The following is a 144,179-nucleotide window of genomic DNA, read 5'->3' on the forward strand; positions in this document are numbered from 1 at the left end:
CAAAAGAAAACAATGCAGAGCAGCCCGGGGGATGGGAGGGGACAATGCGGGACAGAATCAATCTTCCCGGGACGTGAAAATCTGGACAGTTGGAGGGTATAGCCATGTCTAAACGTATCTTACTGTCCTGCTGCAAACAATTAGGAACAGATATAAAACAGGTATTAAAATACGGCTAGATTTAGAGTTTTGTCTCTAACGACCCGCGTAGCTAACGCTGGCTTTTTTTCCCCCGCACCTTTTAAATACCGCTGGTATTTAGAGTTCACAGAAGGGCTGCGTTAGGCTCCAAAAAGGGAGCGTAGAGCATAATTTACCACCACTGCAACTCTCAATACCAGCGGTGCTTACGGACGCGGCCAGCTTCAAAAACGTGCTCGTGCATGATTCCCCCATAGGAAACAATGGGGCTGTTTGAGCTGAAAAAAAACCTAACACCTGCAAAAAAGCAGCATTCAGCTCCTAACGCCGCCCCATTGTTTCCTATGGGGATACACTTCCTAAGTCTGCACCTAACACTCTAACATGTACCCCGAGTCTAAACACCCCTAACCTTACACTTATTAACCCCTAATCTGCCGCCCCTGCTATCGCTGACACCTGCATTATACAATTAACCCCTAATCTGCCGCTCCGTACACCGCCGCAACCTACATTATATCTATGTACCCCTAATCTGCTGCCCATAACACCGCCGACCCCTATATTATATTTATTAACCCCTAATCTGCCCCCCACAACGTCGCCGCCAGCTACCTACAATAATTAACCCCTAATCTGCCGACCGGACCTCACCACTACTATAATAAATGTATTAACCCCTAAAGCTAAGTCTAACCCTAACACTAACACCCCCCTAAGTTAAATATAATTTAAATCTAACGAAATAAATTAACTCTTATTAAATAAATTATTCCTATTTAAAGCTAAATACTTACCTGTAAAATAAACCCTAATATAGCTACAATATAAATAATAATTATATTGTAGCTATTTTAGGATTAATATTTATTTTACAGGCAACTTTGTATTTATTTTAACCAGGTACAATAGCTATTAAATAGTTAATAACTATTTAATAGCTACCTAGTTAGAATAATTACAAAATTACCTGTAAAATAAATCCTAACCTAAGTTACAATTAAACCTAACACTACACTATCATTAAATTAATTAAATAAAATACCTACAATTATCTACAATTAAACCTAACACTACAGTATCAATAAATTAATTACATAAAATACCTACAAATAAATACAAATAAACTAACTAAATTACAAAAAATAAAAAAAGAACTGTTACAAAAAATAAAAAAATATTTACAAACATTAGAAAAATATTACAACAATTTTAAGCTAATTACACCTACTCTAAGGCCCCTAATAAAATAACAAAGCCCCCCAAAATAAAAAAATTCCCTACCCTATTCTAAAATAAAAATTGTAAAGCTCTTTTAGCTTACCAGCCCTTAAAAGGGCCTTTTGCGGGGCATGCCCCAAAGAATTCAGCTCTTTTGCCTGTAAAAAAAACATACAATACCCCCCCCAACATTACAACCCACCACCCACATACCCCTAATCTAACCCAAACCCCCCTTAAATAAACCTAACACTAAGCCCCTGAAGATTATCCTACATTATCTTCACCACGCCGGGTATCACCAATCGGTCCACAAGAGCCTCCTCCGAAGTCTTCATCCAAGCCCAAGCGGGGGCTGAAGAGGTCCATGATCCGGCTGAAGTCTTCATCCAAGCGGGAGCTGAAGAGGTCCATGATCCGGCTGAAGTCTTCATCCAAGCGGGAGCTGAAGAGGTCCATGATCCGGCTGAAGTCTTCATCCAAGCGGGAGCTGAAGAGGTCCATGATCCGGCTGAAGTCTTCTATCAAGCGGCATCTTCAATCTTCTTTCTTCAAGTTCAATCCGATTGGCTGATCCAATCAGCCAATCAGATTGAGCTTGCATTCTATTGGCTGTTCCGATCAGCCAATAGAATGCGAGCTCAATCTGATTGGCTGATCCAATCAGCCAATCGGATTGAACTTCAATCTGATTGGCTGATTCAATCAGCCAATCAGAATTTTCCTACCTTAATTCCGATTGGCTGATAGAATCCTATCAGCCAATCGGAATTCAAGGGACGCCATCTTGGATGACGTCCCTTAAAGGAACCGTCATTCGTCGGGAAGTCGTCGGTGAAGAAGGATGTTCCGCGTCGGCGGGATGAAGATGGATCCGGAAGAAAGAAGATTGAAGATGCCGCTTGATAGAAGACTTCAGCCGGATCATGGACCTCTTCAGCTCCCGCTTGGATGAAGACTTCAGCCGGATCATGGACCTTTTCAGCTCCCGCTTGGATGAAGACTTCAGCCGGATCATGGACCTCTTCAGCTCCCGCTTGGATGAAGATTTCAGCCGGATCATGGACCTCTTCAGCCCCCGCTTGGGCTTGGATGAAGACTTCGGAGGAGCCTCTTGTGGACCGATCGGTGATACCCGGGGTGGTGAAGATAAGGTAGGATGATCTTCAGGGGCTTAGTGTTAGGTTTATTTAAGGGGGGTTTGGGTTAGATTAGGGATATGTGGGTGGTGGGTTGTAATGTTGGGGGGGGTATTGTATGTTTTTTGTACAGGCAAAAGAGCTGAATTCTTTGGGGCATGCCCCGCAAAAGGCCCTTTTAAGGGCTGGTAAGGTAAAAGAGCTTTACAATTTTTATTTTAGAATAGGGTAGGGATTTTTTTTATTTTGGGGGGCTTTGTTATTTTATTAGGGGGCTTAGAGTAGGTGTAACTAGCTTAAAATTTTTGTTATATTTTTCTAATGTTTGTAAATATTTTTTTATTTTTTGTAACTTAGTTCTTTTTTTATTTTTTTGTACTTTAGTTAGTTTATTTATTTGTACTAAAGTAGGAAGGGAACTGCACTCCAAGACCGGATCAGGTATGTAATTAATTTATTGATAGTGTAGTGTTAGGTTTAATTGTAGGTATTTTATTTAATTAATTTAATGATAGTGTAGTGTTAGGTTTAATTGTAACTTAGGTTAGGATTTATTTTACAGGTAATTTTGTAATTATTTTAACTAGGTAGCTATTAAATAGTTATTAACTATTTAATAGCTATTGTACCTGGTTAAAATAAATACAAAGTTGCCTGTAAAATAAATATTAATCCTAAAATAGCTACAATATAATTATAATTTATATTGTAGCTATATTAGGGTTTATTTTACAGGTAAGTATTTAGCTTTAATTAGGATTAATTTATTTAATAAGAGTTAATTTATTTCGTAAGATAAAAATTATATTTAACTTAGGGGGGTGTTAGTGTTAGGGTTAGACTTAGCTTTAGGGGTTAATAAATTTAATAGAGTAGCGGTGAGGTCCGGTCGGCAGATTAGGGGTTAATACTTGAAGTTAGGTGTTGGTGATGTTAGGGAGGGCAGATTAGGGGTTAATACTATTTATTATAGGGTTAGTGAGGCGGATTAGGGGTTAATAACTTTATTATAGTAGCGGTGAAGTCCGGTCGGCAGATTAGGGGTTAATAATTGTAGGTAAGGTAGCAGCGACGTTGGGGGCGGCAGATTAGGGGTTAATAAATATAATATAGGGGTCGGCGGTGTTAGGGGCAGCAGATTAGGGGTACATAGGGATAATGTAGGCTGCGGCGGTGTGTGGTCGGCAGATTAGGGGTTAAAAAAATTATTAGAGTGGCGGCGATGTGGGGGGACCTCGGTTTAGGGGTACATAGGTAGTTTATGGGTGTTAGTGTACTTTATAGTACAGTAGTTAAGAGCTTTATGAACCGGCGTTAGCCCAGAAAGCTCTTAACTCCTGGCTTTTTTCTGCGGCTGGAGTTTTGTCGTTAGATTTCTAACGCTCACTTCAGCCAAGACTCTAAATACCGGCGTTAGGAAGATTCCATTGAAAAGATAGGATACGCAAATGGCGTAGGGGGATCTGCGGTATGGAAAAGTCGCGGCTGCAAAGTGAGCGTTAGACCCTTTCCTGACTGACTCTAAATACCAGCGGTAGCCCAAAACCAGCGTTAGGAGCCTCTAACGCTGGTTTTGACGGCTAACGCCAAACTCTAAATCTAGGCGATAGACTTTAGAAAAAGCCAAACCGACTAATACAAACAAGGTTGTGTGGGATTCCATACAGCCTTGTTTACATATACTCTATTTTATTGATCTAGAACGAAGAAGATAGAGGGCGCCACATAGTGCAAATCAGACTATTCCACAAAGAATGATGGTAGATATTAAAGGGACACTGTACCCAAAAAATTTCTTTTGTGATTCAGATTGAGCATGAAATTTTAAGCAACTTTCTAATTTACTCATATTATCAAATTTTCTTCATTCTCTTGATATCTTTATTTGAAATGCAAGAATGTAATTTTAGATGCCGGCCCATTTTTGTGAACAACCTGGGTTGTCCTTGCTGATTGGTGGATAAATTCATCCACCGATAAAAAGTGCTGTCCAGAGTACTGAACCCAAAAAAAAGCTTAGATGCCTTCTTTTTCAAATAATGATAGCAAGAGAACGAAGAAAAATTGATAATAGGAGTAAATTAGAAAGTTGCTTAAAATTGCATGCTCTTTTTGAATTACAAAAGAAAAAATTTGGGTTCAGTGTCCCTTTAAGAATCTTACTCACGTGGTGAAAGGCACTAATGTGCGGTATAGGCAGTCCGGAACCAACCGGTCGTCCGGTAGACACAATGGTAAAACAATCAGCAGATGGAGTCCTCGTCCCACCAGGTATGTATGACATGATACAGGGGAGTGGTATTTTTGAGGTTTAGACCTAACCATTATTGGGAAGAATCATTCCTCTTTTTTTGTACCTGGGATCTCTGGACTCCCCCTGGTGGGACGAGGACTCCATCTGCTGATTGTTTTACCATTGTGTTTACCGGAAAACTGGTTGGTTCCGGACTGCCTATACAGCACATTAGTGCCTTTCACCACGTGAGTAAGATTCTTAATATCTACCATCACCCTTTGTGGAATTGTCTGATTTATACTATGTGGCGCCCTCTTTCTTCTCCGTTCTAGATCATCATATCCTGTGTTGTGGCGTGACACTCTAGAGGAGCTGCTTCCAGCCTTGGATCAGTGTTTTGAGACTGCACGAAATCATATTAGCAGGACTTCCATATTTGACTATTCATTTTTGGACTTTCCATTTTATCCTTCTGTTTACATGTGTATTTGTGTATATGTATGCTAACTAGCTTATGTGTTAGGTTTGTGATCTTATATATTATATGCAGTTTGTACTATCTGAACTACAAAGCTACATATATTCTGATGATTTAGAGATATATATGTGCCTTTGATTGTGACTATTGGAGTCAATTGCACATTTTTAAATTATTTTTTGCACATCCCATTTTTTATGACCCTTTGCTTTATATATATATATATATAGCTCCTATTATTACTTGGCGCCTTTTACAGGTACTAGTGATGCACCGAAATGGAAATTCTGGACCGAAACCGAATCCGAAAATCCGGGATGCACTTGGCCGAAAACCGAAACTGATACCGAAAATGTAATTTTTCAAATTATTTTTTTTTTAGTTTTTTTTTTGCATAATTAGAGCCAATAAAAAAATCCCACACTTTTATTGAAAGTAACACACTAAAATTGTACAAAAATATCTTAAAACAATAATATGCTACACAATAATTTTACCAAGGCAAACAATAATGCCATTTTCGGCCAAAATGTTTCTGCGACCAAAATTTTGGTGCATCCCTACTTAAAACAATTATGAATATCAATATACAATATTGTTTTTTTTTTTACTAATTATCCAAATAAAGTATAGTCCTAGAAAACTCAATATATGCAGAACAGTAAGCCAAGTAATAAACTTAAACAGCAGCTCTAGGCTAGCATCAAATTTGAAACATGCTAAACAATAATTTTACCGAAAATAACAGGCTAAAAAAACGAAAACCGAAATAGCCAAAAATGCCATTTTCGGCCGAAACTTTCTGCGGCCGAAATTTCGGTGCATCCCTAACAGGTACCTGTGTGGCTATAGTTGCCATGTGTGTACAGCTTGTCCATTACTCTATTTTATTGCCTGGTTTATATATTTTTTCCTAATTGTTCTTCACAGAAGACAGAGATAAATAGAAAACGATTTCAAACATGGACTTTATAACATCTAGAGTACTTTGAACTTACATCATCAATATTTAAACAATTAATTTAATGGTAAAAACTACAGCTACATATTATTCTAAGGCTTTGCTTTGAATACATCATTATGTGTAGCATGTATTTATTGTTTAATATCCATTTAAATACAGGACACCTGGCAACCCTATTCATACATTCCATCATGCAAAATGAATCATTGGGAATAAATTAAAGGGATAGGAAACCCCCCAAAAATGTGTGTGATTAAGATAGAACATTTAATTCTTTCCAATGTACTTCTATTATCAAATTTGCTTAATTCACTTGTTATCCTTTGCTTAAAGAACAATGGCAACCAGCTGCCAAACACAACAGACAAATGTGTGCAGGTACCAATCAGCAGCTAGCTCCCACTATTCTTTTTTCAACAAGGGATACTAAAAGAACAAAGCACAGTTATATGACATGCTCTCTCTTTATCATGCAAGTTTAATTTTAAAGGACAGTCTACTGTAATTTTTTTCTACCCTTAAAGGGATATGAAACACAATTTTTTTATTTCATGAATGCTAAAGCATTCCATTTTACGCAACTTTCTAATTTACTCCTAATATCACTTTTTCTTCAATCTCTCAGTATCTTTATTTAAGAGGAGCTTGCCCATTTTTGGTTCAGCACGCTGGGTAGTGCTTGCAGATTGGTGGCTACATTTAGACACCAATCAGCAAGCGCTACCCAGGTGCTGAAACAAAAATGGGCAAGTTCCTAAGCTTACATTCTTACTTTTGCAAATAAAGATACCAAGAGAAGGAAGAAAAATTGATAATAGGAGTACATTAGAAAGCTGTTTAAAATATGCTCTATCTGAATCATGAAAGTTTAATTTTCACTAGACTATCCCTTTAAGCAGTACAGTATATATATATATATATATATATATATCGAGATCTATCTATATTTCTCTAATCTCCCCCTCTCTTATAGCAGTTTAGTGCTTAACTTTTTGAAGCCAAAAAGATAGATATTAGATAATGTGCGCTCACTTAGTGTTCGGTAGATAATATTGCGATTTCCCAAATGTATGATGGCTGCCGCGCCTTAAGTTAAAAGACTACCGCTGTAGTAACGCGTCGTGATGACGTAAGGACAAGGTTTACGTTTCGTTCTTGTTTTCCTAATTTTCGCGCGAATTTAGCTGACTGGAAGCCGAGGAGACATTAGCAAGACTGCGGGTAATACTGACTTGGGGCGGGAAAATAAAGCGTGAAGATGTCTTTATGCAGCAGATAGATAGCAATTGCAAGTTTCCTCTTGGCTGTGAGAAGACTGCAGTACGTTGCACTGCAACCTTCTCTCTCAGCTAAAGTTTATTTCTACAAAGTCATAAATACATATAAATCCTGAGTGCGTAATATATATGATTGCTGTATATCAGGCTGTTATGTAGTATACCGTAAAATCCGATATATCGTGAATACGATATGGCATTACGTTATATAAGTTTTTTTTAGCAAAGAAACTGCATATGCTTCCTGGTCACAGGCAATGCGTTTGCTGATATAACTGCGTTTTTCACTATTATTAAAGGTATATTCAACTCTTTATTTTTTTGTGTGCATAAGTCCAACTCTTATCTGATAACTTCTAGCTAATTACATGCAGGGCATATTTTGGGTTTCTGAATGGTGTGCTTAATAAGCAACTGCATATCATGTATGGTGTTGTAGTGTAGCTTTAAAGGGGCACTATACAATATACTTTTTATTGTTTTAAATAAGATAATCCCTTTGTTATCCATTCCATTTCCCAGTTTTGCATAACCAACACAGTTTTATTAATATACTTTTTGTCTCTGTGATTACCTTGTATCTAATTATCTTCTCACAGCCCCCTGATCACATGACTTTGACTTGCATTTAGTACTGTGTTGTTCTAACTGAAAATAACTCCTCAGGCGTGAACACTTTATATGGCCCACATGAACTAGCAGTCTCTTGTGAAAAGCAAATAAAAAAGCATGTGATTAAGAGGCTGTCAATAGAGCCTTTGAAACAGGCAGAAGTTTAGAGGTTTAAATGTTATAAAGTATATTAATATAATAATGTTGGTTGTGCAAAGCTGAGGAATGGGTAGTAAAGGCGTTATCTATATTTTTAAACAATAACAATTTTTATGTAGACTCCCTTTAATTATTAAAATGTGTAGTATTGACTGTTAATCCATTTGGATGATTTCAGGGGGCTTAATTGGCATTTGACCTTATGTTATGCCCCCGCAATTTATTTTCAAGTACAGAGGGTCAATAACAGCTATTAAAGTGATTGTAAAGTTTAACAAATAAAAGCCAGTATTGAATTCATTAAAGGGACACTGAACCCAATTTTTTTCTTTCATGATTCAGATAGAGCATGCAATTTTAAGCAACTTTCTAATTTACTCCTATTAATTTTTCTTCGTTCTCTTGCTATCTTTATTTGAAAAAGAAGGCATCTAAGCTAAGGAGCAAGCAAAATTGTTGGTTTAGAACCATGGACAGCACTTGTTTATTGGTGCTTTCCAATCAGCAAGGGCAACCCAAGTTGTTCACCAAAAATGGGCCGGCATCTAAGCTTACATTCTTGCTTTTCAAATAAACATACCAAGAGAATGAAGACAATTTGATAATAGGAGTAAATTAGAAAGTTGCTTAAAATTACATGCTCTATCTGAATCACAAAAGAAAAAAATTGGCTTCAGTGTCCCTTTAAACTTTACAATGACACTTTTTAAAAAAAAAAAATAATATTCTGTATTTTGCATATGCGTAACGGATTCGGCTTCATCCAATGGTTGCGTACCCTACAAGCTGGACGCCAACAATTGGAGGAAGACGGATTTGTCATCGATCTGCAAAATACAGAAGATGAGGGTGGAGGATGGCTGGTTTATTTACAGTAATTAATTGTAAAGTTTATTGAATTAAAGTGCCCCTGTTTTTAAGAGTATTTTTAGATACTGGACTTTAATTATTTAAACTGTACAATCACTTTGATGTATGATTTGTTATTAAAAACTTTTTAAAGTGATGGTAAACCTAAGTGTATAACAAACGCTAGGATTTGCCATCACTAAAACTAAACATGAGTTTCTCTCATCGTTTTGTAAAAAACAGCGTTACACTCCTCCGGCCGCCCACGACACAGCGCTGTCTTCAATGAGGTGACGTTTCCACCTCTAGACCAATAGTCGTGCTTGTCAGCTGACATCCTAGCATTTCTAGAGGTCTAAACGTCACCTCAATGGAGAAGAGTGCTATGCCGTGGGTGGCCGGAGGGGCTGTGTTAGCGATATACTTTCCTAACAGCTAGGGTGAGTGCAAAGCTGTTTTTTACAAAACGATGAGAGAAACTCATATTTAGTTTTAGTGATGGCAAATCCTTGCGTTTGTTATACACTTGGGTTTACCATCACTTTAAAAAGGTTTTAATTTGCATGCACAGTGTACTAAATAAAAATATCTGTCAGAAAAAGCTACACTGTAACTTTGCATGTGCTGTCTGAGGTCACAGCATTCCAAACGTATTTGTGATACAGATTTGGAATGCGATGATGTAAAATAGTGCATGTGCAGTGCTACAGTAGCTGTTTCTGAATGGTAGCTTATTCTGACAAAACCCCGGCTCAAGTTTATAAAGTGTTTTAATCACAAGTTTTTGTCTGCTACTGTTCATTGATTATATCATATTCTGAAGAATTGTCAGTACTAGGGATGCACCGAAATTTCGTCCGTAGAAAGTTTCGTCCGAAAATGGCATTTTTTGTTATTTCAGTTTTCGTTTTTTTTGCCTTTTATTTTCGGTAAAATTGTGTAGCATATTTCAAATTTGATGCCAGCCTAGAGCTGCTGTTTGAGTTCATTACTTGACTTACTGTTTTGCATATAATAATAGTTTTCTAGGACTATATTTTATTTTGATAATTGTTAAAAAAAAAACCAAAAAAACGGTTAAATCTGATTCTGTTACACAGAACTAAATAAAGAATAATACTAGCGATGCACCAAAATTTGGGCCGCCGAAAATGTGCAATTCCAATTTCGGCCCAAAGAGGACCAAAATGGCTAAAAATGCACAGCCCTCCCCTGTTCTATTGAGTTACATGTCTATCCTTAGCATAAGGTGAACAGCACTGGCATGGTACACAGAGCGCACACATAAGTACCATGACATGATGATATTTGAAACCAGCAGTGCCCTTATTTTTTTTTAGAAGGAAACCAAAGTTCTGAATACAGTATTCAAAGGAGCGTAAGTAACATGTTTATAAACACTTGATATTATCAGACAGCCCTAAGCACACACAGTGAATATGTATAAGCCTTATATACAGTGCTCATACATCAGCCTCTTGTGCGTAGACATTCTATTCGCATGAGACAAATATGTGTGCACGCTATATATGCATAAGCCCCAAGCTCGCACACAGTTGGTACAAATTAGCACCCACCAGACAGTGTATACAAAAAAAGCACAGTAACTTTCTATAACCACCTTGCACGTAAGGTCGTAGCTAAGTCTGGTGGTCCTGGTGATAGATGACAGGCAGACTCCATTTGGGGCTCCGGACATATAATCTGACAGGTCAGTGTGAGACCCGAACCAGGAACTAGGCGGAGATACGATGAGAGACGATCAGGTGCAGCCACGCCCATCGCACGGATAACTACACCCAAAAACAAACTACATGTCCACCTCATATTATTGTCTGGCTATAACCATGCTCTCCCTTGTAGAGCTCCACCAGTTTCACTGCAGATCACGCCCTACCGTACAAGTGACCATGCGCATTTTTTGGAGCTTTCCCGCCTACAAGCTCTCTCAGCTACACACACACACACACACTGTAGTTAAGAAAGAAAAAAAACATTTCGGTTTTTGGCCAGGGGCATCCTGAATTTTCGGTATCGGTTTCGGTCCATAATTTTCATTTCAGTGCATCCCTAGTCAGTACCTTTTCTTTAGCTCCCAGTAAAAGTTTCCAGCTGTGTTATCTGCTTTCCCTAATGCACGCCAAGCTCAGTGTTGTATTCGCTGCCCCTCCAACTGTTATGATTCCAGTGTCAAAATATCCTAAAATATGTATTTTAAGTACACAAAAATCTTTAGGTCAAAATTAATCTGTTTTTAAATGTTTTTAGGAAATAACAAGGCGAAAAGTACATTGCTTGTAAAGCATTTTTCATGGTTTCTTATTTCTGGGATTTTTTTTCTACTCTTGACACCTGTAAGTGTCCGAAAACCCATTGAGATAGGGAACCCAGGCGGCTAAAATTTTACTTCCAACTCGTAAGTCTTGAAAATTTGAAATGTGCCCGGCCCTGACTTCTTGAAGAAAATAAGACTTTTTAACTGGCCTTATTATTTTTATTTAACTGTATAAGGGAATGTTGCAGATGCAGAATTCAATGGTGTGACTTGTATGTTAATTTAATTGCAGTTTATACAAAAAAAAAATGTGCATTGTTTAAAAGCTACATAACATTTTTATTCAAATTTAAAAGTCGTGTCATGATCTATATTAAGAGAGAAAGAAATAGTACTGGCACTAGGACCTGGTTACTAAAGAAAAAGGGCTGAATCTAAAATTCAATCCTGTGCTACCTCTAATATAACAAAGAGAGAAGAAAGTTTAAGGCGCTTGACAAGCACTCTTTCCTAATAAAATAATAGTGAATATTTAAGTTAAAAATGATACAACTTTAATGATATGCATTAAATATGAAGACAAATCCTCTTTACACACGGCTGTGTAAAGAGGATTTGTCCTCTTTTTTTTTTTTTTTTTTTTTTTAATGCATATCGTTAAAGTTGTATCATTTTAACTTAAATATTCACAATTATCTTATTAGGAAAGAGTGCTAGTCAAGCCCCTTAAACTTTCTTCTCTCTTTGTTGTTTGAGAGAAGTTCCTCCTCGCTCCACAGTTGGAATCTTCTTGTCAGCTGGTATAATACACTAGAACTTCCTAAGACTATTTAGCAAGTACCCCTACACTCATACATATTTGTGCAAAGTACTTCAGCTGGAACACATAAATATTACGCTAAAAAAAACCATAAGCAAAATGTGACAAATTGATATATTCTGTTTTCAGGGATTTATTTTCACACACAAAATGCATAGATTAAAGGACCAGTAAATACAGTAGATTTGCATAACCAACAAATGCTTGATAAAAAGACAATGCAATAGCACTTAGTCTGAACTAAAAATGAGAAGTAGATTTTCAAAGTTATGTCTATTTCCACTCCCACTGCATTATGTGACAGCCATCAGCCAATCACAAGTGCATATACAGGTGGCCCTCGGTTTACGCCGTTTCAGAATAACTATTCGCCTGAGACATTCAGTCATGTGACTGCTATTGAAAAGCATTGGAAAGCAGTGCACTAATTTAAAATAGCCAGTAGGTGGAGCTGTCCGCTTGTGTTGCAGTAGCTTAGCAGACTGAAATTGATCTGTGTACACAGAGCAGACCAGACCTATCGAGCAACAAGCTCTAGCAGCCACTTCCCTTTTATCTTCCTGTTCAGCTGCTTGAGGTGAGGGTGCCTAACTGCCTATTAATCACTGCAGATTGAAATGCATAGAATAGGTGCAGACCCACTATTATCTAACATGCTAACAATGCAGAGAACGGTTTGCAGAAAAATGCAAGTAAAAAAACGTTTTTGTTCATTAACCCCTTAGTGACCAGAGCACTTTTCCATTTTCTGTCCGTTTGGGACCAAGGCTATTTTTACATTTCTGCGGTGTTTGTGTTTAGCTGAAATTTTCCTCTTACTCATTTACTGTACCCACACATATTATATATTGTTTTTCTAAAAATACCATTATTTTCATCATATCTTATCATTTACTATAAAAAAAATTATAAAATATGAGGAAAAATGGAAAAAAACACACTTTTTCTAACTTTGAACCCCAAAATCTGTTACATATCTACAACCACCAAAAAACACCCATGCTAAATTGTTTCTAAATTTTGTCCTGAGTTTAGAAATACCCAATGTTTACATCTTCTTTGCTTTTTTTGTAACTTATAGGGCCATAAATACAAGTAGCACTTTGCTATTTTCAAACCATTTTTTTTCAAAATTAACGCTAGTTACATTAGAACACTAATATCTTTCAGGAATCCCTGAATATCCATTGACATGTATATATTTTTTTTTAGAAGACATCCCAAATTATTGATCTAGGCCCATTTTGGTATATTTCATGCCACCATTTCACCGCCAAATGCGATCAAATACAAAAAATTGTTCACTTTTTCACAAATTTTTTCACAAACTTTCAGTTTCTCACTGAAATTATTTACATACTGCTTGTGCAATTATGGCATAAATGGTTGTAAATTCTTCTCTGGGATCCCCTTTGTTCAGAAATAGCAGACATATATGGCTTTGGCATTGCTTTTTGGTAATTAGAAGGCCGCTAAATGCCACTGCGCACCACACGTGTATTATGCCCAGCAGTGAAGGGGTTAATTAGGGAGCATGTAAGGAGCTTTTTGGGGTAATTTTAGCTTTAGTGTAGTGTAGTAGACAACCCCAAGTATTGATCTAGGCCCATTTTGGTATATTTCATGCCACCATTTCACCGCCAAATGCGATCAAATTAAAAAAAAACGTAAAATTTTTCACAATTTTAGGTTTCTCACTGAAATAATTTACAAACAGCTTGTGCAATTATGGCACAAATGGTTGTAAATGCTTCTCTGGGATCCCCTTTGTTCAGAAATAGCAGACATATATGACTTTGGAGTTGCTTTTTGGTAATTAGAATGCTGCTAAATGGCGCTGCGCATCACACGTGTATTATGGCTAGCAGTGAAGGGGTTAATTAGGTAGCTTGTAGGGAGCTTGCAGGGTTAATTTTAGCTTTAGTGTAAAGATCAGCCTCCCACCTGAAACATCAGACCCCCTGATCCCTCCCAAACATCTCTCTTCCCTCCCCTACCCCACAAATGTCCCCGCCATCTTAAGTACTGGCAGAAACTCTGCCAGTACTAAAATAAAAGGTATATTTGGGCTTTTTTGTGCATTTTTTGTTAGCATATTTACATATGCTTCTGTGTAGGGATCCCCCTTAGCCCCCAACCTCACTGATCCCCCACTAAACAGCTCTCTAACCCTCCCCCTCTGACTTAATGTGCGCCATCTTGGGTACTGGCAGCTGTCTGCCAGTACCCAGTTTAGTGAAAAAAAATGCTTTTTTTTTAATAAAATATGTCCCTTTTCTGTAGTGTAGCTTTCCCCCCCCCAAGACCAACCCCCCACCCCTTCCAGATCCCTTAGATGGTTTTTAAAAAAAGTTTATTTTTTTTTTTTTTTACTTTTCCTTTTCTACTTTTCTGTAGTGTAGCGGTTCCCACCCGCTCCCGCCCCGTGCACGCGCCCGCCCGCCACCCCCCGTGCACGCGCGCGCGCCCGTGCGCGCCCCCGACGATCCCGATCCCGCCCCCCGTGACGTCACGCGCAACACCGATGGCCGCCCACCCGCCTCCCAATTCGGCTCCCACCCACCAACGATACCGGCCATCGATGTCCGGTGCAGAGAGGGCCACAGAGTGGCTCTCTCTGCATCGGATGGCCATGTATGGTTATTGCAGGATGCCTCCATATCGAGGCATCACTGCAATAACCGGAAAGCAGCTGGAAGCGAGCAGGATCGCTTCCAGCTGCTTTCCACACCGAGGACGTGCAGGGTACGCCCTCAGGCGTTAACTGCCTTTTTTTTGAGGACGTACCCTGCACGTCCTCGGTCATTAAGGGGTTAAACTTAGTTTGATGATGATAGAATCTGTTGTGTAATTATTTTATTAGGTGATGTTTAGCAAATGTTTTTGTTCATTAAACTTTGTTTGATGATGATACAATCTATATTATTAGGTTTATAATGCTGTTTAGCATTTAAAGTCTTCATTTCAAAGCTTTAAAAATAATGTATTAGATGTTACTTATGACAATTTTGAGAGGGGCCTGGAACCTAACTGACTCACTTCCCATTGACTTATAATTTTAAACTGGATTTCAATTTACAACGGTTTCGATTTACAACCATTCCTTCTGGAACCTAACCCAGGCGTAAACTGAGGGTTACCTGTACGTATATTCTGTGAATTCTTGCACATGCTTAGCAGGAGCTGGTGATTCAAAAAGTATAAATATAATAAAAGCACATTTTGTTAATGGAAACAATTTGGAAAGTTGTGTAAAATTTCATGCTCTATCTGAATCATGAAAGTTTAATTTTGACTTGAGTGTCCTTTTAAGAAAAAAAAAAATATGTAAGGGAAGTAATATTTTTAACACATTTTTGCATTTAACTCCGCTCACAATCATTTCGCTGAGGCAAGCATTTGCACAAAACATTTTACCTGGCACATTTCACTATCACAAGTTGTTTTGTGATATTTCACTTTGGGTCCCTGTGACACATTGTCACACACACGCTTTCCCTGTCACTTTCCCTGTAACAAACTTTATATGTGTTTCTCAACTCGAGTCCTCAAATGTACATAATCTGCTAAATTCTAAAGATTTCCCTACTTGAGTACAGGTGAGTAGCAGCTAACCAGCCCAGGCAAGGAAATATAATTTGATCTGTTAGGGATGATTAAGTGTAAAACATTTTTTAAAGCTAAAGTCAGGCAAAAATTAAATGCTTACCATAGGTGCATTATGAAATAATGAAAGGGCAAACCACTGAGTACTCCTAGTCCTTACCAATGCTCCAGGTACCCATAGGGTTACATGTAACACACTTTGAGAAATAAGGCTTAAGAGACAGGAGGGCCTACAGACTGTTGTGGTAGCTGTAAAAGAATGTAATATATAGATTTTCTTATTATGCTTGCTGTTTGATGTCCATTTCTGCTACTTTAGTATGTAAAAAAAAAAATACATTTTAGCCACTATTGCGTTATAATGTAAAATATGGGTTATGAGAATATATAACATATTAAATTATGGATTCATTAGCATTGAGTATACTTAGCTACATTTTTTCTGTTAGTATTTAAAATGTATATATTTGTTGCAGCACAACTATTGTAACATTCTTTGATACATACTTTTGTGTAGAAATGTTAATGAACCAATAGGTGGCAGTATATTATCAATGTGATGTTTTAATGTTGTATAGTCTGGAACTTAAATTGAGATCTTTGGTGAATAGGTGTGTATTTAAAAACTGGTTTTGTGCTTATTTGTATGGCATGATTAAGGGTTAACACACCCAAAATGTTGCCTGTTTGGTTGGACATCCATGTTCCAATAAAGAATTGATGACAACTACATGGTGCTGTGGGATTTTGTTCAAGTATCTGATGTATGGGGTATAGCAGCTACCCTATCCCAATTTGCACATGAACTTTGAGCTGGCAAGGTGCTGTATATACTTTGTTTGATAATGTAAAATATATACATACACACTTAATTGAGTTATATCATTCTTTATGTTTTTAACCCAATTTTATTTACGGATATGTCAGGCTTAGGGTAAAAAGTGCCAACAGGTATAGTTTAATGTATGTAGAATGTATTTAATAGTACAATATGATGAGGTTATAAGTTACCTTTTAACTTACTTGATGTTCTTCCCGGGGGGAGGGTGGCTTTTAGGGGTGCACCACCCAGCTGGTTTTACTGGTTTTACTTACCACCTGGCTAAAATGTTAGCCAATATTAGGCTAAAATTAGCTAATATTAAAAATGTTTTGTTTTTTTTATTGCACAAATTATCATTAAATACATTTTTTTAAATAATGCCATTAATTTGTACTTTGGATGGCTGAAAATGACGAAATAATAGAACATATTGCACTGTTCCCACCCAGATACTTCAAAATCTTACCGTAGTGGCAATTTTTTTTGTGGAGAACACTGTTACTGATTGAATACCAAGTAATTGTGTCTTTGTTGTTCAAAACTTTGTATTTTTTTTTTTCCCCAAAGGATTTTCCATTTTGATGAAAGTGATCTTTGTCTATCAAGGATGCAGAGAACTATAAAGTAAGTCTTTGGCTAGCAGCATTTTACAAATCTTACTCACATGGGACTTCTATATACTCTAGAAAAAGCTCATCTGGCTTTACTGTATTAAAATACATGAAATAAATACAGTGATGCAAAGTATGAATACAATCATTCTCTTGGTATCCTTCATTGAAAAGCACACCTAGGTAGGCTTAAGAGCAGCAATGCACTACTGGAAGCTAGCTGCTGACTGGTGGCTGCACATATATGCTTGTCATTGGCTCACCCAATGTGTTCAGCTAGCTCCCAGTATTGAATTGCTGCTCCTTCAACAGAGTACCTAGAAAAGGCAGCAAATTTGATAATAAAAGTAAATCTGAAAGTTGTTTAAAATGGTATACTCTATCTAAATCATTAAAGAAAAATGTTGGCTTTATGTTCCTTTAAGGTCCATTTCTCAACTTAAGTTGTATGTTTATTTTCATGTTTGCTGTGAAGAAGAGGCATGTTATGTCTGCAGACACAAATTCACAGTTCTGAGAACTACACAACCAAGAATATGTGATAATATATTTTAGATAGAAAAAAAATTCCAGTACTAATTTTAAATAAATCTCTGGGAAAGCATGACATTGTGAATGGATTAAGGAAAGAATTTACCCCCCAAAATAAATAAAAAAATATAAACAGTCAGCCATGAATATACAGCCTCATACCACATAATTTAAAAACTAATATTTATTTTAGGATTAATTGTATTTTAAACAGAAAACCATCTCTAGATACATTTTCCCCCAAAAAGCATTTAATTTAAAATGGAGGGTTAATAGCCTTTCTAAATTCACTGGTACTCTAATTTAAACAGGCTCTATATTCTCATCCATCTCATCTCTAATCATAAATGTTATTTATTTGTAGGTCCTTCTTTCAGGCCAAAGCAGGGGCGGAAGTTAAGAATGATAAAGTTAAGCAAGATCCTGATACAAAGAAGAAAAAAGAGGAATCTGAAGTCTTGGCAAAAAGGTAATAGAGGCACACAAAAACTTTGTCTCATACTAACAACTCATGGGGAACAGAGAGAAACTGCTCCATTCCCCTTTCATTAGGTATAAGTCACTTCATCTGCTCTTTTCATTTACTTTTGATGTGTTGTAAGTTTTACTATCTTTTTTGTTTCTATTGATATTTCTGCACCTAGATGCTATGCTTTAGGCATTTTTTTTTTAAATTAATACTTTGATAACGTCTGAAAAATAAAGGCAAATGTATACAAATTAAATGCAAATCATACTGTTAAAGGGCCATAATAGTTGAAAAATCACATGCTCTAATTTTAAACACCTGCAAAGAAGTCAAACACAGTAGGAATACTGCTCGGGACCCTCAGAACACTTCTCAAAACTGCTTCTGATCCAATAAGTCACACAACTTTGCTTATAAGGATTGAAAGATCTCTTGATTTGGTTCCCCCTAGGTGGTTCAGGTATTGAGCTGCTGAAATATTGTCCGTCCTGAGCAGTGTTCACTTCATTGTAGTGTGCTGCCATGAGAATAGCAAGATTAAGCAGATTGTGACTGAAGAAGACCCTGTGATGACCAATAAAAAAATAAATAAAAAAAATATACAAAAATTAGGGTTTTGAGGCTAACAGAGGACTTTTGAGAACAGGAATAAAATATATATTTTTACAAGGTGAATATATTATAGTAACTGTGCACATGTTGCACAATTATAGTAATACAATGTAACATTTTCTTTCTCTTTAAACTGTTCTTTTTTTTTTTTTTATTGAGGGTAAATAAAAAGAAAATTAAACACGTAAAGGCACAATGAGTAAATACAAAGTTATATCATCAACATTCTTCATGACAGAGTAATGGAATCAGCATCAGTAAATACAATAATATCAAAAACTGTCTGATTAGAGCCTAAAGGCTAGTATGGAACATATTAATACCCTCATTTTCTACCTCCTTAAAGTGGATGAGGCCGCTCTTGGACCTCCAAAGTAGTGAACTGGAGAAATATGAGGATTATAAGGTTATCAGGCCACTTTTGGACCTTAGAATACAACAAACATCTAAAACTGATAAATGGTAGTATTGAGATATAATTAGGAACTATCTGGAACTATATATAGCTAGGAGCTGAGAGAGGCTGCTTATACCAGTGTGTGTGACATAGACTGTAAGGACCTGTTATACATATTTTAATATTTAATGCATATAAAAGCCACAGCGATAACTACTAATTGAGAGTGAAATATTTTTTAGAACTGGAACTAAATGAACAAGGGCCAAATCTAGATTTTATTTATTTATTTAAGGGTCTGCCTGGGCGCGCTGTATAGGGAAATAATTCTTGCTCCTGTACTTATACATTATGCCAAAACCCCCCTTATACCCTAACTAAGGTCATACCAAAGATATGGGATCTAGTTGTACCGTTACACACCCCATGACCTATATTAAACTAGGTGTTTAGCCAGTTGGAAGGCGACATCACAAAATTAGCGAATGATGTAACCTAACCCCTTGAGGAGAAGACAAAACCATAGTGGGTGTATCTATCAGAGACCCAGGAGGGACCGGTGATGCTAATAAAATGCAATGTAAGACTAAATGGGGGAGTCTCAATTGTAGCAAACACCACAGCCTAAGAGTAAGTAATTTAGAATCACAGGTATAGGCTTCCAATCAATTCAAGAGGAGGCGCTATAGCAGTTATAGGATGACACATAGTAAACAGAATCAACTTATTAATCTATACATAGAAAAAAACAAAAACAAAGAAAAAAAACAAACAGTAGAAGGGTGCATGCATTTGTGAATATATACCAAATAAAGAGATGAGGATTAATTTGTTACAGCATATATCGGTAAGATTCCAACACACATAGAATATCTGCAGATAATTATATTTTTTCTATAAGGTACGACAAGTCCACGGATTCATCCTTTACTTGTGGGATATTATCCTCCTGCTAACAGGAAGTGGCAAAGAGCACCACAGCAGAGCTGTCTATATAGCTCCACCCCCCAGTCATTCTCTTTGCCTACTCTAATTACTAGGAAGGGTAAAGTGAAAGAGGTGATAAAATATTAGTTTTTTATTTCTTCAAGAAAAGTTCTTCAAGCAGTGGTGCCATCTGTCTTGTCCCTCCCGTTCATCCATGTCCTGTAGCTTTGGTATTGTATCCCACAAGTAAAGGATGAATCCGTGGACTCGTCGTACCTTATAGAAGAAAAGTAAATTTATGCTTACCTGATAAATTAATTTCTTCTATGGTACGACGAGTCCACGGCCCGCCCTGTCATTTTAAGACAGATTATATTTTTTGATTTTAAACTTCAGTCACCTCTGCACCTTTTAGTTTCTCCTTTTTCTTCCTGTACCTTCGGTCGAATGACTGGGGGGTGGAGCTAAGGGAGGAGCTATATAGACAGCTCTGCTGTGGTGCTCTTTGCCACTTCCTGTTAGCAGGAGGATAATATCCCACAAGTAAAGGATGAATCCGTGGACTCGTCGTACCATAGAAGAAATTAATTTATCAGGTAAGCATAAATTTACTTTTCTAGTCCTAGACTTTGGGAGCCTCCCGTATAAGTGTTATAGGAGCAGGGTATTACTGCAGCCATCGGTTCAAAAGAAATCAACCTATGCCAATTCTAGGATGAGGATAACGTCCCAAACATGCACCTATAGAGGCAGAGTAAATGGGGGGGAGACCTACCATGGCCTCGGGGTCTGAAGTAACAAACTACTTGTCCTGAATGTCTATTAATCGATACCCTGTTCGGGTCAGCCTCACAGTAAGCAGTAACTGCCGGTGGGTCCACTCTAGGCAGACATGCATGTCGCAGCAGCTTACCGGGTATTTGGCCAGATCTCCCTCCTCGGCCACGGGTCGCAAAGGCACCATACTCCTGACAATCACTCCTGCTTAGCGTCTCACCAGGCAAGTACTGCACCATGGCGATCACACCAGAATCTTTGGTGTACACTGTTGGAGGGGCACTCTGTGTAAACACCGCTAGAGGGCTAGTCTGAGGTGGCAATTGTTCTAACACAATGATCTTCCTGTTCATTAGTCCAAGTACTTCGGTTGGCCCAGATACGGTTAGGGCATGCAGACCTGGGGACTGTATTTTGCTCAGTAAGCTCTCTATATCCCCTAGTGTAACGGCCTCCCTGTACTTTTGCATTTTGCTTGAATTGGCCGTATCAGAGTGGAAATGAGCAGCTCTCTCCGGTCCTGCAGCGGGAACTTCCCACAGGTTTACCCCTTCATGACCATCATACGCCATCTCAGTATATACAGGTGAAATCTCCTTCATTAGTAATGCCGAAGCTGGCATCATGAATTTTTTTTGTATTTCCATTGGAAGCTGTCATATTAGACCTTCTGGGGTTCTGGTGTAGTCTATCCTTCCCTAGCTGACCAGGCAGAGTTTAAACTGTTCTTAATCCCTATCCTTTCTGTTTAAAAAAAAAAACTATCTTTTCCACATTTAGAGGACACGGTTAACCACTGATCAATGTTGTTTTAAGCTGTACTAATGTTAGTAAATATTTTTATTTTAAGTGCCCCTGATCGTCCTTTAAAGGAGAGAAATGGCACCTCATTACATGGCGATGTTGAGTCTCCTATAAAACGGGTTTCCAAAAAGTGTTCCCGAGCCCTAGAAAGTGAAAGTGAGGAAGAAGGGAATGAGGAGAAGAAAACACAGACTCCAATCAAAGCAAAAAATGAAGAACATTTGCCAGATACTGATGCCGTTAAAGAAACTCCCCAGAGAACAAAGGTAATTTTATACTAGATTTTGGGGATAATTAACTTTTTTTTGGTTAAAATATAAAGCTGTCTTTTATTGTATTGAATAGCAAAAATGTATGTTGATCCAATTTAGAGGTTCTAAAATTTCTGAGATTAGCTTTTTTTGAGAACTTTAAATCTTTTAGGTTTTTATATTTTTAACCCACCTTAATTAATGACTTCACTGATATTATTACATATGTCTGTTCTCATTTGTTTCGATTTACAATACTGAGCTAAAAATAGATTCTCACTGTGACTTCATATTATCTGCAAAATTAAAGACCAAAAACACCCCATACCAAAATTACATTACATAATATACTAACACTGCGTGAATGAGAAAGAGTCACTATATTTACAGTTTTTCGACTGGCACAGTCCTTTAGACCTAGAAAGTTAGCTTTGTACATGCTTTTTACAGGTTGTGTGACACAATTTAGACAAAACTTTGGTCGGCATTGCACACAGCCTGATAAGGGAATGCAGAGCTCCTTGTTATTGCAGTGTTTCTAAGTAATACTGTCTAAAACATAAGTCATGCAAGGCAATATGGTATATTCAAACACTTATTTAGGATTCACTTGATGCATTCTTTCACCCCAGGCTTGATTAATGTGTGCCTTCATTAATAGATTTTTTTTTATTGTCATATATTATGACATTCTAATTTATGTTGGCTAATTAACTGGTAAGCTAACTTTATTTTTTCCATTAATTTTTTTTTAATTGAAGTTGTTTTGATTTTGAAGCTACAATGAAGAACATAGTATAAAAATAATACATCTAAACCAAAAAATAAGAAAGTTTACACAAGTGTTTTTTTAACCACAGAATATATAGAGAATTAATTGAAAATATTATAAAGAAATAAGTAAATTTTCTTGCAGTTGATCCAATTAGAATAGACTTTAAAGAGAAGTTGTACATTTGTTTCAAAAACAAAAATAAATAAATAAAATACATAAGCTAACATTGTCTCCTAGTTTAGTTACAAGTAATACCAATAAAACAGATAGCTGGAAATGATAGATGTAGAAGAAGAGCTTTTAAAAAAAAAAAAAAAAAAAAAAAAGTAATATACGGTAGATGGAAAAGAAAATAACAGATTGTATGCAAATTCCAAGACCATTTATGCAATCTGTGTGATAGAATTTAATCTTTACCATTCTCCGTATGTGGGAATAACCACAAGAGAAGTCAGTACCAGTGTACTGGAGCATGTTGGAGATAAATTGCAGACATGATCACCATCAGAATTGAATTTAGAATGTCTCATAATTTTTTTGCAATTAAAATTAAATGTAAATGTAAAGTGATTGTAATCTTTGGCTACTGAATCCACACTATAATTATTCATAAAAAAGGGGCATTTTTATTCATTAAAATAAGACACTTAATTCTTAAAATAATTACCATTTAGTAATCATTAACATCACCTCGTTCCTGCATCTCCACGAGCTGGAAGCCAAAGTGGGCACGCAAAGATTGGCTGAAGCCGGATTCTTTATCAAAGACAAAAATAGAGTATGAGATACGGGCGGAGGAACAACGTGATGTTTACCATCACTAAATAGTAACTATTTTAAGAATGTATCGTCTTTTTAATTATTTTTATGAATGAAAGTGTCCCTCTTTCTGATGGCAGTGAGATTCAACAAATTCATTCATAACCTATGGGAAATACTTCACCTGGCCATCAGGAGGAGGCAAAGACACCCCAACAAAGCATTAAATATTCCTTCCACTTCCTCTACCCTCTCAGTAGTTATTTGCCTTGTTTAATGGAGGTAGGAAGAGAGAGGTGCTCTGCTGAAGATTATTTTATTGTTCTCAATGGATTGTTTCCTGCAGGATAGGGCAGGGAGTTATAAAAAGCCATGCATTTATCTTAGTAGAGTATTGGTGTATTCTAGCTGCTAGATGTCTCTGGGAAGTTCCCATGCCTCCTTCCAGAATGTCTGGGCTAAATGATAGTGCCCCTCTTTTTATGAATAATTATAGTGTGAATTAAATAGTCAAAGTTTGTAATCACTTTAACTGTATTGCTCTCTTTCATGTAATTGGCAAGAGTCCATGAGCTAGTGACGTATGGGATATAAAATCCTACCAGGAGGGGCAAAGTTTCCCAAACCTCAAAATGCCTATAAATACACCCCTCACCACACCCACAATTCAGTTTTACAAACTTTGCCTCCCTATGGAGGTGGTGAAGTAAGTTTGTGCTTGATTTTCTACTGTGATATGCGCTTCTCAGCATTTTGAAGCCCGATTCCTCTCAGATTACAGTGAATGTCAGAGGGATGTGAAGAGTATTGCCTATTGATTTTATGGTTTTCCTCGTGGGAAATCTTTTCAAAGGTTCTCTGTTATCTGTCGTAGAGCTTCATCTCCTACCTCCCTTTTCAGATCGACGATATACAAGTGGCCCTCGTTTTACAACTGTTCAATTTGCACAGTTTCAGAATAACAACCTTTTTTTCCAGTCATGTGACTATTGAAAAGCATTGAGAAGCAGTGCATTTATTAAAATAGCCAGTAGGTGGAGCTGTCCGTTTGTGTTGCAGCAAAGCCAAGCAAGCTGAAATTAATCAGTTTAACCAGACCTGAGCTATCGAGCAGATTTCAAAAGAACAAGATCTTCCTGTCTATAAATCAGTCCAGAGTGGAATGCATATAAATAACTATTTGCAGAAAAATGCAAGTGAAGTCTGTGTTGTGTGATTATTTTATTAGGTTTATAATGCTGTTTAGCATTTAAAGTCTGCATTTCAAAGCTTTAAAAATCATGTATTAGGTGTTACTCATGACGATTTTGAGAGGGGCCTGGAACCTAACTCCTTGACTTCCCATTGACTTACATTATAAACTGGGTTTCAATTTACAACCATTTCTTCTGGAACCTAACCCCGGCTTAAACTGAGGGCTACTTGTACTCTCATATTCCATTACCTCTACTGTTACTGTTTCAGTATTGGTTTGGCTATCTGCTATATGTGGATGGGTGTCTTTCGGTAAGTATGTTTTCATTACTTAAGACACTCTCAGCTATGGTTTGGCACTTTGTTTTTATATAAAGTTCTAAATATATGTATTGTACTTATATTTGCCATGAGTCAGGTTTATGTATATTCCCTTTTGCAGACCATCAGTTTCAAAATTGGGAAAAACATTTTCAGGAAGTTATTTTTTCTTACCTGGGGTATAGTCTTTTTCTTTAAATTGACTATTTTTCATTTAATTTTCGCTGGCAAAATTAGGCTTGCGAGGTCGCAAAATGCTGATATTTCTCTTGTTAAGTGTATCCAGTCCACGGATCATCCATTACTTATGGGATATTAACTCCTCCCCAACAGGAAGTGCAAGAGGATTCACCCAGCAGAGCTGCTATATAGCTCCTCCCCTAACTGCCATTACCAGTCATTCTCTTGCACCCAACGAATAGATAGGATGTGTGAGAGGACTGTGGTGATTATACTTAGTTTCATACCTTCAATCAAAAGTTTGTTATTTTATAATAGCACCGGAGTGTGTTATTCCTTCTCTGGTAGAATTTGAAGAAGAATCTACCTGAGTTTTTCTATGATTTTAGCCGGAGTAGTTAAGATCATATTGCTGTTTCTCGGCCATCTGAGGAGAGGTAAACTTCAGATCAGGGGACAGCGGGCAGATTAATCTGCAAAGAGGTATGTAGCAGCTTATTATTTTCTGACAATGGAATTGATGAGAATATTCTGCCATACCGATATAATGTAAACTCAGCCTTAAATGCAGTAGCAGCAACTGGTATCAGGCTGTCATGTATGTATATTTTACACTTCAGTATTCTGGGGAATGGAACTTCACTGGAATTATACTGTATGCATAAAACTTTAGCCTAATTTGCAGGGACTAGCAACAGGCTTTTTAATAACACTCAATTTATTAATGTTAAACGTTTTTTGCTGGCATGTAAAATCGTTTAATTTTCTGAGGTACTGGGTGAAAAAATGTTTTGGGCACTATTTTTTTTTTTCCACTTGGCAGTCGTTTTATTTAATTTATGACAGTTTACTGATCTCTCTCACTGTTATGTGTGAGGGGGAGATTCAGTCAGAAGTTTATTGTCTTCCCTGCATGATCCGGTTCATCTCTACAGAACTCAGGGGTCTTCAAAACTTGTTTTGAGGGAGGTAATCACTCACAGCAGAGCTGTGAGATTGTAGTTGACTGTGATAAAAAAACGTTTATTTCTTTATTTCTTTTTTTTTTTTTTTTTTTCTGCTATCAGGGTTAGTTATCCTTTGCTAATGGGAGCAATCCTTTGCTAAAATTGTGTTTTTTACAAAGATTTGATGCTATAACTTTTCAGTTTATTAATTTTCAACTGTCATAACTTTTTCTGTGCTTCTTATAGGCACAGTACGTTTTCATATTATAGTAAATTACTTGAAAAGTATTTCCAAGTTGCTAGTTTATTTGCTAGTGTGTTAAACATGTCTGATTCAGAGGAAGATATCTGTGCTATATGTGCTAAAGCCAAAGTGGAGCCCAATAGAAATTTATGTACTAACTGTATTGATGCTACTTTAAATAAAAGTCAATCTGTACAAATTGAACATATTTCACCAAACAACGAGGGGATAGTTATGCCGACTAACTCGCCTCACGTGTCAGTACCTGCATCTCCCGCTCGGGAGGTGCGTGATATTGTAGCGCCGAGTACATCTGGGCGGCCATTACAAATCACATTACAGGATATGGCTACTGTTATGACTGAAGTTTTGGCTAAATTACCAGAACTAAGAGGTAAGCGTGATCACTCTGGGGTGAGAACAGAGTGCGCTGATAATATTAGGGCCATGTCAGACACTGCGTCACAATTTGCAGAACATGAGGACGGAGAGCTTCATTCTGCGGGTGACGGTTCTGATCCAAACAAACTGGATTCAGATATTTCAAATTTTAAATTTAAGCTGGAAAACCTCCGTGTATTACTAGGGGAGGTGTTAGCGGCTCTGAATGATTGTAACACAGTTGCAATACCAGAGAAAATGTGTAGGTTGGATAAATATTTTGCGGTACCGGCGAGTACTGACGTTTTTCCTATACCTAAGAGACTTACTGAAATTGTTACTAAGGAGTGGGATAGACCCGGTGTGCCGTTCTCACCCCCTCCGATATTTAGAAAGATGTTTCCAATAGATGCCACCACACGGGACTTATGGCAAACGGTCCCTAAGGTGGAGGGAGCAGTTTCTACTTTAGCTAAGCGTACCACTATCCCGGTGGAGGATAGCTGTGCCTTTTCAGATCCAATGGATAAAAAGTTAGAGGGTTACCTTAAGAAAATGTTTGTTCAACAAGGTTTTATATTGCAACCTCTTGCATGCATTGCGCCTGTCACGGCTGCAGCAGCATTTTGGTTTGAGTCTCTGGAAGAGACACTTGAATCAGCTCCATTAGATGAGATTACACACAAGCTTAAAGCCCTTAAGTTAGCTAACTCTTATTTCAGATGCCGTAGTACATTTAACTAAACTTACGGCTAAGAATTCCGGATTCGCCATTCAGGCACGCAGAGCACTGTGGCTAAAATCCTGGTCAGCTGACGTTACTTCTAAATCTAAATTGCTTAATATACCTTTCAAAGGGCAGACCTTATTCGGGCCCGGGTTGAAAGAAATTATCGCTGACATTACAGGAGGTAAAGGCCATGCCCTGCCTCAAGACAGAGCCAAACCTAAGGCTAGACAGTCTAATTTTCGTTCCTTTCGTAATTTCAAAGCAGGAGCAGAATCAACTTCCTCTGCACCAAAACAGGAAGGAGCTGTTGCTCGCTACAGACAAGGCTGGAGACCTAACCAGTCCTGGAACAAGGGCAAGCAGGCCAGGAAACCTGCTGCTGCCCCTAAGACAGCATGAATCGAGGGCCCCCGATCCGGGAACGGATCTAGTGGGGGGCAGACTTTCTCTCTTCGCCCAGGCTTGGGCAAGAGATGTCCAGGATCCCTGGGCGTTAGAGATCATATCTCAGGGATACCTTCTAGACTTCAAATTCTCTCCCCCAAGAGGGAGATTTCATCTGTCAAGGTTGTCAACAAACCAAATAAAGAAAGAGGCGTTTCTACGCTGCGTAAAGATCTTTTATTAATGGGAGTGATCCATCCGGTTCCGTGGTCGGAACAAGGACAAGGGTTTTACTCAAATCTGTTTGTGGTTCCCAAAAAAGAGGGAACTTTCAGGCCAATCTTGGATTTAAAGATCCTAAACAAATTCCTAAGAGTTCCATCGTTCAAAATGGAAACTATTCGGACAATTTTACCCATGATCCAAAAGGGTCAGTACATGACCACAGTGGATTTAAAGGATGCTTACCTTCACATACCGATTCACAAAGATCATTACCGGTATCTAAGGTTTGCCTTTCTAGACAGGCATTACCAGTTTGTAGCTCTTCCATTCGGATTGGCTACGGCTCCGAGAATCTTCACAAAGGTTCTGGGTGCTCTTCTGGCGGTACTAAGACCGCGAGGAATTGCGGTAGCTCCGTACCTAGACGACATTCTGATACAAGCTTCAAGCTTTCAAACTGCGAAGTCTCATACAGAGTTAGTACTGGCATTTCTAAGGTCGCATGGATGGAAGGTGAACGAAAAGAAGAGTCTCTTTCCACTCACAAGAGTTCCCTTCTTGGGGACTCTTATAGATTCTGTAGAAATGAAGATTTACCTGACAGAAGACAGGTTAACAAAGCTTCAAAATGCATGCCGTGTCCTTCATTCCATTCAACACCCGTCAGTAGCTAAATGCATGGAGGTGATCGGCTTAATGGTAGCAGCAATGGACATAGTACCCTTTGCACGCCTACATCTCAGACCGCTGCAATTGTGCATGCTAAGTCAGTGGAATGGGGATTACTCAGACTTGTCCCCTACTCTGAATCTGGATCAAGAGACCAGAAATTCTCTTCTATGGTGGCTTTCTCGGCCACATCTGTCCAGGGGGATGCCATTCAGCAGGCCGGACTGGACAATTGTAACAACAGACGCCAGCCTACTAGGTTGGGGCGCTGTCTGGAATTCTCTGAAGGCTCAGGGACAATGGAATCAGGAGGAGAGTCTCCTACCAATAAACATTCTGGAATTGAGAGCAGTTCTCAATGCCCTTCTGGCTTGGCCCCATTTAACAACTCGGGGGTTCATCAGGTTTCAGTCGGACAACATCACGACTGTAGCTTACATCAACCATCAGGGAGGGACAAGAAGCTCCCTAGCAATGATGGAAGTATCAAAGATAATTCGCTGGGCAGAGTCTCACTCTTGCCACCTGTCGGCAATCCACATCCCGGGAGTGGAGAACTGGGAGGCGGATTTCTTAAGTCGTCAGACTTTTCATCCGGGGGAGTGGGAACTTCATCCGGAGGTCTTTGCCCAAATACTTCGACGTTGGGGCAAACCAGAGATAGATCTCATGGCGTCTCGACAGAACGCCAAGCTTCCTCGTTACAGGTCCAGATCCAGGGATCCGGGAGCGGTTCTGATAGATGCTTTGACAGCACCTTGGACCTTCGGGATGGCTTATGTGTTTCCACCCTTCCCGATGCTTCCTCGATTGATTGCCAGAATCAAACAGGAGAGAGCATCAGTGATTCTAATAGCGCCTGCATGGCCACGCAGGACTTGGTATGCAGATCTAGTGGACATGTCATCCTGTCCACCTTGGTCGCTACCTCTGAAACAGGACCTTCTGATCCAGGGTCCCTTCAAACATCAAAATCTAATTTCTCTGAAGCTGACTGCTTGGAAATTGAACGCTTGATTTTATCAAAACGTGGTTTTTCTGAGTCAGTTATTGATACCTTAATACAGGCTAGGAAGCCTGTTACCAGAAAGATTTACCATAAGATATGGCGCAAATACTTATATTGGTGCGAATCCAAGAGTTACTCATGGAGTAAGGTTAGGATTCCGAGGATATTGTCTTTTCTACAAGAAGGTTTAGAAAAGGGTTTATCCGCTAGTTCCTTAAAGGGACAGATTTCAGCTCTGTGCATTCTTTTACACAAACGTCTGTCAGAAGTTCCGGACGTTCAAGCTTTTTGTCAGGCTTTAGCTAGGATCAAGCCTGTGTTTAAAACTGTTGCTCCACCATGGAGTTTGAACTTAGTTCTTAATGTTTTACAGGGGGTTCCGTTTGAACCCCTTCATTCCATTGATATCAAGTTGTTATCTTGGAAAGTTCTGTTTTTAATGGCGATTTCCTCGGCTCGAAGAGTCTCTGAGTTATCTGCCTTACATTGTGATTCTCCTTATCTGATTTTTCATTCAGACAAGGTAGTTCTGCGTACTAAACCTGGGTTCCTACCTAAGGTGGTCACTAACAGGAATATCAATCAAGAGATTGTGGTTCCATCTTTGTGTCCTAATCCTTCTTCGAAAAAGGAACGTCTGCTACACAATCTAGATGTAGTCCGTGCCCTAAAATTTTATCTACAGGCAACTAAGGATTTTCGACAAACGTCTTCCCTGTTTGTCGTTTATTCTGGTCAGAGGAGAGGTCAAAAAGCTTCGGCTACCTCTCTCTCCTTTTGGCTTCGTAGCATAATACGGTTAGCCTATGAGACTGCTGGACAGCAGCCTCCTGAAAGAATTACAGCACATTCTACTAGAGCTGTGGCTTCCACTTGGGCCTTTAAGAATGAGGCTTCTGTTGAACAGATTTGCAAGGCTGCAACTTGGTCTTCTCTTCATACTTTTTCCAAATTTGACACTTTTGCTTCTTCGGAGGCTGTTTTTTTGGGAGAAAGGTTCTTCAGGCAGTGGTTCCTTCCGTATAAAGAGCCTGCCTGTCCCTCCCGTCATCCGTGTACTTTAGCTTTGGTATTGGTATCCCATAAGTAATGGATGATCCGTGGACTGGATACACTTAACAAGAGAAAACATAATTTATGCTTACCTGATAAATGTATTTCTCTTGTAGTGTATCCAGTCCACGGCCCGCCCTGTCACTTTAAGGCAGGTAATTTTTCCATTAAACTACAGTCACCACTGCACCCTATGGTTTTCCTTTCTCTGCATGTTTTCGGTCGAATGACTGGTAATGGCAGTTAGGGGAGGAGCTATATAGCAGCTCTGCTGGGTGAATCCTCTTGCACTTCCTGTTGGGGAGGAGTTAATATCCCATAAGTAATGGATGATCCGTGGACTGGATACACTACAAGAGAAATAAATTTATCAGGTAAGCATAAATTATGTTTTATTGCGTTATTCTTGGCGCGAGAATTGTTTTGCCGCAAAGGTACGTTCGGTGTTGCAAATTCGTAATTTCCGGCATCTTAGTTGACACCAGGTTTCCTTGTACAAGGTTGAGTCAGCCATGACGCAAGTTGCATCATTTCTGGATGTTGTTAGTGCCAAAAAATGTCATTTTGCGTTGTGCGTCATACTTGGCGCCAAATAATTTAATTATTTTAACCCCAATTCTTATATGCCTCTTGCTTTTTTTCTATGCTCGGAGGGCTATGCTGTTTGCATTTTTTTCCTATTCCTGAAACTGACATATAAGGAAATTGATAATTTTGCTTTATATGTTGTGTTTTTCTCTTACATTTGCAAGATGTTTTAATCTGATCCTGTCTCAGAAACCACTGTTAGAACCCTGCTGCCTGATAACAGTTCAACCAAAGATAGGTGTATCTGTTGTAAATTAGTGGAGATTATATCTCCAGCTGTGGTATGTAACAGTTGTTATGATACTCTTTTACATGCAGAGAGTGTATCCATCATACTAGTTCAATGCCTGTTGTTTCTACAACATCTAATGTACATGATATCCCTGTGAATATAAAATATTTTATTGTAATTTAGAAGACTTTGTCTGCTATTTTGCCTTCTAATTAACGTAAAAGGTCTTTTAAAACTTCTCATAAAGTTGATGAAATTTCAAATGACCGACAACATACTGTATTATCCTCCTCTGGGGATCTATCTGATTCAGAAGATCCTACCTCAGATATTGACACTGACGAATCTACTTTTCTCTTTAAGATGGAGTATATTCGTTTCTTGTTAGAGGTGTTGATTACTTTGGATATTGAGAAAACTAGTCCTCTTGATACTTAAACTAGTAAACTTTTAAATTCTGTTTATAAACCTGTGGTTACTCCAGAGGTTTTTCCAGTTGCTGATGTTATTTCTGATATGATTTCAAAGGAATGGAATAGGTCTGGTACTTCTTTTTCCTTCTTCAAGGTTTAAAAGAAGTTGTAGCCTTTGCCAACATTAAGATTGGAGTTTTGGGGAAAAAATCCCCAAAGTTGATGGGGCTATTTCTGCTCTTACTTAACGTGCTACTATCACTATGGAAGATAGTACTTCCTTTAAGGATCCTTTAGATAGGAAACTTGAATCTTATCTTTGGAAAGTTTATTTATATTATGGCTATCTTCTCAGGCCTGCCATTTCTATGGCTGATGTTGCAGCTGCATCAACTTTTTGGTAGGAAAGCTTAGTGCAACAGGAAACAGATCCTGATTGTCTATCATTGTTCGCTTGTTTCAATATGCTAATCATTTTATTTGTGATGCCATTTTTTTATATCATCAAAATTGATGTTAGGGCTTTGTGGTTCAGATATTGGAATACTGACATTGTATCTAAGTCTAGATTACTATCTCTTTCTTTCCAAGGTAACAATTTGGTCCAAGCCGTTTAAGAAACCAAAGCCAGTCCCCAATTCTGCATGAAGGCGCAGGCCTCATTCCATCTCAGCTGATATGGGCAGATTAAACTTTTTTCCAAAACATTTGGGCAGATTTTGTCAAAAATCAATGGATTCAGAGTTTTGTCTCTCAAGGGTATCGAATTGGATTCAGAATAAGACCTCCTGTGAGAAGATTCTTTCTCTCACGCGTCCCAGCAAATCCAGTGAAGGTTCAGGTTTTTATGAAGTGTGTTTCTAGAGCTTTCAGGTGTAATCATACCAGTTCTGTTCAGGAACAGGGTTTGGGGTTTTATTCAAATCTATTCATTGTCCCAAAGAAAAATATCATTCAGGCCAGTTCTGGATCTGAAAATTTTGAATCTCACACAAATCAACTAGTGTTGTTTCTTCAAAGACACGGTTAGAGGATCAATTTACCAAAAAGTTTCTTGATTCCTCAGACAAGGGTCACCTTTTTAGGTTTCCAGATAGATTCAGTGTCTATGACTCTGTCTTTAACAGACAAGAGACAAATTAAATTGGTTTCAGCTTGTCGGAACCTTTAGTCTCAATTTTTCCCTTCAGTAGCTATGTGCATGGAAGTTTAAGGTCTCATGACTGCAGCATCGGACGTGATCTCCTTTGCTTGTCTTCATACGAGACCTCTCCAGCTTTGTATGCTGAATCAATTGTGCAGGGATTATATAAATATATCATATTTAATATCCTTATATCCCATTGTTCGACTCTCTCTGTCTTGGTGGTTAGATCAACATCGTATAGTTCAAGGGGCCTCCTTTGTTCGTCCAACCTGGATTGTAATCACAATAGATGCAAGTCTTTCAGGTTGGGGAGCTGTCTGGGGATCCGACAGCACAAGGGGTTTGGAAATCTCAAGAGGCGAGATTACCAATCAATATTTTAGAACTCCGTGCTATTTTCAGGGATCTTCAGGTTTGGCCTCTGTTCAATAGAGAACCATTCATTTGTTTTCAGACAGACAATATCACAACTGTGGCATATGTCAATCATCAGGATGGGACTCGCAGTCCCCTAGCTATGAAAGAAGTATCGTGGATACTTTCTTGGGCGGAATCCAGCTCTTGTCCAAATCCTGTGGTACATATCCCAGGTGTAGACAATTGGGAAGTGGATTATCTCAGCCGTTAGACTATACATCCAGGGAAGTGGTCGCTCCATCCAGATGTGTTTTTTCATCTAAACAAGAGACTTCCCAGGTTTTTATTCAGGTCCAGGGATTCTCAGGTGGAGTCGGTGGATGCTTTAGCAGTTCTTTGGTTTTACCAACCTGCTTATATCTTCCTGCCTCTAGTTCTTCTTCCAAGAGTGATTTCCAAGATCATCATGGAACGATCGTTTGTGTTTCTGGTAGCACCAGCATGGCCTCAGGTTCTGGTATGCAGATCTTGTTCGGATGTCCAGTTGCCAACCTTGGCCACTTCCTTTAAGACCAGACCTTCTGTCTCAAGGGCCATTTTTCTTTTTAATGACACAGTGAATCAACGGATCATCTTAATTACTAATGGGATATTCACCTCCTGGTCAGCAGGAGGCGGCAAAAGAGCACCACAGCAAAGCTGTTAAATAGCTCCTCCCTTCCCTCCCACTACAGTCATTCTCTTTGCCTACGTTAGTGCTAGGAAGTGGTAAAGTGAGGTGTTAGAAAAGATTCTTCAATCAAGAGTTTATTATTTTTAAAGTAGTGCAAGATTGTGCTGCTTTGTCCTAGCGTGTAGCCGTAGTCCATGTCAGTCTCTTCAGTAGAGCAGTGGTGGCTTTAGAGCAATGGGAACTTGTGGGACATAATTCTCACTGCGCCTCCCATAGATTGTATTCTGCCCTGTTTGTCAAAGTCTGAGGAGAATATACTCAGTACTTTTTGTTTCCACAGGCCAATGTGAGGAAGAGGACCTCGCAAGCCGGGTTGCTGCCTTACTGCCGGGCAGATTTCTAAGGTAAGTGCTTTATTTTCTGGGGATGTACAAAGGAAAATTTGACACTTTATTATATTCATGGACACAAGATGACATTGTACCTAGGGGTATTAAGTCATAGGGCAGTTATTGCAGGCACTGGGGATGGGAGAAGTGGTTCTTCTGTTAGGTTGGTGATTTTAACATGATCGATACTCCCAACGGCTTATTCTATTTCAGCAGCCGACCGGGAGATTAGCCTTGTTATGTATGCAAATGTCATGGCTAAGAATCTGAGCTATACCTTGCTTAATAAACACTGTTATTCAAATGGCTATTCATGAGTATGCCATTTCCTACTCCCGACAACTTTATTTACAATAGCTTTTAAAAATTCACCATGCTGATGTTATTCTCCCGACGGCTCTATTTTTAACAAGATTTTAGCCGCCCGGGAGGTTTTTCTTGATACGCCCACGATGGGCGGAGCTAAGCTGCGCGACATTGCGCGCCTTTTTTCATAGCCCTAAGCCCGATTAATCGGAGAGAGATGGCAGGGTTCTCATTACGTATTAATAATAAAGTTAAAGCTTGTGATTAGTCTCCCATCCGGTGGCAAGCAGATACCACAGCATGTCTTATCTGAGGTCTGGGGATGGTCTGACTTGGAGTTTGAAGATTTATTTCTGGTAAAAATAAAGCGGTTCGTTTTACTATTTAAAGGCACAGTAACTTCCAATTTAGCTGATCAAGTTGTGCATACAGACGGTCCAAGAGGCCATTCAACATGTTAATTAACATATCCAAGTTTAATGGAATAGATGTAAAGCTGAATTAGGTTGTTTCTTTTAATATTTAAAGTCACAGTTGCTCTAATTTAGATATTCAATTTTATTTGATCAAATGGAATCTATTCCCATAGAGGGGATAAGAGAAAAATATTGCATATACTTTTTTCTTTGATTATAAACCCCCCCCCCCCACAAAAAACAGACAAAATGGTCTGTTGCCTTGTGTATTGAGAGGATTTTACAGTTTAGAGGTAAACATCTTTCTTTTTTAAGACACGATGAGTCCATGGATCATCTTAATTACTAATGGGATATTCACCTCCTGGTCAGCAGGAGGAGGCAAAGAGCACCAAAGCAGAGCTGTTAAATAGCTCCTCCCTTCGCTCCCACTCTAGTCATTCTGTTTGCCTACGTTAGTGATAGGAAGAGGTAAAGTGAGGTGTTAGAAAAGATTCTTCAATCAAGCGTTTATTATTTTTAAAGTACTGCCAGAGTGTGCTGCTTTGTTATAGGGTGTAGCCGTAATCCATATCAGTCTCTACAGTAGAGCTTTTGGTGGCTTTAGAGCAATGGGAACTTGTGGGACATAATACTCACTGCGCCTCCCATACATTTATGCTGCCCTTATCCTGATAGCCTAAGTATGATGACTCAGGCTTTCTTTTTCCACAGGGCTATGGGAGGGAGAGGACCTCTTAAACCTGCGAAGCTGTCCTGCTGTCGGGCAGATTTTAAAGGTAAGTGCCAACTTTTTATTCTGGGTTTGGGAACCTCAGAGGAAGTGGAGCACTTGATTGAGACATATCTCTTTTATAAGGACGTTCCTCCTAGTCTTATAAGGGGAGGGGATCCTATGACAGCACAGTTTTTGGCAGGCACTGTGGCTAAAGAGATTTAATGTGGCAATACTCGGGATCAATCACTTGGGACAATGTAATAATGGTCTCAGAAAATAGTGTTTGGGTCACTCTTTTGGGCTCTGGAGCTACCTGACATGCTGTAGCATACTCGTCCCCAATTTATCACATTGTGTACTAATTAACCTAACCCCCGGTTACCCATCTATAAAATATTAATAGCGACCAGGAGTTTGATTGTGACGCCCACGATGGGCGGAGTTGCTTTTTGCGACGGTTTTGGGCTGTATTTCCTCTATCCTAGGGCACAGTCAATAAGGGTGCCGGGAGATGGAATATTGTCACGCCCACAAAAGGTTTGTTTAATTCATCCTTTGTGACTTAGGATGGAACAAAAGCACACAAAAAATTTTTACTTTTAAAATTTAAAGAGACAGTAACGCTTTTTATGTGTCAATTTTTATTAAAAATACTCCTAAGGCGATGGCTGTTTAGGAGTCTGACACTGGTCAACCTATGCCACAAATTTCTCCTATAGTGTCCCACAAAATTTTATGGCCCACATGCAGTGCCCTGCGCTTCCTTTCACACTCCACCCGGAGTTACGATGCATTATATGTTTTTCTCACGAGATAGAAAACATTTCTAGAGAAATTATTTTCAAGGAAAATTGATTCAGTAGATCAAAATCCCCGGTGGCTTGGTGGGTAAGCAAGCAGCCTACCAGATGGAAGGCTAGCAGTTTGAATTCAGCCGCTGTCGCCAGTTTTTATCCGAATGGTTTCTCCCTGTTACTGAAGGAGGAAGATACTTTGGGATTATCTGAGAGAGATCTGTCAGACTCGGATGAATAATATCTTTATTCAATCCTGAGATTGTTTTTCTCTGTTTTATTTTCTTTTTAAAGACACAATGAGTCCACAGATTTCATCCTTGTGGGATTACGCCTCCTGGTCAGCAGGAGGATGCAAAGAGCACCACAGCAGAGCTGTTATATAGCTCCTCCCTTCCCTCCCACTCCAGTCATTCTCTTTGCCTACGTTAGTGATAGGAGATGGCAAAGTGAGGTCACGGTGTTAGTTTATGATTCTTCAATCAAGAGTTTTTTTTATTTTTAAAACGGTGCCAGAGTGTGCTGTTTTGTCTAGGGTGTAGCCATAGTACATATCAGTCTCTACAGTAGAGCACTTGGTGGCTTTAGAGCAATGGGAACTGGTGGTACATAATTCTCACTGCGCCTCCCATATTGTTATGCTGCCCTTCTCATGATGACCTAAGTGATCTTTAACTCAGGTCCTATCTGTTTCCACAGGGCCATGGGAGGCAGAGGATCTCCTAAACCTTTTGGAGCTGTCTTGCTGTCAGACAGTGTTAAGGTAAGTGCAGTTTCTGGTGATTCTGGGGCACATTTATTTAAACTCAGAGAGGACTCTGCACTTGTACATTTGTTACTATTATTTCCTGGGAATAGAGGCTCTTCATGTATGGAAGGGGTTTTTCCTATGGGGCAGCATAGGTACAGGCACTGGGCTAGGGCTAACTAGGCATTATCATTTTTTTTTTTTGTATTACTAAAATTTCCCGGGACGGACTGTATACAGATTGAAGCCCACACAATGGGCGGGGCTTATATTTGCGCACTTAAAAGGCGTTGCGCAGTTAGTTTAGTCACTTGTTCCGGTTTTTACTACGGACTACTACGAAGTTTTGCAAGCTTTTCGGGCATTGTGCTGCGACCGCATGGTTATGACTGCAAGCGGTTACTAGCGCCCTGCAGCCCGATCCGACACGTTGCTAAGAGACTGGTCGGCAGGTAGGCGCCTCAGCTTAGCTGTTGAGGCAGAGAGGTGCCTGAATGTGGGGCAAGATTTTTATGTTTCAATAAACACACTACTTAGATGTGTAACGATTTTCTGTTCAGCACAGTAAAAAAGACGGCTACATTTAATCCTTAAAGGCACAGTGTTATTTTGTAAAATAACGTAATTTACTATTTGAAGGCTCTGTATGACTATAATATTAATACTTTCTGGTCCATAACTCTCTCTCTCATACAGTAAGAGAGTTCGGAGTTGGTACTTTTAAAGGGCCAGTACAAATTTAGAAGAAAATTTCAGAATTTTTGTTTATTTAATTCATAGCCTGTGTTATAGGATGGACTTAGAGAATGTTACTTGCACAATGTGTTTGAATGCCAATGTGGAACCTCCTGTTCCGTTTTGTCCCTCATGTATTGAGAGGGCTCTGTTAAAAAGACCAAATTTTTCATGATGCAAAATTGTCAGTGGCGGATGCCTCTCAAGAGTCTAACAATAAGAGTCAGGGTATGCCACAGCTTTCTCCCCAAACGTCCCAGCCCTTAACACCCGCCCAAGCAGTGCCCTGTGCTTTGCCTCAAGTTTCTGCTGCAGTTACATTTAAGAGACATGGCTGCAGTTATGTCTTCTACTTTTTCTGAGGCATTATCTGCTTTCCTATACTTCAAGGTAAACGTAAAAGGAAGGACAACTATGTGGTTAGCGAGGTTTCTGATGCTCTAGTGGCAACTTCTGACGTACACTCCCAGGGATCAGAGATAGAGGGGTATGGAGGTTCTATCAGAAGGTGAAATTTCAGACTCGGGGAGTTCTTTACCTCTGACTAATTCAGAAGTGGTTTCTTTCAGGTTTAAACTAGAACACCTCCATCTGTTACTCAGGGAGGTTTTAGTGACTTTGGACGACTGTGATTCCACAGGAGTGGTCGTTCCTGAGAAATTGAGTAAGTTAGACAGATACTTAGAGGTTCCTTCTTACTCAGCGGTTTTTCCAGTTCCCAGTCGAAATTCGGAGATTGTTAAGGAATGGAGGAGACCTGGTATTCCCTTCTCTCCTACGATTTTCAAAAAAATGTTCCCGATTGCGGACGCTGACAAGGAAACTTGGCAAACGGTCCCTAAATTGGAAGGGGCTATTTCCACCTTGGCCAAACAAACTACTATTCCTATTGAGGATAGTTGTGCTTTCAAGGACCCCATGGATAAGAAATTGGAGGGTATACTGAAAAAGATCTATGTTCACCAGGGTTTACTACTACAACCTGCTGCATGTATTGTTTTTACATTAACCAGTGCGGCAGCTTATTGGTTTGATGCTCTGGCGGAGTCTCTTAAGACAGACTTCTTTGGAAGAAATCCAGGATCGGATTAAAGCTTTAAAATGAGCAAATTCTTTTATAACAGACACTTCCCTGCAAATTACTAAATTGGCAGCTAAAAGTTCAGGCTTTTCTATTCTAGCCCGCAGAGCCTTATGGTTGAAATCTTGGTTTGCGGATGTTTCGTCCAAATCTAAGCTTTTGGCTATTCCCTATAAGGGAAATACCTTGTTTGCACCTCGATTGAAGGAAATTATCGCTGATATCACGGGAGGCAAGGGTCTTTCCTTCCTCAAGACAAAAGAAATAAGCAGAAGGGACGACAGAGAAATTTTCGTTCCTTTCGAAATTTCAAGGGAAATTCTTTTGCTTCTTCCTCTAAACAGGAAGGAAATTTTTTGGAAACCAAACCACTCTTGGAACAAAGGTAAACAATCCAAGAAACCCGCCACTGATTCAAAGTCAGCATGAAGGGTTTGCCCCCGACCCGGGACCGGATCTGATAGGGGGGCAGACTTTCCTTTTTCGTTCAGGCTTGGGTACGAGATGTTCAGGATCCCTGGGCTATAGAAATAGTATCTCAGGGATACAAACTAGAGTTCAGAAATTCTTCTCCCCAGGGAAGATTTCTTCTTTCAAGATTATCTGCAGACCAGATAAAAAGAGAGGCGTTCTTACATTGTGTAAGAGACCTCTCTTCCATGGGCGTAATTTGTCCCGTTCCCATACAGGAACAGGGACAGGGTTTCTATTCAAATCTGTTTGTGATTCCCAAAAAAGGAGGGAACCTTCAGACTTATCTTAGACCTCAAGAGTCTAAACAAGTTTCTCAGGGTTCCATCGTTCAAGATGGAAACTATTCGTACCATTCTTTCATTGATCCAGGAGGGCCAATTTATGACGACATTGGATCTAAAGGATGCATATCTTCATGTTCCTATCCATAGAGATCATCACAAGTTCCTAAGGTTTGCCTTCCTGGACAAACACTTTCATTTCATGGCTCTTCCTTTTGGTCTGGCCATGGCACCCAGAATTTTCACAAAGGTTCTGGGGTCTCTACTGGCGGTTCTAAGACCGCGGGACATTGCGGTGGCGCCTTATCTGACGATATTCTAATCCAGGCGTCCTCTTATCAGCAAACAAGGTCCCATACCGACATTGTACTAGCCTTCCTGAGATCTCATGGGTGGAAGGTAAATCTGGACAAGAGTTTAATTCCGCAGACAAGGGTACCCTTTTTAGGAACTCTAATCGACTCTATATCCATGAAAAATTTTCTGACAGAGGTCAGAAAGTCAAAGATTCTGAATACATGTCGAGCCCTTCAGTCCACTCCTCGGCCGTCAGTGGCCCAGTGCATGGAGGTAATCGGATTGATGGTGGCGGCAATGGACATCATTCAGTTTGCTCGGTTTCACCTCAGGCCTCTGCAGTTAAGCATGCTCAGGCAGTGGAATGGAGATTATTCGGGTTTGTCTCCTCAAATAATCCTAGAACAAGAGACGAGGGACTCTCTTCAATGGTGGTTGTCTCTGGATCATCTGTCCCAGGGGACGTGCTTTCGCAGACCTACATGGGTGATCGTGACAACGGACGCCAGCCTTTTAGGATAGGGAGCAGTTTGGGATTCTTTAAAGGCTCAGGGAGTATGGACTCTGACAGAGTCTCTCCTTCCCATCAACATTCTAGAGCTTCGGGCGATCTTCAATGCTCTTCGGGCTTGGTCTCCGTTGGCTTCGGCTCACTTAATCCGATTCCAGTCTGACAACATAACGACAGTGGCTTACATCAATCATCAGGGAGGAACAAGGAGTTCCTCAGCGATGACCGAAGTAGCCAAGATAATCCATTGGGCGGAGGCCCATACTTGCCATCTGTCAGCGATCCACATCCCAGGGGTGGACAACTGGGAGGCGGATTTTCTGAGCAGGCAGACTTTTCATCCGGGAGAGTGGGAGCTCCATCCGGAAATATTCTCCAGCTTGATTCTCAAGTGGGGTCGGTCGGAGTTGGATCTCATGGCATCTCGTCAGAATGCCAAGCTTCCGAGATACGGGTCCAGGTCCAGGGACCCCCTGGCAGAACTGATAGATGCTTTTTCAGTTCCTTGGTCCTTCAACCTAGCATATCTATTCCCCCCGTTTGCTCTTCTTCCCCGGGTTATTACTCGGATCAAACAGGAGAAGGCATCAGTGATCCTCATCGCTCCTGCATGGCCTCGCATGATTTGGTATGCCGACCTGGTGGCCATGTCATCTCTGCCACCCTGGACACTGCCGTTGAGGAAGGACCTTCTCATTCAGGGACCTTTCCTTCACCCGAATTTAGTTTCTCTGAAGCTAACTGCTTGGAGATTGAACACTTAATTCTATCCAAGCGTGGTTTCTCTGATTCGGTTATAGATACCTTAATTCAGGCACATAAACCTGTAACTAGGAAGATTTACCATAAGATATGGAGTAAATATCTTTATTGATGTGAATCTAAGGGCTACTCATGGAGTAGAGTTAGGATTCCTAGGATTTTGTCTTTTCTCCAAGAAGGATTGGAGAAGGGATTATCAGCGAGTTCCCTAAAGGGACAGATCTCTGCTTTATCTATTTTGTTACACAAGCGTCTGGCAGATGTCCCAGATGTTCAATCAGGCCTGTGTTTAAACAGATTGCTCCTCCATGGAGTTTGAATTTAGTTCTTAAAGTTCTTCAAGGGGTTCCATTTGAACCTATGCATTCCATAGATATTAAGTTGTTATCCTGGAAAGTTTTATTTCTTGTTGCCATTTCTTCTGCTCGAAGAGTGCCTGAGCTTTCGGCATTACAATATAATTCACCTTACCTTTATTTTTCATTCGGATAAGGTGGTGTTACGTACTAAATTTGGTTTTCTTCCTAAGGTAGTTTCAGACAAGAACATTAATCAGGTGATTGTTGTTCCTTCCTTGTGTCCTAATCCGTCTTCTCAGAAGGAGCGTCTTCTGCACAATTTGGACGTAGTCCGTGCTTTAAAATTTTACTTACAAGCAACTAAGGACTTTCGTCAATCATCTTCTCTGTTTATTAATTTTTCTGGAAAACGTAAGGGTCAGAAAGCTATGGCTACCTCTCTTTTTGGTTGAAGAGTATCATCCATTTGGCATATGAGACTGCTGGACAGCAGCCTCCTGAAATAGTTACGGCTCATTCCACCAGGGCTGTTGCTTCCTCATGGGCATTCAAAAATGATGCTTCAGTTGAGCAGATTTGTAAGGCTGCAACTTGGTCTTCTCTTCACACTTTTTCTAAATTCTACCTTTACTTTGGCGGAGGCTGTTTTTGGGAGAAAGGTTCTTGAAGCAGTGGTGCCTTCTGTTTAGATTCCCTGTCTTGTCCCTCCCTTTTCATCCGTGTACTCTAGCTTTGGTATTGTATCCCACAAGTAAGGATGAAATCCATGGACTCATCGTGTCTTTAAAAAGAAAAGAAAATTTATGCTTACCTGATAAATTTGTTTCTTTTTAGACACGATGAGTCCACGGCCCGCCCTGTTATATAGGACAGGTTATTCATTTTTGTAAACTTCAGACACCTCTGCACCTTGGCTTTTCCTTTCTGTTTCTAACTTCGGTCGAATGACTGGAGTGGGAGGGAAGGGAGGAGCTATATAACAGCTCTGCTGTGGTGCTCTTTGCCTCCTCCTGCTGACCAGGAGGTGTAATCCCACAAGTAAGGATGAAATCTGTGGACTCATCGTGTCTAAAAAGAAACAAGCATAAATTTTCTTTTTAGCTTGTACACCTCCATTTGTTACTTTAGGAGGTTTTAGCTGCCCTGAGCGACACTACCGGTGTAATCTACCTAAGCGTCCAGTAGGTTATAAGACCGCATTCCCTATATTTAAAAGATGTTTCCCATAGCCGACTCAGCTAAAAAGTAGTTTCCATTTTAGCTAAGAGAACTACTATACCCTTAGAGGATAGTTGGGAAAGGGATGTATACCAGGGCTTACAATGGCAGCCAGCTGGGTACTTTATCATCACTAGTGCAACAGCATATGGTTTGATGCGTTGTCTGATGCTACGAAGTCAGAAACTCCTCTGGATAAAATCCAGGATAGGAGGAAAGCTTTCAAATTGGCTATTACCTTTATTTCAAATTCTTGCCTTCAAGTTCTTAAACTGGATCATAGGTTTCAGGTTTCCCTGTTCCAGCTCACAGAGCCTTATGGTTAGAGCCTTGTTCTACGGATGTATGCTCTAAGTATAAGCTTTTAGCGATTCCTTACAAGTGGAAGACCTTGTTGGGACCTGGCTTGAGGTAATTAATCTATTGAAATGTAGAGAATTAAAATAAATAAATAAATGAAATCCAGATAGTCTGCTGTTGAATCAAAGACAGCATGGACATGCCCCCATCCGGATTCGGATCTTGTATGGTGCAGACTTTTCGTCTTCGCTCAAGCTTGAGTTTGAGATGTTCAGAATTCCTGGGCAATAGAAAGTAGTGTCCCAGGGATACAATTTAGAGTTCAACAATTTTCCTCCCAGAAGCAGGTTTCTGCTTTTAGGATTATCTGCAGATTACACAAAAGGAGAGGCGTTCTTACTTTATGTAGGAGACCTCTCAGACCTGGGAGGGATTGTTCCTGTTTCAATGCAGGTACAGGGTCTGGGTTTTGTATCCCAATCGGGTTGTGGTTCCCACAAAAGAGGATACTTTCAGACCACTTTTGAGACTCTTACAAGTCTAAACAAAATTTTTAGTATTCCGTCCTTCAAGATGGAAGCTATTTGTTCCTTTTTTCCCTTAATCCATGAGGGTCAATTTATGACGACAGTGGGGACAGATAGCTCCACATGCTAAGGTATTGGGGATGAGCTCTGTAGCAACCTAAGGGTTGCAGTTTCGATCCCTGGCGAGGTCTGCTCAGCCTTTCATCCTTTCAAGGTCAATAATATGAGCAGCGCCTTGAGACCCTTTCGGGTGATTAGTCGTGCTTTTCAAGTACCCAATACATATAAACATTTGCTTTAAGTTTAGGACATGTACCTTCATGTGCCATTCATAAGAATCATCTCAGTTCTAAGGTTTGCCTTCTGGACAAACGCATCCAGTTTGTGGCTCTTCCCTTCGGTCTTGCAACAGCTCTGAGTTTTCAGGCTCTGTGATCGCTGTTGGAGGTGCTTTGGTTTTGGGGCATTGCAGATCCCTTCTGTTGTAGCTTAGGGGATAGCATGCCGGCTTCAGACTTGCAAGGTTGCAAGTTCAAATCCATGTTGTTGGAGCCCTATCTGGAAGACATCCTAGTCCAGGCGCCATCCTTACAGCAAGTAAGATTTCTCACGGTCATGGTGTTATCCTTCCCGCGATTTCACGGGTGGATGGTATATTTGGAAAAGTGTTCCTCAGTCCCATGCACAAGGGTAACTACTGGGAAACATAATAGATTACATATCAATGAAGATTTTTCTGACAGGATGTTAGGAAATCAGAGATTATCGATACTTGTCTTGTCATTCAGTCCACTCATTGGACTTCAGTGGCTCAGTGTGTGGAGGTAATAGGGCTGATAGTGGCGTAAAACCTCATCCCGTTTGCTTGGAACCATCCCAGACCTCTGCAGTTAAGCATGCTCAGGCAATGGATCAGAGATTATACATATCTGTCTCCTCAAATACTTCTGAAGGGCTCCCTAAGGGCTTAGGGGGTTCGGAATCAGCCAGAGTCTGTTCTTCATAGAGACATTTAGGAGCTGAGAGTGATCTTCAATGTTCTTCTGTTCTGGCCTCAGTTAGCTTTTGTCCAGTTTCTCAGGTTCCAATTGATCAAAAGGACGTCAGTGGCTTACACCAATCATTAAGGAGGAACGAGGAGTTCCTTAGTGATGACAGAGGTATTCAAATTAATTCAGTGGGCGGAGGCCCATTCTTGCTGCCTGTCGGCGATCCTCATCCCAGAGGTGAAACAACTGGGAGGTGGTTTTCCGGAGCAGGCAGACCTTTCATTCATGGGAGAACTCCAAAGGACCCCTCTTTCTCCAAACTCTGGTTTATCTGAAACTGACTGCTTGGACATTGAACACTTATTATTATCCAAGCTGACTTTTTCTGACTCGGTTATTGTGACCATGATTCAGGCTTGTAAGCCTGTCACTAGACTAATTTATCATAGGATATGGCGTAAATATTTCTATTGGTGGGAATCCATGGGCTACTCATGGAGTAGATAGAATTCCTAGAATTTTCTCCAAGGTTTATCATCCAGTTCCCTAAAGGGTAAAAATTCTCCTCTATTTTATTACTCAAACGTCTGGTAGATGTCCCAGATGTACAATCATTTTGTCAGGCCTCGGTCAGGATCAGGCCTGTGTTCAATCCTGTTACTCATCCATGGAGTCTGAATTTCGTTCTCAGTGTTCTTCAAGGGGCTCCGCTTGAGCCTATTCTTTCCTTTAGATATTAAGTTGTTATCTTGTGGAGTTTTATTTCTTGTTGCTATTTCTTCTGCTCGGAGAGTGTCAGAGCTCTCGGCGTTTCAGTATGAGTCTCCTTATCTTATTTCTATTCAGATAAGGAAGTTTTTCGTACTAAATTAGGATTTCTTCCTAAGGTGGTTTCTGATCGGAACATTACTCAGGAGATTGTTGTTTTTTTCTTGTTTCCTAATCCTTTTTCTCAGAAGGAAAGACTTCTGATCAAATTTGGACGTGATCCGTGCTTTCAAGTTTTACCTGCAGGTGACTAAGGATTGTCATCAGTCTTTTTCTTTGTTTGTGGTTTTCTCAGGGAAATGCAGGGGACGGAAAGCTATGGCTACTTCTCTTTCTTTTTGGTTGAAGAATATCTTGCGTTTTGCATCTGAGACTGCGGGATAGCAGCCTCCAGAGAGAGTTCTGGTTCTTTCCATGTGAGCTGTTGCTTCCTCATTGGCTTTCAAAAATAAGGTTTCTGTGGAACAGATTTGCAAGACTGCAACTTGGTCTTTTCTTCACACTTTTTCAAAGTTTTGCAAGTTTGTTAATTTTGCCTCGGCTGAGGCCGCTTTTGGGAGAAGGGTTCTTCAAGCAGTGGTGCCTTCCGTTTAGGTTTCCTGTCTTGTCCCTCCCGTATCATCTGTGTACTCTAGCTTGGGTATTGAATCCCATTAGTAATTAAGATGATCCGTGGACTCATCGTGTCTTAAAAAAGAAAAGAAAATCTATGCTTACCTGATAAATGTATTTCTTTTTTGACACAATGAGTCCACCGCCTGCCCTGTTCTCTTAGACAGGTTGTGGGTTATTGTAAACTTCAGACACCTCTGCACCTTGGCTTTTCCTTTCTCCTTCTAACTTTGGTCGAATGACTGGAGTGGGAGGGTAGGGAGGAGCTATTTAATATCACATTAGTAATTAAGATGATCCATGGACTCATCGTGTCAAAAAAGAAATAAATTTATCAGGTAAGCATACATTTTCTTTCTTTTTTTTTCTTTTTTTTTTCTTTTCTTTTTTTTAGAGCCAACATTGTCTCCTGATGCTATTCAAGTTGCATTTTGACAATGTTTAATATATTGCGCAGCCTTCTCCTTAAGTGTCCTAAAACTTGGTGTCCATCAACCAGTGCCCTGCGATTCCTCCACGACGACTCCTTGCTAGACATCGCTTCCCTCTTGTACTAGACGGTCTCGGTGCAAGAGGAAAACTAAACATTCAGTGAGCAAGGTTTCTGTTGCAGTTGTTGCTATCTCAGAAGTCCCCTCCCAGAAGCCTGAGGTAGAGGATACTTCGGTAGCATCTAAGGATGAGATTTCAGGTTTAAGCTAGAACACCTCCGTCTGTTACTTAAGGAGGTTTTAGCTACTCAGGACGACAACAACGCCATGGTGGTTGTTAGTCTTATGTTGTACTAGATCGTGTTTAAGATCATTGCTAAGAGAACGGGTATCCCTTTTTTTTATCCATTTCCTATATCGGGAAGAGATGTTTCCCATAGCGGACTCTTTCAAGGAGTCCTGTCAGACGGTACCCAAGGTGGAATGGACAATTTCCACGCTAGCTGGGAGACCTACTATTCCCATAGAGGGGATAGGAGAGGGGTTGCTCAAAAATGGCAACCTATGATTTATATTGCTACTGTCATTTATGTGACAGCATACTGTGTCATACGTTGTCTGGTTCCATTCGGACAGTAGATCCCCTCGAAAAAACCCAGGATAAGATAAAGGCCTTTAAGTCGGTCATCTCCTTTCTTACAGATGCTTCCCTTCAAGTATTTAGCGGGGAGCTAAGATTTCAGGCATACCATATTGGTTTGCATTTTGGTTTAGATTACTTTTCGTACCTTTCGAGATTTCAAGGGAATCCTACTTCTTCCTCTGAGCAGGAGGGAGGTTTTGGCTTTCAAAATTATCTGGAGCCAGATAAGAGGCAAGGGGTCCTTACGCTGGGTAGGAGACCTCTCCGACTTGGGAGTGATAGTTCCTGTTCTGATTCAGGAACAGGGTCTGGGATTTTATTCTATCTGGTAGTAGTTCCCAAAAAAGGAGGGAACCTTCAGTCCTATTTTAGATCTCAGGAGTCTAATCAAATTCCTAAGAGTACCGTCCTTCAAGGTGGAAACTATTCGTTCCATTCTCCCTTTGATCCAAGAAGGTCATTTTCTGACAACGGCGGAATTATAGGTCGCGTACTCACATGTTCACGGAGGGACCGTCACAGGTTTCTAAGGTTTGCTATTCTAGACAAACACTTCCAATTGTGACTTGGTCTTTCGGTCTTGCTACAGCTCCCAGAATTTTCTAAAAGGAGTCTGGTTTTTTTTTTGGCGGTGCCTCGTTTACAGGGCATTGCTGGAGGTTCCCTTTCTGGAAGACAGCCTAGTCCAGGTGCCATCTTTTCAAGCAAGATTTCACACGGAAATGTTGTTATCCCTCCTGTGATATCAAGAAAGGAAGGTAAATTTAATACGGAGTTCCTTAGTCCCATAGACGAGGGTAATCTTCTTGGGAACCATAATAGATTCCCTATAAATGAAGATTTTCTGACAGAAGTCTGGAAATCAAAGATTGTCGATACTTGTCTAGCTCTTCAGTCCACTCCTTGACCATCAGTGGATCAGTGCATGGAGGTAATCGGGCTGATGGTAGCGGCAAATCTTCCCGTTTTGCTTGGTTCCATCTCAGACCTCTGCAGTTGAACATGCTCAGGCAATGGAACAGAGATTATGCGGATTTATCTCTTCGAATACTTCTGATTTTTTTTTCTCCCAGGGGACCTGCTTTTGCAGACGATCTTGGGGGATTGTGACAACTATCGCCAGCCTTCTAGGGTGGGGAGCAGTCTGGGGTTCCCTAAAGGCTCAGGGAGTTTGGACTCAGTCTGTCTGTTCTTCCTATAATCATCCTGGAGTTGAGAGTGATCTTTAATGCTCTTCTGGTCTAATCTCAGTTAGCCTCGGTCCAGTTTATCAGGTTCCAGTCAGACAACGTAACTTCAGTGGCTTACATCAATCATCAGGGAGGAACGAGACGTTCCTTAGCGATGACAGAGGTAACCAAGATAAGTCAGTGGGCGGAGGCCCATCCTTGTTGCCTGTCGGCGATCCACATGCCAGGGGTGGACAACTGGGAGGCGGACTTCCTGAGCAGACAGACCTTTCATCCGGGGGGAATGGGAATCCCATCCGGAAGTGTTCTCCAGCCTGACTCTCAAGTGGGGACAGCCAGAATTAGATCTCATGGCATCTCGTCAGAATGCCAAGCTCCCGAGATACGGGTTGCGGTCCAGGGACTCCCAAGCGGAACTGATAGATGCTCTGACGGTTCCTTGGACATTCAGTCCACCATACCTATTTCCTCCGTTTGCGCTTCTTCCTTGGGTCATTGCTCGAATCAAGCGGGAGAGGGCGTCAGTGATCCTCATTGCACCGGCTTGGCCTCGCAGGATTTGGTATGCAGATTTGGTAGACATTTAATCTCTGCCACCTTGGAGACTTCCGTTGAGGAAGGACCTTCTAATTCAAGAGCCCTTCCTTCACCCAAATCTAGTTTCTCTGAAGCTGACTGCTTGAAGATTGAATGCTTAATTCTCTCCAAGCGAGGTTTTTCTAACTCTGTCATAGAGACAATGATTCATGCTCGTAAGCCTGTAACTAGGAAGATTTACCATAAGATATGGCGTAAATATCTCTATTGGTGTGAATCCAAGGGCTACTCATGGAGTAGAGTTAGGATTCCTAGCATTTTGTCTTTTCTCCAAGAAGGTCTGTCTGCTCAGGAAGTCCGCCTCCCGGTTGTCCACCCCTGGCATGTGGATCGCCGACAGGCAACAAGGATGGGCCTCCGCCCACTGACTTATCTTGGTTACCTCTGTCATCGCTAAGGAACGTCTCGTTCCTCCCTGATGATTGATGTAAGCCACTGAAGTTACGTTGTCTGACTGGAACCTGATAAACTGGACCGAGGCTGAGATTAGACCAGAAGAGCATTAAAGATCGCTCTCAACTCCAGGATGATTATAGGAAGAACAGACTGACTGAGTCCAAACTCCCTGAGCCTTTAGGGAACCCCAGACTGCTCCCCACCCTAGAAAGCTGGCGATAGTTGTCACAATCCCCCAAGATCGTCTGCAAAAGCAGGTCCCCTGGGAGAAAAAAAAATCAGAAGTATTCGAAGAGATAAATCCACATAATCTCCGTTCCATTGCCTGAGCATGTACAATCATTTTGTCAGGCCTTGGTCCGGATTAGGCCTGTGTGCAAACCAGTTACTCCTCCATGGAGTCTGAATTTAGTTCTCAAAGTTCTTCAAGGGGCTTCGTTTGCGCCTATGTATTCCTTAGCTATTAAGTTGTTATCTGGGAGAGTTTTATTTCCTGTTGCTATTTCTTCTGCTCGTAGATTGTCAGAGCGCTCAGCATTTCAGTATGAGTCCCCTTACCTTATTTTCCATTCAGATAAGGTAGTTTTAAGGACTAAATTAGGTTTTCTTCCTAAGGTTGTTTCTGATCGGAACATTAATCAGGAGATGCTTGTTCCTTCCTTGTGTCCTAATCCTTCTTCTCAGAAGGAACGACTTCTGCACAATTTGGACGTGGTCCGTGCTTTAAAGTTTTACCGGCAGGCGACTAAGGAATTTAGTCAGTCTTCTTCTTTGTTGTGGTTTTCTCAGGAAAGCGTAAGGGACAGAAAGCTACAGCTACTTATTTTCTTTTGGCTGAAGAGTATCATACCTTTTGCATTTGAGACTGCTGGACAGCAGCCTCCAGAGAGTTGCGGCTCATTCCACGAGGGCCGTTGGTTCCTCATGGGCATTCAAGAATGAGGCTTCTGTGGAACAGATTTGCAAGGCTGCAACTTGGTCCTCTGTTCACTCTTTTTCAAAGTTCTATAAATTTGACATTTTTGTTTCGGCTGAGACCGCTTTTGGGAGAAAGGTTCTTCAAGCAGTGGTGCCTTCCGTTTAGGTTCCCTGTCTTGTCCCTCCCGTATCATCTGTGTACTCTAGCTTGGGTATTGAATCCCAATAGTAATTAAGATGATCCGTGGACTCTTTGTGTCATTAAAAAGAAAAGAAAATGTATGCTTACCTGATGAATTTTATTTCTTTTTTGACACGATGAGTCCACAGCCCGCTCTTTTTTTGAAAGACTGGTTGTTAATTTTTATAAACTTCAGACACCTCTGCACCTTGGTTTTTCCTTTCTATCCTCAACTTCGGTCGAATGACTGGAGTAGGAGGGAAGGGAGGAGCTATTTAACAGCTTTGCTGTGGTGCTCTTTGCCGCATCCTGCTAACCAGGAGGTGAATATCCCATTAGTAATTAAGGTGATCCTATCAGGTAAGCATACATTTTCTTTTCCATCAGCATCTCAAATCATTAAATTTTAAAGGTATGGAAATTGAAGGCTTAGTGCTTAATCATAGAGGTTTCTCTGACTCAGTGATTGATACTATGTTACAGGCTCGTAAATTTGTCTCTAGGAAGATTTATTATCGAGTCTGGGAGACTAATATTTCATGGTGTTCTCATAAATTCTCCTGGCATTCTTTTAGAATTACTAGAATTTTACAGTTTTCTTCAGGATGGTTTGGATAAAGGTTTGTCTGCAAGTTCCTTGAGGGACAAATCTTTGCTCTTTCTGTTTTGTTTCAAAGAAAGATTGCTAAGCTTCCTGATATTCACTGTTTTGTACAGGCTTTCTCCAACATAGGTGTGTCCGGTCCACGGCGTCATCCTTACTTGTGGGATATTCTCTTCCCCAACAGGAAATGGCAAAGAGTCCCAGCAAAGCTGGTCACATGATCCCTCCTAGGCTCCGCCTACCCCAGTCATTCTCTTTGCCGTTGCACAGGCAACATCTCCACGGAGATGGTTAAGAGTTTTTTGGTGTTTAAATGTAGTTTTTATTCTTCAATCAAGTGTTTGTTATTTTAAAATAGTGCTGGTATGTACTATTTACTCTGAAACAGAAAAGAGATGAAGATTTCTGTTTGTAAGAGGAAGATGATTTTAGCAGACGTTACTAAAATCGATTGCTGTTTCCAAACAGGACTGTTGAGATGAAGTAACTTCAGTTGGGGGAAACAGTTGGCAGACTTTTTCTGCTTGAGGTATGACTGGCCATATTTCTAACAAGACTATGTAATGCTGGAAGGCTGTCATTTCCCCTTATGGGGACCGGTAAGCCATTTTCTTAGATTAAGTAAAAGAATAAAGGGCTTCATAAGGGCTTAAAAAACTGGTAGACATTTTTCTGGGCTAAAACGATTACTTTGCTAAGCATAATTTGCAGATTCTAACTCTTAATAGTTATTATAATCTTGGGGATTGTTTAGAAAAACGGCAGGCACTGTATTGGACACCTTTTTCAGATGGGGGCCTTTTATAGTTATAGACAGAGCCTCATTTTCGCGCCACTAATGCGCAGTTGTTTTTGGAGAGCAAGGCATGCAGATGCATGTGTGAGGAGCTAAGAACCACTGAATAAGCTTATAGAAGGCGTCATTTGGTATCGTATTCCCCTCTGGGCTTGGTTGGTCTCAGCAAAGCAGATAGCTGGGACTGTATAGGGGTTAAATGTAAAAACGGCTCCGGTTCCGTTAATTTAAGGGTTAAAGCTTTGAAATTTGGTGTGCAATACTTTTAAGGCTTTAAGACACTGTGGTGAAATTTTGGTGAATTTTGAACAATTCCTTCATACTTTTTCACATATTCAGTAATAAAGTGTGTTAAGTTTGAAATTTAAAGTGACAGTAACGGTTTTATTTTAAAACGTTTTTTGTGCTCTGTTGACAAGTTTAAGCCTGTTTAACATGTCTGTACCATCAGATAAGCTATGTTCTATATGTATGAAAACAAAGGTTTCTCCCCATTTAAATTTATGTGATAATTGTGCCATAGTGTCCAAACAAAGTAGGGACAATGATGCCACAGATAATGATATTGCCCAAGATGATTCCTCAAATGAGGGGAGTAAGCATGATACTACATCATCCCCTTCTGTGTCTACACCAGTTTTGCCCACACAAGAGGCCCCTAGTACATCTAGTGCGCCAATTCTTATTACCATGCAACAATTAACGGCTGTAATGGATAACTCTATAGCAAACATTTTATCCAAAATGCCTACTTATCAGAGAAAGCGCGATTGCTCTGTTTTAAACACTGAAGAGCAAGAGGACGCTGATGATAACTGTTCTGACATACCCTCACACCAATCTGAAGGGGCCATGAGGGAGGTTTTGTCTGAGGGAGAAATTTCAGATTCAGGAAAAACAAGCTGAACCTGATGTTGTAACATTTAAATTTAAATTAGAACATCTCCGCGCACTGCTTAAGGAGGTATTATCTACTCTGGATGATTGTGACAATTTGGTCATTCCAGAGAAATTATGTAAGATGGACAAGTTCCTAGAGGTTCCGGTGCCCCCCGACGCCTTTCCTATACCCAAGCGGGTGGCGGACATAGTAAATAAGGAGTGGGAAAGGCCCGGCATACCTTTTGTTCCCCCCCTATATTTAAGAAATTATTTCCTATAGTCGACCCCAGAAAGGACTTATGGCAGACAGTCCCCAAGGTCGAGGGGGCGGTTTCTACTCTAAACAAACGCACTACTATTCCTATCGAAGATAGTTGTGCTTTCAAAGATCCTATGGATAAAAATTTAGAGGGTTTGCTAAAAAAGATGTTTGTTCAGCAAGGTTACCTTCTACAACCAATTTCATGCATTGTTCCTGTCACTACGGCAGCGTGTTTCTGGTTCGAGGAACTAGAAAAGTCACTCAATAAAGAATCTTCGTATGAGGAGGTTATGGACAGAGTTCAAACACTTAAATTGGCTAACTCTTTTATTTTAGATGCCGCTTTGCAATTAGCTAGATTAGCGGCGAAAAATTCAGGGTTTGCTATTGTGGCGCGCAGAGCGCTTTGGCTAAAGTCTTGGTCAGCGGATGTGTCTTCCAAGACAAAATTGCTTAACATCCCTTTCAAGGGTAAAACACTATTTGGGCCTGATTTGAAAGAGATTATTTCAGACATCACCGGGGGAAAGGGCCACGCCCTCCCTCAGGATAGGTCTTTTAAGGCTAAAAATAAGCCTAATTTTCGTCCCTTTCGCAGAAACGGACCAGCCTCTAACTCTACATCCTCTAAGCAAGAGGGTAATACTTCACAACCCAAACCAGCCTGGAGACCGATGCAAGGCTGGAACAAGGGTAAGCAGGCCAAGAAGCCTACCACTGCTACCAAAACAGCATGAAGGGATGGCCCCCGATCCGGGACCGGATCTGGTGGGGGGCAGACTTTCTCTCTTTGCTCAGGCTTGGGCAAGAGATGTTCAGGATCCTTGGGCGCTAGAAATAGTTTCTCAAGGTTATCTCCTGGAATTCAAGGAACTACCCCCAAGGGGAAGGTTCCACAGGTCTCAATTATCTTCAATAGGTATTTATGTGTAGTGTGATAGGAGCGCCTAAAGGTGGATTCCTGCTGCTAAAAAAGTTCTTCCCTCAAAGAGAACTAAATGGTGGATAAGAAGAAAAAATGGGGTTTATTTAGCAGCGCTAAAAAAAGCTAGGAAATGATGATACCAATCTAATTTATGTTTTATACAATCTATTTTATTTAAAAATTCTTATAACACATAAAAACAACAGCAAATGCTTTTCCTAATTAATAAAGGGACGTCTCCCTTATACAACACTTATAAAAACAGACTAGAACCATATAATCCTAGAATTTAAGGTATAAAGGAATTAATTCTATAGATAACATATGGCAAGCAACAAATTTCTAAGATAAATGGTGAATTAAATATTTAAAAGGCACAAATGTATCAATCCTAATAGCTTTACAGTTCTTCAGTAACAAATTCAGTTATAAAGTTACACAGTTACTTTCCTTGGACATATAATTGGCTCAGGTGTGCTGGATAGTTAAAAAGGCAAAAAACAGCCAATATTCTGATTTAGGTGCCAAAGCAATCGTGGTTAATGGAAATGGTTAATTTAACAGATGAATACCTTGATGTCTTTAAAGTTCAGTTTGCGTGTTTTAAAAAACGTAGTGCAAATTAGTGTAGAGGTACCTTAATCTGTCCTGGTTGCAACCGCTGATTATCTTCACTGTGAGGGATTCACAGACTGTTTGTTCCTGGTGCTTCTGATAAGTCACCTGACCTTCTCTTTGATTCAGAGGTCAGGGGTGATGATCCGTTCTGGTGATGTAGTTATCCTTTTTTTGTTTTCCTTTCTTCTTATAGCCCAAATATTGTTTTCATCTGGGTTCCCTCAGACTTCTTAAGGTTTGAAGAAATCTTTGGTCAGTGTTTAGCAGTAACACCGTATTCCCTGAAGTTACCAAAGGTAGATTTTAACTTGCAGGGTCAGGAGAAAAGTTTAAAGTTGCAGGGTCACACAGCTTTGTGACAGTAGTAAATGAAGTTTAGTAGAGTGTAGCAGGTCCCATTCAACGCGTTTCACCCTTCTGGGCTTTATCAAGAATGATAAAGCCCAGAAGGGTGAAACGCGTTGAATGGGACCTGCTACACTCTACTAAACTTCATTTACTACTGTCACAAAGCTGTGTGACCCTGCAACTTTAAACTTTTCTCCTGACCCTGCAAGTTAAAATCTACCTTTGGTAACTTCAGGGAATACGGTGTTACTGCTAAACACTGACCAAAGATTTCTTCAAACCTTAAGAAGTCTGAGGGAACCCAGATGAAAACAATATTTGGGCTATAAGAAGAAAGGAAAACAAAAAAAGGATAACTACATCACCAGAACGGATCATCACCCCTGACCTCTGAATCAAAGAGAAGGTCAGGTGACTTATCAGAAGCACCAGGAACAAACAGTCTGTGAATCCCTCACAGTGAAGATAATCAGCGGTTGCAACCAGGACAGATTAAGGTACCTCTACACTAATTTGCACTACGTTTTTTAAAACACGCAAACTGAACTTTAAAGACATCAAGGTATTCATCTGTTAAATTAACCATTTCCATTAACCACGATTGCTTTGGCACCTAAATCAGAATATTGGCTGTTTTTTGCCTTTTTAACTATCCAGCACACCTGAGCCAATTATATGTCCAAGGAAAGTAACTGTGTAACTTTATAACTGAATTTGTTACTGAAGAACTGTAAAGCTATTAGGATTGATACATTTGTGCCTTTTAAATATTTAATTCACCATTTATCTTAGAAATTTGTTGCTTGCCATATGTTATCTATAGAATTAATTCCTTTATACCTTAAATTCTAGGATTATATGGTTCTAGTCTGTTTTTATAAGTGTTGTATAAGGGAGACGTCCCTTTATTAATTAGGAAAAGCATTTGCTGTTGTTTTTATGTGTTATAAGAATTTTTAAATAAAATAGATTGTATAAAACATAAATTAGATTGGTATCATCATTTCCTAGCTTTTTTTAGCGCTGCTAAATAAACCCCATTTTTTCAATTATCTTCAAACCAAATAAAAAGACAGGCATTCTTACATTGTGTAGAAGACCTGTTAAAGATGGGAGTGATTCATCCAGTTCCAATAAGAGAACAAGGGATGGGTTTTTATTCCAACCTGTTCATAGTTCCCAAAAAAGAGGGAACATTCAGACCAATTTTAGATCTCAAGATCCTAAACAAATTTCTCAGGGTTCCATCGTTCAAAATGGAAACCATTCGAACGATTCTTCCCACCATCCAGGAAGGTCAATTTATGACCACCGTGGATTTAAAGGATGCGTACCTACATATTCCTATCCACAAGGAACATCATCAGTTCCTAAGGTTCGCTTTTCTGGACAAGCATTACCAGTTTGTGGCACTTCCATTCGGATTAGCCACTGCTCCGAGAATTTTCACAAAGGTACTAGGGTCCCTTCTAGCGGTTCTAAGACCAAGGGGCATTGCAGTAGTACCTTACTTGGACGACATCCTGATTCAAGCGTCGTCTCTGTCAAAAGCAAAGGCTCATACGGACATCGTCCTAGCCTTTCTCAGATCTCACGGATGGAAGGTGAACAAAGAAAAGAGTTCTCTGTCCCCGTCAACAAGAGTTCCCTTCTTGGGAACGATAATAGATTCCTTAGAAATGAGGATTTTTCTGACAGAGGTCAGAAAATCAAAGATTCTAAGCTCTTGTCAAGTACTTCATTCTGTTCTTCGTCCTTCCATAGCGCAGTGCATGGAAGTAATAGGATTGATGGTTGCTGCAATGGACATAGTTCTTTTGCACGAATTCATCTAAGACCATTACAACTGTGCATGCTCAGACAGTGGAATGGGGATTATACAGACTTGTCTCCGACGATTCAAGTAGATCAAAAGACCAGAGATTCACTCCGTTGGTGGCTGACCCTGGACAATCTGTCACAGGGAATGAGCTTCCGCAGACCAGAGTGGGTCATTGTCACGACCGACGCCAGCCTGGTGGGCTGGGGCGCGGTCTGGGAACCCCTGAAAGCTCAGGGTCTATGGTCTCGGGAAGAATCTCTTCTCCCGATAAACATTCTGGAACTGAGAGCGATATTCAATGCTCTCAAAGCTTGGCCTCAACTAGCAAAGGCCAAATTCATAAGGTTTCAATCAGACAACATGACGATTGTTGCATATATCAATCATCAGGGGGGAACAAGGAGTTCCCTGGCGATGGAAGAAGTGACCAAAATAATTCATTGGGCGGATGATCACTCCTGCCACTTGTCTGCAATCCACATCCCAGGAGTGGAAAATTGGGAAGCGGATTTTCTGAGTCGTCAGACATTCCATCCGGGGGAGTGGGAACTCCATCCGGAAATCTTTGCCCAAATAACTCAATTATGGGGCATTCCAGACATGGATCTGATGGCGTCTCGTCAGAACTTCAAGGTTCCTTGCTACGGGTCCAGATCCAGGGATCCCAAGGCGACTCTAGTGGATGCACTAGTAGCGCCTTGGACCTTCAACCTAGCTTATGTTTTCCCACCATTTCCTCTCATTCCCAGGCTGGTAGCCAGGATCAATCAGGAGAGGGCTTCGGTAATCTTGATAGCTCCTGCGTGGCAACGCAGGACTTGGTATGCAGACCTGGTGAATATGTCATCGGCTCCACCATGGAAGCTACCTTTGAGACAGGACCTTCTTGTTCAAGGTCCATTCGAACATCCGAATCTGGCTTCCCTCCAACTGACGGCTTGGAGATTGAACGCTTAATTTTATCAAAGCGTGGGTTTTCAGATTCTGTAATAGATACTCTGATTCAGGCTAGAAAGCCTGTAACTAGAAAAATTTACCATAAAATATGGAAAAAATATATCTATTGGTGTGAATCTAAAGGATTCCCTTGGAACAAGATAAAAATTCCTAAGATTCTTTCCTTTCTACAAGAAGGTTTGGAGAAAGGATTATCTGCAAGTTCTCTGAAGGGACAGATCTCTGCTTTATCTGTTTTACTTCACAAAAGACTGGCAGCTGTGCCAGATGTTCAAGCATTTGTTCAGGCTCTGGTTAGGATCAAGCCTGTTTACAGACCTTTGACTCCTCCCTGGAGTCTAAATTTAGTTCTTTCAGTTCTTCAAGGGGTTCCGTTTGAACCCTTACATTCTGTAGATATTAAGTTATTATTTTGGAAAGTTTTGTTTTTGGTTGCAATTTCTTCTGCTAGAAGAGTTTCAGAGTTATCTGCTCTGCAGTGTTCTCCTCCTTATCTGGTGTTCCACGCAGATAAGGTGGTTTTGCGTACTAAGCCTGGTTTTCTTCCTAAAGTTGTTTCTAACAAAAATATTAACCAGGAGATAGTTGTTCCTTCTTTGTGTCCGAATCCAGCTTCAAAGAAGGAACGTTTGTTACACAATTTGGACGTAGTCCGTGCTCTAAAGTTCTATTTAGAGGCTACTAAAGATTTCAGACAAACATCTTCCTTGTTTGTGGTTTATTCTGGTAAAAGGAGAGGTCAAAAAGCGACTTCTACCTCTCTTTCCTTTTGGCTTAAAAGCATTATCCGATTGGCTTATGAGACTGCCGGACGGCAGCCTCCTGAAAGAATCACAGCTCACTCTACTAGGGCTGTGGCTTCCACATGGGCCTTCAAGAACGAGGCTTCTGTTGATCAGATATGTAAGGCAGCGACTTGGTCTTCACTGCACACTTTTGCCAAATTTTACAAATTTGATACTTTTGCTTCTTCGGAGGCTATTTTTGGGAGAAAGGTTTTGCAAGCTGTGGTGCCTTCCGTTTAGGTGACCTGATTTGCTCCCTCCCTTCATCCGTGTCCTAAAGCTTTGGTATTGGTTCCCACAAGTAAGGATGGCGCCGTGGACCGGACACACCAATGTTGGAGAAAACAGAATTTATGCTTACCTGATAAATTACTTTCTCCAACGGTGTGTCCGGTCCACGGCCCGCCCTGGTTTTTTTAATCAGGTCTGATGAATTATTTTCTCTAACTACAGTCACCACGGTATCATATGATTTCTCCTATGCATATTTCCTCCTGTCCGTCGGTCGAATGACTGGGGTAGGCGGAGCCTAGGAGGGATCATGTGACCAGCTTTGCTGGGACTCTTTGCCATTTCCTGTTGGGGAAGAGAATATCCCACAAGTAAGGATGACGCCGTGGACCGGACACACCGTTGGAGAAAGTAATTTATCAGGTAAGCATAAATTCTGTTTTTGTCCGTATCAAGCCTGTCATAAAAATAAATTTCTCCGGGGCGGAGCGTGCGGGCGTCCATGATGGCCGCACCACACTAGAGCTCCGACGACGGCAGCAGCAGAGACCCACTCCGGGAACAGCCCACACTCAGCCGATCGCTCAAAATAAGCACGTAAGCCCTGTGGCAAATGCTCACAGCACTTTGAGACCCTGACGTCGGGCGGGAGCCCGGCTACACAGACCCACCGAAGTCCGGCGGCGCAGGCCGCAAACGGAGCCTGCTTAAAGAGACGTCCTACCCCAGGATAGCCCTGGGGCTTGGCACTGACCCGGAATGTGTGCTTAACAGAAGGGTACATCTTCAACCACCTCGGACAGCTCGAGCAACGAAGTTACCGCTACCTGGAGCAGCTCTCCCTCCTTCCTGCCTCTGACCCAATCTTTGAGGGGTAAGACGACATGGCGGCCCGCTACACACACGCCTAGTCACACATGAAGAAATTGAGGAATAATGTGACCTGACTCTTTGCATAAGCATAGCTTAATGAGCCACACTGAACTTCCAAATGAGGCATACTACTTAATACCAGGCTGGGTCTATCACTATAAGCTTTGGGAAGATATAAACATTTTCCTCTCTTTATTTATCTTTTCCTGACCCTGGCAAATATCAGCATTCATACATGTGCTTCCTACTATTGCAGCTGCTTTCCACTTGGATTACACACTGGCACTATCACAGCCCTATTCCAATGGTCTAAGTTTATTTCGCCAGATAGTACAATTATATTCAAAGGGACACTGTTTAAAATCACACTGCCTGCAACTCACTCTCTTGAACTTTAAGCTTCGCCCAGCTTAGACTCCCTCGTGGGAGCCTAGGCCATAAGATGGCGCTTCGCAGAAATACTAAAACGGAGAAAAATCAGAAACAAAGCATAACCCCCAGCGCAATGAACACTTTCTTTAAAAGCACTGATAGAAAGAAAAAGTCAGAAACCTCCCAGGCACTCAGTGGGGATGAATATCACTCTGATAACCCTGATGATTCACGTCCGCCACAATCCTCACCACACAGCTTTTCGCGGGAGGAAGATAGCCCGGTCACTATGAGAGCCATCGAGGAGTTAATAAATCAAGTCAAATCATGTATTAAAAGTGAGTGCGCTGACTTAAAGAGAGATATTAATGAGCTAGGCTTCCGCGTGGAGGCCTTGGAAGATGACAGAGAGGAATGGGCAAAAGAAATGACTGGCATGTCCCACGCTTTAGAAGATCAGAGCACACAGATCAAAGAATTGGAAAGCAAAGTGGATGATATGGAAAATAGGGCACGAAGGAACAATCTCCGCATTAGGGGTGTGCCCGAGTCAGTGAAGGGTGAAGACATTCAAGATCATCTTCAAAGTATGTTTCAGTCCTTAGCGATAGCTGGCCAGCGCGTAATAGATGAAGTGCCTCTGGAGAGAGCTCATCGCTCCTTGCGCCCCAAACCTAGCGATAATCAGCCCCCTAGAGACATTGTAATTTGTTTTCAAAGCTACAGAGACAGGGAGAAAATCTACCAGCTATCAAGGTTACAACCCAATTTTTCATACATGGGTGCAAAAATTCAGATTTTTCAGTACTTGTCCGCTAGGACACTCCAAATCAGAAAAGAATATGCTCCTCTTACATCTCATCTCCGCTCCTTAAAGATCCCTTACAGGTGGGGCTTTCCAGTCTCCCTGCAGGTTACCAAGAACGGAAAACGATACGAATGCTTGAATCCATCTCAGGCGGTGAATTTTTGCAAGCAGCTGGGCCTACCACCAGTGGAGACCCAGGTTCCTAACTCTGGCACTACCAGCTCACCCCCTCCACCAAGACCACAAAGAGGACTATGGTCTGAAATTGCGAGCAAACGAAGCAAGAAGATGGACAACTCGGAAGTTTCTAAATCTCAAGAAGTTACCTGAAAAAGAGCCAGTCTCCGTGGAATCGACATGAACTGTGAGTACAGTATATGTGACTTTCTCCCAAATGCTCAGAACTGGAACCAATACTACTCACACAGACCTCACTAGGTATTGCTTTTAGCCTTGGGGCTACAACCCTGTGATTAAGATGCAGAGCTCCCTGGGAGTGGAGTCCGTTTTATCCATGCAGACTCTATACTCAGTGACCTTCTTTAAGTCTGGAAATTTGATTAACCCAGAGCTGGGAATTACCAGTAGTTCATTATTTGAGACTTTATTTATAATACTCTCTCTCCTTTGTTTTTTTTTGTTACCCATACTGTTCCTGTTTCAATTAGCGTGAAGATATGAAATTCATGTACTGTAATGCCCTAGTTGAACTGCATAGTTTAAAATGTCACTAAGAGTGTTTTCTGTCCAGGTCATGTACCAGATGATGTGAGTATAATAAGACCTAGTTGAAAATTGAAAATTGAAAACTGTTATATTAATCGTTTTTTTTGTTTTAGATTTCTTCTGTTCTGTTCCCAATATGTTTTACTGCCTAGTATTGAATTACACACTGCGGTACTACTTTCAAGGTTGAGTACCCTTTAATGCATTTACTGTTTAAACTCCCGTTGGAGTGGGCTCTGTTGAGCCGTGATTTCCCCTGCTGTCGTATTCTTTACTCTTTCTTCATCCCCTCTATCCACCTTCATTACACCTTATTATATCTTTCCCTATACCCCCTAAGACCTTCCCCTCCCCACCCTTTCCTTTCCTTTACTTCTGACGCCTTATATATTGTTCCAAAAGCGATTGCATAAAGTATAGAGTACAGTCTAGTTGTCTTCGAATCGTACTGGTATAGCTTTGTTAAAACATGTCTTGTGCACAGAACACCACTCAATCCCATAAGATCATACACTCCCAAGTCAGCGCCTTTAATATTGCCACCCAGAAGGTGAAGGGTTTCTTATCCGCTCAGAAACGGTCAATTGCATTCCACGACTTCTTTAAAAAACACATAGATATAATAATGATCCAGGAAACTCACTTTAGAAAAATGAATGAACCCTCTCTTTCACACCTCTATAACGACCAACACTTCCTCAGCTCAGGCCCATCCAAACACAATGGGGTTTGCATTTCCTTTAGAAAGGGAACGCACTTCCAGCTCCTGGACAAGTATCAGGACCCTGAGGGTAGAATACTGATTTTAGTAGGACTGTATTATGGTAGACCACTTACCTTAGCTAACATTTATGCCCCCATACGCCCCCCGCCTTCATTTTTTCGTAAAATTAGTAATCGCATAATAGACATCTCCAAGGGGCCCATAATCCTAGGAGGGGATTTCAATTTTCCTATTACCCCAATTATGGACACGTCCTCGGGCAAGTCATATCTTGGGAATACCCTTATTAAAGCCAATTGGCAGGCACTACGAGCCATTCCCTTCTTTGACACATGGAGAGTTAGACACCCGACACATAAAGACTTAACTTTTTTCTCCAACCCCCAGCGCTTCTACACACGCTTAGACTATATACTCTGTAACCAAAACATGCTGACAGCCCTTTCTGACTCCCGAATACATCACACCTCCTGGTCAGATCATAGCATGGTCCTCTCCACTTTTAAATGGTCAGCAAAGCCCCAACAACAGCAACACTGGAGACTTAACGACCAGATACTAACAGATCCCGAGATAATCACTGACATAGTCGAGAAAACAACTGAATTCTTTAATCTTAACGACCCAGCTGAGACCTCAATAACTAATAACTGGGAAGCATACAAGTGCTACATTAGAGGCGTGATAATGACTCACACACATAAATTACGTAAACAAAGAGCAGCATTCTACACATCTCTGGCCTCCGATTCCCAGGAAAAGGAACGTAGGCTAAAACAAAACCCCAAATCTCCGCAGCTTTTACTACAATCTCAACAGGCCAGGGAAGCACTTACCCAATACCTGATTAAAAACGCCCATCTTAGGGCAATTACGACTAAATCCAAATTCTTTATTGAAAGTAACATGGCAGGGCGTCTCCTGGCCAGATCCCTTAAGAAGAAAAAAAATATATCTTTTATTCCTAAAATTGTGGACCCCTCTGGATCCTCTTACACTTCTAATACCGACATAGTCAAACAATTTGCAGAGTACTACTCTTCCCTTTATAACCTTCCAACCTTGGACACCCCACACAAAAATAGTCTAATTGATAAATTTTTATCCCAGGCGCAACTACCCACTCTATCTAAAGAGCCAGAATCTCTGCAAATAACACACTATCCACCCAAATTCCCATAAAAAACGGTACCCGTCAGGGATACCCCTTGTCCCCCCTGCTGTTCGCCTTAGTAGTAGAGACAGCAGCGGCCAGGATTAGAACCAATAACAATATTCATGGGGTCCCTTTCGAAAGGAACCAACAAAAGTGCCTCCTTTACGCAGATGACATTATTTTTACGATTCGCTCCCCACTTTCCTCTATACCATCCCTTCTCCTAGAATTAGATGAGTTCAAACAAGCCTCCAATTTTACCATTAATATGGGTAAATCAATGTTGATGCCCCTACATATCTCGGAGGAAGAACATAGATTCCTCGCTAACCATACCAACTTTCAGATTACAAATAAAATACGCTACCTGGGAATTGAAGTGTCCGCCAATCCGGCGGATCTTTATGATCTTAATTACTCTCCCTTACAGAAAGAGTCCCTGTCTTCCCTTAACACCTGGCACAAACAGGGCCACCTCTCCTGGATGGGCCGCATCAACGCCATAAAAATTAACCTTCTCCCTAAATTCCTATACATGTTCCAAGTTCTCCCATTGGACCTTCCCTTACACTATCTAATTCAACAACAGAAATGGTTTGAACAATTTATCTGGGCACATAAAAGAACAAGAGTAGCTAGGAACACATTATATCTCAGTAGAGAGGATGGGGGCTTAGGGGTCCCAAATCTCATGGATTATTATAAAGCAGCCCATTTAGCGCGTATTACTGCTTGGAAACACTCCCAACCGAATAAACCTTGGGTTCAGCTAGAGTGCAGTTTGACAGGAGGTCATCCCCTGGGTGAGGTATGTTGGATCCCCCCTAGGGCGAGACCTCTGGGAGTCAAAACAAATTATTTTGTGGCAGCCTCCCTAAGAGTCTGGGATAGGATTTTGTCCCAAGACGCAAAATTCTCCAGCCATATGTCCCCTTTATCCCCTATCCTAAACAACCCGAGTATGCTTGACTCCAATGCTATTCACACACCACGCATCGAGGGCGTGCCCACAAATATTCCGGTTCATACAGTGTTAGATAAGGGCATGATACGTCCGCAGTCCGAGCTCTCTCAAATACTAGGGCCCCCCTTCCATCTCTGGTTCCCGTATCTTCAGATTAGACACGCTATACTTGCTAACCCCCACAAACGTGACCTTGTCAGACCACTCACCGCTTTTGAAACATTATGTACTACCCCCTCAATCACTAGGTCACACATTTCCACTATCTATAAGATACTACGAGGCTCCTTCCCCAGTAAGAAACCCTCTTATATCTCAAAATGGGAGGCAGAACTACACGAAACCTTGACAGAACCTAAATGGAGCCATATATTTAGTGAGAAAAAAAAAATCATCTATTTCAATAATTATAGCCGAAATGAATTACAAATTGCTCTCAAGGTGGTATTTGACCCCTCACCGTCTCCATAGTATCTATCCGGGTTCCTCCCCCCTGTGTTGGAGGCACTGCGGAGGGACTGGTACCCTATCCCATATTTGGTGGTCCTGTCCACTCTTAAGCACTTTCTGGTCAGATGTATCGAAACACATTAACACTAAATTAGGGACTTCAATAACACTTTCACCCACCATCATCTTACTGAACGACACCCCAGCAATCCCCTGCCAATACAGGAAACGATTATTTCAGTGTATGGTCAACTGTGCAAAACGCTTGATCCCCAGGTTTTGGAAGAAATGTATACTTCCTACTGTCACTATGTGGAGGCATGAAGTGGATCATGTCCTAGAGTTAGAGAAGATTCACTATGTGTTTAATGGCAAACAAGATTTCATTGCTGATGTTCTTTTCTTGTGGGAGCAATTAGGTCTGTGATCATTGACAAAGGGAACTACCATTATTGTAATTATGTATGCCCCATTCATGTATGTTCTGCCTACGAAACTTTATGTGGTGATGATTTATTAAGCAGTGCGATGAGTTGACGTCTCTAGGTGGGGTACGAAGGTCCTCTTGTTTATATTTGTATCAAATTCTCAATGTAAACCTGCCGTTAATGCATATGTACTTTATGTTAGAGCATAAAAGCTTGCATGTTATGTTATTTGGTTTGAAAATAAATAAAACATTTAATTGGAAAAAAAAAAAAAAAATCTCCTCCTTGGAGTCTTAATTTAATTTTGAAGGCTTTACAGGCTCCTCCTTTTGAGCCTATGCATTCCTTGGATATAAAACTACTTTCTTGGAAAGTGTTGTTCCTTTTGGCTATCTCTTCTGCAAGAAGAGTTTCCGAATTCTCTGCTTTTTTTTGTGAGTCTCCTTTTCTGATTTTTCATCAGGATAAGGCAGTTTTGCAGAATTCATTTAAATTCCTACCTAAGGTTGTGAATTCTAACAACATTAAAGGGACAGTCTAGGCCAAAATAAACTTTCATGATTCAGATAGAGCATGTAATTTTAAACAATTTTCCACTTTACTTTTATCACCAATTTTGCTTTGTTCTCTTGGTATTCTTAGTTGAAAGCTTAACCTAGGAGGTTCATATGCTAATTTCTTAGACCTTGAAGCCCACCTCTTTCAGATTGCATTTTAACAGTTTTTCACCACTAGAGGGTGTCAGTTCACATATTTCATATAGATAACACTGTGCACGTGAAGTAATCTGGGAGCTGGCACTGATTGGCTAGACTGCAAGTCTGTCAAAAGAACTGAAAAAAGGGGCAGATTGCAGAGGCTTAGATACAAGATAATCACAGAGGTTAAAAGTATATTATTATAACTGTGTTGGTTATGCAAAACTGGGAAATGGGTAATAAAGGGATTATCTATCTTTTAAAACAATAAAAATTCTGGTGTAGACTGTCCCTTTAATAGGGAAATTGTTGTCCCCTCTTTGTGTCCTAATCCTAAGAAATCTTTGGAGAGATCCTTACATTCTCTGGATGTTGTAAGAGCTTTGAAATATTATGTTGAAGCTACTAAAGATTTCTACTTTCAGAAAGACTTCTAGTCTATTTGTTGTCTTTTTTCTGGTCCTAGTAAAGGTCAGAAAGCTTCTGCCATTTCCTTGGCATCTTGGTTAAAGCTTTTGATTAATCAGGCTTATTTGGAGTCGGGTCAGAGCCCACCTCAGAGAATCACAGCTCATTCTACTATATCAGTCTCCACTTCGTGGGCTTTTAAAGGACCAGTAAACACAGTAGATTTGCATAATCAAAAATGCAAGATAACAAGACAATACAATAGCATTTACTCTGAATTTCAATTGAGTCGTAAATTTTTTTCTAACAAATTTCAAAGTTTTATGTTTATTTCCACTCCCCCTGTACCATGTGATAGAAATCAGCCAGTAACAAATGCATATACGTATAGTCTGGGAATTCTTGCACATGCTCAGTAGGAGCTGGTGACTCAAAAAGTGTAAATATAATAGACACTACATTTTTTTTAATGAAAGTAAATTGGAAAGTTGTTTAAAATGATATGCTGTATCTGAATCATGAACATTTAATTTGACCTGAGTGTCCCTTTAAGAATAAAGCTTCAGTTGATCAAATTTGCATAAATTTACTAAATTCTGCCGTTTTGATGTATTTGCCTCTTTGGAAGCAGTTTTTGGTAGAAAAGTTCTTCAGGCAGCTGTTTCAGTTTGATTCCTCTGCTTATGTTTTAAGTTTTTCCTTTGCATTTATAAGAAAAACGTATTCTTTTCAGTGGAAAATGGCTGTTTTTTTTATCCCTCCCTCTCTAGTGACTCTACTGTGGAGTTCCACATTTTGGGTATTGCTATCCCATACGTTACTAGCTCATGGACTCTTGCCAATTACATGAAAGAAAACATAATTTATGTAAGAACTTAAAGGGACAGTCTACACCAGAATTTTTATTGTTTTAAAAGATAGATAATCCCTTTATTACCCATTTCCCAGTTTTGCATAACCAACACAGTTATAATAATATACTTTTAACCTCTGTGATTATCTTGTATCTAAGCCTCTGCAAACTGCCCCTTTTTTCAGTTCTTTTGACAGACTTGCAGTCCAGCCAATCAGTGCCTGCTCCCAGATTACTTCACGTGCACGAGCACAGTGTTATCTATATGAAATACGTGAACTAACACCCTCTAGTGGTGAAAAACCTGTTAAAATGCAATCTGAAAAGAGGTGGGCTTCAAGGTCTAAAAAATTAGCATATGAACCTCCTAGGTTAAGCTTTCAACAAAGAATACCAAGAGAACAAAACAAAATTGGTGATAAAAGTAAATTGGAAAATTGTTTAAAATTGCATGCTCTATCTGAATCATGAAAGTTTATTTTGGCCTAGACTGTCCCTTTAACTGATAAATTAATTTCTCCAACATTGGTGTGTCCGGTCCACGGCGTCATCCATAACTTGTGGGAATATTCTCTTCCCCAACAGGAAATGGCAAAGAGCACAGCAAAAGCTGTCCATATAGTCCCTCCTAGGCTCCGCCCACCCCAGTCATTCTCTTTGCCGCTGAACAAGCAGAATCTCCACGGAGATGGTGAAGAGTATGTGGTGTTTAGTTGTAGTTTTTTATTTTACTATCAAGAGTTTGTTATTTTAAAATAGTGCTGGTATGTACTATTTACTCTGAAACAGAAAAGGATGAAGAGTTCTGTTTGTGAGAGGAGTATGATTTTAGCAGCAGTAACTAAAATCGGTTTCTGTTCCCACATAGGACTGTTGAGATGAGATAACTTCAGTTGGGGGGAACAGTTGGCAGACTTTTCTGCTTAAGGTATGACTAGCCATATTTCTAACAAGACTGTGTAATGCTGGAAGGCTGTCATTTCCCTCATGGGGACCGGTAAGCCATTTTCTTAGTCTCAAACAGAATAAAGGGCTTAATATGGGCTATAAAACTGGTAGACACTTTTATGGGCTAGATCGATTGCTTTATTTGGGCATTTTATACAGCTTGATGTTGAAATTCACACTTTATAACTTTGGGGAACGTTTTTTTACGTCAGGCACTGGTTTAGACACCTTCCCAGTCAGGAAGGGCCTTCTCTGTAGTAGGCAGAGCCTCATTTTCGCGCCATTACTGCGCAGTTACTTTTGTGAGCAGGACATGCAGCTGCATGTGTGTGGGTCTGGAAGTAGTTGAAAAGGTTCCTAGAAGGCTTCATTTGGTATCGTATACCCCCCTGGGTTTGGTAAAGTCGCAGCAAAGGCTGTAGCTGGGACTGTAGAGGGGTTAAAACTGTAAACGGCTCCGGTTTCCTCATTTTAAGGGTTAAAGGTCTGAAATTTGGGGTGCAATGCTTTGAATGCTTTAAGACACTGTGGTGAAAATTTGGGGTAAAATTGAACAATTCCTTCATAGTTTTTCACATATTCAGTAAAAAAAGTGTGCCCTGTTTAAAATTTAAAGAGACCGTAACGGTTTTGTTTTAAAACGGTTTGTGTACTTTATTGACAAGTTTAAGCCTGTTTAACATGTCTGTGCCTTCAGATAAACTATGTTCTGTATGTATGGAAGCCAATGTGTCTCCCCCTTCAAAATTGTGTGATAATTGTGCCATAGCGTCCAAACAAAGTAAGGACAGTACTGCCACAGATAGTAAAGTTGCCCAAGATGATTCATCAGATGAAGGGAGTAGACATAGTTCTACATCATCTCCTTCTGTGTCTACACCAGTTTTGCCCACGCAGGAGACCCCTAGTACTTCTAGCGCGCCACTGCTTGTTACTATGCAACAATTGACGGCAGTAATGGATAACTCTATAGCAAATATTTTATCCAAAATGCCTGCATTTCAGAGAAAGCGCGATTGCTCTGTTTTAAACACTGTAGAGCAGGAGGGCGCTGATGATAATTGCTCTGTCATACCCTCACACCAATCTGATGTGGCCATGAGGGAGATTTTGTCAGATGGGGAATTTTCTGATTCAGGTAGAATTTCTCAACAGGCAGAACCTGATGTTGTGACATTTAAATTAGAGCATCTCCGCGCACTGCTTAAGGAGGTGTTATCTACTCTGGATGATTGTGACAACCTGGTCATTCCAGAAAAATTGTGTAAGATGGACAAGTTCCTAGAGGTTCCGGTGCACCCCGACTCTTTTCCTATACCCAAGCGGGTGGCGGACATAGTGAATAAGGAGTGGGAGAAGCCCGGCATACCTTTTGTCCCCCCTCCTATATTTAAGAAATTATTTCCTATGGTCGACCCCAGAAAGGACTTATGGCAGACAGTCCCTAAGGTCGAGGGGGCAGTTTCTACACTAGCCAAGCGCACTACTATTCCTATCGAGGATAATTGTGCTTTCAAAGATCCTATGGATAAAAAATTGGAGGGTTTGCTTAAAAAGATTTTTGTACAGCAAGGTTACCTCCTGCAACCTATTTCGTGCATTATTCCTGTCGCTACAGCAGCGTGGTTCTGGTTCGAGGAACTAGAAAAGTCGCTCAGTAGAGAGACTCCGTATGAGGAGGTTATGGACAGAATTCACGCACTTAAGTTAGCTAATTCCTTTATTTTAGATGCCGCTTTGCAGTTAGCTAGATTAGCGGCGAAAAATTCAGGGTTTGCAATAGTGGCGCGCAGAGCGCTCTGGCTAAAGTCTTGGTCAGCGGATGTATCTTCCAAGACAAAATTGCTTAATATCCCTTTCAAGGGTAAAACCCTTTTTGGGCCAGAATTGAAAGAGATTATCTCAGACATCACTGGGGGTAAGGGCCACGCCCTCCCACAAGATAGGCCTTTCAAGGCCAAGAATAAGTCTAATTTTCGTTCCTTTTGCAATTTCAGGAACGGGCCGGCCTCCAACTCTGCAGCCTTTAGACAAGAGGGTAATGCTTCGCAAACCAAACCAGCTTGGAAACCGATGCAAGGCTGGAACAAGGGTAAGCAGGCCAAGAAGCCTGCTGCTGCTACCAAAACAGCATGAAGGAGTAGCCCCCGATCCGGGACCGGATCTAGTAGGGGGCAGACTCTCTCTCTTCGCTCAGGCTTGGGCAAGTGATGTTCAGGATCCCTGGGCACTAGAAATAGTTTCTCAGGGTTATCTTCTGGAATTCAAGGAACTACCCCCAAGGGGAAGGTTCCACATGTCTCACTTATCTTCAAACCAAATAAAGAGACAGGCATTCTTACATTGTGTAGAAGACCTGTTAAATATGGGAGTGATACACCCAGTTCCCACTGTGGAACAAGGAATGGGGTTTTACTCAAATCTGTTTGTAGTTCCCAAAAAAGAGGGAACTTTCAGACCAATTCTGGATTTAAAGATTCTAAACAAATTTATCAGAGTGCCATCGTTCAAAATGGAAACTATTCAAACGATTTTACCTACAATACAGGAGGGTCAATTTATGACTACCATGGATCTAAAGGATGCGTATCTACATATTCCTATCCACAAAGATCATCATCAGTTCCTAAGGTTCGCCTTTCTGGACAAACATTACCAGTTTGTGGCTCTCCCATTCGGGCTAGCCACTGCTCCAAGGATTTTCACAAAGGTACTCGGGTCCCTTCTAGCGGTTCTAAGACCAAGGGGCATTGCAGTGGCACCTTACTTGGACGACATTCTGATACAAGCGTCGTCTCTTTCAAAGGCAAAGGCTCACACAGACATCGTTCTGGCCTTTCTCAGATCTCACGGGTGGAAGGTGAACATAGAAAAAAGTTCCCTGTCTCCGTCGACAAGAGTTCCTTTCTTGGGGACAATAATAGATTCTTTAGAAATGAAGATTTTCCTGACAGATGTCAGAAAGTCAAAACTTCTAAACGCTTGTCAAGTTCTTCACTCTGTTCCACGACCTTCCATAGCTCAGTGCATGGAAGTAGTAGGGTTGATGGTTGCAGCAATGGACATAGTTCCTTTTGCGCGAATTCATCTAAGACCATTACAAATGCGCATGCTGAAACAGTGGAATGGGGACTATACAGACTTGTCTCCAGTGATTCAAGTAGATCAGAAGACCAGAGACTCACTCCGTTGGTGGCTAACCCAGGATCACCTGTCCCAGGGAATGAGCTTCCGCAGACCAGAGTGGGTCATCGTCACGACCGACGCCAGTCTAGTGGGCTGTGGCGCGGTCTGGGACTCCCTGAAAGCTCAGGGTCTATGGTCTCGGGAAGAGTCTCTGCTCCCGATAAACATTCTGGAACTGAGAGCGATATTCAATACTCTCAGGGCTTGGCCTCAACTAGCAAAGGCCAGATTCATAAGATTCCAATCAGACAACATGACGACTGTTGCTTACATCAACCATCAGGGGGGAACAAGGAGTTCCCTGGCGATGAGAGAAGTGACCAAAATCATAAAATGGGCGGAGGATCACTCCTGCCACCTATCTGCGATCCACATCCCAGGAGTGGAAAACTGGGAGGCGGATTATCTGAGTCGTCAGACATTCCATCCGGGGGAGTGGGAACTCCACCCGGAGATATTTGCCCAGTTGACTCAATTATGGGGCATTCCAGACATGGATCTGAGGGCGTCTCGTCAGAACTTCAAGGTTCCTTGCTACGGGTCCAGATCCAGGGATCCCAAGGCCACTCTAGTGGATGCATTAGTAGCGCCTTGGGCCTTCAACCTAGCTTATGTGTTTCCACCGTTTCCTCTCATTCCCAGGCTGGTAGCCAGGATCAAACAGGAGAGGGCCTCGGTGATCTTGATAGCTCCTGCGTGGCCACGCAGGACTTGGTATGCAGACCTGGTGAATATGTCATCGGCTCCACCATGGAAGCTACCTTTGAGACAGGATCTTCTAGTACAGGGTCCATTCGAACATCCAAATCTAGTTTCCCTCCAGCTGACGGCTTGGAAATTGAACGCTTGATTTTATCTAAGCGTGGGTTTTCGGATTCTGTGATAGATACTCTGGTACAAGCCAGAAAACCTGTAACTAGAAAAATTTACCATAAAATATGGAAAAGATATATCTGTTGTTGTGAATCCAAGGGATTCTCATGGAGTATGATCAAAATTCCTAGGATCCTTTCCTTTCTCCAAGAAGGTTTGGATAAGGGATTATCAGCGAGTTCTCTAAAGGGACAGATTTCTGCTTTATCTGTCTTGTTACACAAATGACTGGCAGCTGTGCCAGATGTTCAAGCTTTTGTTCAGGCTTTGGTCAGGATCAAGCCTGTTTACAGACCTTTGACTTCTCCCTGGAGTCTGAATTTAGTTCTTTCAGTTCTTCAAGGGGTTCCGTTTGAACCTCTACATTCCATAGATATCAAGATGTTATCTTGGAAAGTTCTGTTTTTGGTTGCTGTTTTTGGTTGCAGTGTAATCCGCCCTATCTGGTGTTCCATTCAGATAAGGTTGTTTTGCGTACTAAACCTGGTTTCCTTCCAAAGGTTGTTTCCAACAAGAATATTAACCAGGAAATAGTTGTGCCTTCTTTGTGTCCGAATCCAGTTTCAAAGAAGGAACGTTTGTTACACAATTTAGATGTAGTTCGTGCTTTAAAGTTCTATTTAGAAGCAACAAAGGATTTCGGACAAACATCTTCTCTGTTTGTCGTTTATTCTGGCAAGAGGAGAGGTCAAAAAGCTACTGCTACCTCTCTTTCCTTTTGGCTGAAAAGCATCATCCGATTGGCTTACGAGACTGCCGGACGGCAGCCTCCCGAACGCATCACAGCTCACTCTACTAGGGCTGTGGCTTCCACATGGGCCTTCAAGAACGAGGCTTCTGTTGATCAGATATGTAAGGCAGCGACTTGGTCTTCCCTGCACACTTTTGCCAAATTCTACAAATTTGATACTTTTGCTTCTTCGGAGGCTATTTTTGGGAGAAAGGTTTTGCAAGCCGTGGTGCCTTCTGTTTAGGTAACCTGATTGGCTCCCTCCCTTCATCCGTGTCCTAAAGCTTTGGTATTGGTTCCCACAAGTTATGGATGACGCCGTGGACCGGACACACCAATGTTGGAGAAAACAGAATTTATGCTTACCTGATAAATTACTTTCTCCAACGGTGTGTCCGGTCCACGGCCCGCCCTGGTTTTTTAATCAGGTTTGATGAATTTCTTTCTTTAACTACAGTCACCACGGCACCCTATAGTTTCTCCTGTTTTTTTTCTCCTGTCCGTCGGTCGAATGACTGGGGTGGGCGGAGCCTAGGAGGGACTATATGGACAGCTTTTGCTGTGCTCTTTGCCATTTCCTGTTGGGGAAGAGAATATTCCCACAAGTTATGGATGACGCCGTGGACCGGACACACCGTTGGAGAAAGTAATTTATCAGGTAAGCATAAATTCTGTTTTCTTTCATATTGGCAAGAGTCCATGAGACCCACCCTTTTTATGATGGTTATGATTTTTTTGTATAAAGCACAATTATATTTCCAGTTTGTTTTTGATGCTTTCTACTCCTTTCTTTCATGTAATTAGCAAGAGTCCATGAGCTAGTGACGTATGGGATATACATTCCTACCAGGAGGGGCAAAGTTTCCCAAACCTCAAAATGCCTATAAATACACCCCTCACCACACCCACAATTCAGTTTTACAAACTTTGCCTCCGATGGAGGTGGTGAAGTAAGTTTGTGCTAGATTCTACGTTGATATGCGCTCCGCAGCAAGTTGGAGCCCGGTTTTCCTCTCAGCGTGCAGTGAATGTCAGAGGGATGTGAGGAGAGTATTGCCTATTTGAATGCAGTGATCTCCTTCTAAGGGGTCTATTTCATAGGTTCTCTGTTATCGGTCGTAGAGATTCATCTCTTACCTCCCTTTTCAGATCGACGATATACTCTTATATATACCATTACCTCTACTGATTCTCGTTTCAGTACTGGTTTGGCTATCTACTATATGTAGATGAGTGTCCTGGGGTAAGTAAGTCTTATTTTCTGTGACACTCCTAGCTATGGTTGGGCACTTTGTTTATAAAGTTCTAAATATATATATTCAAACATTTTGTTTGCCTTGACTCAGAATGTTCAACTTTCCTTATTTTCAGGCAGTCAGTTTCATATTTGGGATAATGCATTTTAATTTAACATTTTTTTCTTACCTTAAAATTTGACTTTTTCCCTGTGGGCTGTTAGGCTCGCGGGGGCTGAAAATGCTTCATTTTATTGCGTCATTCTTGGCGCGGACTTTTTTGGCGCAAAAATTCTCTTTCCGTTTCCGGCGTCATACGTGTCGCCGGAAGTTGCGTCATTTTTTGACGTTATTTTGCGCCAAAAATGTCGGCGTTCCGGATGTGGCGTCATTTTTGGCGCCAAAAGCATTTAGGCGCCAAATAATGTGGGCGTCTTATTTGGCGCGAAAAAATATGGGCGTCACTTTTGTCTCCACATTATTTAAGTCTCATTTTTTATTGCTTCTGGTTGCTAGAAGCTTGTTCTTTGGCATTTTTTCCCATTCCTGAAACTGTCATTTAAGGAATTTGATCAATTTTGCTTTATATATATGTTGTTTTTTCTCTTACATATTGCAAGATGTCTCACGTTGCATCTGAGTCAGAAGATACTACAGGAAAATCGCTGTCAAGTGCTGAATCTACCAAAGCTAAGTGTATCTGCTGTAAACTTTTGGTAGCTATTCCTCCAGCTGTTGTTTGTATTGATTGTCATGACAAACTTGTTAAAGCAGATAATATTTCCTTTAGTAAAGTACCATTGCCTGTTGCAGTTCCTTCAACATCTAAGGTGCAGAATGTTCCTGATAATATAAGAGATTTTGTTTCTGAATCCATAAAGAAGGCTATGTCTGTTATTTCTCCTTCTAGTAAACGTAAAAAATCTTTTAAAACTTCTCTCCCTACAGATGAATTTTTAACTGAACATCATCATTCTGATTCTGATGATTCCTCTGGTTCAGAGGATTCTGTCTCAGAGGTTGATGCTGATAAATCTTCATATTTATTTAAAATGGAATTTATTCGTTCTTTACTTAAAGAAGTCCTAATTGCTTTAGAAATAGAGGATTCTGGTCCTCTTGATACTAAATCTAAACGTTTAAATAAGGTTTTTAAAACTCCTGTAGTTATTCCAGAAGTTTTTCCTGTCCCTGATGCTATTTCTGCAGTAATTTCCAAAGAATGGGATAATTTGGGTAATTCATTTACTCCTTCTAAACGTTTTAAGCAATTATATCCTGTGCCGTCTGACAGATTAGAATTTTGGGACAAGATCCCTAAAGTTGATGGGGCTATTTCTACCCTTGCTAAACGTACTACTATTCCTACGTCAGATGGTACTTCGTTTAAGGATCCTCTAGATAGGAAAATTGAGTCCTTTCTAAGAAAAGCTTATCTGTGTTCAGGTAATCTTCTTAGACCTGCTATATCTTTGGCTGATGTTGCTGCAGCTTCAGCTTTTTGGTTGGAAACTTTAGCGCAACAAGTAACACATCGTGATTCTCATGATATTATTATTCTTCTTCAACATGCTAATAATTTTATCTGTGATGCCATTTTTGATATTATCAGAGTTGATGTCAGGTTTATGTCTCTAGCTATTTTAGCTAGAAGAGCTTTATGGCTTAAAACTTGGAATGCTGATATGGCTTCTAAATCAACTTTACTTTCCATTTCTTTCCAGGGTAACAAATTATTTGGTTCTCAGTTGGATTCCATTATTTCAACTGTTACTGGTGGGAAAGGAACTTTTTTACCACAGGATAAAAAATCTAAAGGTAAAAACAGGGCTAATAATCGTTTTCGTTCCTTTCGTTTCAACAAAGAACAAAAGCCTGATCCTTCATCCTCAGGAGCAGTTTCAGTTTGGAGACCATCTCCAGTCTGGAATAAATCCAAGCCAGCTAGAAAGGCAAAGCCTGCTTCTAAGTCCACATGAAGGTGCGGCCCTCATTCCAGCTCAGCTGGTAGGGGGCAGGTAACGTTTTTTCAAGGAAATTTGGATCAATTCTGTTCACAATCTTTGGATTCAGAGCATTGTTTCAGAAGGGTACAGAATTTGTTTCAAGTTGAGACCTCCTGCAAAGAGATTTTTTCTTTCCCGTGTCCCAGTAAATCCAGTAAAAGCTCAAGCATTTCTGAAATGTGTTTCAGATCTAGAGTTGACTGGAGTAATTATGCCAGTTCCAGTTCCGGAACAGGGGATGGGGTTTTATTCAAATCTCTTCATTGTACCAAAGAAGGAGAATTCTTTCAGACCAGTTCTGGATCTAAAAATATTGAATCGTTATGTAAGGATACCAACGTTCAAGATGGTAACTGTAAGGACTATCTTACCTTTTGTTCAGCAAGGGAATTATATGTCCACAATAGATTTACAGGATGCATATCTGCATATTCCGATTCATCCAGATCATTATCAGTTCCTGAGATTCTCGTTTCTGGACAAGCATTACCAGTTTGTGGCTCTGCCGTTTGGCCTAGCTACAGCTCCAAGAATTTTTACAAAGGTTCTCGGTGCCCTGCTGTTTGTAATCAGAGAACAGGGTTTTGTGGTATTTCCTTATTTGGACGATATCTTTTCGTAAGACTTCTAGTCTATTTGTTATCTTTTCCGGTTCTAGAAAAGGCCAGAAAGCTTCTGCCATTTCTTTGGCATCTTGGTTGAAATCTTTAATTCATCTTGCCTATGTTGAGTCGGGTAAAACTCTGCCTCAGAGAATTACAGCTCATTCTACTAGGTCAGTTTCTACTTCCTGGGCGTTTAGGAATGAAGCTTCGGTTGACCAGATCTGCAAAGCAGCAACTTGGTCCTCTTTGCATACTTTTACTAAATTCTACCATTTTGATGTATTTTCTTCTTCTGAAGCAGTTTTTGGTAGAAAAGTACTTCAGGCAGCGGTTTCAGTTTGAATCTTCTGCTTATGTTTTTCGTTAAACTTTATTTTGGGTGTGGATTATTTTCAGCAGGAATTGGCTGTCTTTATTTTATCCCTCCCTCTCTAGTGACTCTTGTGTGGAAAGATCCACTTCTTGGGTAGTCATTATCCCATACGTCACTAGCTCATGGACTCTTGCTAATTACATGAAAGAAAACATAATTTATGTAAGAACTTACCTGATAAATTCATTTCTTTCATATTAGCAAGAGTCCATGAGGCCCGCCCTTTTTTTGTGGTGGTTATGATTTTGTATAAAGCACAATTATTCCAATTCCTTATTTTATATGCTTTCGCACTTTTTTATCACCCCACTTCTTGGCTATTCGTTAAACTGAATTGTGGGTGTGGTGAGGGGTGTATTTATAGGCATTTTGAGGTTTGGGAAACTTTGCCCCTCCTGGTAGGAATGTATATCCCATACGTCACTAGCTCATGGACTCTTGCTAATTTGAAAGAAATGAATTTATCAGGTAAGTTCTTACATAAATTATGTTTTTTCTATCACCCCACTACTTGGCTATTCGTTAAACTGAATTGTGGGTGTGGTGAGGGGTGTATTTATAGGCATTTTGAGTTTTGAGAAACTTTGCCCCTCCTGGTAGGTTTGTATATCCCATACGTCACTAGCTCATGGACTCTTGCCAATGTGAAAGAAATGAATTCATCAGGTAAGTTCTTACATGAATTGTTTTTTACCTCCCTTTTTTTTCCCCTTTAAAATGTAATCACTATGCGCTTAAAAGATATAGATATGTGTGTCTTTTTATTAATTTTCAACAAATCACACTATCTTGTATATCAGTCCGATCCTGCCTAGCAAGGTCAGTCCAGCCCACTAAATACCAGGCAATCCCTCCTGAACAAGGGTATTGTCTTTCAAAACAGCTTTCTCCCAGACATGGGTTGCAGCCTAATGCTGCACAGTGAAGTATTGACAATACTTCTAGTGCCTACCTGCCTAAGAAGAACTTGTTTCTATGAATGAGTTGGTCTACTTACTGGTAATTACTGTTCATTTTTACCCATTAATAGTCTTCTGTCCCAGGGTTCATATATCACCAAAGGATGAGAAAAAGAAGGCCCTCCAATGGCGTATTATTATCTTGAGAGTGAGATCCCTCCAACCAAATTCAATGGCCCCTGAAGAAATATACTCACAAGCTTCAAGCACTTATCACAAAGTGCAATATAACACAGTCTCGGGAATTAGGAGCTTCCTAGCTCACCAAAACCTTAAATCTTGCCTTGATTTTATTAGGGTACTTGTTTTGTAAGCTCAAGGGTTATTCTTACAAGGTTGATTCCATTCTCCTTAAAGGAACATTAAACCCAAAGTTTTTCTTTCATGATTCAGATAGAGAATACCATTTTAAACAACTTTCTAATTTGCTTCATTCTCTTGATATTCGTTCCTGAAAAGCATATCTAGATAGGCTCAGTAGCTTCTGATTGGTGGCTGCACATATTTGCCTCATGTGATTGGCTCACCCATGTGCATTGCTATTTCTTTAACAAAGGATATCTAAAGAATGAAGCAAATTAGATAATAGAAGTAAATTGGAATGTTGTTTAAAATTGTATTCTCTGTCTGAATCATGTAATAAAAATATTGAGTTTAATGACCCTTTAAGCCTAATACACTTTTACAGCTAGGCTGTATATTTTAGTAAGGATAGCACCTCCACCAGAAATTTTGACTTCCTCCTTGAAATACTTTTAAACAGGTTTAACTTTCAGGTTGATTTTTCATCTTTGTAACGCTGTACATAAAATTATACATTATGGTCATCCACCAGATCAGAGCCATTTAAAAAAAGTTATGGATGTGGTGAATGCTTGAAGTGTTCATTCTCTGCTTGCATTCCAAATGTTTCTGATAACCTAAGAATGACAGAGCAACTACACATAGAATTCAGGTAACCATACATCTAATATTTGAAAGCTTTAAAGACAATTATGGGATCAATAATTCAGATTCATTGTCCTCCTTTCTGTTTTTAGCAGAAAATGCTTTTTTTTTAAGTCTTCCATTGCTCATGGGTTTCAATCTGTTATCCCTATGACATCTAGAAAGAAGACCTGTCTTTTAAAGTTTGTGCTCATTTCTGTAGTTATGACTTAACACAAAAAAAGTGTAATGAAACATTTGGTTCACAATTATAAATGACAGCTGCATTGTTTTCCCTCTTCAAACATAATTTTGAAAAATCGTACTGCAATGATCTTATATTCTTAAACCAGAAAAAAGACAGATGCGCCACATGGCCCAATATTGTTTGTTCCACACGATATATATAATCTAGCTGTGCCAAATCAAACTCACAATCTTAGAAGCACTCCAAATAGTGCAGTGGAAGCAGTCTGGGATCTATCACAGTCACCCAGCATACCGACCTCTTGGGTTGAGATGGATGTTCTGTGATATAAAGATATAAGGAGACACAAAGGTGCCTTTATGGCCTAGTACAGTTTGGACCCAAAGAACAGTAATGTATATGTTAGGAAATATACTCACATTCGGTGAAGCATCTCCAATGATGCTATTCAGGCAGGAAGGGATCAATACAGTCACCCAACAGACTATGACAGGGCTTCCACAGGAGGCAAAACACCAAATATCCAGTGGACCAAGGAATGATCCAAAAAATACACAATAGCAAGTGTTTTTGTATAAAAGTAAAAGGCTTTACTTAAAAAAGATTAAAAATCTTTTAATCTTTTTTAAGTAAAGCCTATTACTTTTATACAAAAACACTTGCTATTGTGTATTTTGTTGATCATTCCTTGGATGAGAAAAAGAAGATTAAAAAACTATGTAAAATGGACAAGTTCCTAGAGGTCCCGGGGCCCCCCGAAGCTTTTCCTATACCCAAGCGGGTGGCGGACATTGTAAATAAAGAATGGGAAAGGCCCGGTATACCTTTCGTCCCTCCCCCCATATTTAAAAAATTGTTTCCTATGGTCGACCCCAGAAAGGACTTATGGCAGACAGTCCCCAAGGTCGAGGGGGCGGTTTCTACTCTAAACAAACGCACCACTATACCCATAGAAGATAGTTGTGCTTTCAAAGATCCTATGGATAAAAAATTAGAAGGTTTGCTTAAAAAGATGTTTGTTCAGCAAGGTTACCTTCTACAACCAATTTCATGCATTGTTCCTGTCACTACAGCCGCGTGTTTCTGGTTCGATGAGCTAGAAAAGGCGCTCAATAATAATTCTTCTTCTTATGAGGAGATTATGGACAGAATTCATGCTCTCAAATTGGCTAATTCTTTCACCCTAGACGCCACTTTGCAATTGGCTAGGTTAGCGGCGAAAAATTCTGGTTTTGCTATTGTGGCGCGCAGAGCGCTTTGGTTAAAATCTTGGTCAGCGGATGCGTCTTCCAAGAACAAATTGCTTAACATTCCTTTCAAGGGGAAAACGCTGTTTGGCCCTGACTTGAAAGAGATTATCTCTGATATCACTGGGGGCAAGGGCCACGCCCTTCCTCAGGATAGGTCTTTCAAGGCCAAAAATAAACCTAATTTTCGTCCCTTTCGCAGAAACGGACCAGCCCCAAGTGCTACTTCCTCTAAGCAAGAGGGTAATACTTCTCAAGCCAAGCCAGCCTGGAGACCAATGCAAGGCTGGAACAAAGGAAAGCAGGCCAAGAAACCTGCCACTGCTACCAAGACAGCATGAGATGTTGGCCCCCGATCCGGGACCGGATCTGGTGGGGGGCAGACTCTCTCTCTTCGCTCAGGCTTGGGCAAGAGATGTTCTGGATCCTTGGGCACTAGAAATAGTCTCCCAAGGTTATCTTCTGGAATTCAAGGGGCTTCCCCCAAGGGGGAGGTTCCACAGGTCTCAATTGTCTTCAGACCACATAAAAAAACAGGCATTCTTACATTGTGTAGAAGACCTGTTAAAAATGGGAGTGATTCATCCTGTTCCATTAGGAGAACAAGGGATGGGGTTCTACTCCAATCTGTTCGTAGTTCCCAAAAAAGAGGGAACATTCAGACCAATCTTAGATCTCAAGATCCTAAACAAGTTTCTCAAGGTTCCATCGTTCAAAATGGAAACCATTCGAACAATTCTTCCTTCCATCCAGGAAGGTCAATTCATGACCACGGTGGATTTAAAGGATGCGTATCTACATATTCCTATCCACAGGAACATCATCGGTTCCTAAGGTTCGCATTCCTGGACAAGCATTACCAATTTGTGGCACTTCCGTTCGGATTAGCCACTGCTCCAAGGATTTTCACAAAGGTACTAGGGTCCCTTCTAGCGGTGCTAAGACCAAGGGGCATTGCAGTAGTACCTTACTTGGACGACATTCTGATTCAAGCGTCGTCCCTTCCTCAAGCAAAGGCTCACACGGACATTGTCCTGGCCTTTCTCAGATCTCACGGATGGAAAGTGAACGTGGAAAAGAGTTCTCTATCTCCGTCAACAAGGGTTCCCTTCTTGGGAACAATAATAGACTCCTTAGAAATGAGGATTTTTCTGACAGAGGCCAGAAAATCAAAACTTCTAAACTCTTGTCAAATACTTCATTCTGTTCCTCTTCCTTCCATAGCGCAGTGCATGGAAGTAATAGGTTTGATGGTAGCGGCAATGGACATAGTTCCTTTTGCGCGAATTCATCTAAGACCATTACAACTGTGCATGCTCAGTCAGTGGAATGGGGACTATACAGACTTGTCTCCGACGATACAAGTAAATCAGAGGACCAGAGATTCACTCCGTTGGTGGCTGTCCCTGGACAACCTGTCACAGGGGATGAGCTTCCGCAGACCAGAGTGGGTCATTGTCACGACCGACGCCAGTCTGGTGGGCTGGGGCGCGGTCTGGGGACCCCTGAAAGCTCAGGGTCTTTGGTCTCGGGAAGAATCTCTTCTACCGATAAATATTCTGGAACTGAGAGCGATACTCAATGCTCTCAAGGCTTGGCCTCAGCTAGCAAAGGCCAAGTTCATACGGTTTCAATCAGACAACATGACGACTGTTGCGTACATCAACCATCAGGGGGGAACAAGGAGTTCCCTGGCGATGGAAGAAGTGACCAAAATCATTCAATGGGCGGAGACTCACTCCTGCCACTTGTCTGCAATCCACATCCCAGGAGTGGAAAATTGGGAAGCGGATTTTCTGAGTCGTCAGACATTTCATCCGGGGGAGTGGGAACTCCATCCGGAAATCTTTGCCCAAATTACTCAATTGTGGGGCATTCCAGACATGGATCTGATGGCCTCTCGTCAGAACTTCAAGGTTCCTTGCTACGGGTCCAGATCCAGGGATCCCAAGGCGACTCTAGTAGATGCACTAGTAGCACCTTGGACCTTCAAACTAGCTTATGTATTCCCGCCGTTTCCTCTCATCCCCAGGCTGGTAGCCAGGATCAATCAGGAGAGAGCATCGGTGATCTTGATAGCTCCTGCGTGGCCACGCAGGACTTGGTATGCAGACCTGGTGAATATGTCATCGGCTCCACCATGGAAGCTACCTTTGAGACGAGACCTTCTTGTTCAAGGTCCGTTCGAACATCCGAATCTGGTCTCACTCCAACTGACTGCTTGGAGATTGAACGCTTGATCTTATCAAAGCGAGGGTTCTCAGATTCTGTCATTGATACTCTTGTTCAGGCCAGAAAGCCTGTAACTAGAAAAATTTACCACAAAATATGGAAAAAATATATCTGTTGGTGTGAATCTAAAGGATTCCCTTGGGACAAGGTAAAAATTCCTAAGATTCTATCCTTTCTTCAAGAAGGTTTGGAGAAAGGATTATCTGCTAGTTCCTTGAAGGGACAGATTTCTGCCTTGTCTGTGTTACTTCACAAAAAGCTGGCAGCTGTGCCAGATGTTCAAGCCTTTGTTCAGGCTCTGGTTAGAATCAAGCCTGTTTACAAACCTTTGACTCCTCCTTGGAGTCTCAATTTAGTTCTTTCAGTTCTTCAGGGGGTTCCGTTTGAACCCTTACATTCCGTTGATATTAAGTTATAATCTTGGAAAGTTTTGTTTTTGGTTGCAATTTCTTCTGCTAGAAGAGTTTCAGAATTATCTGCTCTGCAGTGTTCTCCTCCTTATCTGGTGTTCCATGCAGATAAGGTGGTTTTACGTACTAAACCTGGTTTTCTTCCGAAAGTTGTTTCTAACAAAAACATTAACCAGGAGATAGTCGTGCCTTCTTTGTGTCCGAATCCAGTTTCAAAGAAGGAACGTTTGTTGCACAATTTGGATGTTGTTCGTGCTCTAAAATTCTATTTAGATGCTACAAAGGATTTTAGACAAACATCTTCCTTGTTTGTTGTTTATTCTGGTAAAAGGAGAGGTCAAAAAGCAACTTCTACCTCTCTCTCTTTTTGGATTAAAAGCATCATCAGATTGGCTTATGAGACTGCCGGACGGCAGCCTCCTGAAAGAATCACAGCTCATTCCACTAGGGCTGTGGCTTCCACATGGGCCTTCAAGAACGAGGCTTCTGTTGATCAGATATGTAAGGCAGCGACTTGGTCTTCACTGCACACTTTTACTAAATTTTACAAGTTTGATACTTTTGCTTCTTCTGAGGCTATTTTTGGGAGAAAGGTTTTGCAAGCCGTGGTGCCTTCCATCTAGGTGACCTGATTTGCTCCCTCCCTTCATCCGTGTCCTAAAGCTTTGGTATTGGTTCCCACAAGTAAGGATGACGCCGTGGACCGGACACACCTATGTTGGAGAAAACAGAATTTATGTTTACCTGATAAATTACTTTCTCCAACGGTGTGTCCGGTCCACGGCCCGCCCTGGTTTTTTAATCAGGTCTGATAATTTATTTTCTTTAACTACAGTCACCACGGTATCATATGGTTTCTCCTATGCAAATATTCCTCCTTTACGTCGGTCGAATGACTGGGGAAGGCGGAGCCTAGGAGGGATCATGTGACCAGCTTTGCTGGGCTCTTTGCCATTTCCTGTTGGGGAAGAGAATATCCCACAAGTAAGGATGACGCCGTGGACCGGACACACCGTTGGAGAAAGTAATTTATCAGGTAAACATAAATTCTGTTTTTTCTTGTTTATAGATTACCTTCATAGGATCCAGGCTGGGTCCTCTACAGATTGCTGCCTTGAACATCTCCACTCCATTTTACAGAGACTCTCTTTACATCTTCTATTACAGTTTGAAATGCTTATATTACTGGATCAATAGTGTACTAATTGTGATAATATTTCATATGATTCATATTGGTCTTTTTTAATAGCCAGCCTAGACTGAATATTATATCAATTATCATATATATTACATAGCCACTTTGATTGATTATACTTGTTAACTGTATCCTTATATATATATATATATATATATATATCCTATATCCACTTTATGGTGCCCCCTATCTTATAGAGAGATATCTTATATTCTTACCCATACTTTTCATGTTGTTTGTCTTTGAATATTCATGATAGGTCAGAGAATAAAATAACGTCCCTTCACTTAATAGTAAAATTACTGATGAGCATGCCAACCAACTAGCCTGCTGCCCCCCTTATTAAGCCCGTCTGCATGCAAACAATGCTTATGCTCAATTTTGCCATAAGTGAGAAGGAAGTTATTGATGTGCTTGTCCCACTTTGGATATTGGCACTGACTGGCTGTGTGTCTTTGTGGATGATAGGCATACTGTGGGAGTCCCACAGAGACAAAGAATAAGAGAGGTTTGGGTCTGACAGTGACTGGCTTAGTCCCTAAAGGTCTTCTGTGCTTGATGGAATCATGCTAATGCAAGCCTGTGGCTTCACCCACAAAAGGAGAGACAAAATACAGAAGCAGTCTAGGTCTGATCGTAACTGACTCAGTCTCTGAAGTGCCCCCTCCCCCGTCAACTGCCGCCTGTGTCCTTTTGAATCAACTTGGTCCCATGGTTGAGCTGGACTTGATTTATGAATATGGTGTCATGAAAATATGAAATATAAATTTAACACATTTCTTTTCAGCATATAAATGCCAGTTAAAGATGCACTTTTTTTTTTCTTCCTAGTGCTCAATTTGTCCCTGGGTCACACTTGTGTTTCATGATTTTTTTTCTTCTTTGTTTCATATTTAGTCATGTAATGTCGTCTATAGGAATTATTTAATGTCATCAATTTAATTTTTTGATGGTATAACATGTCCTATAAAAGAAGGGGTGGCATAGAGCAGAGTTTAAACTCAAAATTTCCAGGAGTTTTTGTTTCTTGTAAGGCAATAAACCCATGTATTTCTCCAACATAGGTGTGTCCGGTCCACGGCGTCATCCTTACTTGTGGGATATTCTCTTCCCCAACAGGAAATGGCAAAGAGCCCAGCAAAGCTGGTCACATGATCCCTCCTAGGCTCCGCCTACCCCAGTCATTCTCTTTGCCGTTGTACAGGCAACATCTCCACGGAGATGGCTTAGAGTTTTTTAGTGTTTAACTGTAGTTTTTCATTATTCAATCAAGAGTTTGTTATTTTCAAATAGTGCTGGTACGTACTATTTACTCAGAAACAGAAAAGAGATGAAGAATTCTGTTTGTATGAGGAAAATGATTTTAGCAACCGTAACTAAAATCCATGGCTGTTCCACACAGGACTGTTGAGAGCAATTAACTTCAGTTGGGGGAACAGTTTGCAGTCTCTTGCTGCTTGAGGTATGACACATTCTAACAAGACGATGTAATGCTGGAAGCTGTCATTTTCCCTATGGGATCCGGTAAGCCATGTTTATTACGATTGTAAATAAGGGCTTCACAAGGGCTTATTTAAACTGTAGACTTTTTTTGGGCTAAATCGATCGATATTAACACTTATTTAGCCTTGAGGAATCATTTATTCTGGGTATTTTGATTTAATAATATCGGCAGGCACTGTTTTAGACACCTTATTCTTTAGGGGCTTTCCCAAAGCATAGGCAGAGTCTCATTTTCGCGCCGGTGTTGCGCACTTGTTTTTGAGAGGCATGGCATGCAGTCGCATGTGAGAGGAGCTCTGATACTTATAAAAGACTTCTGAAGGCGTCATTTGGTATCGTATTCCCCTTTGGGTTTGGTTGGGTCTCAGCAAAGCAGATACCAGGGACTGTAAAGGGGTTTAAAGCTTAAAACGGCTCCGGTTCCGTTATTTTAAGGGTTAAAGCTTCCAAAATTGGTGTGCAATATTTTCAAGGCTTTAAGACGCTGTGGTGAAAATTTGGTGAATTTTGAACAATTCCTTCATGTTTTTTCGCAATTGCAGTAATAAAGTGTGTTCAGTTTAAAATTTAAAGTGACAGTAACGGTTTTATTTTAAAACGTTTTTTGTACTTTCTGATCAAGTTTATGCCTGTTTAACATGTCTGAACTACCAGATAGACTGTGTTCTGAATGTGGGGAAGCCAGAATTCCTATTCATTTAAATAAATGTGATTTATGTGATAATGACAATGATGCCCAAGATGATTCCTCAAGTGAGGGGAGTAAGCATGGTACTGCATCATTCCCTCCTTCGTCTACACGAGTCTTGCCCACTCAGGAGGCCCCTAGTACATCTAGCGCGCCAATTCTCCTTACTATGCAACAATTAACGGCTGTAATGGATAATTCTGTCAAAAACATTTTAGCCAAAATGAACCCTTGTCAGCGTAAGCGTGGCTGCTCTGTTTTAGTTACTGAAGAGCATGACGACGCTGATATTAATATCTCTGAAGGGCCCCTAACCCAATCTGAGGGGGCCAGGGAGGTTTTGTCTGAGGGAGAAATTACTGATTTAGGGAACATTTCTCAGCAGGCTGAATCTGATGTGATTACATTTAAATTTAAATTGGAACATCTCCGCATTTTGCTTAAGGAGGTATTATCCACTCTGGATGATTGTGAAAATTTAGTCATCCCAGAGAAACTATGTAAAATGGACAAGTTCCTAGAGGTGCCGGGGCTCCCAGAAGCTTTTCCTATACCCAAGCGGGTGGCGGACATTGTTAATAAAGAATGGGAAAGGCCCGGTATTCCTTTCGTCCCTCCCCCCATATTTAAAAAATTGTTTCCTATGGTCGACCCCAGAAAGGACTTATGGCAGTCAGTCCCCAAGGTCGAGGGAGCGGTTTCTACTTTAAACAAACGCACCACTATTCCCATAGAGGATAGTTGTGCTTTCAAAGATCCTATGGATAAAAAATTAGAAGGTTTGCTTAAAAAGATGTTTGTTCAGCAGGGTTACCTTCTACAACCCATTTCATGCATTGTCCCTGTCACTACAGCCGCATATTTCTGGTTTGATGAACTGCTTAAGGTGCTCGATAGTGACTCTCCTCCTTATGAGGAGATTATGGACAGAATCAATGCTCTCAAATTGGCTAATTCTTTCACTCTAGACGCCTCTTTGCAATTGGCTAAGTTAGCGGCTAAGAACTCTGGGTTTGCTATTGTGGCGCGCAGAGCGCTTTGGTTGAAATCTTGGTCGGCTGATGCGTCTTCCAAGAACAAGCTACTAAACATTCCTTTCAAGGGGAAAACGCTGTTTGGTCCTGACTTGAAAGAGATTATCTCTGATATCACTGGGGGTAAGGGCCACGCCCTTCCTCAGGATCGGCCCTTCAAGGCAAAAAATAGACCTAATTTTCGTCCCTTTCGTAAAAACGGACCAGCCCAAGGTGTTACGTCCTCTAAGCAAGAGGGTAATACTTCTCAGGCCAAGCCAGCTTGGAGACCAATGCAAGGCTGGAACAAGGGAAAGCAGGCCAAGAAACCTGCCACTGTTACCAAGACAGCATGAAATATTGGCCCCCGATCCGGGACCGGATCTGGTGGGGGGCAGACTCTCTCTCTTCGCTCAGGCTTGGGCAAGAGATGTTCTGGATCCTTGGGCGCTAGAAATAGTCTCCCAGGGTTATCTTCTGGAATTCAAGGGACTTCCCCCAAGGGGGAGGTTCCACAAGTCGCAGTTGTCTTCAGACCACATAAAAAGACAGGCGTTCTTACATTGTGTAGAAGACCTGTTAAAAATGGGAGTGATTCATCCTGTTCCATTAAGAGAACAAGGGATGGGGTTCTACTCCAATCTGTTCATAGTTCCCAAAAAAGAGGGAACGTTCAGACCAATCCTAGATCTCAAGATCTTAAACAAATTTCTCAAGGTCCCATCGTTCAAGATGGAAACCATTCGAACTATCCTTCCTTCCATCCAGGAAGGTCAATTTATGACCACGGTGGATTTAAAGGATGCGTATCTACACATTCCTATCCACAAGGAACATCATCGGTTCCTAAGGTTTGCATTCCTGGACAAACATTACCAGTTCGTGGCGCTTCCTTTCGGATTAGCCACTGCTCCAAGGATTTTCACAAAGGTACTAGGGTCCCTTCTAGCGGTGCTAAGACCAAGGGGCATTGCAGTAGTACCTTACCTGGACGACATTCTGATTCAAGCGTCGTCCCTTCCTCAAGCAAAGGCTCACACGGACATTGTCCTGGCCTTTCTCAGATCTCACGGCTGGAAAGTGAACGTGGAAAAGAGTTCTCTATCCCCGTCAACAAGGGTTCCCTTCTTGGGAACAATTATAGACTCCTTAGAAATGAGGATCTTTCTAACAGAGGCCAGAAAAACAAAGCTTCTGGACTCTTGTCGGATACTTCATTCCGTTCCTCTTCCTTCCATAGCTCAGTGCATGGAAGTGATCGGGTTGATGGTGGCGGCGATGGACATAGTTCCTTTTGCGCGCATTCATCTAAGACCATTACAACTGTGCATGCTCAGTCAGTGGAATGGGGACTATACAGACTTGTCTCCGAAGATACAAGTAAATCAGAGGACCAGAGACTCACTCCGTTGGTGGCTGTCCCTGGACAATCTGTCTCAAGGGATGATGTTCCACAGACCAGAGTGGGTCATTGTCACGACCGACGCCAGTCTGATAGGCTGGGGCGCGGTCTGGGGATCCCTGAAAGCTCAGGGTCTTTGGTCTCGGGAAGAATCTCTTCTACCGATAAATATTCTGGAACTGAGAGCGATATTCAATGCGCTCCAGGCCTGGCCCCAGCTTGCGAGGACCAGGTTCATACGGTTTCAATCAGACAACATGACGACTGTTGCGTACATCAACCATCAGGGGGGAACAAGGAGTTCCCTAGCGATGGAAGAAGTAACCAAAATTATTCTTTGGGCGGAGTCTCACTCCTGCCACCTGTCTGCTATCCACATCCCAGGAGTGGAAAATTGGGAAGCGGATTTTCTGAGTCGTCAGACATTGCATCCGGGGGAGTGGGAACTCCATCCGGAAATCTTTGCCCAAGTCACTCACCTGTGGGGCATTCCAGACATGGATCTGATGGCCTCTCGTCAGAACTTCAAAGTTCCTTGCTACGGGGCCAGATCCAGGGATCCCAAGGCGGCTCTAGTGGATGCACTAGTAGCACCTTGGACCTTCAAACTAGCTTATGTGTTCCCGCCATTTCCTCTCATCCCCAGGCTGATAGCCAGGATCAAGCAGGAGAGGGCGTCGGTGATCTTGATAGCTCCTGCGTGGCCACGCAGGACTTGGTATGCAGATCTGATGAATATGTCATCGGCTCCACCTTGGAAGCTACCTTTGAGACGAGACCTTCTTGTTCAGGGTCCGTTCGAACATCCGAATCTGGTTTCACTCCAGCTGACTGCTTGGAGATTGAACGCTTGATTTTATCGAAGCGAGGATTCTCAGATTCTGTGATCGATACTCTTGTTCAGGCCAGAAAGCCTGTGACTAGAAAGATTTACCACAAAATTTGGAAAAAATATATCTGTTGGTGTGAATCTAAAGGATTCCCTTGGGACAAGGTTAAGATTCCTAGGATTCTATCCTTCCTTCAAGAAGGATTGGAAAAAGGATTATCTGCAAGTTCCCTGAAGGGACAGATTTCTGCCTTGTCGGTATTACTTCACAAAAAGCTGGCAGCTGTGCCAGATGTTCAAGCCTTTGTTCAGGCTCTGGTTAGAATCAAGCCTGTTTACAAACCTTTGACTCCTCCTTGGAGTCTCAATTTAGTTCTTTCAGTTCTTCAGGGGGTTCCGTTTGAACCCTTACATTCCGTTGATATTAAGTTATTATCTTGGAAAGTTTTGTTTTTAGTTGCGATTTCTTCTGCTAGAAGAGTCTCAGAATTATCTGCTCTGCAGTGTTCTCCTCCTTATCTGGTGTTCCATGCAGATAAGGTGGTTTTACGTACTAAACCTGGTTTTCTTCCAAAAGTTGTTTCTAACAAAAACATTAACCAGGAGATTATCGTACCTTCTCTGTGTCCAAAACCAGTTTCAAAGAAGGAACGTTTGTTGCACAATTTGGATGTTGTTCGCGCTCTAAAATTCTATTTAGATGCTACAAAGGATTTTAGACAAACATCTTCCTTGTTTGTTGTTTATTCAGGTAAAAGGAGAGGTCAAAAAGCAACTTCTACCTCTCTCTCTTTTTGGATTAAAAGCATCATCAGATTGGCTTACGAGACTGCCGGACGGCAGCCTCCCGAAAGAATCACAGCTCATTCCACTAGGGCTGTGGCTTCCACATGGGCCTTCAAGAACGAGGCTTCTGTTGATCAGATATGTAGGGCAGCGACTTGGTCTTCACTGCACACTTTTACCAAATTTTACAAGTTTGATACTTTTGCTTCTTCTGAGGCTATTTTTGGGAGAAAGGTTTTGCAAGCCGTGGTGCCTTCCATTTAGGTGACCTGATTTGCTCCCTCCCTTCATCCGTGTCCTAAAGCTTTGGTATTGGTTCCCACAAGTAAGGATGACGCCGTGGACCGGACACACCTATGTTGGAGAAAACAGAATTTATGTTTACCTGATAAATTTCTTTCTCCAACGGTGTGTCCGGTCCACGGCCCGCCCTGGTTTTTTTAATCAGGTCTGATATTTTATTTTCTTTAACTACAGTCACCACGGTACCATATGGTTTCTCCTATGCAAATATTCCTCCTTAACGTCGGTCGAATGACTGGGGTAGGCGGAGCCTAGGAGGGATCATGTGACCAGCTTTGCTGGGCTCTTTGCCATTTCCTGTTGGGGAAGAGAATATCCCACAAGTAAGGATGACGCCGTGGACCGGACACACCGTTGGAGAAAGAAATTTATCAGGTAAACATAAATTCTGTTTTTCTGCTGTTTGATTTGGCTCTTGAATAACATGTTTACTTGTATTTTTTCTAGGAATCTACCTTAAGTTTTAGTACTCCAAGGATGAATACATCTCAGGATATTGTTTCCCCTTCCAGTATTCAATCTGCTGACAGTCCTTCATGCTCAGACTCTCCAGGCATTTCTCCTTCTGGAATCCCCAAACGTAGGACAGGTTAGAATCTTTATTCAGATTTTGAGAATAGGTAAAACATACTCAGGTTATCAAGGGGTGCATTCCTGGACAGGTCTTAAGTCACCTTTTAGTGTAAAAAAAATAAAATAAAAATCTTTCTTTCCTATGGCATGGAGAGTCCACAACGTCATTCCAATTACTAGTGGGATATTCAACTCCTGGCCAGCAGGAGGAGGCAAAGAGCACCCCAGCAAAGCTGTTAAGTGCAACTTCCCTTATTCATAATCCCCAGTCATTCTCTTTGCCTCTGTCAATGGAGGATGTGCGACGGTATCTGAAGATATTTAATCCTTTTTATGGGTACTTTTTCCCTGCAAGCAAGGATTGGGGTCTAGCTGTGTCCATGTCAATCTCTTTAGTAAGAGTAATGGTGGTTGTTAGCAGTGAGAAAGCGGTGAGGTTGTCTTTGCTTTATTTCTAACATTATTTCTACACCTTTTATAGTAAGCCAGGGTTGGTTGCTCTGTTCTTTCTTTTACATTCAGGTCCCTGTCGGCGTCCGGGTGAGGCTGACAGACTTGCAGCTGTGTAATGCCCCACAGCAGAAGACTCTTGAAGGTAAGTCCTTTCTTATTGCTTATTCGCAGAACATGAAGTAGGAAGGACTGGGAAGTCAGGGACCTGGTGAGACCTGCTACCCTCAGGAAGAGTGTGTATGTATTGTAATTATATTCACAGGTTTGGGATATTTTGCGGCGGGCTCACTACTGATAATCAGTGACAACGATTTATGCTGCCTTTTAGCCTACCAACGGGTCTTTTAGTGCTCATACTCAGGCTTTACAGTGTGTGGGATCCAATGTTGCTGCTGGGATTAGCATTTGCGTTATGGGTGAATAATTTCTCTCACACGATGGCAATATGGTATGTGCGGACAGCCACACAATTTATCCCAGCTACTGCATCCTTTATTAACCTTTTAAACATTATGGGTGAATAATATGGTTCCGCGTCCTTGCGCTCTGTTTTGGGAGATGGCAGGGATATGTTTGCCTCACTATAGTCACCGTTTGGAGCGGAGTCTTTTTGGCGCGCTTGGGCAGATGGCCTTATATATAGAGCGGCCTAGCTCAGAGCGGTCTCTTTAACTTGGAGACTTAAACTAACCCAAGTATTGACATGTGCTCTCCTATTTTTAAGGATTCTTTATAAGCCGTTACTTCATGTGAAGCTTTTGGCGATCGTATTTGCGCGCCAATAGAGTAAGCTTTTATAAGTTTTCATTTGAACTGCTTGCTATTTGTCTCAATCTATGATGGTATCGCCATTTTGTATGTGTATTCGGTCTATGTTTCTAGCCTCTATTTAATCTTGGCACGCATGCTTCTATACTTCTGAGGTCTGGTGCAAGTTACCCATCTTATTGTTATCGGTTATTTGTAGAGCACCAACAGATTCCGCAGCGCTAACTTATGGGTTTATTTCTGGGGCATGTCTTTAATAACTATAGCTCTGAACATCTTTTAGTTGTGCCAATCTAATTTTAGTCACTTTAGGTGTTTAAGTTTTCGTATAGTTTTCTGGGACTTGAGGAAAACCTTTTACGATATTATCAGGGATTTCTTGTCCTCAACTGCCACCTGTTGACAGTTTCTGGTAGTTCCCTTCTGCAGATATTTTTCTTCAGGAAATAATTTACCTAGTTTATTTAATCTTATATTCTGGATATTGTTTATTTTGTCTGCTATATATATTATATATATTCAAGGGATTATTAAGGGCTCATCCCTTAGCATACTTGGGGGGGGAGTTTAGGGACTTGCTTTTCATATATTATCCCTACGCCATTCTTTTTTCAGTAGCATGGTTTTAGATACATTTTTAAGTTTTACTCACTTATTTTATTTTTTGCCTGCTGGGCAGAGTAAGGGTATATTTGGGGATTATTTTTTTCTCTTGCATATCTCTTACTTGCTACTTTAAAAGCTTTTCCTGGATTTGTGTTATAAGCAGTATCTCTGCTTATTCCTTGTCTGTTTTTACATATTAAATTAAGTTTTTTTCATATTACTGCCGAAATAGCTTGGTGGTTAAATAAGCTATTTAATAACAGAGTTTTTGCTTTGCTTATCTATACAGGTAAGATGAAAAAAAGGGCATTTTCAAGAGCTGGGCTACTTTGCGTTATAGCGTGTAAGTTTCATTGAAGGTCCTGAGTTCAAGCCTTTTTCTTGGTTTTTGCTCTTTAGATTTTCCTATGCTTTGTCTGCTATGCATACTTTATGTATTTTTCCAGGAATCATTTCCTTTTTCCCCTTACGATGCCCTGTCTGATTTTGATATCACGGGAGACTACGATTGAGGAGATCCAAGATAGGATTAAGGCTCTTAAATTAGCCAATACTTTCTCCAACATTGGTGTGTCAGGTCCACGGTGTCATCCATTACTTGTGGGATATTCTCCTCCCCCACAGGGAAAGGCAAGGAGAGCACACAGCAAGAGCTGTCCATATAGTCCCTCCCAGGCTCCGCCCCCCCAGTCATTCTCCTTGCCGCTCTGAACAAGTAGCATCTCCTCGGGGATGGTGAGGAGTTTGTGGTGTTTAGTTGTAGTTTTTTATTCTTCTATCAAGAGTTTGTTATTTTAAAATAGTGATGGTATGTACTATTTACTCTGAAACAGAAAGAGATGAAGATTTCTGTTTGTGAGAGGATTATGATTTTAGCAGCAGTTACTAAAATCGTTTGCTGTTTCCACATAGGACTGTTGAGATGAGATAACTTCAGTTGGGGGAAACAGTTAGCAGGCTCTTCTGCTCAAGGTATGACTAGCCATATTTCTAACAAGACTGTGTAATGCTGGAAGGCTGTCATTTTCCCCTCATGGGGATCGGTAAGCCATTTTCTTAGTCTCAAACAGAATAAAGGGCTTATTATGGGCTATAAACTGGTAGACACTTTTAGGGGCTAAATCGATTGCTTTATTTAAGTATTATATGCAGTTTGAAGTTGTATTTCACACTTTTATAACATTGGGGAACATTTTTAGCACCAGGCACTTGTTAAGACACCTTCCCAGTCAGGAAGGGCCTTTCTCTGTAGTAGGCAGAGCCTCATTTTCGCGCCATTACTGTGCAGTTAATTTTGAGTTCAGTACATGCAGCTGCATGTGTGAGGGTCTGGAATCCACTAAAAACGTTCCTAGAAGGCTTCATTTGGTATCATATACCCCCCTGGGATTGGTGAAGTCGCAGCAAAGGCTGTGGCTGGGACTGTAAGGGGGTTAAAATTAAAAACGGCTCCGGTTTCCACATTTTAAGGGTTAACAGCTTGAAAATTGGGGTGCAATACTTTGAATGTATTAAGACACTGTGGTGAAAATTTGGTAAAGATTGGATAATTCCTTCATAATTTTTCACATATTCAGTAATAAAGTGTGCCCTGTTTAACATTTAAAGAGACAGTAACGGTTTTGTTTTAAAACGGTTTTTGTGCTTTATTAACCAGTTTAAGCCTGTTTAACATGTCTGTACCTTCAGATAGATCATGTTCTGTATGTATGGTAGCCAATGTGGTTCCCCCTTCAAATATAGTGTGATAATTGTGCCATTGCGTCCAAACAAAGTAAGGACAAAACTGTCACAAATTGTAAAGTTGCCCAAGATGATTCATCAGATGAAGGGAGTAGAGATAGTTCTACATCTTCTCCTTCTGTGTCTATACCAGTTATGCCCGCGCAGGCGACCCCTAGTACTTCTAGCGCGCCAATGCTTGTTACTATGCAGTAATTGACGGCAGTAATGGATAACTCCATAGCTAATATTTTATCCAAAATGCCAGCATTTCAGAGAAAGCGCGATTGCTCTGTTTTAAACACTGTAGAGCAGGAGGGCGCTGATGATAATTTTTCTGTCATACCCTCACTCCAATCTGAAGTGGCAGTGAGGGAGGGTTTGTCAGATGGGGAAATTTCTGATACAGGAAGAATTTCTCAGCAGGCAGAACCTGATGTTGTGACATTTAAATTTAAATTGGAGCATCTCCGCGCATTACTTAAGGAGGTGCTATCTACTCTGGATGATTGTGACAATCTGGTCAACCCAGAAAAATTGTGCAAGATGGACAGTTCCTTGAGGTCCCGGTGCACCCTGATGCTTTTCCGATACCTAAACGGGTGGCGGACATAGTGAATAAGGAGTGGGAGAAGCCAGGCATACCTTTTGTCCCTCCTCCTATATTTAAGAAATTGTTCCCTATGGTCGACCCCAGGAAGGACACATGGCAAACAGTCCCTAAGGTCGAGGGGGAGTTTTCTACTCTAGCCAAGCGCACGACCATTCCTATTGAGGACAATTGTGCTTTCAAAGATCCTATGGATAAAAAAATTGGAGGGTTTGCTTAAAAAGATTTTTGTACAGCAAGGTTACTTCCTTCAACCTATTTTGTGCATTATTCCTGTCACTACAGCGGCGTGGTTCTGGTTCGAGGAACTGGAAAAGTCGCTCAGTAGGGAGACTCCGTATGAGGAAGTCATGGACAGAATTTACGCACTTAAGTTAGCTAATTCCTTTATTTTAGACGCCGCTTTGCAGTTAGCGAGGTTAGCGGCAAAAAATTCAGGGTTTACAATTGTGGCGCGCAGAGTGCTCTGGCTAAAGTCTTGGTCGGCGGATGTATCTTCCAAGACAAAATTGCTTAATACCCCTTTCAAAGGTAAGACCCCTTTTGGGCCAGAATTGAAAGAGATTATTTCAGTCATCACTGGGGGAAAGGGCCATGCCCTCCCACAAGATAAACCTTTCAAGGCTAAGAATAAGTCCAATTTTCGTTCCTTTCGCAATTTCAGGAACGGACCGGCTTCCAACTCGGCAGTCTCTAGACAAGAGGGTAACGCTTCCCAGACTATACCAGCTTGGAAATCAATGCAAGGCTGGAACAAGGGTAAACAGGCCAAGAAACCTGCTGCTGCTACCAAGACAGCATGAAGAGGTAGCCCCCGATCCGGAGGGTAAACAGGGCAAGAGATGTTCAGGATCTCTGGGCACTAGAAATAGTCTCTCAGGGTTATCTTCTAGAATTCAAGGAACTACCCCCAAGGGGAAGGTTCCACATGTCTCACTTATCTTCAAACCAAGTAAAGAGACAGGCATTCTTACATTGTGTAGAAGACCTGTTAAAGATGGGAGTGATACTCTCAGTTCCAACTGTGGAACAAGGTCAGGGGTTTTTACTCAAATCTGTTTGTAGTTCCCAAAAAAAGAGGGAACTTTCAGACCAATTCTGGATTTAAAAATTCTAAACAAATTTCTCAGAGTGCCATCGTTCAAAATGGAAACTATTCGAACGATTTTACCTACAATCCAGGAGGGTCAATTTATGACTACCGTGGATCTAAAGGATGCGTATCTGCATATTCCTATCCACAAAGATCATCATCAGTTCCTAAGGTTCGCCTTTCTGGACAAACATTACCTATTGTGGCTCTCCCATTCGGACTAGCCACTGCTCCAAGGATTTTCACAAAGGTGCTCGGGTCCCTTCTAGCGGTTCTAAGACCCAGGGGCATTGCAGTGGCACCTTACTTGGACGACATCCTAATTCAAGCGTTGTCTCTTTCAAAGACAAAGGCTCACACAGACATTCTTCTAGCCTTTCTCAGATCTCACGGGTGGTAGGTGAACATAGAAAAAAGTTCCCCGTCTCAGTCAACAAGAGTCCCTTTCTTGGGAACAATAATAGATTCTTTAGAAATTAAGATTTTCCTGACAGATGTCAGAGAGTCAAAGCTTCTAAACGCTTGTCAAGTTCTTCACTCTGTTCTATGGCCTTCCATAGCTCAGTGCATGGAAGTAGTAGGGTTGATGGTTGCAGCAATGGACATAGTTCCTTTTGCGCAAATTCATCTAAGACCATTACAACTGTGCATGCTCAAACAGTGGAATGGGGACTATACAGACTTGTCTCCAGTGATTCAAGTAGATCAGAAGACCAGAGACTCACTCCGTTGGTGGCTGACTCAGGATCACCTGTCCCAGGGAATGAGCTTCCGCAGACCAGAGTGGGTCATTGTCACGACCGACGCCAGTCTATTAGGCTGGGGCGCGGACTGGGATTCCCTGAAAGCTCAGGGTCTATGGTCTCGGGAAGAGTCTCTTCTCCCGATAAACATCCTGGAACTGAGAGCGATATTCAATGCTCTCCGGGCTTGGCCTCAACTAGCAAAGGCCAGATTTATAAGATTCCAATCAGATAACATGACGACTGTTGCTTACTTCAACCATCAGGGGGGAACAAGGAGTTCCCTGGCAATGAGAGAGGTGACCAAGATCATCAAATGGGCGGAGGATCACTCCTACCACCTGTCTGCGATCCACATCCCAGGAGTGGAAAACTGGGAGGCGGATTATCTGAGTCGTCAGACCTTTCATCCGGGGGAGTGGGAACTCCACCCGGAGGTGTTTGCCCAGTTGACCCAATTTTGGGGCATTCCAGACATGGATCTGATGGCGTCTCGTCAGAACTTCAAGGTTCCTTGCTACGGGTCCAGATCCAGGGATCCCAAGGCGACTCTAGTGGATGCATTAGTGGCGCCTTGGACTTTCAACCTAGCTTATGCGTTTCCACCGTTCCTTCTCATTCCCAGGCTGGTAGCCAGGATCAAACAGGAGAAGGCCTTGGTGATTTTGATAGCTCCTGCGTGGCCACGCAGGACTTGGTATGCAGACCTGGTGAATATGTCATCGGCTCCACCATGGAAGCTACCTTTGAGACAGGATCTTCTAGTACAAGGTCCATTCGAATATCCAAATCTAGTTTCTCTCCAGCTGACTGCTTGGAAATTGAACGCTTGATTTTGTCTAAGCGTGGGTTTTCGGATTCTGTGATAGATACTCTGGTACAAGCCAGAAAACCTGTGACTAGAAAGATTACCATAAAATATGGAAAAGATATATCTGTTGGTGTGAATCCAAGGGATTCTCATGGAGTAAGATTAAAATTCCTAGGATCCTTTCCTTTCTCCAAGAAGGTTTGGATAAGGGATTATCAGCGAGTTCTCTAAAAGGACAGATTTCTGCTTTATCTGTCTTGTTACACAAACGACTGGCAGCTGTGCCAGATGTTCAAGCTTTTGTTCAGGCTTTGGTCAGGATCAAGCCTGTTTACAGACCCTTGACTCCTCCCTGGAGTCTAAATTTGGTTCTTTCAGTTCTTCAAGGGGTTCCGTTTGAACCCTTACATTCCATAGATATCAAGTTGTTATCTTGGAAAGTTCTGTTTTTGGTTGCTATTCTTCTGCTAGAAGAGTTTTCTGAATTATCTGCTCTGCAGTGTAATCCGCCCTATCTGGTGTTCCATTCAGATAAGGTTGTTTTGCGTACTAAACCTGGTTTCCTTCCAAAGGTTGTTTCCAACAAGAATATTAACCAGGAAATATTTGTGCCTTCTTTGTGTCCGAATCCAGTTTCAAAGAAGGAACGCTTGTTACACAATTTAGATGTAGTCCGTGCTTTAAAGTTCTATTTAGAAGCAACAAAGGATTTCAGACAAACGTCTTCTCTGTTTGTAGTTTATTCTAGCAAGAGGAGAGGTCAAAAAAGCTACTGCTACCTCTCTTTCCTTTTGGCTGAAAAGCATCATACGATTGGCTTACAAGACTGCCGGACGGCAGCCTCCTGAACGAATCACAGCTCACTCTACTAGGGCTGTGACTTCCACATGGACCTTCAAGAATGAGGCTTCTGTTGATCAGATATGTAAGGCAGCGACCTGGTCTTCTCTGCACACTTTGTCCAAATTCTACAAATGTGATACTTTTGCTTCTTCGGAGGCTATTTTTGGGAGAAAGGTTTTGCAAGCCGTGGTGCCTTCTGTTTAGGTAACCTGATTTGCTCCCTCCCTTCATCCGTGTCCTAAAGCTTTGGTATTGGTTCCCACAAGTAATGGATGACACCGTGGACCGGACACACCAATGTTGGAGAAAACAGAATTTATGCTTACCTGATAAATTACTTTCTCTAACGGTGTGTCCGGTCCACGGCCCGCCCTGGTTTTTTAATCAGGTTTGAAGCATTTCTTTCTCTATACACTACAGTCACCACGGCACACTATAGTTTCTCCTTTTTTTCTCCTAACAGTCGGTCGAATGACTGGGGGGGCGGAGCCTGGGAGGGACTATATGGACAGCTCTTGCTGTGTGCTCTCCTTGCCTTTCCCTGTGGGGGAGGAGAATATCCCACAAGTAATGGATGACACCGTGGACCGGACACACCGTTGGAGAAAGTAATTTATCAGGTAAGCATAAATTCTGTTTTTATCTGCGGTACCAACATGCAGGTAATTAGACTGGGAGCTAAGTTGTCTAGCTTCACTGTCCTAGCTCGTAGAGCTCTGTGGTTAAATTCTTGGTTGGCTGATGTTTCTTCAATGGCCAAGCTTTTAGCGTTACCTTTTAAGCGTAAAACTCTTGTTTGGGCCTGGTCTGGCGGAAATCATTTCAGAGATTACGGGTGGAAAGGGATCTTTCCTACCTCAGGACAAGAAGAAAAAAACCTAAGGATCAACAGACTTCTAATTTTTTTTCCTTTTGCAACTTTAAAGGACAGAGGTCCTTCTTCCAAACCAGACCAATCCAGGTCCAATTGGAGATCCAGCCATCCTTCGAATAAGGCAAGCAAAACAAGAAACCTTCCGATGACTCTAAATCAGCATGAAGGGTCCGCACCCGATCCGATTTTAGATTAGGTGAGGGGGGCAGGCTTTCTTTTTTTTGACAGGCTTGGATATGCGGTGGGCTGTGGACATAGTATCTCAGGGTTACAAAATAGGATACAGATCTTGCCCTCCAAAGGGCAGATTTCTCTGTCTTTTGCGGGCTCTAAAATTTTCCTACAAGCTACTAAAGATTTTCGGCAATCTTCTGCCCTGTTTGTTGTTTTCTCTTTGAAGCGTAAGGGTCAGCAGGCCACTTCTACTACTCAATCCCTCTGGTTAATAAGGGCTAGATTTATCAATGCTGAGGCGTACAGGGGCGTGTATAGCGCAATTTTGCGCTCGCGTGCAATCCTGCCCTCGCACAGCCAATCACGCACGGGCAGGAGCTGTCAATGTACTCGGTCGGACTCGAGATTGATAAATCTAGCCCTAAGTATGATTTGTTTTGCTTATGAGACTGCTGGACAGCAGCCTCCAGAGAGTATTACTGCTCATTCCACTAGGGCTGTCTCCTCTTCTTAGGCTTTCAAAAATAAAGCTTTTGTGGAACAGATTTGCAAGGCGGCAACTTGGTCCTTTGAAAAAAAAAAAATAGATTATGAAAAAAAGAAGAAAAGAAAAAAAATTTTTTTTTTGGCAACTTGGTCCTCTTTGCATACTTTTTCCTAATTCTACAAATTTGATACTTTTGCCTCGGCTGAGGCCTTTTTTGAGAAAAAGGTTCTTCAAGTGGTGGCGCCTTCTGTTTAGGTCCTCCTGCCTTGTTCTCCCAACCTGTTTATTTCATGTCCTCTAGCTTGGGTATTGGTTCCCACTAGTAATTGGAATGACAGTTTTTTGAGTAAACCTCAGGTACCTCTATACCCCTGTGTTTCTTCTTTTTCCATTTTCCTTTGGCTAAATGACTGGTGATTATGGGTAAGGGAAGTTACACTTAACAGCTTTGCTGGGGTGCTCTTTGCCTCCTCCTGCTGGCCAGGAGTTGAATACCCCACTAGTAATTGGAATGACCTTGTGTACTCTCCATGCCCGGAAAGAAAGAAATTTATCAGGTAAGCATACATTTTTTGTTTTTACTGTGAAGTACTTAATTTCTTAATATATTCTATTCAACTGCAAAGAATGGCTTTCTTATTTTACATGGTGTCCACACTGAGTATTCAACACTTAATAAATAAATTTTGTTTTTACTCAATAGCTCGAAAACAGCTACCAAAACGTAAACTCGAAACATCAACTGATGAGTCCAACGTAGGCAAAGAAGAATCTGTTGCCCAGGAAAAAGCCAAACGCCAAAGAAGAGACACTGGTGAGTATAGTCATGGTCTACATCAGTGTTTTTCAACCAGTGTGCCGTGACACACTAGTGTGCCGTGAGAGATCCTCAAGTGTGCCATGGCAGACTGACAACAGTGTGACATTTTTTAAACTTTGTTTGTTTTTTACTCCCAGTGCAGGGGTAGTTTGTAGGAGGCATGGCATAACAGCACAATACATACAGTATGTGTATATATATATATATATATATATATATATGCTGTATTAGGCTACAATGTGTGGTTTTTTCAAAATTTTGGGATGGTGGTGTGCCACAGGATTTTTTAATGTAAAAAAGTGTGCCACGGCAAAAAAAAGGTTAAAAATCACTGGTCTACATCATAGGTTCACTTTTTTTTATGCCAAGGTGATGTTTTTACTAAAAAAAAAAAAACTGAAAGTTTATACTCAAAAGAAAGCTGCAGTGATTCATATTGGATATTTCAACCCTCATGCCTAAATCTATTTGATCTTTCAGCTATAGACTGATATGCCAAATGTATTGAGATATTTTGGTGATAATCTCCAGTCTACACCTCTTGCTAATAATATTTTTAGTTTTGATACTTTTGACAGAAGTCCAGTGAATATTACCTTTTGCTACTTGATTTTGAAGAATTTGTTTAATGAAACAACAATTTTAAATTGAATCCTCCATTATTATTTTTTTTAATGCTAGATAATTTAAAAACATTTAATATATATTTTGTTTTTTAAATGAAGAGGAGGAACTACAAAATACCATGGAGACAGAAGAGAGTACTCCAACAGTGGATGATAAACTTGGCAAGGAAGCAAAGAATGCTGAATCTGAAGATGAATGCACTACCAAAATGGAGACAGAAACTGTGGAACAAAAAAAGTCCAGTGAACAAAACCCTGAGAAGGAACAGGAATCTAAATTAGGCAGTCCATGTTTGGATCAATCTGTAAAGTCTTACAAGAAAAATAGTAAAGCAGATGATGGAAATTTGAACAATAAAGATGCACAGAAGCCAGAGACTGCGACACCTAAAAAAACATTGTCTAAACCTGTTAGTCCCAAATCAGAATCAAAGCCACGCAAACAAAAGACTGCAAAGAAAGATCAAAAGAGTCCTGAGGAGTCTAACAAATCTAAGAAAGTGGATGCAAAAGAGAATGATAGTGATGAAAAAAGTGATGATGAAATTAAGAAGGCAGAGCCTGTAAAACCTGTGAAACCAATTAGCAGTTTCTTTGGTAAGTGTATTTCCTATTGAAGAACCCAAATATGTATCATTGTAGTAATAGCAAACCATAATGTGCATATCTGGCCTCAAATCCTTAAATTGACATAAAACCCAACATTTTTCTTTTATGATTTAAATAGAACATAACATTTTAAACAACTTTCTAATTTACTTCTATTATCATGTTCTTAGTTTCTTTCATGTAATTAGCAAGAGTCCATGAGCTAGTGACGTATGGGATATACATTCCTACCAGGAGGGGCAAAGTTTCCCAAACCTCAAAATGCCTACAAATACACCCCTCACCACACCCACAAATCAGTTTTACAAACTTTGCCTCCTATGGAGGTGGTGAAGTAAGTTTGTGCTAGATTCTACGTTGATATGCGCTCCGCAGCAGGTTGGAGCCTGGTTTTCCTCTCAGCGTGCAGTGAATGTCAGAGGGATGTGAGGAGAGTATTGCCTGTTTGAATTCAATGATCTCCTTCTACGGGGTCTATTTCATAGGTTCTCTGTTATCGGTCGTAGAGATTCATCTCTTACCTCCCTTTTCAGATCGACGATATACTCATATATATATATATATATATATATATATATATACCATTACCTCTGCTGATTTTCGTTTCCGTACTGGTTTGGCTTTCTACAAACATGTAGATGAGTGTCCTGGGGTAAGTAAGTCTTATTTTCTGTGACACTCTAAGCTATGGTTGGGCACTTTTTTAATAAAGTTCTAAATATATGTATTCAAACATTTATTTGCCTTGACTCAGGATGTTCAACATTCCTTATTTTCAGACAGTCAGTTTCATATTTGGGATAATGCACTTGAATCAATTTTTTTTCTTACCTTAAAAATTTGACTCTTTTTTCCCTGTGGGCTGTTAGGCTTGCGGGGGCTGAAAATGCTTCATTTTATTGCGTCATTCTTGGCGCAGACTTTTTTGGCGCAAAAAAACTTTTCTGTTTCCGGCGTCATACGTGTCGCCGGAAGTTGCGTCATTTTTGACGTTCTTTTGCGCCAAAGATGTCGGCGTTCCGGACGTGGCGTCATTTTTGGCGCCAAAAGCATTTAGGCGCCAAATAATGTGGGTGTCTTATTTGGCGCTAAAAAAATATGGGCGTCGCTTTTGTCTCCACATTATTTAAGTCTAATTTTTCTTTGCTTCTGGTTGCTAGAAGCTTGTTCCTTGGCATTTTTTCCCATTCCTGAAACTGTCATTTAAGGAATTTGATCAATTTTGCTTTATATGTTGTTTTTTCTCTTACATATTGCAAGATGTCTCATGTTGCATCTGAGTCAGAAGTTACTTCAGGAAAATCGCTGTCTGGTGCTGGAACTACCAAAGCTAAGTGTATCTGCTGTAAACTTTTGGTAGCTGTTCCTCCAGCTGTTGTTTGTATTAATTGTCATGACAAACTTATTAATGCAGATAATATTTCCTTTAGTAATGTACCATTACCTGTTGCAGTTCCATCAACATCTAATGTTCAGAATGTTCCTGATAACATAAGAGATTTTGTTTCTGAATCCATCAAGAAGGCTATGTCTGTTATTCCTCCTTCTAGTAAACATAAAAAATCTTTTAAAACTTCTCTTTATACAGATGAATTTTTAAATGAACATCATCATTCTGATTCTAATGACTCTTCTGGTTCAGAGGATTCTGTCTCAGAGGTTGATGCTGATAAATCTTCATATTTATTTAAAATGGAATTTATTTGTTCTTTACTTAAAGAAGTACTAATTGCTTTAGAAATTGAGGATTCTGGTCCTCTTGATACTAATTCTAAACGTTTAGATAAGGTCTTTAAATCTCCTGTGGTTATTCCAGAAGTTTTTCCTGTTCCTGGTGCTATTTCTGAAGTAATTTCCAGAGAATGGAATAATTTGGGTAATTCATTTACTCCTTCTAAACGTTTTAAGCAATTATATCCTGTGCCGTCTGACAGATTAGAATTTTGGGACAAAATCCCTAAAGTTGATGGGGCTATTTCTACCCTTGCTAAACGTACTACTATTCCTACGTCAGATGGTACTTCGTTTAAGGATCCTTTAGATAGGAAAATTTAATCATTTCTAAGAAAAGCATATCTGTGTTCAGGTAATCTTCTTAGACCTGCTATATCATTGGCTGATGTTGCTGCAGCTTCAACTTTTTGGTTGGAAACTTTAGCGCAACAAGTAACAGATCATGATTCTCATAATTTTATTATTCTTCTTCAACATGCTAATAATTTTATCTGTGATGCCATTTTTGATATTATCAGAGTTGATGTCAGGTTTATGTCTCTAGCTATTTTAGCTAGAAGAGCTTTATGGCTTAAAACTTGGAATGCTGATATGTCTTCTAAATCGACTCTACTTTCCATTTCTTTCCAGGGTAACAAATTATTTGGTTCTCAGTTGGATTCTATTATCTCAACTGTTACTGGTGGGAAAGGAATTTTTTTACCACAGGATAAAAAATCTAAGGGTAAAAACAGGGCTAATAATCGTTTTCGTTCCTTTCGTTTCAACAAAGAACAAAAACCTGATCCTTCATCCTCAGGAGCAGTTTCAGTTTGGAAACCATCTCCAGTCTGGAATAAATCCAAGTCTTCTAGAAAAGCAAAGCCAGCTTCTAAGTCCACATGAAGGTGTGGCCCTCATTCCAGCTCAGCTGGTAGGGGGCAGGTTACGTTTTTTCAAAGAAATTTGGATCAATTCTGTTCACAATCTTTGGATTCAGAACATTGTTTCAGAAGGGTACAGAATTGGTTTCAAGATAAGACCTCCTGCAAAGAGATTTTTTCTTTCCCGTGTCCCAGTAAATCCAGTGAAAGCTCAAGCATTTCTGAAATGTGTTTCAGATCTAGAGTTGGCTGGAGTAATTATGCCAGTTCCAGTTCTGGAACAGGGGCTGGGGTTTTATTCGAATCTCTTCATTGTACCCAAGAAGGAGAATTCCTTCAGACCAGTTCTGGATCTAAAAATATTGAATCATTATGTAAGGATACCAACGTTCAAAATGGTAACTGTAAGGACTATCTTGCCTTTTGTTCAGCAAGGGCATTATATGTCCACAATAGATTTACAGGATGCATATCTGCATATTCCGATTCATCCAGATCATTATCAGTTCCTGAGATTCTCTTTTCTGGACAAGCATTACCAGTTTGTGGCTCTGCCGTTTGGCCTAGCTACAGCTCCAAGAATTTTTACAAAGGTTCTCGGTGCCCTTCTGTCTGTAATCAGAGAACAGGGTATTGTGGTATTTCCTTATTTGGACGATATCTTGGTACTTGCTCAGTCTTTACATTTAGCAGAATCTCATACGAATCGACTTGTGTTGTTTCTTCAAGATCATGGTTGGAGGATCAATTCACTAAAAAGTTCATTGATTCCTCAGACAAGGGTAACCTTTCTGGGTTTCCAGATAGATTCAGTGTCCATGACTCTGTCTTTGACAGACAAGAGACGTCTAAAATTGATTTCAGCTTGTCGAAACCTTCAGCCACAATCATTCCCTTCGGTAGCCTTATGCATGGAAATTCTAGGTCTTATGACTGCTGCATCGGACGCGATCCCCTTTGCTCGTTTTCACATGCGACCTCTTCAGCTCTGTATGCTGAATCAATGGTGCAGGGATTACACAAAGATATCTCAATTAATATCTTTAAAACCGATTGTACCACACTCTCTAACGTGGTGGACAGATCACCATCGTTTAATTCAGGGGGCTTCTTTTGTTCTTCCGACCTGGACTGTAATTTCAACAGATGCAAGTCTTACAGGTTGGGGAGCTGTGTGGGGATCTCTGACGGCACAAGGAGTTTGGGAATCTCAGGAGGTGAGATTACGATCAATATTTTGGAACTCCGTGCAATTTTCAGAGCTCTTCAGTCTTGGCCTCTTCTGAAGAGAGAATCGTTCATTTGTTTTCAGACAGACAATGTCACAACTGTGGCATACATCAATCATCAAGGAAGGACTCACAGTCCTCTGGCTATGAAAGAAGTATCTCGAATTCTGGTTTGGGCGGAATCCAGCTCCTGTCTAATCTCTGCGGTTCATATCCCAGGTATAGACAATTGGGAAGCGGATTATCTCAGTCGCCAAACGTTGCATCCGGGCGAATGGTCTCTTCACCCAGAGGTATTTCTTCAGATTGTTCAAATGTGGGAGCTTCCAGAATTAGATCTGATGGCGTCTTATCTAAACAAGAAACTTCCCAGGTATCTGTCCAGATCCCGGGATCCTCAGGAGGAAGCAGTGGATGCATTATCACTTCCTTGGAAGTATCACCTTCCTATATCTTTCCGCCTCTAGTTCTTCTTCCAAGAGTAATCTCCAAGATTCTGAAGGAATGCTCGTTTGTTCTGCTGGTAGCTCCGGCATGGCCTCACAGGTTTTGGTATGCGGATCTTGTCCGGATGGCCTCTTGCCATCCGTGGACTCTTCCGCTAAGACCAGACCTTCTGTCGCAAGGTCCTTTTTTCCATCAGGATCTCAAATCCTTAAATTTAAAGGTATGGAGATTGAACGCTTGATTCTTGGTCAAAGAGGTTTCTCTGACTCTGTGATTAATACTATGTTACAGGCTCATAAATCTGTATCTAGAGAGATATAGTATAGAGTCTGGAAGACTTATATTTCTTGGTGTCTTTCTCATCTTTTTTCTTGGCATTCTTTTAGAATTCCGAGAATTTTACAGTTTCTTCAGGATGGTTTAGATAAAGGTTTATCCGCAAGTTCTTTGAAAGGACAAATCTCTGCTCTTTCTGTTCTTTTTCACAGAAAGATTGCTAATCTTCCTGATATTCATTGTTTTGTACAAGCTTTGGTTCGTATAAAACCTGTCATTAAGTCAATTTCTCCTCCTTGGAGTTTGAATTTGGTTCTGGGGGCTCTTCAAGCTCCTCCTTTTGAACCCATGCATTCATTGGACATTAAATTACTTTCTTGGAAAGTTTTGTTCCTTTTGGCGATCTCTTCTGTCAGAAGAGTCTCTGAATTATCTGCTCTTTCTTGTGAGTCTCCTTTTCTGATTTTTCATCAGGATAAGGCAGTGTTGCGAACTTCTTTTGAATTTTTACCTAAGGTTGTGATTTCCAACAACATTAGTAGAGAAATTGTGGTTCCCTCATTATGTCCTAATCCTAAGAATTCTAAGGAGAAATCGTTGCATTCTTTGGATGTTGTTAGAGCTTTGAAATATTATGTTGAAGCTACTAAGTCTTTCCGAAAGACTTCTAGTCTATTTGCTATCTTTTCCGGTTCTAGAAAAGGCCAGAAAGCTTCTGCCATTTCTTTGGCATCTTGGTTGAAATCTTTAATTCATCATGCCTATGTCGAGTCGGGTAAAACTCCGCCTGAAAGGATTACAGCTCATTCTACTAGGTCAGTTTCTACTTCCTGGGCGTTTAGGAATGAAGCTTCGGTTGATCAGATTTGCAAAGCAGCAACTTGGTCCTCTTTGCATACTTTTACTAAATTCTACCATTTTGATGTATTTTCTTCTTCTGAAGCAGTTTTTGGTAGAAAAGTACTTCAGGCAGCGGTTTCAGTTTGAATCTTCTGTTTATGTTTTTCATTAAACTTTATTTTGGGTGTGGATTATTTTCAGCAGGAATTGGCTGTCTTTATTTTATCCCTCCCTCTCTAGTAACTCTTGCGTGGAAAGATCCACATCTTGGGTAGTCATTATCCCATACGTCACTAGCTCATGGACTCTTGCTAATTACATGAAAGAAAACATAATTTATGTAAGAACTTACCTGATAAATTCATTTCTTTCATATTAGCAAGAGTCCATGAGGCCCGCCCTTTTTTGTGGTGGTTATGATTTTTTTGTATAAAGCACAATTATTCCAATTCCTTATTTTATATGCTTTCGCACTTTTTTCTTATCACCCCACTTCTTGGCTATTCGTTAAACTGATTTGTGGGTGTGGTGAGGGGTGTATTTGTAGGCATTTTGAGGTTTGGGAAACTTTGCCCCTCCTGGTAGGAATGTATATCCCATACGTCACTAACTCATGGACTCTTGCTAATATGAAAGAAATGAATTTATCAGGTAAGTTCTTACATAAATTATGTTTTTCTTGTTAGCCTTTGTTGAAAAGCAGAAATGTAAGATCAAGAGTGTGCACGTGTCTGCAGCATTATATGGCAGCAATTTTGCTGCAATGTTATACATTAGCAGGAGCACTAGATTGCAGCAGTATTTTCTGTCATGTAGTGCTTCAGGCATGTGCATGCTACCTACCTAGGTAACCCTTCAACAAAGAATAACATGAGAATGAAGCAAATTTGATAATAGAAGTAAATTGGAAACTTTTTAAAAATTGTATTCGCTATCTGAATCACAAAATAATTTTTTTCTAATGTCCCTTTAAAATAAATCTGTCCTTTTAACCCATTTATTAGTCCGACACCAAAAGTGTTTAAATCTATAGTGAAAAAGTGGAATAAAGGGGTAAGAATGATGTAAAGTTAATGTTTGAAATGCAATTTTTGCGTATATCAATTATGCAATATAATAGGCTCCATTTAAGAAGCTGCAAATACAGCTTTGGAGCACCTTCGACCGCAGACTCGCATGAGTGAGCCAGCATCCGATAGTAAAGAAGCAGCGGTCATCAGAGTGGAAACTCTGCTTATAAACACTACAATATCTGTGAACAAAGGATAATCATTTTCTTGCATTTAAGAAACATAGTTTTTATGTTTGTATAGAACAGGATTATATAGAGCATTTATTTTCTTTAACAGTCCCACGGAAGCCAGTGGTGAAAACTGAAAATAAGGAAGAAATCATAAGTGGAAAAAATGTTGCAGAGCCATCATCTGAACAATCTGAAAAGCCAAAAAAGGCCACACTTGGCAGGTACAGTGTTAGAAGTTGTACTAGAAATTAATGTTTTGTGTATGAAGGAAAGATAGTTATCCAAACATTTTGCCTATGAAATCTGCTAGTGTGTTCACTTCAGTGAAAATAATGGTAAGAAATAGATGTTCATTAATACAAGCACTGTTTATTCCTGACCCTATAATACTTACTCTAATTAGGGAGATGGTAAATGGTATTTTACATTGTTCCTAAACCATAATAAATATAGAAGGAAATGTAACGACTTGTTGAGGGTTATTCGGTCCTACATCTTGTCTTCTTTTTGCTATTATTTAGTTTTAATGGTCATACTGATATGCTCTTTCTTTTTTTCATTTTAGCTTTTTTGGAACTTCCAAGTCAGAGAAATCTGAAGAGCAAACTGAATATAACCCATCTAAAAGCAATTATCATCCCATAAATGATGCGTGCTGGAGTAATGGCCAGAAGTATGTGTATAAATCTTTTGATTTCCACTTGGTATGGGTGCAAATATTGGTATTCTAGTTTACAGGCAGTGAAAATCATATGGTTTTAGACAACTGTATCCTACTTTGTGGAATTAGAAGGCTCTTTCTAGTAGTTGTAAATAATGAATAGCCTTTCATTATAATTTTAAGTATTTCAGTATTCTCAAATTAGAATCATTTTGCGAACAGCATGTGAATGTATGTTAAATTTATTCCAATGAAAGGTCAAATTTACAGTATATTCCAGAGATTGCCACCAGAATCGTTTAGAAATTTAGTAAACACCAATGAGTTAGTGATATGAAACCCAATTTATTTCATGTAATTGGCAAGAGTCCATGAGCTAGTGACGTATGGGATATACAATCCTACCAGGAGGGGCAAAGTTTCCCAAACCTCAAAATGCCTATAATTACACCTCCTCAACACACCCACAATTCCTTTTTTCAAACTTTGCCTCCTATGGAGGTGGTGAAGTAAGTTTGTGCTTGATTTTTATGATTTCTTCTGTGATAAGCGCTTCTAAGCATTGAAGCATTCTGAAGCCCAATTCCTCTCAGAGTACAGTGTTTGTCAGAGGGATGTGAAGGGAGTATCGCCTATTTATTTTATGGTTTTCCTCACGGTAATCTTTTCAAAGGTTCTCTGTTATCGGTCGTGGGGATTCATCTCCTATCTCCATTTTCAGATCGACGATATACTCTTACATACCATTACCTCTGCTGATACTTCTTCAGTACTGGTTTGGCTATCTGCTATATGTGGATGGGTGTCTTTCGGTAAGTATGTTTTCATTATTTAAGACACTCTCAGCTATGGTTTGGCGCTTTATGTATCAATATAACGTTTTAAATATATATGTATTTTACTTATTTGCCATGAGTCAGGCCTATGTATATTTCCTTTTGCAGACTGTCAGTTTCAGTTTGGTAAGAATATTTTAGGACGTTGTCTTACCTGGGGTATAGTCCTTTTTTCAAATGAACTGTTTTTCTTTTAATTTCGCGGGCAAATTAGGCCCGCAAGGTCGCAAAATCATGTTATTTATTGCGTCATTCTTAGCGCGAGTATTTTTTTGGCGCGAAGGTACGTCTTTGATGACGCAAGTTCGTCATATCTGGCGTCTTGGTTGACGCCAGGTTTCCTTGCACGAGGTTGCGTCTGTTATGTCGCGAGTTGCGTCATTTCCGGATGTTGTTGGCGCCAAAAAGATTTTTAACTTTTGCGTTGTGCATCATTCTTGGCGCCAAAAAATGTAGTTTATTTTTCACTCCGCCTTCTATATGCTCAGAGGGCTATGCTGTTTGCATTTTTTTCCCATTCCTGAAACTGCCATATAAGGAAATTGTAAATTTTGATTTAATGTTTTTTCTTTTACGTTTTGCAAGATGTCTCAATCTGATCCTGTCTCAGAAGCAACTGTTGGAACCCTGCTGCATGATTACAGTTCTACCAAAGCTAAGTGTTGTCTGTTGTAAATTAGCTGAGATTATATCTCTAGCTGTAGTATGTAACAGTTGTCATGATAAGCTTTTGCACGTAGAAAACGTTTCCATCAGTACTAGTACAGCTTCTGTTCCTTCAACATCTAATGTACATGATATTCCTTTTGATATTAAAAATTATATTGCTGATGCGATACAGAAGGCTTTGTCTGCTATTCCGCCTTCTAATAAATATAAAGGTCTTTTAAAACTTCTCATAAAATTGATGAAATTTCTAATGACCGACAACATACTGAAATATCCTCCTTTGATGAGGATCTCTGATTTAGAAGATCCTACCTCAGATATTGACACTGACAAATCTTATATTTTCAAGATTGTTAAAAGAAGTGTTGGTTACTTTGGATATTGAGGAGTCTAGTCCTCTTGATATCAAAACTAGTAAATGTTTAAATTCGGTTTATAAACCTCCTGTGGTTACTCCAGAGGTTTTTCCAGTTCCTGGTGCTATTTCTGATGTGATTGCTAAGGAATGGATTAAGACTGGTACTTCTTTCATTCCTCCTTCTAGGTTTAAATGGTTCTACCCTTTGCCAGCGGCTAGATTAGAGTTTTGGGAAAAAATCCCCAAAGTTGATGGGGCTATTTCTACTCTTGCCAAACATTCTACTATTCCTATGGAAGACAGTACTTCTTTTCAAAATTCTTTAGATAAGAAACTTGTATCTTATCTAAGGAAAGCTTATTTATATTCTGGCTATCTTCTCAGGCCTGCCATTTCTATGGCTGATGTTGTGGCTGCATCAACTTTTTGGTTGGATAGGCTAGCGCGACAGGAAACAGATCCTCATTTGTCTAGCATTGTTCGTTTGCTTCAACATGCTAATCATTTTATCTGTAATGACATTTTTGATATCATTAAAAGTGATGTTAAATCTATGTCTTTTAGTTTTCTTCTGTTAAGTGTGATCAGTCCACGGGTCATCATTACTTCTGGGATATTAACTCCTCCCCAACAGGAAGTGCAAGAGGATTCACCCAGCAGAGCTGCATACAGCTCCTCCCCTCTACGTCACTCCCAGTCATTCTCTTGCACCCAACGACTAGATAGGAGGTGTGAGAGGGCTATGGTGATTATACTTAGTTTTATATCTTCAATCAAAAGTTTGTTATTTTAAAATAGCACCGGAGTGTGTTATTACCTCTCTGGCAGAGTTTGACGAAGAATCTACCAGAGTTTTTGCTATGATTTTAGCCGGAGTAGTTAAGATCATATTGCTGTTTCTCGGCCATCTGAGGAGAGGTAAACTTCAGATCAGGGGACAGCGGGCAGATGAATCTGCATAGAGGTATGTAGCAGCTTTTATTTTCTGACAATGGAATTGATGAGAAAATCCTGCCATACCGATATAATGTCATGTATGTATACTTTACACTTCAGTATTCTGGGGAATGGTACTTCACTAGAATTACACTGTAAGAAGTACATTAAGCTGTTTAATAACTAGAAATTATGTCTAACGTTTTTGCTGGAATGTAAAATCGTTTTCATTTACTGAGGTACTGAGTGAATAAATGTTTGGGCACTATTTTCCCACTTGGCAGTTGCTTAATCTTTTTCTGACAGTTTCTGTTCTCTCTCACTGCTGTGTGTGAGGGGGAAGGGCCGTTTTTTGGCGCCTTTTCTATGCATCAGTTATTTCAGTCAGCAGCTCATTGTATTTCCTGCATGATCCGGTTCATCTCTACAGAACTCAGGGGTCTTCAAACTTATTTTGAGGGAGGTAATTTCTCTCAGCAGAGCTGTGAGAATTATAGTTGACTGTGATAAAAAACGTTTATTCTGTAATTGTTTCCTGCTTTCAGAATTTGTTATCTTTGCTATTGGGATTAAACCTTTGCTAAAGTTGTGTTGTTTACAAGGATTGAGGCTATAACTGTTTCAATTTATTAATTTTCAACTGTCATAGATTTTCTGTGCTTCTTAAAGGCACAGTACGTTTTTAATATTATTCTAATTGAATTGTATTCTAAGTTGCAAGTTTATTTGCTAGTGTGTTAAACATGTCTGATTCAGAGGAAGATACCTGTGTCATTTGTTGCAATGCCAAAGTGGAGCCCAATAGAAATTTATGTACTAACTGTATTGATGCTACTTTAAATAAAAGTCAATCTGTACAAATTGAACAAATTTCACCAAACAACGAGGGGAGAGTTATGCCGACTAACTCGCCTCACGTGCCAGTACCTGCATCTCCCGCTCGGGAGGTGCGTGATATTGTAGCGCCGAGTACATCTGGCCGGCCATTACAAATCACATTACAGGATATGGCTTCTGTTATGACTGAAGTTTTGGCTAAATTACCAGAACTAAGAGGTAAGCGTGATCACTCTGGGGTGAGAACAGAGTGCGCTGATAATATTAGGGCCATGTCAGATACTGCGTCACAGGTTGCAGAACATGAGGACGGAGAACTTCATTCTGTGGGTGACGATCGGAACAGGGACAGGGGTTTTACTCAAATCTGTTTGTGGTTCCCAAAAAAGAGGGAACTTTCAGACCAATCCTGGACTTAAAGATCCTAAACAAGTTCCTAAGAGTTCAACCGTTCAAGATGGAGACTATTCGGACAATTTTACCTATGATCCAAGAGGGTCAGTACATGACCACTGTAGATTTAAAAGATGCTTACCTTCACATACCGATTCACAAAGATCATTACCGGTATCTAAGGTTTGCCTTCCTAGACAGGCATTACCAGTTTGTAGCTCTTCCATTCGGATTGGCTACAGCTCCAAGAATCTTCACAAAGGTTCTAGGTGCTCTTCTGGCGGTACTAAGACCGCGGGGAATCTCGGTAGCTCCATACCTAGACGACATTCTGATTCAAGCTTCAAGCTTTCAAACTGCCAAGTCTCATACAGAGTTAGTACTGGCATTTCTAAGGTCACATGGATGGAAGGTGAACGAAAAGAAAAGTTCACTCGTTCCACTCACAAGAGTTCCCTTCCTGGGGACTCTTATAGATTCTGTAAAAATGAAGATTTACCTGACAGAGGACAGGCTAACAAGACTTCAAAGTGCTTGCCGCACCCTTCATTCCATTCAACACCCGTCAGTGGCTCAATGCATGGAGGTAATCGGCTTAATGGTAGCGGCAATGGACATAGTACCCTTTGCACGCCTACACCTCAGACCACTGCAACTGTGCATGCTAAGTCAGTGGAATGGGGATTACTCAGACTTATCCCCTTCTCTGAATCTGGATCAAGAGACCAGAAATTCTCTTCTTTGGTGGCTTTCTCGGCCACATCTGTCCAGGGGGATGCCATTCAGCAGACCAGACTGGACAATTGTAACAACAGATGCCAGCCTTCTAGGTTGGGGTGCCGTCTGGAATTCTCTGAAGGCTCAGGGACAATGGAGTCAGGAGGAGAGTCTTCTGCCAATAAACATTCTGGAATTGAGAGCAGTTCTCAATGCCCTCCTGGCTTGGCCCCAGTTGACAACGCGGAGTTTCATCAGGTTTCAGTCGGACAACATCACGACTGTAGCTTACATCAACCATCAGGGAGGGACACGAAGCTCCCTAGCTATGATGGAAGTATCAAAGATAATTCGCTGGGCAGAGTCTCACTCTTGCCACCTGTCAGCAATCCACATCCCGGGAGTGGAGAACTGGGAGGCGGAGTTCTTAAGTCGTCAGACTTTTCATCCGGGGGAGTGGGAACTTCATCCGGAGGTCTTTGCCCAAATACTTCGACGTTGGGGCAAACCAGAGATAGATCTCATGGCGTCTCGACAGAACGCCAAGCTTCCTCGTTATGGGTCCAGATCCAGGGATCCAGAAGCAGTCCTGATAGATGCCCTGACAGCACCTTGGGATTTCAGGATGGCTTACGTGTTTCCACCCTTCCCGATGCTTCCTCGATTGATTGCCAGAATCAAACAAGAGACAGCATCAGTGATTCTAATAGCACCTGCGTGGCCACGCAGGACTTGGTATGCAGATCTGGTGGACATGTCATCCTGTCCACCTTGGTCTCTACCTCTGAAACAGGACCTTCTGATACAGGGTCCCTTCAAACATCAAAGTCTAACTTCTCTGAAGCTGACTGCTTGGAAATTGAACGCTTGATTTTATCAAGACGTGGGTTTTCTGAGTCAGTTATTGATACCTTAATACAGGCTAGGAAACCTGTTACCAGAAAGATTTACCATAAGATATGGCGTAAATACCTATATTGGTGTGAATCCAAAGGTTACTCTTGGAGTAAGGTTAGGATTCCTAGGATATTGTCTTTTCTACAAGAAGGTTTAGAAAAGGGTTTATCCGCTAGTTCATTAAAGGGACAGATCTCAGCTCTGTCCATTCTGTTACACAAACGTCTGTCAGAAGTTCCTGACGTCCAGGCTTTTTGTCAGGCTTTGGCCAGGATTAAGCCTGTGTTTAAAACGGTTGCTCCACCATGGAGTTTAAACCTTGTTCTTAATGTTTTACAGGGCGTTCCGTTTGAACCCCTTCATTCCATTGATATAAAGTTGTTATCTTGGAAAGTTCTATTTTTAATGGCTATTTCCTCGGCTCGAAGAGTCTCTGAGTTATCAGCCTTACATTGTGATTCTCCTTATTTGATTTTTCATTCGGATAAGGTAGTTCTGCGTACTAAACCTGGGTTCTTACCTAAGGTAGTTACTAACAGGAATATCAATCAAGAGATTGTTGTTCCTTCTTTATGCCCAAATCCTTCTTCGAAGAAGGAACGTCTACTGCACAACCTGGATGTAGTCCATGCTCTAAAATTTTACTTACAGGCAACTAAGGAATTTCGACAAACGTCTTCTCTGTTTGTCGTTTACTCTGGGCAGAGGAGAGGTCAAAAAGCTTCTGCTACCTCTCTTTCTTTTTGGCTTCGTAGCATAATTCGTTTAGCTTATGAGACTGCTGGACAGCAGCCTCCTGAAAGGATTACAGCTCATTCCACTAGAGCTGTGGCTTCTACTTGGGCCTTTAAGAATGAGGCCTCTGTTGAACAGATTTGCAAGGCTGCAACTTGGTCTTCGCTTCATACTTTTTCCAAATTTTACAAATTTGACACTTTTGCTTCATCGGAGGCTATTTTTGGGAGAAAGGTTCTTCAGGCAGTGGTTCCTTCTGTATAAAGAGCCTGCCTATCCCTCCCGTCATCCGTGTACTTTTGCTTTGGTATTGGTATCCCAGAAGTAATGATGACCCGTGGACTGATCACACTTAACAGAAGAAAACATAATTTATGCTTACCTGATAAATTCCTTTCTTCTGTAGTGTGATCAGTCCACGGCCCGCCCTGTTTTAAGGCAGGTAAATATTTTTTAATTTATACTCCAGTCACCACTTCACCCTTGGCTTTTCCTTTCTCGTTGGTCCTTGGTCGAATGACTGGGAGTGACGTAGAGGGGAGGAGCTGTATGCAGCTCTGCTGGGTGAATCCTCTTGCACTTCCTGTTGGGGAGGAGTTAATATCCCAGAAGTAATGATGACCCGTGGACTGATCACACTACAGAAGAAAGGAATTTATCAGGTAAGCATAAATTATGTTTTTTTAGCTAGAAGAGCTTTTTGGCTCAAATCTTTGAATGCTGGCATGGTATCTAAGTCTAGTTTACTATCTCTTTCTTTCCAAGGTAACAATTTATTTGGTTCTCAGTTGGATTCAATTATTTCAACTGTCACTAGGGGGAAGGGAGTTTTTTGCCTCAGGATAAAAGATCTAAGGGTAAATCTAAAGCTTCTAATCGTTTTTATTATTTTCGACAGATTAAGGAACAGAAAACCAATCCTTCCCCTAAAGACTCTTGTTCCAAATTGGAAACCTTCAAGTTGGAATAAATCCAAGCCTTTTAAGAAACCAAAGCCGGCCCTCGAACCAGTTCAGCTGGTGGGGGGAAGATTGAAATTATTCTAAGACATTTGGGCAGATTCTGTTCAAAATCAGTGGATTCAGAGTATTGTCTCTCAAGGGTATCAAATAGGATTCAGAGTAAGACCTCCTGTGAGATTTTTTCTCTCTCACCACGTTCCAGCAAATCCGGTGAAGGCTCAGGCTTTTCTGAAGTGTGTTTTAGATCTAGAGCCTTCAGGGGTAATCATACCAGTTTTGTTTCAGGAACAGGGTCTGAGGTTTTATTCAAATCTATTAATTGTCCCAAAGAAAGAAAATTTGTTCAGGCCAGTTCTGGATCTGAAGTTTTTAAATAGTTTTGTAATAGTTCCAACTTTCAAGATGGTGACTATAAGGGCTATTCTGCCTTTGGTTCAGCAAGGTCATTATGTGTCCACAATAGACTTACAGGATGCATATCTTCATTCCGATTCATCCAGACCACTCAGTTTCTGAGATTTTCTTTTCTAGACAAGCATTACCAATTTGTTGCTCTTCCATTTGGCCTAGCAACAGCTCCAATGATCGTTTCGAAGGTTCTCTGTGCCCTTTTATCTGTAATCACAGAACAGAGTTTTGCCATGTTTCCTTATTTGGACGATATCTTGGTACTAGCTTAGTCGTTACCTTTAGCCGAATCTCACACAAATCAACTAGTGTTGTTTCTTCAAAGACATGGCTGGAGGATTAATTTACCAGAGCTTCTTGATTCCTCAGACAAGGGTCACCTTTTTAGGTTTTCAGATAAATTCAGTGTCCATGACTCTGTCCTTAACAGACAAGAGACAAATGAAATTGGTTTCAGCGTGTCAAAATCTTCAGTCTCAATCTGTCCCTTCAGTGGCTATGTGCATGGAAGTTTTAGGTCTCATGACTACAGCATCGGACGCGTTCCCCTTTGCTCGTTTTCATATGAGACCTCTGCAGCTTTGTATGCTGAATCAATGGTGCAGGGATTATGCTCAGATACCTCAATTGATATACTTAAATCCTAACATTTAACTCTCTCTCACTTGGTGGTTAGACTATCATCGTTTAATTCAGGGGGCCTCTCTTGTTCCTCCTATCTGAACTGTGATCACAACAGATGCAAGTCTTTCAGGTTGGGGAGCTGTCTGGGGATCTCTGACAGCACAAGGGGTTTGGAAACCTCAAGAGGCGAGGTTACCAATTAAGATTTCAGAACTCTGCTATTTTCAGGGCTCTTCAGGTTTGGCCTCTGTTAAAGAGAGAACCATTTATTTGTTTTCGGACGGACAATATCAGAACTGTGGCATATGTCAATCATCAGGGTGGGACTTGCAGTCCCCGAGCTATGAAAGAAGTATCTTGGATACTTTTTTGGGCGGAATCCAGCTCTTGTCTATTTCCTGCGGTACATATCCCAGGTGTAGACAATTGGGAAGCGGATTAGCTCAGCCGTCAGACTTTTCATCCGGGGGAGTGGTCTCTCCATGCAGATGTATTTTGTCAGATTGTACAGATGTGGGGTCTTCCAGAAATAGATCTGATGACTTCTAATCTAAACCAGAAACTTCCCAGGTACCCATCCAGGTCCAGGGATCCTCAGGCGGAGATGGTGGATGCTTTATCAGTTCCTTGGTTTTACTAACCTGCTTATATCTTTCCCCCTCTGGTTCTTCTTCCAAGAGTGATCTCCAAGATCATTATGGAACAATCGTATGTGTTTCTGATAGCACCAGCGTGGCCTCACAGGTTTTGGTATGCGGATCTTGTCCGGATGTCCAGTTGCCAACCTTAGCCACTTCCTCTAAGACCAGACCTTCTTTCTCAAGGGCTGTTTTTTCATCAGGATCTCAAATCGTTAAATTTGAAGGTATGAAAATTGAATGCTTAGTGCTTAGTCATAGAGGTCTCTGACTCAGTGATTAATACTATGCTACAGGCTTGTAAGTCTGTTTCAAGGAAGTCTCGAGGACCTATATTTCATGGTGGTGTTCTCATAAATTCTCCTGGCATTCCTTTAGAAGGTTTGTCTGCAAGTACTTTGAAGGTACAAATCTCTGCTCTTTCTGTTTTATTTCATAGAAAGATTGCTAAGCTTCCTGATATGCACTGTTTTGTTCAGGCTTTGGTTCATATCAAGCCTGTTATTAAATCAATCTTTCCTTGTAGTCTTAATTTCGTTTTGAAGACTTTGCAGGTTCCTCCTTTTGAGCCTATTAATTCTTTGGATATTAAACTACTTTCTTGGAAAGTATTGTTTCTTTTGGCTATCTCTTCAGCTAGAAGAGTTTCTGAATTATCTGCTCTCTTGTGAGTCTCCTTTTCTGATTTTTCATCAGGGTAAGGCTGTTTTGCAGACTTTGTTTAAATTTCTTCCTAAGGTTGTGAATTCCAACAACATTAGTCAGGAAATTGTTCCTTCCTTGTGTCGTAATCCCAAGAATACTCTTGAAAGATGTTTGCATTCTTTGGATGTTGTAAGAGCTTTGATTTATTATGTTGAAGCTACTAAAGATTTCAGGAAGACTTCTAGTCTATTTGTTGTCTTCTCTGGTCCTAGGAAAGGTCATAAAGCTTCTGCCATTTCTTTGTCATCTTGGTTAAAGCTTTTGATTCATAAGGCTTATTTGGAGGCGGGGCAGTCCCCGCCTCAGAGGATCACAGCTCATTCTACTAGATCAGTGTCCACTTCTTGGGCTTTTAAGAATGAAGCTTCAGTTGATCAGATTTGCAAAGCAGCAACTTGGTCTTCTTTGCATACATTTTACTTATTTTTACCATTTTGATGTATTTGGTTCTTCTGAAGCAATCTTTGGTAGAAAAGTTCTTCAGGCAGCTGTTTCAGTTTGATTCTTCTGCTAATGTTTTAAGTTTTTTTCTTTCAATTTATGAGAAACTTTTTTTTGTGGATTTAAATTTTTCAGCGGAAAATGGCTGTTTTTATTTTATCCCTAACTTTCTAGTGACTCTTCTGTGGACTTCCACATCTTGGGTATTTCTATCCCATACGTCACTAGCTCATGGACTCTTGCCAATTACATGAAAGAAAACAAAATTTATGTAAGAACTTACCTGATAAATTAATTTCTTTCATATTGGCAAGAGTCCATGAGACCCACCCTTTTACTGGTGGTTATGATTTTTTGTATTAAAGCACAATTATATTTCCAGTTCCTCTTTTTGTATGCTTTTTTACACCTTTTTCTATCACCCTACTACTTGGCTATTCGTTAAACTGAATTGTGGGTGTGGTGAGGGGTGTATTTATAGGCAGTTTGAGGTTTGGGAAACTTTGCCCCTCCTGGTAAAATTGTATATCCCATACGTCTCACTAGCTCATGGACTCTTGCCAATATGAAAGAAATGAATTTATCAGGTAAGTTCTTACATAAATTGTTTTTTTTCTTTCATGATTCAAATATAGTACACATATGGAAGCTACTTTTTACTCCTATGATCAATTTTTCTTCGTTCTCTTGGTGTCTTTATTTGAAAAGCAGGAATGTACGCTTAGGAGACGGTTGATTTTTGGGTAGTGCTTGCTGATTGGTGACGACATACAGAGAACAAAGAAAAATTGATAATAGGAGTAAATTAGAAAGTTGCTTAAAATTGCATGCTCTATCTGAATCACGAAAGAAAAAAAATTGGGTTTCATATCCCATTAATGCAATTTGTAAAACTCCTTTGCATCACTTTTAGTTTTGTCATAATTTATAGTTAATAAACAGTACAGTTACATTGTTTTATAGAATAAGCAAGATAGAATGTCATTTTCTCCTACATTGGTGTGTCCGGTCCACGGCTTCATCCTTACTTGTGGGAATATTCTCTTCCCTAACAGGAAATGGCAAAGAGAGCACAGCAAAAGCTGCCCATATAGCTCCCCCTCTGGCTCCGCCCCCCAGTCATTCTCTTTGCCGCTCTGAACAAGTAGCATCTCCACGGGGATGGTAAAGAGTATGTGGTGTTAGTTGTAGTTTTATTTCTTCTATCAAGAGTTTATTATTTTAAAATTGTGCCGGTTTGTACTATTTACTCTACAACAGAAAGTGAAGAAGATTTCTGTTAAAAGAGGAATATGATTTTAGCAACAGTAACTAAAATCCATTGCTGTTCCCACGCAGGACTGTTGAAACCAGAGAACTTCAGTTGGGGGGAACAGTTTGCAGACTTTTCTGCTCCAGGTATGACTAGTCTCTTTTCTAACAAGACATGGTAATGCTAGAAGACTGTCATTTTCCCTCATGGGACCGGTAAGCCATTTTCTTAGACTCATAACAGAATGAAGGCTTATAAATGGGCTCTATACTGGTTGACACTATTGTGGGCTAAATCGATTGATTTATATAATATTTATATGATTTTTGGAGTGTTTTTGTGATTGAAACACTTTTGGGAACATTTTTATTTCGCCAGGCAGTTGGTTAGACAGCTAATCTAGTCAGGAAGGCCCCTTCACTCTGGTATGCAGAGGGAGGAGGCCTCATTTTCGCGCCTCAGTTGCGCAGTTACTTCTGAAAGCAGTGCATGCAGCTTCATGTGAGAAGGTCCTGTGGACATAAAAACGATTTCAAAGAGGCTTATTTCTGTGGTGAATAATCCCCAAGGAAGGTAAAGGCTGCAGCAAAGGCTGTGGCAGGGACTGTAGTGGGTTCAAACTGGTAAATTAAACAATTGGCTCCGGTTTGCTCATTTAAGGGGTTAGAGACTTGGTGTGCAATACTTTCAAAGCATTAAGACACTAGGGTGCAAATTTTGTAAAGATCGGATATTTCCTTCATAGTTTTTCAAGCATTCAGAAATAAAGTGTACTCTTTTTATTATTTAAAGAGACAGTAACGGTTTTGTTTAAAAACGATTTTATTGCTTTCATAGCCTGCCAAAGTCTGTCTAACATGTCTATACCTTCAGATAGCATATGTTCTGTGTGTATGGAGGCCAAGGTGGTTCCCCCTTTAAATGTATGTTCAAATTGTGCCATGGCGTCCATACAAAGTAAGGACAGTACTGTCACATTTAATAAGGTTGCCCAAGATGATTCTTCAAATGAAGGTAGTGGGGATAGTTCATCATCCTCTCCTTCTGTGTCAACACCAGTTAGGCCAGCGCAGGCGACACCTAGTACATCTAGCGCGCCAATGCTTGTTACTATGCAGCAATTAACTGCAGTAATGGATAATTCTATAGCAAGTCTTTTATCCAAACTGCCAGCATTTCCCAGAAAGCGTGATTGCTCAGTTTTAAATACAGAGGATGAGCAAGTGGGTGCTGACGATAATTTATCTCTTATACCCTCACACCAGTCTGAATTGGCAGTGAGGGAGGGTCTGTCTGAGGGAGAAATTTCTGATTCAGGAAAAGTTTCTCAGCAGGCAGAACCTGATATTGTGGCATTTAAATTTAAGTTAGAACATCTCCGTGCCCTGCTTAAGGAGATGCTAACTACACTTGATGATTGTGACTCTTTGGTGATTCCAGAGAAATTGTGCAAAATGGACAAATTCCTAGAGGTCCCTGTGCACGCTGATGCCTTTCCGATACCCAAGAGGGTGGCGGACATAGTGACCAAGGAGTGGGAGAAGCCAGGTATACCTTTTGTCCCACCTCCTATATTTAAGAAAATGTTCCCCATTGTCGACCCCAGAAGGGACGCAGGGCAAACAGTCCCGAAGGTGGAGGGGGCAGTTTCTACATTGGCTAAGCGCACGACTATTCCAATTGAGGACAGTTGTGCTTTCAAAGATCCTATGGATAAAAAATTGAAAGGATTGCTTAAAAAGATATTTGTTCAGCAAGGTTTCCTTCTCCAACCAATTTCGTGCATTATTCCTGTCACCACGGCGGCTTATTTTTGGTTCGAGGAACTAGAAAATTCGCTCCATAAGGAGACTCCATATGAGGAAGTCATGGACAGAGTTCACGCACTAAAGTTGGCTAATTCTTTTATTTTAGATGCCGCTTTTCAATTAAATTAGCGGCAAAAAATTCAGGTTTTGCAATAGTGGCACGCAGAGCGCTTTGGCTAAAATCTTGGTCGGCGGATGTGTCGTCCAAGACAAAACTGCTTAATATCCCTTTCAAAGGTAAGACCCTTTTCGGGCCAGAATTGAAGGAGATTATTTCAGACATCACTGGGGGAAAGGGCCATGCCCTCCCACAGGATAGGCCTTTCAAGGCTAAGAACAAATCTAATTTTCGTTCCTTTCGCAATTTCAGGAACGGACCATCTCCTAACTCTTCCCAGCCTAAACCAGCGTGGAAACCAATGCAAGGCTGGAACAAGGGTAAACAGGCGAAGAAGCCTGCTGCTGCTACCAAGACAGCATGAAGGGGTAGCCCCCGATCCGGGACCGGATCTAGTAGGGGGCAGACTTTCTCTCTTTGCTCAGGCTTGGGCAAGAGATGTTCCGGATCCATGGGCACTAGAAATAGTCTCTCAGCGGTATCTTCTAGAATTCAAGGAACTTCGTCCAAGGGGAAGGTTCCACATGTCTCGCTTATCTTCAGACCAGATAAAGAGACAGGCATTCCTACATTGCGTAGGAGACCTATTAAAGATGGGATACACCCAGTTCCAACAATGGAACAAGGTCTGGGTTTTTACTCGAACCTGTTTGTAGTTCCCAAAAAAGAGGGAACTTTCAGGCCAATTCTGGATTTAAAAATTCTAAACAAATTCCTCAGAGTTCCATCATTCAAAATGGAAACCATTCGGACGATCTTACCAACAATCCAGGAGGGTCAATATATGACTACCGTGGACTTAAAGGATGCGTACCTGCATATTCCTATCCACAAAGATCATCATCAGTTCCTGAGGTTCGCCTTCCTGGACAAACATTACCAGTTTGTGGCTCTTCCATTCGGTCTAGCCACTGCTCCTAGAATTTTCACAAAGGTGCTAGGGTCCCTTCTAGCGGTTCTAAGGCCGAGGGGCATTGCTGTAGCACCTTACCTAGACGACATCCTAATCCAAGCGTCGTCTCTTTCCAAAGCAAGGGCTCATACAGACATTGTTTTAGCCTTTCTCAGGTCTCACGGGTGGAAGGTGAACGTAGAAAAAAGTTCTCTGTCCCCGTCCACAAGGATTCCTTTTCTGGGAACAATAATAGATTCTGTAGAAATGAAGATTTTCCTGACCGAGGTCAGAAAATTAAAGCTTCTAAAGGCTTGTCAAGTTCTTCAGTCTATTCCTCAGCCTTCCATAGCTCAGTGCATGGAGGTAATAGGATTAATGGTTGCAGCAATGGACGTGGATCATTTTGCTCGAATTCATCTAAGACCATTACAACTGTGCATGCTTAATCAGTGGAATGGAGATTATGCAGACTTGTCTCCCCAGATTCAAGTAGACCAGGTAACCAGAGACTCACTTCGCTGGTGGTTGACTCAGGATCACCTGTCTCAGGGAATGAGTTTCCGCAGACCAGAGTGGGTCATCGTCACGACCGACGCCAGTCTCTTAGGCTGGGGCGCGGTCTGGGACTCCCTGAAAGCTCAGGGTCTATGGTCTCGGGAAGAGTCTCTCCTCCCGATAAACATTTTGGAACTGAGAGCGATATTCAATGCGCTCCTGGCCTGGCCTCACCTAGCGAAGGCCAAATTCATAAGATTTCAGTCGGACAACATGACGACTGTAGCGTACATCAATCATCAGGGGGAACAAAGAGTTCCTTGGCGATGAGAGAGGTATCCAAGATCATCAAATGGGCGGAGGATCACTCCTGCCATCTATCTGCAATTCACATCCCAGGAGTAGACAACTGGGAGGCGGATTATCTGAGTCGTCAGACTTTTCATCCGGGGGAGTGGGAACTCCACCCGGAGATCTTTGCCCAGTTAACCCAACTATGGGGCACTCCAGATATGGATCTGATGGCGTCTCGTCAGAACTTCAAGGTTCCCCGCTATGGGTCCAGATCCAGGGATCCCAAGTCGACACTAGTGGATGCATTGGTGGCTTCTGGTCGTTCAACCTAGCTTATGTGTTTCCACCGTTCCCTCTACTTCCCAGGCTTGTAGCCAGGATCAAACAGGAGAAGGCCTCGGTGATTCTGATAGCTCCTGCGTGGCCACGCAGGACTTGGTATTCAGACCTGGTGAATATGTCATCGGCTCCACCATGGAAGCTACCTTTGAGAAGGGATCTTCTAGTACAAGGTCCATTCGAACATCCAAATCTAGTCTCTCTGCAGCTGACTGCTTGGAAATTGAACGCGTGATTCTATCTAAGCGTGGGTTTTCAGATTCAGTTATTAATACTCTGGTCCAAGCCAGAAAACCTGTGACTAGGAAAATTTATCATCAGATATGGAAAAAATATATCTGTTGGTGCGAATCCAAGGGATTCTCTTGGAGTAAAATTAAAATTCCTAGGTTTGGATAAAGGGTTGTCAGCGAGTTCTCTAAAAGGAAAGATATCTGCTCTGTCTGTTTTGTTGCACAAACGTCTGGCAACAGTGCCAGATGTACAGGCATTTGTACAGGCCTTAGTAAGAATTAAGCCTGTCTACAGACCCATGACTCCCCCATGGAGTCTAAACTTAGTTCTTTCAGTTCTTCAAGGGGTTCCGTTTGAACCCTTACATACCATAGATATTAAGTTACTATCTTGGAAAGTTCTGTTTTTGGTTGCTATTTCTTCTGCTAGAAGAGTTTCTGAATTGTCTGCTTTGCAGTGTACTTCACCCTATCTGGTATTCCATACAGATAAGGTTGTTTTGCGTACCAAACCTGGTTTTCTTCCGAAAGTGGTTTCCAACAGGAATATTAACCAGGAAATAGTTGTTCCTTCTCTGTGTCCGAATCCAGTTTCAAAGAAGGAACGTTTGTTACACAACTTAGATGTGGTCCGTGCTTTAAAATTCTATTTAGAAACAACAAAGGATTTCAGACAGACTTCATCCTTGTTTGTAGTTTATTCTGGTAAGAGGAGAGGGCAGAAAGCTACTGCTACCTCTCTTTCTTTTTGGCTGAAAAGCATCATCCGATTGGCTTATGAGACTGCTGGACGGCAGCCTCCTGAACGAATTACGGCTCACTCTACTAGAGCTGTGGCTTCCACATGGGCCTTCAAGAACGAGGCTTCTGTTGATCAGATCTGTAAGGCAGCGACTTGGTCTTCTCTGCATACTTTTGCCAAATTTTACAAATTCGATACTTATGCTTCTTCGGAGTCTGTTTCTTCTGTTAAGTGTGATCAGTCCACGGGTCATCATTACTTCTGGGATATTACTCCTCCCCAACAGGAAGTGCAAGAGGATTCACCCAGCAGAGCTGCATATAGCTCCTCCCCCCTACGTCACTCCCAGTCATTCTCTTGCACCCAACGACTAGATAGGATGTGTGAGAGGACTATGGTGATTATACTTAGTTTTATATCTTCAATCAAAAGTTTGTTATTTTAAAATAGCACCGGAGTGTGTTATTATCTCTCTGGCAGAGTTTGAAGAAGAATCTACCAGAGTTTTTGTTATGATTTTAGCCGGAGTAGTTAAGATCATATTGCTGTTTCTCGGCCATCTGAGGAGAGGTAAACTTCAGATCAGGGGACAGCGGGCAGATGAATCTGCATAGAGGTATGTAGCAGTTTTTATTTTCTGACAATGGAATTGATGAGAAAATCCTGCCATACCGATATAATGTCATGTATGTATACTTTACACTTCAGTATTCTGGGGAATGGTACTTCACTAGAATTACACTGTAAGAAATACATAAAGCTGTTTACTAACTAGAGATTATGTTTAACGTTTTTGCTGGAATGTAAAATCGTTTTCATTTACTGAGGTACTGAGTGAATAAATGTTTGGGCACTATTTTTCCACTTGGCAGTTGCTTAATCTGTTTTTCTGACAGTTTCTGTTCTCCCTCACTGCTGTGTGTGAGGGGGAGGGGCCGTTTTTTTGGCGCTTTTACTGCATCAAATATTTCAGTCAGCAACTCATTGTATTCCCTGCATGATCCGGTTCATCTCTACAGAGCTCAGGGGTCTTCAAAACTTATTTTGAGGGAGGTAATTTCTCTCAGCAGAGCTGTGAGAATTATAGTTTGACTGAGATAAAAAACGTTTATTCTGTAATTTGTTTCCTGCTTTCAGAATTTGTTATCTTTGCTAATGGGATTAAACCTTTGCTAAAGTTGTGTTGTTTACAAGGATTGAGGCTATAACTGTTTCAATTTATTAATTTTCAACTGTCATAGATCTTCTGTGCTTCTTAAAGGCACAGTACGTTTTAATATTATTCTAATTGAATTGTATTTCCAAGTTGCAAGTTTATTTGCTAGTGTGTTAAACATGTCTGATTCAGAGGATGATACCTGTGTCATTTGTTGCAATGCCAAAGTGGAGCCCAATAGAAATTTATGTACTAACTGTATTGATGCTACTTTAAATAAAAGTCAATCTGTACAAATTGAACAAATTTCACCAAACAACGAGGGGAGAGTTATGCCGTCTAACTCGCCTCACGTGTCAGTACCTACATCTCCCGCTCAGAGGGAGGTGCGTGATATTGTAGCGCCGAGTACATCTGGGCGGCCATTACAAATCACATTACAGGATATGGCTACTGTTATGACTGAGGTTTTGGCTAAATTACCAGAGCTAAGAGGTAAGCGTGATCACTCTGGGGTGAGAACAGAGTGCGCTGATAATATTAGGGCCATGTCAGACACTGCGTCACAGGTGGCAGAACATGAGGACGGAGAACTTCATTCTGTGGGTGACGGTTCTGATCCAAACAGATTGGATTCAGATATTTCAAATTTTAAATTTAAACTGGAAAACCTCCGTGTATTACTAGGGGAGGTGTTAGCGGCTCTGAATGATTGTAACACAGTTGCAATACCAGAGAAAATGTGTAGGTTGGATAAATATTTTGCGGTACCGACGAGTACTGAGGTTTTTCCTATACCTAAGAGACTTACTGAAATTGTTACTAAGGAGTGGGATAGACCCGGTGTGCCGTTCTCACCCCCTCCGATATTTAGAAAAATGTTTCCAATAGACGCCACCACAAGGGACTTATGGCAAACGGTCCCTAAGGTGGAGGGAGCAGTTTCTACCTTAGCTAAGCGTACCACTATCCCGGTGGAGGATAGCTGTGCTTTTTCAGATCCAATGGATAAAAAGTTAGAGGGTTACCTTAAGAAAATGTTTGTTCAACAAGGTTTTATATTGCAACCCCTTGCATGCATTGCGCCGATCACGGCTGCAGCGGCATTCTGGATTGAGTCTCTGGAAGAGAACATTGGTTCAGCTACTCTGGACGACATTACGGACAGGCTTAGAGTCCTTAAACTAGCTAATTCATTCATTTCGGAGGCCGTAGTACATCTTACTAAACTTACGGCGAAGAATTCAGGATTCGCCATTCAGGCACGCAGGGTGCTGTGGCTAAAATCCTGGTCAGCTGATGTTACTTCTAAGTCTAAATTGCTTAATATACCTTTCAAAGGGCAGACCTTATTCGGGCCCGGGTTGAAAGAGATTATCGCTGACATTACAGGAGGTAAAGGCCATGCCCTGCCTCAGGACAAAGCCAAAGCCAAGACTAGACAGTCTAATTTTCGTTCCTTTCGTAATTTCAAAGCTGGAGCAGCATCAACTTCCTCTGCACCAAAACAGGAGGGAGCTGTTGCTCGCTACAGACAAGGCTGGAAACCTAACCAGTCCTGGAACAAGGGCAAGCAGACTAGGAAACCTGCTGCTGCCCCTAAGACAGCATGAATTGAGGGCCCCCTTTCCGGGATCGGATCTAGTGGGGGGCAGACTTTCTCTCTTCGCCCAGGCTTGGGCAAGAGATGTTCAGGATCCCTGGGCGCTAGAGATAATATCTCAGGGATACCTTCTGGACTTCAAATACTCTCCTCCAAGAGAGAGATTTCATCTGTCAAGATTGTCAACAATCCAGACAAAGAAAGAGGCGTTTCTACGCTGCGTACAAGAGCTCTTGTTAATGGGAGTAATCCATCCAGTTCCACGATCGGAACAGGGACAGGGGTTTTACTCAAATCTGTTTGTGGTTCCCAAAAAAGAGGGAACTTTCAGACCAATCCTGGACTTAAAGATCCTAAACAAATTCCTAAGAGTTCCATCGTTCAAGATGGAGACTATTCGGACAATTTTACCTATGATCCAAGAGGGTCAGTACATGACCACTGTAGATTTAAAAGATACTTACCTTCACATACCGATTCACAAAGATCATTATCGGTACCTAAGGTTTGCCTTCCTAGACAGGCATTACCAGTTTGTGGCTCTTCCATTCGGATTGGCTACAGCTCCAAGAATCTTCACAAAGGTTCTGGGTGCTCTTCTGGCGGTACTAAGACCGCGGGGAATCTCGGTAGCTCCATACCTAGATGACATTCTGATACAAGCTTCAAGCTTTCAAACTGCCAAGTCTCATACAGAGTTAGTGCTGGCATTTCTAAGTTCACATGGATGGAAGGTGAACGAAAAGAAAAGTTCACTCGTTCCACTCACAAGAGTTCCCTTCCTGGGGACTCTTATAGATTCTGTAGAAATGAAGATTTACCTGACAGAGGACAGGCTAACAAGACTTCAAAGTGCTTGCCGCACCCTTCATTCCATTCAACACCCGTCAGTGGCTCAATGCATGGAGGGAATCGGCTTAATGGTAGCGGCAATGGACATAGTACCCTTTGCACGCTTACACCTCAGACCACTGCAACTGTGCATGCTAAGTCAGTGGAATGGGGATTACTCAGACTTATCCCCTTCTCTGAATCTGGATCAAGAGACCAGAAATTCTCTTCTATGGTGGCTTTCTCGGCCACATCTGTCCAGGGGGATGCCATTCAGCAGACCAGACTGGACAATTGTAACAACAGACGCCAGCCTTCTAGGTTGGGGTGCCGTCTGGAATTCTCTGAAGGCTCAGGGACAATGGAGTCAGGAGGAGAGTCTCCTGCCAATAAACATTCTGGAATTGAGAGCAGTTCTCAATGCCCTCCTGGCTTGGCCCCAGTTGACAACTCGGGGGTTCATCAGGTTTCAGTCGGACAACATCACGACTGTAGCTTACATCAACCATCAGGGAGGGACAAGAAGCTCCCTAGCTATGATGGAAGTATCAAAGATAATTCTCTGGGCAGAGTCTCACTCTTGCCACCTGTCAGCAATCCACATCCCGGGAGTGGAGAACTGGGAGGCGGATTTCTTAAGTCGTCAGACTTTTCATCCGGGGGAGTGGGAACTTCATCCGGAGGTCTTTGCCCAAATACTTCGACGTTGGGGCAAACCAGAGATAGATCTCATGGCGTCTCGACAGAACGCCAAGCTTCCTCGTTACGGGTCCAGATCCAGGGATCCAGGAGCAGTCCTGATAGATGCTCTGACAGCACCTTGGGACTTCAGGATGGCTTACGTGTTTCCACCCTTCCCGTTGCTTCCGCGATTGATTGCCAGAATCAAACAAGAGAGAGCATCAGTGATTCTAATAGCACCTGCGTGGCCACGCAGGACTTGGTATGCAGACCTGGTGGACATGTCATCCTGTCCACCTTGGTCTCTACCTCTGAAACAGGACCTTCTGATACAGGGTCCCTTCAAACATCAAAATCTAACTTCTCTGAAGCTGACTGCTTGGAAATTGAACGCTTGATTTTATCAAGACGTGGGTTTTCTGAGTCAGTTATTGATACCTTAATACAGGCTAGGAAACCTGTTACCAGAAAGATTTACCATAAGATATGGCGTAAATACCTATATTGGTGTGAATCCAAAGGTTACTCTTGGAGTAAGGTTAGGATTCCTAGGATATTGTCTTTTCTACAAGAAGGTTTAGAAAAGGGTTTATCTGCTAGTTCATTAAAGGGACAGATCTCAGCTCTGTCCATTCTGTTACACAAACGTCTGTCAGAAGTTCCTGACGTCCAGGCTTTTTGTCAGGCTTTGACCAGGATTAAGCCTGTGTTTAAAACTGTTGCTCCACCATGGAGTTTAAACCTTGTTCTTAATGTTTTTCAGGGCGTTCCGTTTGAACCCCTTCATTCCATTGATATAAAGTTGTTATCTTGGAAAGTTCTATTTTTAATGGCTATTTCCTCGGCTCGAAGAGTCTCTGAATTATCAGCCTTACATTGTGATTCTCCTTATTTGATTTTTCATTCGGATAAGGTAGTCCTGCGTACTAAACCTGGGTTCTTACCTAAGGTAGTTACTAACAGGAATATCAATCAAGAGATTGTTGTTCCTTCTTTATGCCCAAATCCTTCTTCAAAGAAGGAACGTCTACTGCACAACCTGGATGTAGTCCGTGCTCTAAAATTTTACTTACAGGCAACTAAGGAATTTCGACAAACGTCTTCTCTGTTTGTCATTTACTCTGGGCAGAGGAGAGGTCAAAAAGCTTCCGCTACCTCTCTTTCTTTTTGGCTTCGTAGCATAATTCGTTTAGCTTATGAGACTGCTGGACAGCAGCCTCCTGAAAGAATTACAGCTCATTCTACTAGAGCTGTGGCTTCCACTTGGGCCTTCAAGAATGAGGCCTCTGTTGAACAGATTTGCAAGGCTGCAACTTGGTCTTCGTTTCATACTTTTTCCAAATTTTACAAATTTGACACTTTTGCTTCATCGGAGGCTATTTTTGGGAGAAAGGTTCTTCAGGCAGTGGTTCCTTCTGTATAAAGAGCCTGCCTATCCCTCCCGTCATCCGTGTACTTTTGCTTTGGTATTGGTATCCCAGAAGTAATGATGACCCGTGGACTGATCACACTTAACAGAAGAAAACATAATTTATGCTTACCTGATAAATTCCTTTCTTCTGTAGTGTGATCAGTCCACGGCCCGCCCTGTTTTTAAGGCAGGTAAATATTTTTTAATTTATACTCCAGTCACCACTTCACCCTTGGCTTTTCCTTTCTCGTTGGTCCTTGGTCGAATGACTGGGAGTGACGTAGGGGGGAGGAGCTATATGCAGCTCTGCTGGGTGAATCCTCTTGCACTTCCTGTTGGGGAGGAGTAATATCCCAGAAGTAATGATGACCCGTGGACTGATCACACTACAGAAGAAAGGAATTTATCAGGTAAGCATAAATTATGTTTCTCCAACATAGGTGTGTCCGGTCCACGGCGTCATCCTTACTTGTGGGATATTCTCTTCCCCAACAGGAAATGGCAAAGAGCCCAGCAAAGCTGGTCACATGATCCCTCCTAGGCTCCGCCTACCCCAGTCATTCTCTTTGCCGTTGTACAGGCAACATCTCCACGGAGATGGCTTAGAGTTTTTTAGTGTTTAACTGTAGTTTTTATTATTCAATCAAGAGTTTGTTATTTTGAAATAGTGCTGGTATGTACTATTTACTCAGAAACAGAAAAGAGATGAAGATTTCTGTTTGTATGAGGAAAATGATTTTAGCAACCGTCACTAAAATCCATGGCTGTTCCACACAGGACTGTTGAGAGCAATTAACTTCAGTTGGGGGAACAGTGAGCAGTCTCTTGCTGCTTGAGGTATGACACATTCTAACAAGACGATGTAATGCTGGAAGCTGTCATTTTCCCTCTGGGATCCGGTAAGCCATGTTTATTACGATTGTAAATAAGGGCTTCAAAAAGGGCTTATTAAGACTGTAGACTTTTTTTGGGCTAAATCGATTGATTATTAACACATATTTAGCCTTGAGGAATCATTTTATCTGGGTATTTTGATATAATAATATCGGCAGGCACTGTTTTAGACACCTTATTCTTTAGGGGCTTTCCCAAAGCATAGGCAGAGCCTCATTTTCGCGCCGGTGTTGCGCACTTGTTTTTGAGAGGCATGGCATGCAGTCGCATGTGAGAGGAGCTCTGATACTTAGAAAAGACTTTCTGAAGGCGTCATTTGGTATCGTATTCCCCTTGGGGCTTGGTTGGGTCTCAGCAAAGCAGATACCAGGGACTGTAAAGGGGTTAAAGTTCAAAACGGCTCCGGTTCCGTTATTTTAAGGGTTAAAGCTTCCAAATTTGGTGTGCAATACTTTTAAGGCTTTAAGACACTGTGGTGAAAATTTGGTAAATTTTGAACAATTCCTTCATGTTTTTTCGCATTTGCAGTAATAAAGTGTGTTCTGTTTAAAATTTAAAGTGACAGTAACGGTTTTATTTTAAAACGTTTTTTGTACTTGTTATCAAGTTTATGCCTGTTTAACATGTCTGAACTACCAGATAGACTGTGTTCTGAATGTGGGGAAGCCAGAATTCCTATTCATTTAAATAAATGTGATTTATGTGACAATGACAATGATGCCCAAGATGATTCCTCAAGTGAGGGGAGTAAGCATGGTACTGCATCATTCCCTCCTTCGTCTACACGAGTCTTGCCCACTCAGGAGGCCCCTAGTACATCTAGCGCGCCAATACTCCTTACTATGCAACAATTAACGGCTGTAATGGATAATTCTGTCAAAAACATTTTAGCCAAAATGAACACTTATCAGCGTAAGCGCGACTGCTCTGTTTTAGATACTGAAGAGCATGACGACGCTGATATTAATATTTCTGAAGGGCCCCTAACTCAGTCTGATGGGGCCAGGGAGGTTTTGTCTGAGGGAGAAATTACTGATTCAGGGAACATTTCTCAACAAGCTGAACCTGATGTGATTGCATTTAAATTTAAGTTGGAACATCTCCGCATTCTGCTTAAGGAGGTATTATCCACTCTGGATGATTGTGACAAGTTGGTCATCCCAGAGAAACTATGTAAAATGGACAAGTTCCTAGAGGTGCCGGGGCTCCCAGAAGCTTTTCCTATACCCAAGCGGGTGGCGGACATTGTTAATAAAGAATGGGAAAGGCCCGGTATTCCTTTCGTCCCTCCCCCCATATTTAAAAAATTGTTTCCTATGGTCGACCCCAGAAAGGACTTATGGCAGACAGTCCCCAAGGTCGAGGGAGCGGTTTCCACTTTAAACAAACGCACCACTATACCCATAGAGGATAGTTGTGCTTTCAAAGATCCTATGGATAAAAAATTAGAAGGTTTGCTTAAAAAGATGTTTGTTCAGCAGGGTTACCTTCTACAACCAATTTCATGCATTGTCCCTGTCGCTACAGCCGCATGTTTCTGGTTCGATGAGCTGATAAAGGCGGTCGACAGTGATTCTCCTCCTTATGAGGAGATTAAGGACAGAATCAATGCTCTCAAATTGGCTAATTCTTTCACCCTAGACGCCACTTTGCAATTGGCTAGGTTAGCGGCTAAGAATTCTGGGTTTGCTATTGTGGCGCGCAGAGCGCTTTGGTTGAAATCTTGGTCGGCTGATGCGTCTTCCAAGAACAAGCTACTTAACATTCCTTTCAAGGGGAAAACGCTGTTTGGCCCTGACTTGAAAGAGATTATCTCGGATATCACTGGGGGTAAGGGCCACGCCCTTCCTCAGGATCGGCCTTTCAAGGCAAAAAATAAACCTAATTTTCGTCCCTTTCGTAGAAACGGACCAGCCCAAAGTGCTACGTCCTCTAAGCAAGAGGGTAATACTTCTCAAGCCAAGCCAGCTTGGAGACCAATGCAAGGCTGGAACAAGGGAAAGCAGGCCAAGAAACCTGCCACTGCTACCAAGACAGCATGAAATGTTGGCCCCCGATCCGGGACCGGATCTGGTGGGGGGCAGACTCTCTCTCTTCGCTCAGGCTTGGGCAAGAGATGTTCTGGATCCTTGGGCGCTAGAAATAGTCTCCCAAGGTTATCTTCTGGAATTCAAGGGACTTCCCCCAAGGGGGAGGTTCCACAGGTCTCAGTTGTCTTCAGACCACATAAAAAGACAGGCATTCTTACTTGGAGAAAGTAATTTATCAGGTAAACATAAATTCTGTTTTTTTGGGAGAAAGGTTTTGCAAGCCGTGGTGCCTTCCGTTTAGGTAACCTGACTTGTTCCCTCCCTTCATCCGTGTCCTAAAGCTTTGGTATTGGTTCCCACAAGTAAGGATGAAGCCGTGGACCGGACACACCAATGTAGGAGAAAACAATTTATGCTTACCTGATAAATTTCTTTCTCCTACGGTGTGTCCGGTCCACGGCCCGCCCTGGCTTTTTAGTCCGGTTTAAATTTTTTTTATTCCATACACTACAGTCACCACGGCACCCTATAGTTCCTCCTTTTTCTCCTAACCGTCGGTCGAATGACTGGGGGGCGGAGCCAGAGGTGGAGGTATATGGGCAGCTTTTCCTGTGCTCTCTTTGCCATTTCCTGTTAGGGAAGAGAATATTCCCACAAGTAAGGATGAAGCCGTGGACCGGACACACCGTAGGAGAAAGAAATTTATCAGGTAAGCATAAATTCTGTTTTTTTGTTTCTTAGTTAAATACAGTAATCATTCATGATGTCTCAGCTTTTCTTTGCATATTCTTATAGTGGTAGTGACATGGTGCTTTTCATATTTTGTATATGAATTGTATACAGTTATATGTGCACAAAACAGGGGAAAAAAACATTTACTGTGAGAAGCAATCTCTTGGATAATTCTGTTAGAATGAGCAAAGAAAACGGCTTTATATCATGGTTACATTCCTTTTCTTTTTAATGACACGATGAGTCCAAGGATCATCTTAATTACTATCGGGAATACCACTCCTGCCCTGCAGGAGGCGGCAAAGAGCACCATAGCAAAGCTGTTAAATATCACCTCCCTTCCCTCCCAACTCAGTCATTCTCTTTGCCTACGCTACGTGCAAGGCGGTGGTAAATTAGGTGTTAGAAAAAGATTCTTCAATCAAGAGTTTATTATTTTCAAAGTAGCACAGGATTATGCTGCTTTGTCCTGGGGTATAGCCGTAGTCCATATAAGTCTCTTCAGTAGAGCAGTGGTGGCTTTAGAGTGATGGGAACTTGTGGGACATAATTCTCACTGCACCTCTCATATTGATGCTGCCCTAATTCTGAAAAACTGAGTCTTTTCCTTTTGTCACAGGTCCATAGGAGGGAGAGGACCTCTTAAACCTGGGAGCTGCCTTACTGTCGGCAGATGAGGAGGTAAGTGCTGACTTGTTATCTTGGGGATAGGACTCAGAAAAAGAGGCACTTTATTCATGATGGGACAAAAAGAGACTCATGGGAATATGGGCACTTTATTTATGACAGTAACAGCGCAGGCACTGGGGCTGGATGTATAGGCTTATGGTGGTTCTCATCTCCCAGCGTTTTAATAATATGCACGAGATGGCTGGATTTGGCATGCCCACGATGGGCGGTTCTAGGGGACAGCATTGTGCGCCCTTTTCTTACTTCCTCTTCCTGTCAGTCGGAAGAAGCCTTGTTAACTGTTTTTACTGCAAATCTAGTCAGAAGAAGCGCTTGTTAGTATTTCAGCTGCGCATCTCTGGTGAATTGGATGCGTGCCAACTAGTGTCTGCAGAGTTCTTGTTCTGTGAGGGAACGGCTCCTGTCTATGCAGTGAGGGTCTCTTTCTTCAGACAGGTAGGCACCTCAGCAAGGTGTAGAGGTGGTCTGCAGTAGTGATGCACCGAAATGGAAATTCTGGACCGAATCCGAAAATCCAGGATGCACTTAGCCGAAATTCAAAACAGAAACCAAAATTTTTTTTTTTTCCAAATTATTTTAAAATATATATTTCTCTTGTTAAGTGTATCCAGTCCACGGATAATCCATTACTTGTGGGATATTCTCCTTCCCAACAGGAAGTTGCTAGAGGATCACCCACAGCAGAGCTGCTATATAGCTCCTCCCCTAACTGTCATACCCAGTCATTCTCTTGCAAGCCTCAACCAAGATGGAGGTCTTAAGAGGAGTGTGGTGTTTTATACTTAGTTTATTCTTCAATCAAAAGTTTGTTATTTTTAAATGGTGCCGGAGTGTACTGTTTATCTCAGGCAGTATTAAGAAGAAGAATTTGCCTGCGTTTTCTATGATCTTAGCAGAAGTAACTAAGATCCATGGCTGTTCTCACATATTCTGAGGAGTGAGGTAACTAAAGAGAGGGAATGGCGTGCAGGTTTTCCTGCAATAAGGTATGTGCAATTAAAATATTTTTCTAGGGATGGAATTTGCTAGAAAATGCTGCTGATACCGAAGTAATGTAAGTAAAGCCTTACATGCAGTTATAGCGACTGGTATCAGGCTTATTACTAGAGATACATACTCATATAAAAATGTAATATAAAACGTTTGCTGGCATGTTTAATCGTTTTTATATGTATTTGGTGATAAAACTTATTGGGGCCTAATTTTTTTCCACATGGCTGGCTTGAATTTTGTCTAGTAACAGTTTCCTTAGGCTTTCCACTGTTGTAATATGAGTGGGAGGGGCCTTTTTTTAGTGCTTTTCTGTGCAGCTAAAAATACTGACAGAGACATTCAGCTTCCCTCTGCATGATCCAGGACATCTCTGGAGGGCTCAAAAGGCTTCAAAGTCGTTTTTGAGGGAGGTAAGAAGCCACAGTAGAGCTGTGGCAGTTGTTGTGACTGTTTGAAGAAAAAAAAAAAAAAGTTTTTGTCTTTTATTATTCAGTTTTGGGTATTAAAGGGTTAATCATCCATTTGCAAGTGGGTGCAATGCTCTGCTAACTTGTTACATACACTGTAAAAATTTTGTTAGTGTAACTGCCTTTTTTCACTGTTATTTCAAATTTTGACAAAATTTGTGTTTCTTAAAGGTGCAGTAACGTTTTTTTATATTGCTTGTAAACTTGTTTAAAGTGTTTTCCAAGCTTGCTAGTCTCATTGCTAGTCTGTTTAAACATGTCTGACACAGAGGAAACTACTTGTTCATTATGTTTGAAAGCCATGGTGGAGCCCCATAGGAGAATGTGTACTAAATGTATTGATTTCACCTTAAACAGTAAAGATCAGTCTTTAACTATAAAAGAAATATCACCAGAAGATTCTGACGAGGGGGAAGTTATGCCGACTAACTCTCCCCACGTGTCAGACCCTTCGCCTCCCGCTCGGGATGCACGCTAATATGGAGCCAATTACATCAGGGACGCCCATAGCGATTACCTTGCAGGACATGGCTGCAATCATGAATAATACCCTGTCAGAGGTATTATCCAGGTTGCCTGAATTAAGAGGCAAGCGCGATTGCTCTGGGGTTAGGAGAAATACAGAGCACGCAGATGCTGTAAGGGCCATGTCTGATACTGCGTCACAATATGCAGATCATGAGGACGGAGAGCTTCAGTCTGTGGGTGACATCTCTGATTCGGGGAAACCTGATTCAGAGATTTCTAATTTTAAATTTAAGCTTGAGAACCTCCGTGTGTTGCTTGGGGAGGTATTAGCTGCTCTGAATGACTGTAACACAGTTGCAGTACCAGAGAAATTGTGTAGGCTGGATAAATACTATGCGGTACCGGTGTGTACTGATGTTTTTTCTATACCTAAAAGACTTACAGAAATTATTAGCAAGGAGTGGGATAGACCGGGGGTGCCTTTTTCCCCACCTCCTATATTTAGAAAAATGTTTCCAATAGACGCCACTACACAGGACTTATGGCAGACGGTCCCTAAGGGGGAGGGAGCAGTTTCTACTTTAGCAAAGCGTACTACTATCCCGGTTGAGGACAGTTGTGCTTTCTCCAACATAGGTGTGTCCGGTCCACGGCGTCATCCTTACTTGTGGGATATTCTCTTCCCCAACAGGAAATGGCAAAGAGCCCAGCAAAGCTGGTCACATGATCCCTCCTAGGCTCCGCCTACCCCAGTCATTCTCTTTGCCGTTGCACAGGCAACATCTCCACGGAGATGGTTAAGAGTTTTTTGGTGTTTAAATGTAGTTTTTATTCTTCAATCAAGAGTTTGTTATTTTAAAATAGTGCTGGTATGTACTATTTACTCTGAAACAGAAAAAAGATGAAGATTTCTGTTTGTAAGAGGAAGATGATTTTAGCAACCGTTACTAAAATCGATGGCTGTTTCCACACAGGACTGTTGAGATGAATTAACTTCAGTTGGGGGAAACAGTGGGCAGACTTTGCTGCTTGAGGTATGACACATTTCTAACAAGACTTGGTAATGCTGGAAGCTGTCATTTTCCCTATGGGAACCGGTAAGCCATTTTCTTAGTTTAGTATAAGAATAAAGGGCTTCACAAGGGCTTTTAAGACTGGTAGACATTTTTCTGGGCTAAAACGATTACTTTATAAGTATATTTAGTGGATTATAACTATAAATAGTTCTTTTAATCTTGGGGATGTATTAAAAAAACGGCAGGCACTGTATTGGACACCTTTTTCACTGGGGGCCTTTTCTAGTCATAGGCAGAGCCTCATTTTCGCGCCACTAATGCGCAGTTGTTTTTGGAAAGCAAGGCATGCAGATGCATGTGTGAGGAGCTAAGAACCACTGAAAAAGCTTATTGAAGGCGTCATTTGGTATCGTATTCCCCTCTGGGCTTGGTTGGGTCTCAGCAAAGCAGATACCAGGGACTGTATAGGGGTTAAATGTAAAAACGGCTCCGGTTCCGTTATTTTAAGAGTTTAAGCTTTCAAATTTGGTGTGCAATACTTTTAAGGCTTTAAGACACTGTGGTGAAATTTTGGTGAATTTTGAACAATTCCTTCATACTTTTTCACATATTCGGTAATAAAGTGTGTTCAGTTTAAAATTTAAAGTGACAGTAACGGTTTTATTTTAAAACGTTTTTTGTGCTTTGTTATCAAGTTTATGCCTATTAACATGTCTGAACCATCAGATAGACGATGTTCTTTATGTTTGAAAGCCAAGGTTCCTCCCCATTTAAATATATGTGATGAATGTGACATAGTGTCCAAACAAAGTAGGGACAATGATGCCACTGATAATGATGTTGCCCAAGATGATTCCTCAAGCGAGGGGAGTAAGCATGGTACTGCATCATCCCCTTCTGTGTCTACACCAGTCTTGCCCACACAAGAGGTCCCTAGTACATCTAGTGCGCCAATCCTTCTTACTATGCAACAATTAACGGCTGTAATGGATAATTCTATTAAAAACATTTTGTCCAAAATGCCCACTTATCAGAGAAAGCGCGATTGCTCTGTTTTAGATACTGAAGAGCATGAGGACGCTGATGATAATGGTTCTGACATACCCTCACACCAATCTGAAGGGGCCAGGAGGGAGGTTTTGTCTGAGGGAGAAATTTCAGATTCAGGAAAAATTTCTCAACAAGCTGAACCTGATGTTATTACTTTTAAATTTAAATTAGAACATCTCCGCGCTCTGCTTAAGGAGGTGTTATCTACTCTGGATGATTGTGACAATTTGGTCATTCCAGAGAAATTATGTAAGATGGACAAGTTCCTAGAGGTCCCGGTGCCCCCCGATGCTTTTCCTATACCCAAGCGGGTGGCGGACATTGTAAATAAGGAATGGGAAAGGCCCGGCATACCTTTTGTTCCTCCCCCTATATTTAAGAAATTATTTCCTATGGTCGACCCCAGAAAGGACTTATGGCAGACAGTCCCCAAGGTCGAGGGGGCGGTTTCTACTCTAAACAAACGCACTACTATCCCTATAGAAGATAGTTGTGCTTTCAAAGATCCTATGGATAAAAAATTGAAAGGATTGCTTAAAAAGATGTTTGTTCAGCAAGGTTACCTTCTACAACCAATTTCTTGCATTGTTCCTGTCACTACAGCAGCGTGTTTCTGGTTCGAAGAACTAGAAAAGTCGCTCAATAAAGAATCTTCGTATGAGGAGGTTATGGACAGAGTTCAAGCACTTAAATTGGCTAACTCTTTTATCTTAGACGCCACTTTGCAATTAGCTAGATTAGCGGCGAAAAATTCAGGTTTTGCTATTGTGGCGCGCAGAGCGCTTTGGCTAAAGTCTTGGTCAGCGGATGTGTCCTCCAAGAACAAATTGCTTAACATCCCTTTCAAGGGTAAAACGCTGTTTGGCCCTGACTTGAAAGAGATTATTTCAGACATCACTGGGGGAAAGGGCCACGCCCTTCCTCAGGATAGGTCTTTTAAGGCTAAAAATAAGCCAAATTTTCGTCCCTTTCGCAGAAACGGACCAGCCTCAAATTCTACACCCTCTAAGCAAGAGGGTAATAGTTCTCAAACCAAACCAGCCTGGAGACCGATGCAAGGCTGGAACAAGGGTAAGCAGGCCAAGAAACCTGCCACTGCTACCAAAACAGCATGAAGTGGTGGCCCCCGATCCGGGACCGGATCTGGTGGGGGGCAGACTCTCTCTCTTTGCTCAGGCTTGGGCAAGAGATGTTCAGGATCCTTGGGCGCTAGAAATAGTTTCTCAAGGTTATCTCCTGGAATTCAAGGAACTACCCCCAAGGGGGAGGTTCCACAGGTCTCAATTGTCTTCAAACCAAATAAAAAGACAGGCATTCTTACATTGTGTAGAAGACCTGTTAAGAATGGGAGTGATTCATCCTGTTCCATTAGGAGAACAAGGGATGGGGTTTTACTCCAATCTGTTCATAGTTCCCAAAAAAGAAGGAACATTCAGACCAATTTTAGATCTCAAGATTCTAAACAAATTTCTCAGGGTTCCATCGTTCAAAATGGAAACCATTCGAACAATTCTTCCTACCATCCAGGAAGGTCAATTCATGACCACGGTGGATTTAAAGGATGCGTATCTACATATTCCTATCCACAAGGAACATCATCGGTTCCTAAGGTTCGCCTTTCTGGACAAGCATTACCAGTTTGTGGCACTTCCATTCGGATTAGCCACTGCTCCAAGGATTTTCACAAAGGTACTAGGGTCCCTTCTAGCGGTGCTAAGACCAAGGGGCATTGCAGTAGTACCTTACTTGGACAACATACTGATTCAAGCGTCGTCTCTGTCAAAAGCAAAGGCTCATACGGACATTGTCCTAGCCTTTCTCAGATCTCACGGGTGGAAAGTGAACATAGAAAAAAGTTCTCTGTCCCCGTCAACAAGAGTTCCCTTCTTGGGAACAATAATAGACTCCTTAGAAATGAAGATTTTTCTGACAGAGGCCAGAAAATCAAAACTTCTAAGCTCTTGTCAAGTACTTCATTCTGTTCTTCTTCCTTCCATAGCGCAGTGCATGGAAGTAATAGGTTTGATGGTTGCGGCAATGGACATAGTTCCTTTTGCACGAATTCATCTAAGACCATTACAACTGTGCATGCTCAGACAGTGGAATGGGGATTATACAGACTTGTCTCCGACGATCCAAGTAGATCAAAGAACCAGAGATTCACTCCGTTGGTGGCTGAACCTGGACAACCTGTCACAGGGTGTGAGCTTCCGCAGGCCAGAGTGGGTCATTGTCACGACCGACGCCAGTCTGGTGGGCTGGGGCGCGGTCTGGGAACCCCTGAAAGCTCAGGGTCTATGGTCTCGGGAAGAGTCTCTTCTCCCGATAAACATTCTGGAACTGCGAGCGATATTCAATGCTCTCAAAGCTTGGCCTCAACTAGCAAAGGCCAAATTCATAAGGTTTCAATCAGACAACATGACGACTGTTGCATATATCAACCATCAGGGGGGAACAAGGAGTTCCCTGGCGATGGAGGAAGTGACCAAAATAATTCAATGGGCGGAGAATCACTCCTGCCACTTGTCTGCAATCCACATCCCAGGAGTGGAAAATTGGGAGGCGGATTTTCTGAGTCGTCAGACTTTCCATCCGGGGGAGTGGGAACTCCATCCGGAAATCTTTGCCCAAATAACTCAATTATGGGGCATTCCGGACATGGACCTGATGGCGTCTCGTCAGAACTTCAAGGTTCCTTGCTACGGGTCCAGATCCAGGGATCCCAAGGCGACTCTAGTAGATGCACTGATAGCGCCTTGGACCTTCAACCTAGCTTATGTATTCCCACCGTTTCCTCTCATTCCCAGGCTGGTAGCCAGGATCAATCAGGAGAGGGCTTCGGTGATCTTGATAGCTCCTGCGTGGCCACGCAGAACTTGGTATGCAGACCTGGTGAATATGTCATCGGCTCCACCATGGAAGCTACCTTTGAGACAGGACCTTCTTGTTCAAGGTCCATTCGAACATCCGAATCTGGCTTCACTCCAACTGACTGCTTGGAGATTGAACGCTTGATTTTATCAAAGCGTGGGTTTTCAGATTCTGTCATTAATACTCTTGTCCAGGCTAGAAAGCCTGTAACTAGGAAAATTTACCATAAAATATGGAAAAAATATATTTGTTGGTGTGAATCTAAAGGATTCCCATGGAACAAGATAAAAATTCCTAAGATTCTATCCTTTCTACAAGAGTGTTTGGAGAAAGGATTATCTGCAAGTTCTTTGAAGGGACAGATTTCTGCTTTATCTGTTTTACTTCACAAAAAGCTGGCGGCTGTGCCAGATGTTCAAGCTTTTGTTCAGGCTCTGGTTAGAATCAAGCCTGTTTACAAACCTTTGACTCCTCCTTGGAGTCTCAATTTAGTTCTTTCAGTTCTTCAAGGGGTTCCGTTTGAACCCTTACATTCCGTAGATATTAAGTTACTATCTTGGAAAGTTTTGTTTTTGGTTGCAATTTCTTCTGCTAGAAGAGTTTCAGAGTTATCTGCTCTGCAGTGTTCTCCTCCTTATCTGGTGTTCCATGCAGATAAGG

The 144,179-nt window shown here is 41.2% G+C and overlaps 1 protein-coding gene across 1 annotated transcript; it reads left to right on the plus strand.

The window, feature by feature from the left end:
• The first annotated feature begins 7,325 nt into the window (after positions 1–7,325).
• LOC128638892 (DNA ligase 1) lies at positions 7,326–110,364 on the plus strand. Its single transcript, XM_053691020.1, has 9 exons — positions 7,326–7,400; positions 17,168–17,224; positions 18,107–18,211; positions 21,775–21,994; positions 91,637–91,778; positions 101,650–101,760; positions 102,492–102,989; positions 109,740–109,854; positions 110,199–110,364. The coding sequence occupies exons 2-9, from the start codon at positions 17,208–17,210 to the stop codon at positions 110,362–110,364; spliced, it is 1,374 nt and encodes a 457-aa protein (XP_053546995.1). The 5' UTR covers positions 7,326–7,400; positions 17,168–17,207.
• Positions 110,365–144,179: the final 33,815 nt, after the last annotated feature.

Source organism: Bombina bombina, chromosome 8 (genome assembly GCF_027579735.1).
Source record: "Bombina bombina isolate aBomBom1 chromosome 8, aBomBom1.pri, whole genome shotgun sequence".
NCBI lineage: Eukaryota > Metazoa > Chordata > Amphibia > Anura > Bombinatoridae > Bombina > Bombina bombina.

Coding starts and splice junctions, on each gene's coding strand:
- LOC128638892 (XM_053691020.1), top strand. Junction 18,212..21,774: donor TCTGAAGTCTTGGCAAAAAG/GTAATAGAGGCA, acceptor TTTTATTTTAAG/TGCCCCTGATCGTCCTTTAA. Junction 91,779..101,649: donor AATCCCCAAACGTAGGACAG/GTTAGAATCTTT, acceptor TTTACTCAATAG/CTCGAAAACAGCTACCAAAA.